The following is a 121,896-nucleotide window of genomic DNA, read 5'->3' as shown; positions in this document are numbered from 1 at the left end:
CTAGGGCTAAGACCAGGAAGAGTGTGAGGGGTATGTTAAAGACTAGTCCACGCTGCAGGGTGGGAGGTGAGGGGTTAAAGACTAGTCCACGCTGCAGGGCGGGAGGTGAGGGGATAAAGACTAGTCCACGCTGCAGGGTGGGAGGTGAGGGGTTAAAGACTAGTCCACGCTGCAGGGTGGGAGGTGAGGGGATAAAGACTAGTCCACGCTGCAGGGCGGGAGGTGAGGGGATAAAGACTAGTCCACGCTGCAGGGTGGGAGGTGAGGGGTTAAAGACTAGTCCACGCTGCAGGGCGGGAGGTGAGGGGTTAAAGACTAGTCAATGCTGCAGGGTGGGAGGTGAGGGGTTAAAGACTAGTCCACGCTGCAGGGCGGGAGGTGAGGGGTTAAAGACTAGTCAATGCTGCAGGGTGGGAGGTGAGGGGTTAAAGACTAGTCCACGCTGCAGGGTGGGAGGTGAGGGGTTAAAGACTAGTCCACGCTGCAGGGCGGGAGGTGAGGGGTTAAAGACTGTATTGGAGAGTGGTACTGCCTCTCTAACCACTAGGCTACCTGCCTCCTCTAACCACTAGGCTACCTGCCGCTCTAACCACTAGGCTACCTGCTCTAACCACTAGGCTACCTGCCTCTCTAACCACTAGGCTACCTGCCTCTCTAACCACTAGGCTACCTGCCTCCTCTAACCACTAGGCTACCTGCCGCTCTAACCACTAGGCTACCTGCCTCTCTAACCACTAGGCTACCTGCCTCTCTAACCACTAGGCTACCTGCCTCTCTACCCACTAGGCTACCTGCCTCTCTAACCACTAGACTACCTGCTCTAACCACTAGGCTACCTGCCTCTCTAACCACTAGGCTACCTGCCTCTCTAACCACTAGGCTACCTGCCGCTCTAACCACTAAGCTACCTGCCTCTCTAACCACTAGGCTACCTGCCTCTCTAACCACTAGGCTACCTGCCTCTCTAACCACTAGACTACCTGCTCTAACCACTAGGCTACCTGCCTCTCTAACCACTAGGCTACCTGCCCCTCTAACCACTAGGCTACCTGCCGCTCTAACCACTAAGCTACCTGCCTCTCTAACCACTAGGCTACCTGCCTCTCTAACCACTAGGCTACCTGCCTCTCTAACCACTAGGCTACCTGCCTCTCTAACCACTAGGCTACCTGCCTCTCTAACCACTAGGCTACCTGCCTCTCTACCCACTAGGCTACCTGCCTCTCTAACCACTAAGCTACCTGCCTCTCCAAATAGACAGGATATACACACAGTTCATCAAGAAGACAATGAGGTGAATGAGATACCTTTGAACCCACATTCCCACGCTGAATGTCGTGCTCTCACTGAGAACACGGTTTTACAGCAGAGAGAGACGGAGGAATGTGGAGGAGCAGTATGTTATGAAATCCCTAGGTGACAGATCTAGTGAGGAGATGGAGCAGCAGACTGTTACATTGTGTAACTTGCTGTTAAACCTGCTGTTAAACCAACAGAAACAGGCTGACAGCAACATGCTCTGGCCTGAACCTCCATTCACACAGGACCCTCAGTGCTGACAGGCTGTGATGAAACTAAGTGCAATTCAGATGGACATGTACATGCAGAAGTATCATCCAATGAGCAGCTCTGCTTCTGCAGTCTCCTGTAACAGAGCCTTTCAGAGGGAGAGTGACGATGATTAAACATGCACAGGCAGAACAGAAGAATCATCCAATCAACAGGTCTGTCTCCCTTCCTCCTCTCATCCAATCAACAGGCCTGTCTCCCTTCCTCCTCTCATCCAATCAACAAGCCTGTCTCCTCTCCTCCTCTCATCCAATCAACAGGCCTGTTTCCTATCCTCAGCAGTGGGTCCGTTTGAATTTAGAAAACAAGTATTTATTTCAATAACGCAACATTTAAAACTGACCCCCTGCAACTGGACACAGACATTTTATGAGACTCCTGTTTCCCCACGAATCAAGGACAAAAAGACAGTATCACTATGGTTGGTTGAAAATGCTTTGTGCTTCGCCAAACAGTACCTCTCCTGTAACTCCCAGTAATGGATACCAACTATCTTTAGTTAAATCACATTATCTGGTGTAGCCGATCCGGAGCTAGTAGAGGGACGTGAGGGAGGAGTCTGCGGGGGGGTGTTACACACTGTTAGTTCAATAGTACAGGTTACAATGCCATGTCATATCCCTGTATATACTCCCCTGTAACCTGTGCCATGTCATATCCCTGTATATACTCCCCTGTAATCTGTGCCATGTCATAGCCCTAACCCCCTCCACCTCTCAGCCCTAACCCCTTCCATCTCTCAGTCCTAACCCCCTCCACCTCTCAGCCCTAACCCCATCCACCTCTCAGCCCTAACCCCCTCCATCTCTCAGCCCTAGTCCTAACCCCCTCACCTCTCAACCCTAGTCATAACCCCTCTCTACCTCCCTGCGCTAACCCCCTCCACCTCTCAGCCCTAACCCCCTCCACCTCTCAGCCCTAACCCCCTCCACCTCTCAGCCCTAACCCCCTCCACCTCTCAGCCCTAACCCCCTCCATCTCTCAGCCCTAACCCCCTCCACCACTCAGCCCTAACCCCTTCCACCTCTCAGCCCTAACCCCCTCCATCTCTCAGCCCTAACCTCCTCCATCTCTCAGCCCTAGTCTTAACCCCCTCTACCTCCCAGCCCTAACCCCCTCCACCTTCCAGCCGTAACCCCCTCCACCTCCCAGCCCTAAACCCCTCCACCTCTCAGCCCTAACCCCCTCCACCTCTCAGCCCTAACCCCCTCCATCTCTCAGCCCTAATCTCCTCCACCTTCCAGCCCTAACCCCCTCCACCACTCAGCCCTAACCCCTTCCACCTCTCAGCCCTAACCCCCTCCATCTCTCAGCCCTAACCTCCTCCACCTTCCAGCCCTAACCCCCACCACCACTCCGCCCTAACCCCTTCACCTCTCAGCCCTAGCCCTAACCCCCTCCATCTCTCAGCCCTAACCCCCTCCACCTCTCAGCCCTAACCCCCTCCATCTCTCAGACCTAACCCCCTCCACCACTCAGCCCTAACCCCTCCACCTCTCAGCCCTAGTCTTAACCCCCTCTATCTCCCAGCCCTAACCTCCTCCACCTTCCAGCCCTAACCCCCTCCATCTCTCAGCCCTAACCCCCTCCATCTCTCAGCCCTAACCCCCTCCACCTCTCAGCCCTAACCCCCTCCATCTCTCAGCCCTAACCCCCTCCACCACTCAGCCCTAACCCCTCCACCTCTCAGCCCTAGTCTTAACCCCCTCTATCTCCCAGCCCTAACCTCCTCCACCTTCCAGCCCTAACCCCCTCCACCTCTCAGCCCTAGTCCTAACCCCCCTACCTCCTCTCAGTACTGGCCAGTCCAGTTGGTCCCGCTAGCACCTCTCTTCTCTCCTCCCAAGCAGGGAAGGGCAGGGCTGGAGGCCCAGGGAAGGGCAGGGCTGGAGGCCCAGGGAAGGGCAGGGCTGGGGGCCCAGGGAAGGCGGGACCAACTCTGGGGAAGGTGGGGTTAGCCTTTAGAAGAAGTATAAAGAGATAATTGATGAGACACGTGGATGAGGAGGCAGATCCAACGGTCCATCCAGCAGAACAATCCTTAGAACCACCTAGAACCTTCTACAGAACCATAGAACCATAAATGTTTAAGCACTTCTGAGTTATTTACTTAATGAGTTAAATTGAGTTTGGTTGGTGTTCTTTTAACCCTCTTTATATTCTGGCACATTTTGAATGATGTATAAATGATGTATCATTTGTAATGAAAATACAGAAAAATAAAACTATTGAATGTGACATTTTGTCATGCTTTAGAGGAGCTCAATAGCATATGACTTTAAAGTGGAACTGACAGCGTTTTAGCCACATGAAATCATACACACCCCCAGGAAGAAGAATACATTTTCTGAGAAGTGACATCTTACATATGATCGTTTTCATACTTTAATAGAATTTGGGGGGATGATTCTATAGCAATATAGAGTGGGAAAGTGGCCGTGTGTTTGGACATTTCATAGAAACTGCAGTATATAAAACCTAAAAAAAAGTAAAAAACAGTGTCTGTCTTGTCCAGCTACGTTTTTACGTTCTGGGACGTTCAATCGAACGGAAGCGGTGCTATACTGAATGACCAGGGTTGTGTTGTGGGGACGCTGTCAGCATGGCCACTTCCCTTTAAATACGTCACTCATTACCTCAAGCCACACCTTGCCATGCCCACCAAACGGGAGTTAAAATACCTCAAAGTCTGTTTAATCATTTGAGGGGGGGAAACGTGTCATTCAGTACAAACAGTTCCGCAACATAGCAAATGTTCACGCAAACTGAACGCACCTCTGGACCAGACTACAGTAGACACAGACCGGTGCGCCATAGCCAATCAGAGCTATAGTAGGCCTATGTGCAAATAAGCCATTTGCCACACAAGCCTGCCATCATTCACTTTGAACTGGACTGTTTCCAGACAGTAGGGCCTGCCATCATTCACTTTGAACAGGACTGTTTCCAGACAGTAGGGCCTGCCATCATTCACTTTGAACAGGACTGTTTCCAGACAGTAGGGCCTGCCATCATTCACTTTGAACAGGACTGTTTCCAGACAGTAGGGCCTGCCATCATTCACTTTGAACTGGACTGTTTCCAGACAGTAGAGCCTGCCATCATTCACTTTGAACTGGACTGTTTCCAGACAGTAGGGCCTGCCATCATTCACTTTGAACTGGACTGTTTCCAGACAGTAGGGCCTGCCATCATTCACTATGAACAGGACTGTTTCCAGACAGTAGGGCCTGCCATCATTCACTATGAACAGGACTGTTTCCAGACAGTAGGGCCTGCCATCATTCACTTTGAACTGGACTGTGTGTTTCCAGACAGTAGGGCCTGCCATCATCACTTTGAACTGGACTGTGTGTTTCCAGACAGTAGGGCCTGCCATCATTCACTTTGAACTGGACTGTTTCCAGACAGTAGGGCCTGCCATCATTCACTTTGAACTGGACTGTTTCCAGACAGTAGGGCCTGCCATCATTCACTTTGAACTGGACTGTTTCCAGACAGTAGGGCCTGCCATCATTCACTTTGAACTGGACTGTTTCCAGACAGTAGGGCCTGCCATCATTCACTTTGAACTGGACTGTTTCCAGACAGTAGGGCCTGCCATCATTCACTTTGAACAGGACTGTTTCCAGACAGTAGGGCCTGCCATCATTCACTTTGAACTGGACTGTTTCCAGACAGTAGGGCCTGCCATCATTCACTTTGAACTGGACTGTGTGTTTCCAGACAGTAGAGCCTGCCATCATTCACTTTGAACTGGACTGTTTCCAGACAGTAGGGCCTGCCATCATTCACTTTGAACTGGACTGTGTGTTTCCAGACAGTAGAGCCTGCCATCATTCACTTTGAACTGGACTGTGTGTTTCCAGACAGTAGGGCCTGCCATCATTCACTTTGAACTGGACTGTTTCCAGACAGTAGAGCCTGCCATCATTCACTTTGAACTGGACTGTCTCCAGACAGTAGGGCCTGCCATCATTCACTTTGAACTGGACTGTTTCCAGACAGTAGAGCCTGCCATCATTCACTTTGAACTGGACTGTTTCCAGACAGTAGGGCCTGCCATCATTCACTTTGAACTGGACTGTTTCCAGACAGTAGGGCCTGCCATCATTCACTTTGAACTGGACTGTTTCCAGACAGTAGAGCCTGCCATCATTCACTTTGAACTGGACTGTTTCCAGACAGTAGAGCCTGCCATCATTCACTTTGAACTGGACTGTGTGTTTCCAGACAGTAGGGCCTGCCATCATTCACTTTGAACTGGACTGTCTCCAGACAGTAGGGCCTGCCATCATTCACTTTGAACTGGACTGTGTGTTTCCAGACAGTAGGGCCTGCCATCATTCACTTTGAACTGGACTGTTTACAGACAGTAGGGCCTGCCATCATTCACTTTGAACTGGACAGTGTGTTTACAGACAGTAGGGCCTGCCATCATTCACTTTGAACTGGACAGTGTGTTTACAGGCAGGAGGGCCTACAATCATTCACTTTGAACTGGACTGTTTCCAGACAGTAGGGCCTGCCATCATTCACTTTGAACTGGACTGTGTGTTTCCAGACAGTAGGGCCTGCCATCATTCACTTTGAACTGGACTGTTTCCAGACAGTAGGGCCTGCCATCATTCACTTTGAACTGGACTGTTTCCAGACAGTAGGGCCTGCCATCATTCACTTTGAACTGGACTGTTTCCAGACAGTAGGGCCTGCCATCATTCACTTTGAACTGGACTGTTTCCAGACAGTAGGGCCTGCCATCATTCACTTTGAACTGGACTGTGTGTTTCCAGACAGTAGAGCCTGCCATCATTCACTTTGAACTGGACTGTTTCCAGACAGTAGGGCCTGCCATCATTCACTTTGAACTGGACTGTGTGTTTCCAGACAGTAGGGCCTGCCATCATTCACTTTGAACTGGACTGTGTGTTTCCAGACAGTAGAGCCTGCCATCATTCACTTTGAACTGGACTGTGTGTTTCCAGACAGTAGGGCCTGCCATCATTCACTTTGAACTGGACTGTTTCCAGACAGTAGAGCCTGCCATCATTCACTTTGAACTGGACTGTCTCCAGACAGTAGGGCCTGCCATCATTCACTTTGAACTGGACTGTTTCCAGACAGTAGGGCCTGCCATCATTCACTTTGAACTGGACTGTTTCCAGACAGTAGGGCCTGCCATCATTCACTTTGAACTGGACTGTTTACAGACAGTAGGGCCTGCCATCATTCACTTTGAACTGGACAGTGTGTTTACAGACAAGACAGTAGGGCCTGCCATCATTCACTTTGAACTGGACAGTGTGTTTACAGGCAGTAGGGCCTGCCATCATTCACTTTGAACTGAACTGTTTCCAGACAGTAGGGCCTGCCATCATTCACTTTGAACTGGACTGTGTGTTTCCAGACAGTAGGGCCTGCCATCATTACTTTGAACTGGACTGTTTCCAGACAGTAGGGCCTGCCATCATTCACTTTGAACTGGACTGTTTCCAGACAGTAGGGCCTGCCATCATTCACTTTGATCTGGACTGTTTCCAGACAGTAGGGCCTGCCATCATTCACTTTGAACTGGACTGTTTCCAGACAGTAGGGCCTGCCATCATTCACTTTGAACTGGACTGTTTCCAGACAGTAGGGCCTGCCATCATTCACTTTGAACTGGACTGTTTCCAGACAGTAGGGCCTGCCATCATTCACTTTGAACAGGACTGTTTCCAGTCAGTAGGGCCTGCCATCATTCACTTTGAACTGGACTGTGTGTTTACAGGCAGTAGGGCCTGCCATCATTCACTTTGAACTGAACTGTTTCCAGACAGTAGGGCCTGCCATCATTCACTTTGAACTGGACTGTGTGTTTCCAGACAGTAGGGCCTGCCATCATTACTTTGAACTGGACTGTGTGTTTCCAGACAGTAGGGCCTGCCATCATTCACTTTGAACTGGACTGTTTCCAGACAGTAGGGCCTGCCATCATTCACTTTGAACTGGACTGTTTCCAGACAGTAGGGCCTGCCATCATTCACTTTGAACTGGACTGTGTGTTTCCAGACAGTAGGGCCTGCCATCATTCACTTTGAACTGGACTGTGTGTTTCCAGACAGTAGGGCCTGCCATCATTCACTTTGAACTGGACTGTGTGTTTCCAGACAGTAGAGCCTGCCATCATTCACTTTGAACTGGACTGTGTGTTTCCAGACAGTAGGGCCTGCCATCATTCACTTTGAACTGGACTGTTTCCAGACAGTAGAGCCTGCCATCATTCACTTTGAACTGGACTGTCTCCAGACAGTAGGGCCTGCCATCATTCACTTTGAACTGGACTGTTTCCAGACAGTAGAGCCTGCCATCATTCACTTTGAACTGGACTGTTTCCAGACAGTAGGGCCTGCCATCATTCACTTTGAACTGGACTGTTTCCAGACAGTAGGGCCTGCCATCATTCACTTTGAACTGGACTGTTTCCAGACAGTAGGGCCTGCCATCATTCACTTTGAACTGGACTGTTTCCAGACAGTAGGGCCTGCCATCATTCACTTTGAACTGGACTGTGTGTTTCCAGACAGTAGGGCCTGCCATCATTCACTTTGAACTGGACTGTGTGTTCCCAGACAGTAGGGCCTGCCATCATTCACTTTGAACTGGACTGTGTGTTCCCAGACAGTAGGGCCTGCCATCATTCACTTTGAACTGGACTGTCTCCAGACAGTAGGGCCTGCCATCATTCACTTTGAACTGGACTGTGTGTTTCCAGACAGTAGGGCCTGCCATCATTCACTTTGAACTGGACTGTTTACAGACAGTAGGGCCTGCCATCATTCACTTTGAACTGGACAGTGTGTTTACAGACAGTAGGGCCTGCCATCATTCACTTTGAACTGGACAGTGTGTTTACAGGCAGGAGGGCCTACAATCATTCACTTTGAACTGGACTGTTTCCAGACAGTAGGGCCTGCCATCATTCACTTTGAACTGGACTGTGTGTTTCCAGACAGTAGGGCCTGCCATCATCACTTTGAACTGGACTGTGTGTTTCCAGACAGTAGGGCCTGCCATCATTCACTTTGAACTGGACTGTTTCCAGACAGTAGGGCCTGCCATCATTCACTTTGAACTGGACTGTTTCCAGACAGTAGGGCCTGCCATCATTCACTTTGAACTGGACTGTTTCCAGACAGTAGGGCCTGCCATCATTCACTTTGAACTGGACTGTTTCCAGACAGTAGGGCCTGCCATCATTCACTTTGAACTGGACTGTGTGTTTCCAGACAGTAGAGCCTGCCATCATTCACTTTGAACTGGACTGTTTCCAGACAGTAGGGCCTGCCATCATTCACTTTGAACTGGACTGTGTGTTTCCAGACAGTAGGGCCTGCCATCATTCACTTTGAACTGGACTGTGTGTTTCCAGACAGTAGAGCCTGCCATCATTCACTTTGAACTGGACTGTGTGTTTCCAGACAGTAGGGCCTGCCATCATTCACTTTGAACTGGACTGTTTCCAGACAGTAGAGCCTGCCATCATTCACTTTGAACTGGACTGTCTCCAGACAGTAGGGCCTGCCATCATTCACTTTGAACTGGACTGTTTCCAGACAGTAGGGCCTGCCATCATTCACTTTGAACTGGACTGTTTCCAGACAGTAGGGCCTGCCATCATTCACTTTGAACTGGACTGTTTACAGACAGTAGGGCCTGCCATCATTCACTTTGAACTGGACAGTGTGTTTACAGACAAGACAGTAGGGCCTGCCATCATTCACTTTGAACTGGACAGTGTGTTTACAGGCAGTAGGGCCTGCCATCATTCACTTTGAACTGAACTGTTTCCAGACAGTAGGGCCTGCCATCATTCACTTTGAACTGGACTGTGTGTTTCCAGACAGTAGGGCCTGCCATCATTACTTTGAACTGGACTGTTTCCAGACAGTAGGGCCTGCCATCATTCACTTTGAACTGGACTGTTTCCAGACAGTAGGGCCTGCCATCATTCACTTTGATCTGGACTGTTTCCAGACAGTAGGGCCTGCCATCATTCACTTTGAACTGGACTGTTTCCAGACAGTAGGGCCTGCCATCATTCACTTTGAACTGGACTGTTTCCAGACAGTAGGGCCTGCCATCATTCACTTTGAACTGGACTGTTTCCAGACAGTAGGGCCTGCCATCATTCACTTTGAACAGGACTGTTTCCAGTCAGTAGGGCCTGCCATCATTCACTTTGAACTGGACTGTGTGTTTACAGGCAGTAGGGCCTGCCATCATTCACTTTGAACTGAACTGTTTCCAGACAGTAGGGCCTGCCATCATTCACTTTGAACTGGACTGTGTGTTTCCAGACAGTAGGGCCTGCCATCATTACTTTGAACTGGACTGTGTGTTTCCAGACAGTAGGGCCTGCCATCATTCACTTTGAACTGGACTGTTTCCAGACAGTAGGGCCTGCCATCATTCACTTTGAACTGGACTGTTTCCAGACAGTAGGGCCTGCCATCATTCACTTTGAACTGGACTGTGTGTTTCCAGACAGTAGGGCCTGCCATCATTCACTTTGAACTGGACTGTGTGTTTCCAGACAGTAGGGCCTGCCATCATTCACTTTGAACTGGACTGTGTGTTTCCAGACAGTAGAGCCTGCCATCATTCACTTTGAACTGGACTGTGTGTTTCCAGACAGTAGGGCCTGCCATCATTCACTTTGAACTGGACTGTTTCCAGACAGTAGAGCCTGCCATCATTCACTTTGAACTGGACTGTCTCCAGACAGTAGGGCCTGCCATCATTCACTTTGAACTGGACTGTTTCCAGACAGTAGAGCCTGCCATCATTCACTTTGAACTGGACTGTTTCCAGACAGTAGGGCCTGCCATCATTCACTTTGAACTGGACTGTTTCCAGACAGTAGGGCCTGCCATCATTCACTTTGAACTGGACTGTTTCCAGACAGTAGGGCCTGCCATCATTCACTTTGAACTGGACTGTTTCCAGACAGTAGGGCCTGCCATCATTCACTTTGAACTGGACAGTGTGTTTACAGACAGTAGGGCCTGCCATCATTCACTTTGAACTGGACAGTGTGTTTACAGACAGTAGGGCCTGCCATCATCACTTTGAACTGGACTGTGTGTTTCCAGACAGTAGGGCCTGCCATCATTCACTTTGAACTGGACTGTTTCCAGACAGTAGGGCCTGCCATCATTCACTTTGATCTGGACTGTTTCCAGACAGTAGGGCCTGCCATCATTCACTTTGAACTGGACTGTTTCCAGACAGTAGGGCCTGCCATCATTCACTTTGAACTGGACTGTTTCCAGACAGTAGGGCCTGCCATCATTCACTTTGAACTGGACTGTTTCCAGACAGTAGGGCCTGCCATCATTCACTTTGAACAGGACTGTTTCCAGACAGTAGGGCCTGCCATCATTCACTTTGAACTGGACTGTTTCCAGACAGTAGGGCCTGCCATCATTCACTTTGAACTGGACTGTGTGTTTCCAGACAGTAGAGCCTGCCATCATCACTTTGAACTGGACTGTTTCCAGACAGTAGAGCCTGCCATCATTCACTTTGAACTGGACTGTTTCCAGACAGTAGGGCCTGCCATCATTCACTTTGAACTGGACTGTTTCCAGACAGTAGGGCCTGCCATCATTCACTTTGAACTGGACTGTTTCCAGACAGTAGGGCCTGCCATCATTCACTTTGAACAGGACTGTTTCCAGTCAGTAGGGCCTGCCATCATTCACTTTGAACTGGACTGTTTCCAGACAGTAGGGCCTGCCATCATTCACTTTGAACTGGACTGTGTGTTTCCAGACAGTAGAGCCTGCCATCATTCACTTTGAACTGGACTGTTTCCAGACAGTAGGGCCTGCCATCATTCACTTTGAACTGGACTGTGTGTTTCCAGACAGTAGAGCCTGCCATCATTCACTTTGAACTGGACTGTTTCCAGACAGTAGGGCCTGCCATCATTCACTTTGAACTGGACTGTGTGTTTCCAGACAGTAGGGCCTGCCATCATTCACTTTGAACTGGACTGTGTGTTTCCAGACAGTAGAGCCTGCCATCATTCACTTTGAACTGGACTGTGTGTTTCCAGACAGTAGGGCCTGCCATCATTCACTTTGAACTGGACTGTTTCCAGACAGTAGAGCCTGCCATCATTCACTTTGAACTGGACTGTCTCCAGACAGTAGGGCCTGCCATCATTCACTTTGAACTGGACTGCCATCATTCACTTTGAACTGGACTGTTTCCAGACACTAGGGCCTGCCATCATTCACTTTGAACTGGACTGTTTTAGGGCCTGCCATCATTCACAGACAGTAGGGCCTGCCATCATTCACTTTGAACATCATTCACTTTGAACTGGACTGTGTGTTTCCAGACAGTAGGGCCTGCCATCATTCACTTTGAACTGGACTGTTTCCAGACAGTAGAGCCTGACTGTCTCCAGACAGTAGGGCCTGCCATCATTCACTTTCACTGTTTACAGACAGTAGGGCCTGCCATCATTCACTTTGAACTGGACAGACAGTAGGGCCTGCCATCACTTTCACTGTTTCCAGACAGTAGGGCCTGCCATCATTCACTTTGAACTGGACTGTGTGTTTCCAGACAGTAGGGCCTGCCATCATTACTTTGAACTGGACTGTGTGTTTCCAGACAGTAGGGCCTGCCATCATTCACTTTGAACTGGACTGTGTGTTTCCAGACAGTAGGGCCTGCCATCATTCACTTTGAACTGGACTGTTTCCAGACAGTAGGGCCTGCCATCATTCACTTTGAACTGGACTGTTTCCAGACAGTAGGGCCTGCCATCATTCACTTTGAACTGTTTCCAGACAGTAGGGCCTGCCATCATTCACTTTGAACTGGACTGTTTCCAGACAGTAGGGCCTGCCATCATTCACTTTGAACAGGACTGTTTCCAGTCAGTAGGGCCTGCCATCATTCACTTTGAACTGGACTGTTTCCAGACAGTAGGGCCTGCCATCATTCACTTTGAACTGGACTGTGTGTTTCCAGACAGTAGAGCCTGCCATCATTCACTTTGAACTGGACTGTTTCCAGACAGTAGGGCCTGCCATCATTCACTTTGAACTGGACTGTTTCCAGACAGTAGGGCCTGCCATCATTCACTTTGAACTGGACTGTGTGTTTCCAGACAGTAGAGCCTGCCATCATTCACTTTGAACTGGACTGTTTCCAGACAGTAGGGCCTGCCATCATTCACTTTGAACAGGACTGTTTCCAGACAGTAGGGCCTGCCATCATTCACTTTGAACTGGACTGTTTCCAGACAGTAGGGCCTGCCATCATTCACTTTGAACTGGACTGTGTGTTTCCAGACAGTAGAGCCTGCCATCATTCACTTTGAACTGGACTGTTTCCAGACAGTAGGGCCTGCCATCATTCACTTTGAACTGGACTGTTTCCAGACAGTAGGGCCTGCCATCATTCACTTTGAACTGGACTGTTTCCAGACAGTAGGGCCTGCCATCATTCACTTTGAACTGGACTGTGTGTTTCCAGACAGTAGGGCCTGCCATCATTCACTTTGAACTGGACTGTGTGTTTCCAGACAGTAGGGCCTGCCATCATTCACTTTGAACTGGACTGTGTGTTTCCAGACAGTAGAGCCTGCCATCATTCACTTTGAACTGGACTGTGTGTTTCCAGACAGTAGGGCCTGCCATCATTCACTTTGAACTGGACTGTTTCCAGACAGTAGAGCCTGCCATCATTCACTTTGAACTGGACTGTCTCCAGACAGTAGGGCCTGCCATCATTCACTTTGAACTGGACTGTTTCCAGACAGTAGAGCCTGCCATCATTCACTTTGAACTGGACTGTTTCCAGACAGTAGGGCCTGCCATCATTCACTTTGAACTGGACTGTTTCCAGACAGTAGGGCCTGCCATCATTCACTTTGAACTGGACTGTTTCCAGACAGTAGGGCCTGCCATCATTCACTTTGAACTGGACTGTTTCCAGACAGTAGGGCCTGCCATCATTCACTTTGAACTGGACAGTGTGTTTACAGACAGTAGGGCCTGCCATCATTCACTTTGAACTGGACAGTGTGTTTACAGACAGTAGGGCCTGCCATCATCACTTTGAACTGGACTGTGTGTTTCCAGACAGTAGGGCCTGCCATCATTCACTTTGAACTGGACTGTTTCCAGACAGTAGGGCCTGCCATCATTCACTTTGATCTGGACTGTTTCCAGACAGTAGGGCCTGCCATCATTCACTTTGAACTGGACTGTTTCCAGACAGTAGGGCCTGCCATCATTCACTTTGAACTGGACTGTTTCCAGACAGTAGGGCCTGCCATCATTCACTTTGAACTGGACTGTTTCCAGACAGTAGGGCCTGCCATCATTCACTTTGAACAGGACTGTTTCCAGACAGTAGGGCCTGCCATCATTCACTTTGAACTGGACTGTTTCCAGACAGTAGGGCCTGCCATCATTCACTTTGAACTGGACTGTGTGTTTCCAGACAGTAGAGCCTGCCATCATCACTTTGAACTGGACTGTTTCCAGACAGTAGAGCCTGCCATCATTCACTTTGAACTGGACTGTTTCCAGACAGTAGGGCCTGCCATCATTCACTTTGAACTGGACTGTTTCCAGACAGTAGGGCCTGCCATCATTCACTTTGAACTGGACTGTTTCCAGACAGTAGGGCCTGCCATCATTCACTTTGAACTGGACTGTTTCCAGACAGTAGGGCCTGCCATCATTCACTTTGAACAGGACTGTTTCCAGTCAGTAGGGCCTGCCATCATTCACTTTGAACTGGACTGTTTCCAGACAGTAGGGCCTGCCATCATTCACTTTGAACTGGACTGTGTGTTTCCAGACAGTAGAGCCTGCCATCATTCACTTTGAACTGGACTGTTTCCAGACAGTAGGGCCTGCCATCATTCACTTTGAACTGGACTGTTTCCAGACAGTAGGGCCTGCCATCATTCACTTTGAACTGGACTGTGTGTTTCCAGACAGTAGAGCCTGCCATCATTCACTTTGAACTGGACTGTTTCCAGACAGTAGGGCCTGCCATCATTCACTTTGAACAGGACTGTTTCCAGACAGTAGGGCCTGCCATCATTCACTTTGAACTGGACTGTTTCCAGACAGTAGGGCCTGCCATCATTCACTTTGAACTGGACTGTGTGTTTCCAGACAGTAGAGCCTGCCATCATTCACTTTGAACTGGACTGTTTCCAGACAGTAGGGCCTGCCATCATTCACTTTGAACTGGACTGTTTCCAGACAGTAGGGCCTGCCATCATTCACTTTGAACTGGACTGTTTCCAGACAGTAGGGCCTGCCATCATTCACTTTGAACTGGACTGTGTGTTTCCAGACAGTAGGGCCTGCCATCATTCACTTTGAACTGGACTGTGTGTTTCCAGACAGTAGGGCCTGCCATCATTCACTTTGAACTGGACTGTGTGTTTCCAGACAGTAGAGCCTGCCATCATTCACTTTGAACTGGACTGTGTGTTTCCAGACAGTAGGGCCTGCCATCATTCACTTTGAACTGGACTGTTTCCAGACAGTAGAGCCTGCCATCATTCACTTTGAACTGGACTGTCTCCAGACAGTAGGGCCTGCCATCATTCACTTTGAACTGGACTGTTTCCAGACAGTAGAGCCTGCCATCATTCACTTTGAACTGGACTGTTTCCAGACAGTAGGGCCTGCCATCATTCACTTTGAACTGGACTGTTTCCAGACAGTAGGGCCTGCCATCATTCACTTTGAACTGGACTGTTTCCAGACAGTAGGGCCTGCCATCATTCACTTTGAACTGGACTGTTTCCAGACAGTAGGGCCTGCCATCATTCACTTTGAACTGGACAGTGTGTTTACAGACAGTAGGGCCTGCCATCATTCACTTTGAACTGGACAGTGTGTTTACAGACAGTAGGGCCTGCCATCATCACTTTGAACTGGACTGTGTGTTTCCAGACAGTAGGGCCTGCCATCATTCACTTTGAACTGGACTGTTTCCAGACAGTAGGGCCTGCCATCATTCACTTTGATCTGGACTGTTTCCAGACAGTAGGGCCTGCCATCATTCACTTTGAACTGGACTGTTTCCAGACAGTAGGGCCTGCCATCATTCACTTTGAACTGGACTGTTTCCAGACAGTAGGGCCTGCCATCATTCACTTTGAACTGGACTGTTTCCAGACAGTAGGGCCTGCCATCATTCACTTTGAACAGGACTGTTTCCAGACAGTAGGGCCTGCCATCATTCACTTTGAACTGGACTGTTTCCAGACAGTAGGGCCTGCCATCATTCACTTTGAACTGGACTGTGTGTTTCCAGACAGTAGAGCCTGCCATCATCACTTTGAACTGGACTGTTTCCAGACAGTAGAGCCTGCCATCATTCACTTTGAACTGGACTGTTTCCAGACAGTAGGGCCTGCCATCATTCACTTTGAACTGGACTGTTTCCAGACAGTAGGGCCTGCCATCATTCACTTTGAACTGGACTGTTTCCAGACAGTAGAGCCTGCCATCATTCACTTTGAACTGGACTGTTTCCAGACAGTAGAGCCTGCCATCATTCACTTTGAACTGGACTGTTTCCAGACAGTAGAGCCTGCCATCATTCACTTTGAACTGGACTGTTTCCAGACAGTAGGGCCTGCCATCATTCACTTTGAACTGGACTGTTTCCAGACAGTAGGGCCTGCCATCATTCACTTTGAACTGGACTGTCTCCAGACAGTAGGGCCTGCCATCATTCACTTTGAACAGGACTGTTTCCAGACAGTAGGGCCTGCCATCATTCACTTTGAACTGGACTGTTTCCAGACAGTAGGGCCTGCCATCATTCACTTTGAACTGGACTGTGTGTTTCCAGACAGTAGAGCCTGCCATCATTCACTTTGAACTGGACTGTTTCCAGACAGTAGGGCCTGCCATCATTCACTTTGAACTGGACTGTGTGTTTCCAGACAGTAGGGCCTGCCATCATTCACTTTGAACTGGACTGTTTCCAGACAGTAGGGCCTGCCATCATTCACTTTGAACTGGACTGTTTCCAGACAGTAGGGCCTGCCATCATTCACTTTGAACTGGACTGTTCCCAGACAGTAGGGCCTGCCATCATTCACTTTGAACTGGACTGTTTCCAGACAGTAGGGCCTGCCATCATTCACTTTGAACTGGACTGTGTGTTTCCAGACAGTAGGGCCTGCCATCATTCACTTTGAACTGGACTGTGTGTTCCCAGACAGTAGGGCCTGCCATCATTCACTTTGAACTGGATTGTGTGTTCCCAGACAGTAGGGCCTGCCATCATTCACTTTGAACTGGACTGTGTGTTTCCAGACAGTAGGGCCTGCCATCATTCACTTTGAACTGGACTGTTTCCAGACAGTAGGGCCTGCCATCATTCACTTTGAACTGGACTGTTTCCAGACAGTAGGGCCTGCCATCATTCACTTTGAACTGGACTGTTCCCAGACAGTAGGGCCTGCCATCATTCACTTTGAACTGGACTGTTTCCAGACAGTAGGGCCTGCCATCATTCACTTTGAACTGGACTGTGTGTTTCCAGACAGTAGGGCCTGCCATCATTCACTTTGAACTGGACTGTGTGTTCCCAGACAGTAGGGCCTGCCATCATTCACTTTGAACTGGACTGTGTGTTCCCAGACAGTAGGGCCTGCCATCATTCACTTTGAACTGGACTGTGTGTTTCCAGACAGTAGGGCCTGCCATCATTCACTTTGAACTGGACTGTTTCCAGACAGTAGGGCCTGCCATCATTCACTTTGAACTGGACTGTTTCCAGACAGTAGGGCCTGCCATCATTCACTTTGAACTGGACTGTTCCCAGACAGTAGGGCCTGCCATCATTCACTTTGAACTGGACTGTTTCCAGACAGTAGGGCCTGCCATCATTCACTTTGAACTGGACTGTGTGTTTCCAGACAGTAGGGCCTGCCATCATTCACTTTGAACTGGACTGTGTGTTCCCAGACAGTAGGGCCTGCCATCATTCACTTTGAACTGGACTGTGTGTTCCCAGACAGTAGGGCCTGCCATCATTCACTTTGAACTGGACTGTGTGTTTCCAGACAGTAGAGCCTGCCATCATTCACTTTGAACTGGACTGTTTCCAGACAGTAGGGCCTGCCATCATTCACTTTGAACTGGACTGTCTCCAGACAGTAGGGCCTGCCATCATTCACTTTGAACTGGACTGTTTCCAGACAGTAGGGCCTGCCATCATTCACTTTGAACTGGACTGTGTGTTTGACACCTTTATTCTATTAGACACGTTAATACATACTTTTAAATGAAAGTATTTTTTTGTAGAGTACTAATGTTACTGAGCCCACTACAACAAGAAAATAATGAAATACATGTGATTTGGTCCTTGAAACAATAACTTGAACTGGAATTCCATTCATTAATATGAGGAATGCTCCTACTAGGGAGTGCTGAGGACCGGTGGGTTCAACGCCTCTCAAAGGCCAATACATAACGTCGGTAATACCGTGTTTATATATCTCATCGGTGCTAACCCACGTTTTGACATCTGATGGGGACTTGTCTGCCCTCTCATTTAATCGATACAAAATACATTTAATTAACAACTAAGACATATATTCAAGATCAGCATAGCTAGTTTGCTAACCAAATGGCACCTGCATCTGTAGTTGTAGCCACCGGAAACCGATATGGACGGAAAGGCGGACACTGATCCAGTCGTCCAATAACATCCTCCCAGCGGTTAGCTCGTTAACGTTAGGCTCCGTGCTTTCAGCTTGCTAAATAGATACATAAACTAGCCTGTCAGCCATGCTATGGATGACTTGCGATCATTTCCCTTGCTAGTTTAATTGTATTGACATTCCCAGCCTTCGTTACTTTGGTCCGTTTTTGTCCAAAATATTGAGTTAATTTAAACAGTGCATCCCGAATGGAGGCAGCAAATTGTACCAGGCCAGCTGTGATTTACAACCTAACAGCAATATTTGGACTGCTAAGAAATGTATTGGTGAATTATATTAATCATGCATTGAACTGCATCCATCTATTCTACCAGCAATGCCTTACTCTATTTTTGAGTGAAATATAACTTCTTTTTTTTACTTCCTATAAAGTTGATTTTGTAACATAAACTGGGAATTTGCTATTTTTTACTGATATTATGATTAGTCTGTTTCATATAAAGTAGTTAAAATGCTGTCTGTTCTACCTTAAGATGTGTATATCTCTAGTACAAATGTGTTTGTGTTGTGGGTCTGACTCAGGGGTGGAGACTAAGGAGAGAGCGGTATTATAGGTTCTACAGCTACATGTAGAACCTCCCTGTGGTATTTAAGCACCACACCCATTCCAGGCCACATAGCCAGGACTATTCTACAGCACCACAGCTCTCTTCAGCACAGGCAGGTAAACTGACAATTCCTTTTTACATTCATTACTATAAATGTATCGAACAATTGGCTTCATCTAGCTCTTGGAAGGATTTCTATCATCCCAAAACTAGCTCTGTGATTTTTTTTTGCTTGTAGGGGACTAAAACCCAAGTTAGATTCACAGTGTTGTCATGCATTGTTTTGTATCGGTTTCTATTATCTTCATGTCCAGTAGAATATATGCATGTTCAGAATGCAGTCTTTCCTCTGTATAAACAGTCCTGAGAAGGCAGTGATTCAGCTGTACTACCTCTCTGAGACAGAGGGCTCTGCTGCTAGCTCCAGGGTGTGTCTGCTGGTTGTCTGCCAAATGGGTTAGGGTGTGGTAGTAGGGGTTAGGGTGTGGTAGTAAGGGTTAGGGTGTAGGGGTTAGGGTGGGGGTAATAAGGGTTAGGGGTTAGGGTGTAGGATGTAGGGGTTAGGGTGTAGGGGTTAGGGTATAGGGTGTAGGATGTAGGGGTTAGGGTGTGGATGTAGGGGTTAGGGTGTAGGGTGTGGAAGTAGGGGTTAGGGTGTAGGATGTAGGGGTTAGGGTGTGGATGTAGGGGTTAGGGTGTAGGGTGTGGAAGTAGGGGTTAGGGTGTAGGATGTAGGGGTTAGGGTGTGGAAGTAGGGGTTAGGGTGTAGGGTGTGGTAGTAGGGGTTAGGGTATAGGGGTTAGGGTGTGGAAGTAGGGGTTAGGGGGTAGGATGTAGGGGTTAAGATGTAGTAGTTGGGGTGTAGAAGTCATTAGCGTTTAGGTTGTTGTAGTAAAGGTTAGTTCTCTGTGCTAACTAGTGTTTCATCAGGGTGTGTCTAGGCTGGACATGTAACAGTCTGTCAACTATTATATCTAGTTAGTCATTTTGATAAACAGAGGACTTGGTGCCTTAGATATCGACCGAGATGATTAGTTCAGAGAGACGCTGCAGTTAGAAGAATGTAATCATCACCTGAGAACCAATACGATCTCTGGATGGTCTGAGTTACCCAACTCCCAGTGACGGTGATCAGGACATTGAACTACACGGTTCTCAGCAGGAGAACTGTCTCTAAAACACTTCTCACCCCCTCCCCCCTCTACAGGACAGTCAACATGGCGCTGGTATCTGAGTTTCTAGGACAACTGTCTCTTAATGTGGGGGTAAGTAGTATTAATGTTGGTGTTAAACTCCAGTAGAAAATTAAACTACAGTACTCCTCCTGCTACTACTGCTATTTGTACTAGTATTCCACTACTGTACAGTGACCAATACTCTATTGTTTTCTGAATCTTCTGTGAGCCCAAATACTTGACTGTTGTCCCTAATATTAAACTATATTAATATAAACTATTATATATTACAGTCCTGTGAGTCCAAATACCCAACTGTTGTTCCTGCGATTGACTTCGATCCAGACAAAGATGCTGCCAGAATAGAGACTGCTATCAAGACGAAGGGTAAGAGAGACATATAAGTTGAAGAATAATACGTCTTTGTTCTGCCTGGGCTAGAAGCTGGGTTAGGCTCTGGCTGGGTTAGGCTCTGGCTGGGTTAGGCTCTGGCTGGGTTAGGCTCTGGCTGGGTTAGGCTCTGGCTGGGCTGGGTTAGGTTCTGGACGGGCTGGGTTAGGCCCTGGATGGGCTAGGCTCTGGCTGGGCTGGGTTAGGCTCTGGCTGGGCTGGGTTAGGCTCTGGCTGGGCTGGGTTAGGCTCTGGCTGGGCTAGGGCTAGGCTCTGGCTGGGTTAGGCTCTGGCTGGGTTAGAGGCAGGGTTTGGCTCTGGCTGGGTAAAAGGTATCCATGTGGCAACAGTCTGTGGTATTTGTGAGTCAGCTTCCTGACTGAACTGGGAATGTTCCCAAGGCAATTCCTCAGTAGTAGCAGCAGCCTCATACCAGCTAGTGGCAGACAGAGTTGCATCCAGACAAGCTAGTTCCCGCTAGACTGGCAGATACAACTAGTTACCAGTCATCCCTCTCCAGACTGGTATAATGGATAGCCAGTTCACTATCATTAATGCCTAACCACTAAAGAGTTCCTCGTCATTCAGATTTACTGATCAGTTTAATTCATTGAACAATGTCTAGTTACATAGAACAATGTCCACTTATTCCTGAATGTTATGTTTATCTGGGATGTCACCTCAGGCGTGGATGAAGCGACCATCATCAATGTTCTGACCAAGAGGACCTACAGCCAGAGGAGAGAGATCGCTTTCGCTTATGAGAGGAGAGCCAAGAAGGTACAGGAGGACAACTCAACCAATCAGATAAACTAGGGTCAACTGGCTCAATCAATAAGATGACCCTTCACTGATGATCTTATGTCACGCGAACTGTCATGACACCTGTGAGGGTTGTCGCATCTGTTCTGTTACTCTGACTGTAACGTGGCCTGTATCTAAGTAACATGCTCTGTGTTTCTCTCCTGTAGGATCTGGTGACTGCCCTGAAGGGGGCTCTATCTGGGTCGTTGGAGACTGTGATCTTAGGTCTGATGAAGAGTACAACTCAGTACGATGCCTCCGAGATCAAAGGATCCATTAAGGTACTGGGCAGTGTCTTTCAATCAACCAAACCTCTACTGCCTTCTCCTGGTGGTATGTCTACAGTAACGAACTCTATTATAATCTGATAGCTGTGTAGTGGTCTCTACTGCCCTCTCCTGGTGGTATGTCTACAGTGCAGTTGGGAGGGATAAAGGTCACTGGAGATGAACCCGACATTTACAATATAATCCTAACCTTATAGTACAATGTTATGGTAATGCAACACGCCTGTGTATCTGCAGGGTCTAGGAACGGACGAGGAGGTGCTGATAGAGATTGTCTGTTCTCGCAGCTCCTCAGAACTGGCTGAGATTAAGACTGTCTACAAGGAACGTGAGTGAATCCACAGAGCTAAATTTATAAGATAATTTTATCTTATTGTGTCCAAAAGCCGCCGTCAGCAGGTCTATCTACCTAGTACAACATTACATCATTAGACCACGGAGTTTTAGGCTTGTGGCTGGATGTATCATGTTGTCATTTGTAGTATGAATGTATCTGATCGATCTCCTCAGTGTTCAAGAAGGATCTGGAGAAGGATGTGGCTGGAGACACCTCGGGAGACTTCGCCAAGCTGCTGCTGGCCCTGGTGCAGGTACGGCCCTAAGTAGCCCTGGTGCAGGTACGGCCCTAAGTAGCCCTGGTGCAGGTACGGCCCTAAGTAGCCCTGGTGCAGGTACGGCCCTAAGTAGCCCTGGTGCAGGTACGACCCTAACATGGGATGAAAACTAAGATAGCCTGAGGCTAGTACTTTTTAGACCAGGCTAGTAGAAAATGTGCTGGAGTAACCTGCTGGCTAGAGAAACTGTCTTTTACAATGTCACATGACACAGGTTTTTGGACCAGGTCTAGAACAAATTAGTTGACTGGGCCGGTGGATAAAAACCTTGAATTCCATCCCTGACCCGAACTAACCCCATCCCTGACCCGAACTAACCCCATTACTGGTGCAGGTACGACTGCAGTAATTTGTCTGTTATTGAGTTGGTCTTTGATCCTGTTCTAATCTTATCTGTTGACAGGCCAAGAGGGCAGAACCCTGCAGTGTGGTGGACTATGAGAAGATCGATGAAGATGCCAGAGTAAGAACAATATACTGTCCTGTCTAGTAGTCTGTCACCATGGATACATCAACCAGATCTATACATGAATAATCCCAGTTTGAAAAGGTTCACTACAATAGAGTTTTATGATGGTGTCTAGTGATACCATACAGGCCCTGTATGTTTAAGGCCATCTAATAGATATGTGTTATATAATATGGTCTTCAGGGCCTGTATGTTTAAGGTTCTAGTAATGTGTAATATGGTATTCAGGCCCTGTATGATGCTGGAGTGAAGAGGAAAGGAACCGATGTGGCCACCTGGATCTCCATCATGTCAGAGAGGAGTGTTCCCCACCTGCAGAAAGGTACCTGACAGACTAACAGAGACCACATATTTATTTAGTATTTATTTTAGTTCACCTTTATTTAACCAGGTAGGCCAGTTGAACAATTTCTCATTTATAACTGTGACCTGGCCAAGATAAAGCAAAGCAGTGCGACACAAACAACACAGTTACACATGGAATAAATACACATACAGTCAGTAACACAATAGAGAAAGTCTATATACAGTGTGTGCAAATGGTGTAAGGAGGTGAGGCAATAAATAGGCCATAGTAGCGAAGTAATTACAATTTAGCAAATTAACACGAGTGATAGATGAGCAGATGATAATGTGTAAGTAGTGATACTGGTGTGCAAAAGAGCAGAAAAGTAAATAAAATCAATATGGGGATGAGGTAGGTAGATGGATGGGCTATTTACAGATTTACTATGTACAGCTGCAGCGATCGGTTCGTTGTTCAGATAGCTGATGTTTAAAGTTAGTGAGGGAGATGTAAGTCTCCAGCTTCAGTGATTTTTGCAATTCATTCCAGTCACTGGCAGCAGAGAACTGGAAGGAAAGGCAGCCAAAGGAGGTGTTGGCTTTGTGAGACATACCTGCTGGAGCACGTGCTCTGGGTGGGTGTTATCGTGAGCTGAGATAAGGCGGAGCTTTACCTAGCAGAGACTTATAGATGACCTGGAGCCAGTGGGTTTGGCGACGAATATGTAGCGATGGCCAGCCGACGAGAGCATACAGGTCGCAGTGATGGGTGGTATAAGGGGCTTTGGTGACTAAACGGATGGCACTGTGATAGCTATTTTGTAAATGACATCGCCGAAGTCAAGGATTGGTAGGATGGTCAGTTTTACCAGGGTATGTTTGGCGGCGTGAGTGAAGGATGCTTTGTTGCGAAATAGGAAGCCAATTTAAATTTTGGATTGGAGATGCTTAATGTGAGTTTGGAAGGAGAGTTTACAGTCTAACCAGACACCTAGGTATTTGTAGTTGTCCACATATTTTAGGTCAGAACCGTCCAGGGTAGTGATGCTTGTCGGGCGGGCGGGTGGGGAACGGTTGAAAAGCATGCATTTGGCTTTGCTAGTGTTTAAGAGCAGTTGGAGGCCACGGATGGAGTGTTGCATGGCATTGAAGCTCATTTGGAGGTTAGTTAACGGTGTCCAAAGAAGGGCCAGATGTATGAATGGTGTCATCTGTGTAGAGGTGGATCAGAGAATCAGCAGCAGCAAGAGCGACATCCTTGAGATTATACATATGCATACATACATAGAGAAGAGTTGTCCTGAGAATTGAACCCTGTGGTACCCCCATAGAGACTGCCAGAGGCCCGGACAACAGGCCCTCCGATTTGACACACTGAACTTCATCAGAAAAGTAGTTTGAATCAGGCGAGGCAGTCATTTGAGAAACCAAGGCTGTTGAGACTGCCGATAAGAATGTGGTGATTGATGGAGTCGCAAGCCTTGGCCAGGTCGATGAAGACTGCTACACAGTAACGTATTTTATTGATGACGGTATACCAGACAGACGGGACATGCCTGACACCTGCAGAAAGGGACATACCTGACTAACAGAGACTATAAGCATATACCAGCTACATGAGCTGATATTAATTTTCGGTCTCTGTGGATGTTAAAGGATCCCTGTCGCCCCGAGGTGTTTGACAGGTAAAAGACAGTCTGAATGTGTGTTGTCTGCTCCAGTGTTTGACAGGTATAAGAGCTACAGTCCCTATGACATGCAGGAGAGCATCAGGAAGGAGGTGAAAGGAGACCTGGAGAAGTCCTTCCTGACACTCGGTAAGTCATTACTTTAAACCAAGGTGGTCAAACTCATTCTACGGAATGCCGAGTGTCTACGGGTTTAGTTTCCCTTTCAATTAAGACCTGGACAGCCAGGTGAGGAGTTCCTTACTAATGAGCAGCTTCTGAGTTCCTCTGTCTCTCTGTTACAGTGGAGTGTTTTGAGAACAAACCTCTGTACTTCGCCAGCAGACTTGCAGAGGCCATGAAGGTAAATGAATAAACGTATCAATTCCTGGTTCTTTGACTAGTTTTAATTTGGGGGACTTGCAAAAGATGTAAACAGTACAAGGAATACTGCAGTCAGTTTACACCATGTAGTGTTGAGACATTCAGATTGTTTACTGTGCAGAGTACTGGTACTCCTAGCCTGTTTACTGTGCAGAGTACTGGTACTACTAGCCTGTTTACTGTGCAGAGTACTGGTACTACTAGCCTGTTTACAGTGCAGAGTACTGGTACTACTAGCCTGTTTACAGTCTCTCCTCTGTGCAGAGTACTGGTACTCCTACTACTAGCCTGTTTACAGTGCAGAGTACTGGTACTCCTACTAGCCTGTTTACTGTGCAGAGTACTGGTACTCCTACTACTAGCCTGTTTACTGTGCAGAGTACTGGTACTACTACTAGCCTGTTTACTGTGCAGAGTACTGGTACTCCTACTAGCCTGTTTACTGTGCAGAGTACTGGTACTCCTACTAGCCTGTTTACTGTGCAGAGTACTGGTACTCCTACTACTAGCCTGTGTACTGTGCAGAGTACTGGTGCTCCTACTAGCCTGTTTACTGTGCAGAGTACTGGTACTCCTACTACTAGCCTGTTTACAGTGCAGAGTACTGGTACTCCTACTACTAGCCTGTTTACAGTGCAGAGTACTGGTACTCCTACTAGCCTGTTTACTGTGCAGAGTACTGGTGCTCCTAGCCTGTTTACAGTGCAGAGTACTGGTACTCCTACTAGCCTGTTTACTGTCTTTCCTCTGTGCAGAGTACTGGTACTCCTACTACTAGCCTGTTTACTGTGCAGAGTACTGGTACTCCTACTACTAGCCTGTTTACAGTGCAGAGTACTGGTACTCCTACTACTAGCCTGTTTCCAGTGCAGAGTACTGGTACTCCTACTACTAGCCTGTTTACTGTGCAGAGTACTGGTACTCCTACTACTAGCCTGTTTACTGTCTCCTCTGTGCAGAGTACTGGTACTCCTACTACTAGCCTGTTTACTGTGCAGAGTGCTGGTACTCCTACTACTAGCCTGTTTACAGTGCAGAGTACTGGTACTCCTACTACTAGCCTGTTTACTGTCTCTCCTCTGTGCAGAGTACTGGTACTCCTACTACTAGCCTGTGTACTGTGCAGAGTACTGGTACTCCTACTACTAGCCTGTTTACAGTGCAGAGTACTGGTACTCCTACTACTAGCCTGTTTACAGTGCAGAGTACTGGTACTCCTACTACTAGCCTGTTTACAGTGCAGAGTACTGGTACTCCTACTACTAGCCTGTTTACAGTGCAGAGTACTGGTACTCCTACTACTAGCCTGTTTCCAGTGCAGAGTACTGGTACTCCTACTAGCCTGTGTACTGTGCAGAGTACTGGTACTCCTACTACTAGCCTGTTTACAGTGCAGAGTACTGGTACTCCTACTACTAGCCTGTTTACAGTGCAGAGTACTGGTACTCCTACTACTAGCCTGTTTACAGTGCAGAGTACTGGTACTCCTACTACTAGCCTGTTTACAGTGCAGAGTACTGGTACTCCTACTACTAGCCTGTTTACAGTGCAGAGTACTGGTACTCCTACTACTAGCCTGTTTACAGTGCAGAGTACTGGTACTCCTACTAGCCTGTTTACTGCCTCTCCTCTGTGCAGAGTACTGGTACTCCTACTACTAGCCTGTTTACAGTGCAGAGTACTGGTACTCCTACTACTAGCCTGTGTACAGTGCAGAGTACTGGTACTCCTACTAGCCTGTTTACTGTCTCTCCTCTGTGCAGAGTAAAGGGGCTATGGAGAAGGTAATATGATGTATATTTAGAATCTGCAGGTTGGTAATCAGTATATTTCTAATCTGCAGGGTAAAAGTGCGAAGGAGAAGGTGGTGACGAGGATCATGGTGTCTCGTTGTGAAGTCGACCTCATGAAGATCAGAACCGAGTTCAAGAGTCAGACCGGCAAGTCTCTGTTCCAGACCATCTCTGTGAGTAACGCTACAATAATATACCTCTACACCCTAGCACCTCCCCACACTAACAGTCTCTATTCCAGACAGTCTGTCAGTAACACCATCCTACTCTACCACCTCCTCATATCTCTATGGGAAGATCTCAGTTGCATACACCTCACGTCCTCTTTCTCCTTCTACAAACCCATTGGAGGAGAAAAGCCAGAGGTCTCTCCCCTCTGACCTTCTCCTCCAATGGGTTTTGAGAAAGAGTGCCATTGATTTTCCGCATGTCTGTTAGGCCTTTAATCCTGATTTCCCCCCCCCCCCCCCCCCCCCCCCGCCAGTCCCTAACCTGACCCTGTATCTCTCTCCTCTCCAGGAGCACACTAAGGGGGATTACCAGAAGGCCATGCTGTCTCTGTGTGGAGGAGACGACTAAACATCATCTGGACTTCATTACCTACAAGCCTTCGGCATACTGGTCGTTATGTCCACTGCTGGGAAGGTTGCTTACTAGACTACAACCCCCACTGGACTACAATGTCCAGGCATTAGTTTGGCAGCCACTAGACTACAACCCCCACTGGACTACAATGTCCAGGCATTAGTTTGCAGCCACTGGACTACAACTTCCTACATTAAGAGGTTTACTCATACTATTGGACGTTATCATCTGGATATTAATAGCATCATTCTACTGAAGTATTTCATTAGATGAAGCTATTGAACCCACTGTTTTCCTGTAACAAACCTAACTGGTAATAAAGTTACTTTGGCAAAGTGTTCTTCACATATTTTTGTAATTTAAAAGACTCTTTTATCCAGAGCGACTTACAGTAGTTTCGTACTGGTTCTCCCCATGCGACTCGAACCCGAAACCCTGGCATTGCAAGCGTCATGCTCTACCAAGTAATTTTCAATATCACATCTTGACTCATTTTTCCAAGGGGCAAGAAAAAGTCAGCTTGTAATCATATTCAGTTACTATAGGTGACCACTAGAGGGTGGTAGAGGAAGTTCCGTAGCTACTCCTCTTCTCTGGTCTGAAACTGACATGCTTTCATCCACTTATCTTTTGAATAAAATAAAAAATGTCGTTAGTTATTCTCCAATTTATAAAAGGAGGGAAGGTTAACGGCGAAGAGATGTTGACTCCATAATTAATATTCTATATTCAGACGGAATAATGTACATCACTTTTACTGGAAATCAAAGCTCTAAACTTGAACATTGTAGAACAAATGTTCACTTCACTTCATGATGTAGTACACATCACACACTTCCCTTCATGTAGTACACATCACACACTTCACTTCATGATGTAGTACACATCACACACTTCACTTCATGTAGTACACATCACACACGTCACTTCATGATGTAGTACACATCACACACTTCACTTCATGTAGTACACATCACACACGTCACTTCACGATGTAGTACACATCACACACTTCCCTTCATGATGTAGTTCACACACTTCCCTTCATGATGTAGTTCACACTTCCCTTCATGATGTAGTTCACACACTTCCCTTCATGATGTAGTTCACACATTTCACTTCACGATGTAGTTCACACACTTCACGATGTAGTACACATCACACACTTCACGATGTAGTACACATCACACACTTCACGATGTAGTACACATCACACACTTCACTTCACGATGTAGTACACATCACACACTTCACTTCATGATGTAGTACACATCACACACTTCACTTCATGATGTAGTACACATCACACACGTCACTTCATGATGTAGTACACATCACACACGTCACTTCACGATGTAGTACACATCACACACTTCACTTCACGATGTAGTACACATCACACACTTCACTTCATGATGTAGTACACATCACACACTTCACTTCACGATGTAGTACACATCACGATGTAGTACACATCACACACTTCACGACGTAGTACACATCACACACTTCACGATGTAGTACACATCACACACCTCACTTCATGATGTAGTACACATCACACACTTCACAATGTAGTACACATCAAATGTTTCGGGTAGTCTTCCACAAGCTTCCCGCAATAAGTTGGGTGAATTTTGGTGCATTCCTCCTGACAGCTGGTGAAACTGAGTCAAGTTGTAGGCCTCCTTGCTTGCACATGCTTTTTCAGTTCTGCCCACAAATTTTCTATAGGATTGAGGTCAGGGTTTTGTGATGGCCACTCCAATACCTTGACTTTATTGTTCTTAAGCCATTTTGCCACAACTTTGGAAGTATGCTTGGGGTCATTGTCCATTTGGAAGACCCATTTGCGACCAAGTTTTAACTTCCTGACTGATGTCTTGAGATGTTGCTTCAATATGTCCAGATCATTTCCCTCCCTCGTGATGCCATCTATTTTGTGAAGTGCACCAGTCCCTCCTGCAGCAAAGCACCCCCACAACATCATGCTGCCACCCCCGTGCTTCACAGTTGGGATGGTGTTCTTCGGCTTGCAAGCCTCCCCATTTTTCCTCCAAACATAACGATGGTCATTATGGCCAAACAGTTCTATTTTTGTTTCATCAGAGCAGAGGACATTCATCCAAAAAGTACGATCTTTGTCCCCATGTGCAGTTGCAAACCGTAGTCTGGCTTTTTAATGGTGGTTTTGGAGCAGTGGCTTCTTCCTTGCTGAGTGGCCTTTCAGGTTATGTCGATATAGGACTCGTTTTACTGTGGATATAGATAAATGTATACCTGTTTCCTCCAGCATCTTCACAAAGTCCTCTGCTATTGTTCTGGGATTTGCACCTTTCGCACCAAAGTACGTCCTGTAAACAGTAGCTATAAAAAGTGAATGATTTGATTGGCTGAATAGATTTCATGACTAGAAGCTCAAATGACGAAATGTTTTTTTTGTAAATTGACATTTGCTATCGTAAATGTTAGCAACACTTCCGCCTTTGCGGGATGCGCGGGGGGGGGGGGGGGGGGGGGGGGATATGGTCACTGGTGTAACCAGGAGGTGAGGCCTCATTTAACACAGTAAATTCATCAGGCTTAAACCATGTTTCAGTCAGGCCAATCACATCAAGATTATGATCCGTGATTAGTTCATTGACTATAACTGCCTTGGAAGTGAGGGATCTAATATTAAGTAGCCCTATTTTGAGATGTGAGGTATCACGATCTCTTTCAATAATGGCAGGAATAGATGAGGTCTTTATCCTAGTGAGATTGCTCAGGCAAACACGGCCATGTTTAGTTTTGGCCAACCTAGGTCGAGGCACAGACACTTTCCGCCCTGTTAGTTTTTTGTAATTCTCCATTTAAGAAAACCCCCCTCTCTAAAACGACACCACATTCAGGAAGTATCATCATTTATTCGGTGGGAAAACAATGGTTTAAAAAGGTACATAAATATAAACCCTTAGTTGTATCTATTTTGTCGATGATGTCCACCCTGCTAGGCTAAAATAAAGGAGAAAATTAACCACATTCCAAAACGTTAAAATATGTTTGATAGAGAATCCTGTTCCAAGGGTTCACCATTATGCTAGCTCAATCTTGCTCACTCACAGAGCTATGGCTGATTTGGGCTCCAAATGTCCACCTTGTTATGTTCCACCCTGTTAGGATTATGCACCTAACCGGTTAGAAAATGCACCTTTAAAAAAGTGCCCGAGTTTTAACCAATATTCATTTTTTTAGAAAGAATACTAAAATAAAATAGAATTTTCCCCCCAAAAGCGATGAGGTCCAAAAGGCACCACACCGTAAGAATGTCCCATTCTAGATCCTTCCATTGTTCAGTTAAGTACCCATCTAGCTGGCTGGTGGATGTTTCCCTTCTGAACCAGGCCATAGGAAAGCAACATTCACCTCCACAAAATGCTGTTTACATTGCTATCCATATTGAATGAAGCAGTTAAGAGACCTCATGGCCAACCTGAAACTTTTTTTTCCACTTAAATTAAGGGGTAAATTCACCTTAAAAAGCTTTGTGCAACTAACTTAAAGTGAAGGAAACTTTCAGGGAAAATATAAGGGGTACATTAAACATAGGGGGTTTTATGCAACCGGGCTAGGTTGCTATGCAGGAGCCGTGACTTCAGGCTCCGTATCGGACACCGGGGACCTGGCCACTAGCTGGCGAGCTAGAAAATAGCGGTCTTGCCTATGTTACTAGCCATCTTTTGGGGGCAATCTGGGATCTTTCAGCCAAAGATTTGATTTAACTAGTTAGTTAACAAGACATTTATTGCGTTTAGCCGTGCTAGATAGCTGTGTATCTTATGCTAATCTCAGCTATGGATGGTTGTCACAGAACAAGGATGGTTAGTTATATATTTGTAGTTGTTTACAATGAGCCAGCAGCGCCCACCTGCCGTGCACTGCCTTAACAGACCCAGAGCGATTTAACTCTCTAAATATCACATTTAGGGGTTCCTTACCATCTTGACATTTAGGTTAAGGGTCCTGTTTTGATGACATTCACTTAACCTATAAAAATATCTGAAAACTCTAATCCAGGCATCGCCAAGCTCGTATTTCATTCAAAACAGCAAAACGTAAGGTCATGGCGACACCATCATCTGAACAGGCTGCATTCAAGAAAAGACAGTTGCACAAAAAACATGCTTCACGTCCGAAGAACATTCAAGAACAGGAACATAAATTACTTCTGCAAAAGCACCTTAATTCAACCCCTCGTACACAGTGATTTATTGACTGGCTCTACTTCTTGCAGAGGCCAGAGCATTCCATTACTTGTCTGTCGTCTTGCTGTATCTATCGGTTTAATTCATACAATTATCAAACAACACAGTAGAGCCCAGAGACCATCAAAATGCTCCAAGCCTCTGTTGTGATATTGACATCATTCAATAGCACAACAGACAGAAGGGAAAAAAAAACTAAAACAGAATTGGTTTGTTACAATGATGCAGATCAAGCGACATTGACCTCTTAAATAGCATGAATCATATAATTACTAAAGAAATATCATAGGACAATAGCAATGCATATTCATGAATCATAGAATTACTAAAGAAATATCATAGGACAATAGCAATGCATATTCATGAATCATAGAATTACTAAAGAAATATCATAGGACAATAGCAATGCATATTCATGAATCATAGAATTACTAAAGAAATATCATAGGACAATAGCAATGCATATTCACGAATCATAGAATTACTAAAGAAATATCATAGGACAATAGCAATGCATATTCATGAATCATAGAATTACTAAAGAAATATCATAGGACAATAGCAATGCATATTCATGAATCATAGAATTACTAAAGAAATATCATAGGACAATAGCAATGCATATTCATGAATCATAGAATTACTAAAGAAATATCATAGGACAATAGCAATGCATATTCATGAATCATAGAATTACTAAAGAAATATCATAGGACAATAGCAATGCATATTCATGAATCAACCAAAACTAAGAGAGGAAATAATAATTAATACTAACTGTGTACACAGGAAGGGAACAGAAGGCTAATAGAACCAAGGACAGGATAATGGTATCAAAACCACTATGGCCCATTCCACACTATAGAGCCTAACTGAGCCAAGCTGTACTGGGCTGGCCTGGTTCCACATCCACAAAAGTTCTGGAAAGAGCCAAAGAAAACCCCCAAGCCATCACAGTATCGTTCGGGTCGGCCCCTTAGTGTGGATGCGGCGCGTGATGCTGCTGTCACAGACCGTCTCTGTCAGGCATTCAACAGGAACTGTAGCACAGTCACACTGACCACTCTAAATCAGACCACACATTATAGAGCTACTGGACTCTGGTGAGTGAGAGGAGAGCGAGGAGAGACTGACAGAGATAGCAGGCATGAAAAGCCATGCAGTTTGTTCTCTGTTCCAAATGCAACGTCAATATACTTGGGGTTTTGTTTTCCTTGGATGACTCGGTGAAAAAGTGAGTCAAAGATACACCCTGCATGAAAATAGAAGTGCTTACATTTAACAAGGTAGTAATACACTGGATTGAAATCATTTTGTCCCCCCCCCCCCCCATAATGAACATTTGCTGTGTGTAACTATGATGCCAATTTCAATACTATTTTAATAATATTTATTTAATGTGAAAACAACTAAGGAAGGACGCTGCGGTAAAGTTTCCTCAGCTAAATGAAAGAGATGAGAGAGGGAGCACACCAACCAGAGAAACCACAGTAGTGGATCTATAACCAGCCTGGGTACCAGTCTGTCAGTGCTACCATTCCACGACAACAGACAGACAGCAGCCAGGCTAGCCTGTGTGATCCTAGTGACATCAACAACATGGAGCATAGGGAATGCTTTTTACACAGCACACATGGATCCAACAGAACTTGAAAGCATATTAATAAATAATACCTTGAAAATAATTAAATACAATATTATTGACCACAGTAAGAATGAACGTTTAAAAAAAAAGGAAAAATAACTCTACAGTGATGAGGAAACAAACGGACAGATTCCTCTTCTCGCTCCGAAGCACACGGACAGATCCCTCTTCTCGCTCCGAAGCACACGGACAGATCCCTCTTCTCGCTCCGAAGCACACGGACAGATTCCTCTTCTCGCTCCGAAGCACACGGACAGATCCCTCTTCTCGCTCCGAAGCACACGGACAGATTCCTCTTCTCGCTCCGAAGCACACGGACAGATCCCTCTTCTCGCTCCGAAGCACACGGACAGATCCCTCTTCTCGCTCCGAAGCACACGGACAGATTCCTCTTCTCGCTCCGAAGCACACGGACAGATTCCTCTTCTCGCTCCGAAGCACACGGACAGATCCCTCTTCTTGCTCCGAAACAAACGGACAGATTCCTCTTCTCGCTCTGAAGCACAAGTCCAAACATGTTTTGAGACAAAAATAATGCCGTTGACGTGGAATATTGAAATAAAACAGTAAGAACGAAGTACAAAAGGTCAGGGGCACGTGAAGGAAGAGGCCGTGAAAAAATCTTCAGTATCCACAGAAAAATATCAACTGAAGTTACTCATCATCATCATCGTAATCGTCGGGAGCTTATATATAATAAGTCAAATTGAAAATAGAATTTTCCTCTCTGTACATAGCATTGTTTTCTCCTACTTTTTATTTATTTGTCCCCTTCCGTTTCTATTTCCTCCCTCAAGTTGTTTTTCCGTTCTGTGTGGACGATCCCCCGCCTCCCTTCAGTCTAACGAGATCACGTCTGGTATGGAGCCATATATGACTGCTGCTGCTGCATCAGACCTGCTCGACTGGCTGTCCCGCTCTCCATCCCTCTCTACATCCCTCTCTCTTAAACTATTAGATGAAACAAGACTGGAGCTGCTCCCGCTGTTGCTGCCCCCATTGGTTGCTGGCAGGGCGCTAGACCCGCCCCCGGGGGTCCCTGGTTGGTCCAGGAACATCTGGGAGGAGCTATACGGCAGGAAGCGGTTGAGGAGAAGGTCATGGTCTTCTGAGGCAGAGGCCGCCGCTGCCATCACCATGTTGTAATGCTACAGAGACAGAGAGAGAGAGGAGGGAGGGTCACCACCATGTTGTAATGCTACAGAGAGAGAGAGAGGAGGGAGGGTCACCACCATGTTGTAATGCTACAGAGAGAGCGAGGAGGGAGGGTCACCACCATGTTGTAATGCTACAGAGAGAGTGAGGAGGGAGGGTCACCACCATGTTGTAATGCTACAGAGAGAGAGAGGAGGGAGGGTCACCACCATGTTGTAATGCTACAGAGAGAGAGAGGAGGGAGGGTCACCACCATGTTGTAATGCTACAGAGAGAGAGAGGAGGGAGGGTCACCACCATGTTGTAATGCTACAGAGAGAGAGAGGAGGGAGGGTCACCACCATGTTGTAATGCTACAGAGAGAGAGAGGAGGGAGGGTCACCACCATGTTGTAATGCTACAGAGAGAGAGAGAGAGAGAGAGAGAGAGGAGGGAGGGTCACCACCATGTTGTAATGCTACAGAGAGAGAGAGGGGAGGGAGGGTCACCACCATGTTGTAATGCTACAGAGAGAGAGAGAGGAGGGAGGGTCACCACCATGTTGTAATGCTACAGAGAGAGAGAGGAGGGAGGGTCACCACCATGTTGTAATGCTACAGAGAGAGAGAGGAGGGAGGGTCACCACCATGTTGTAATGCTACAGAGAGAGAGAGGAGGGAGGGTCACCACCATGTTGTAATGCTACAGAGAGAGAGAGGAGGGAGGGTCACTACCATGTTGTAATGCTACAGAGAGAGAGAGAGAGAGAGAGAGAGAGGAGGGAGGGAGGGAGGGTCACCACCATGTTGTAATGCTACAGAGACAGAGAGAGAGAGAGGAGGGAGGGTCACCACCATGTTGTAATGCTACAGAGACAGAGAGAGAGAGAGAGAGGAGGGAGGGTCACCACCATGTTGTAATGCTACAGAGAGAGAGAGGGGAGGGAGGGTCACCACCATGTTGTAATGCTACAGAGAGAGAGAGGAGGGAGGGTCACCACCATGTTGTAATGCTACAGAGAGAGAGAGAGAGAGAGAGAGAGAGAGGAGGGAGGGTCACCACCATGTTGTAATGCTACAGAGAGAGAGAGGGGAGGGAGGGTCACCACCATGTTGTAATGCTACAGAGAGAGAGAGGAGGGAGGGTCACCACCATGTTGTAATGCTACAGAGAGAGAGAGGAGGGAGGGTCACCACCATGTTGTAATGCTACAGAGAGAGAGAGGAGGGAGGGTCACCACCATGTTGTAATGCTACAGAGAGAGAGAGGAGGGAGGGTCACCACCATGTTGTAATGCTACAGAGAGAGAGAGGAGGGAGGGTCACTACCATGTTGTAATGCTACAGAGAGAGAGAGAGAGAGAGAGAGAGAGGAGGGAGGGAGGGAGGGTCACCACCATGTTGTAATGCTACAGAGACAGAGAGAGAGAGGAGGGAGGGTCACCACCATGTTGTAATGCTACAGAGAGAGAGAGAGAGAGAGAGAGAGAGAGGAGGGAGGGAGGGAGGGTCACCACCATGTTGTAATGCTACAGAGACAGAGAGAGAGAGGAGGGAGGGTCACCACCATGTTGTAATGCTACAGAGACAGAGAGAGAGAGAGAGAGAGAGAGAGAGAGAGAGAGAGAGACAGAGAAAGAGGAGTTGCCAGGTCATATTCATCATCATCAGGTCAATCCTGTGAAGTCATTACCTGATGGTTCTATCCTGTGAAGTCATTACCTGATGGTTCTATCCTGTGAAGTCATTACCTGATGGTTCTATTTTGTGAAGTCATTACCTGATGGTTCTATTCTGTGTAGTCATTACCTGATGGTTCTATTCTGTGTAGTCATTACCTGATGATTCTATTCTGTGTAGTCATTACCTGATGATTCTATTCTGTGTAGTCATTACCTGATGATTCTATTCTGTGAAGTCATTACCTGATGGTTCTATTCTGTGTAGTCATTACCTGATGGTTCTATTCTGTGTAGTCATTACCTGATGGTTCTATTCTGTGTAGTCATTACCTGATGATTCTATTCTGTGAAGTCATTACCTGATGGTTCTATTCTGTGAAGTCATTACCTGATGGTTGTCTCCTGTGAAGTCATTACCTGATGGTTGTCTCCCTGGAGGAATGAGAAGAAGTTGAGGTCCAGGTCATTGGGGGTGTGGTAGTAGTGGCTGTAGTCCTGTATGAGGGGGGGTGGAGGGGGGATATAGCTGGTCTCAACAGGAGGCATGCTGGGAGCTCTGGCCACCGGAGACGCCTGGCTGTGGAGGTTCAACACGCTGTGGGGAGAACACCAGGTCAGAACAGGGTGTAAAAGACCGACATAAGAGAGACAAGAAAACAGAACAGTCCGGCTGGTGTCCAGTCGCCCCAAAACAAACAGCGGACAGATTGTATTTGTAGGATTTTGTGATTGGACATACCCCTTGCTGACAGGCGGCGAGGCAGGGGACAGCGAGGAGGAGGGACAGGCCCTCTTGAGAGGAGGCTCATCATCCAGATCGTCATCTGAAGAGCTGTCTAGAGTCAGATCAATCACCACCACCTTATTGGTACTGCTGTGGGATGAGCTGTTCCTGTGGTGCTCTGATTCTACTGTCCGACACGAGTCTATAGCAGAAAGAGAGAGAGAGAGAGACAGAGACAGAGAGACACGAGACAGACAGAGAGAAAGACAGGGAGAGACAGAGAGAGACAGAGAGAAAGACAGAGACAGGGAGAGGTATGTACATAGTCAATGGTATGCTTCGAGGGGACTCCTATGGTAGGTACACCTACAGCTCATCTCTTGGCAGTAGTACTGTAGACTACTTTATCACTGGCCTCAACACAGAGTCTCTCAGAGCGTTTCTCAGTCACTGACACCCCTATCAGGCCACAGCAAAATCACAGTCTACTTGAACAGAGCAATACTCAATCATGAGGCATCAAAGCCAAATGAACTGAGTAACATTAAGAAATGCTATAGATGGAAGGAATGCTGTTTGGAAACCTACCAATTTACAGCTGTGAGTCTTTCTGGGTTAGTCTCTACGAGTGATCACAGCTGTGAGTGTTTCTGGGTAAGTCTCTACGAGTGATCACAGCTGTAAGTCTTTCTGGGTAAGTCTCTAAGAGAGAAACACTCCCAGCTGTAATCAAAGTCTCTGAGTTTTCCACACCTGGATTGTACAATATTTGCACATTATTCAATTGAACAATTATTGAAGCTCTGTCAAGTTGGTTGTTGCTAATTTCTAGACAGCCATTTTTATGTCTTGACATAGATTTTCAAGCAGATTTAAGTCAAAACAGTAACTAGGCCAGCAACATTCAATGTCATCATGGTAAACAACTCCAGTGTATATTTGGCCTTATGTTTTAGGTTATTGTCCTGCTGATAGGTGAATTTGTTTCCCAGTGTCTGTAGGAAAGCAGACTGAACCAGGTTTTCCTCTAGGATTTTTCTTGTGCTTAGCTCCATTCCATTTATTTTTAACATAGAAAACTCCCTAGTCCCTGCTGATGACACGCATACCCATAACATGATGCAGCAATAATTGTGCTTGAACATATGGAGAGTGGTACTCAGTAAAGTGTTGTATTGGTGAGTGGTACTCAGTAATGTGTTGTATTGGATTGGAGAGTGGTACTCAGTAATGTGTTGTATTGGATTGGAGAGTGGTACGCAGTAATGTGTTGTATTGGATTGGAGAGTGGTACTCAGTAATGTGTTGTATTGGAGAGTGGTACTCAGCAATGTGTTGTATTGGAGAGTGGTACTCAGTAATGTGTTGAATTGGATTGGAGAGTGGTACTCAGTAATGTGTTGTATTGGAGAGTGGTACTCAGTAATGTGTTGTATTGGAGAGTGGTACTCAGTAATGTGTTGTTTTGGATTGGAGAATGGTACTGAGTAATGAGTTGTATTGGAGAGAGTAGGACCATGCCTCAGGACTACCTGACATGATGACTCCTTGCTGTCCCCAGTCCACCTGGCAATGCTGCTGCTCCAGTTTCAACTGTTCTGCCTGTGATTATTATTATTTGACCATGCTGGTCATTTATGAACATTTGAACATCTTGGCCATGTTCTGTTATAATCTCCACCCGGCACAGCCAGAAGAGGACTGGCCACCCCACATAGCCTGGTTCCTCTCTAGGTTTCTTCCTAGGTTTTGGCCTTTCTAGGGAGTTTTTCCTAGCCACAGTGCTTCTACACCTGCATTGCTTGCTGTTTGGGGTTTTAGGCTGGGTTTCTGTACAGCATTTTGAGATATTAGCTGATGTACGAAGGGCTATATAAATAAATTAGACATTTTGAATTTGACATTTGGTAATGAGTCATGTGTTTTATTGAAGAGTGGTACTCAGCAATGTGTTATATTGGAGAGTGGTACTCAGTAATGTGTTGTATTGGAGAGTGGTACTCAGTAATGTGTTGTATTGTAGATTGGTACTCAGTAATGTGTTGTATAGGAGAGTGGTACTCAGTAATGTGTTGTATTGGAGAGTGGTACTCAGTAATGTGTTGTATTGGAGAGTGGTACTCAGTAATGTGTTGTGTTGGAGAGTGGTACTCAGTAATGTATTGGATTGGAGAGTGTGACTCAGTAATGTGTTATATTGGAGAGTGGTACTCAGTAATGTGTTGTATTGTAGACTGGTACTCAGTAATGTGTTGTATTGGAGAGTGTGACTCAGTAATGTGTTGTATTGGATTGGAGAGTGGCACTCAGTAATGTGTTGTATTGGAGAGTGGTACTCAGTAATGTGTTGTATTGGAGAGTGGTACTCAGTAATGTGTTGTATTGGAGAGTGTGACTCAGTAATGTGTTGTATTGGATTGGAGAGTGGTACTCAGTAATGTGTTGTATTGGAGAGTGGTACTCAGTAATGTGTTGTATTGTAGACTGGTACTCAGTAATGTGTTGTATTGGAGAGTGGTACTCAGTAATGTGTTGTATTGGATTGGAGAGTGGTACTCAGTAATGTGTTGTATTGGAGAGTGGTACTCAGTAGTGTGTTGTATTGGAGAGTGGTACTCAGTAATGTGTTGTATTGGAGAGTGGTACTCAGTAATGTGTTGTATTGGAGAGTGGTACTCAGTAATGTGTTGTATTGGAGAGTGGTACTCAGTAATGTGTTGTATTGGAGAGTGGTACTCAGTAATGTGTTGTATTAGAGAGTGGTACTCAGTAATGTGTTGTATTAGAGAGTGGTACTCAGTAATGTGTTGTATTGGAGAGTGGTACTCAGTAATGTGTTGTATTGGAGAGTGGTACTCAGTAATGTGTTGTATTAGAGAGTGGTACTCAGTAATGTGTTGTATTAGAGAGTGGTACTCAGTAATGTGTTGTATTGGATTGGAGAGTGGTACTCAGTAATGTGTTGTATTGGAGAGTGGTACTCAGTAATGTGTTGTATTGGAGAGTGGTACTCAGTAATGTGTTGTATTGGAGAGTGGTACTCAGTAATGTGTTGTATTGGAGAGTGGTACTCAGTAATGTGTTGTATTGGAGAGTGGTACTCAGTAATGTGTTGTATTGTAGACTGGTACTCAGTAATGTGTTGTATAGGATTTGCCCCAAACATAACACTTTGTATTCGGTCATAAAGTGAAATGCTTTGCCACATTTTTTTGAATATTTGTATTCTGTACAGGCTTCCTTCTTTTCACTCTGTCAATTATTATTATTATTTTTTAATGTCACCTTTATTTAACCAGGTAGGCCAGTTGAGAACAAGTTCTCATTTACAACTGTGACCTGGCCAAGATAAAGCAAAGCAGTGCAACACAAACAACATCACACAGTTACACATGGAATATATACACATACAGTCAGTAACACAATAGAGAAAGTCTATATAAAGTGTGTGCAAATGGAGTGAGGAGGTAAGGCAATAGGCCGTAGTAGCGAAGTAATTACAATTTAGCAAATTAACACTGGAGTGATAGATGAGCAGACGATGATGTGCAAGTAGAAATACTGGTGTGCAAAAGAGCAGAAAAGTAAATAAAAATAGTATGGGGATGAGGTAGTTGGATGGGCTATTTACAGATGGACTATGTACAGCTTCAGCGATCGGTTCGCTGTTCAGATAGCTGATGTTTAAAGTGAGCAATTTTTGCAATTCGTTCCAGTCACTGGAAGCAGAGAACTGGAAGGAAAGGCAGCCAAATGAGGTGTTGGCTTTGGGGATGACCAGTAGGATATACCTGCTGGAGCGCGTGGTACGGGTGTTGCTATGGTGACCAGTGAGCTGAGATAAGGCGGAGCTTTACCTAGCAAAGACTTATAGATGACCTGGAGCCAGTGGGTTTGGCGACGGATTTGTAGTGAGGGCCAGCCAACGAGAGCATACAGGTTGCAGTGATGGGTAGTATATGGGGCTTTAGTAACAAAACGGATGGCACTGTGATAGACTACATCCAATTTGCTGAGTAGAGTATTGGAGGCTTTTTGTAAATTACATCGCCGAAGTCAAGGATCGGTAGGATGGTCCGTTTTACGAGGATATGTTTGGCAGCATGAGTGAAGGAGGCTTTGTTTGCGAAATAGGAAGCTGATTCTAGATTTAATTTTGGATTGGAGATGCTTAATGTGAGTCTGGAAGGAGAGTTTACAGTCTAACCAGACACCTAGGTATTTGTAGTTGTCCACATATTCTAAGTCAGAACCGTCCAGAGTAGTGATGCTGGACAGGCGGGCAGGTGTGGGCAGTGATCAGTTGAAGAGCATGCATTTAGTTTTACTTGCATTTAAGAGCAGTTGGAGGCCACGGAAGGAGAGTTGTATGGCATTGAAGCTCGTTTGGAGGTTAGTTAACACAGTGTCCAAAGAAGGACCAGAAGTATACAGAAAATTGTGTCGTCTGCGTAGAGGTGGATCAGAGAATCACCAGCAGCAAGAGCGACATCATTGATATATACAGAGAAAAGAGTCGTTCCGAGAATTGAACCATGTGGCACCCCCATAGAGACTGTCAGAGGCCCGGACAACAGGCCCTCCGATTTGACACACTGAACTCTATCAGAGAAGTAGTTGGTGAACCAGGAGAGGCAGTCATTGGAGAAGGCAAGGCTGTTGAGTCTGCCGATAAGAATAAGGTGATTGAGAGAGTCGAAAGCCCTGGCCAGGTCGATGAAGACGGCTGCACAGTACTGTCTCTTATCGATGGCGGTTATGATATCGTTTAGAACCTTGAGCATGGCTGAGGTGCACCCATGACCAGCTCTGAAACCAGATTGTATAGTGGAGAGGGTACGGTGGGATTCGAAATGATCAGTGATCTGTTTATTAACTTGGCTTTCGAAGACCTTAGAAAGGCAGGGCAGGATGAATATAGGTCTGTAACAGTTTGGGTCTAGAGTGTCTCCCCCTTTGAAGAGGGGGATGTCCGCGGCAGCTTTCCAATCTTTGGGGATCTCAGACGATACGAAAGAGAGGTTGAACAGGCTGGTAATAGTGGTTGCAACAACGGCGGGGGACAATTTTAGAAAGAGGGTCCAGAATGTCAAGCCCAGATGATTTGTACGGGTCCAGGTTTTGCAGCTCTTTCAGAACATCTGCTATCTGGATTTGGGTGAAGGAGAAGCTGGGAGGCTTGGGCAAGTAGCTGCGGGGGGTGCAGTGCTGTTGACCGGGGTTGGGGTAGCCAGGAGGAAAGCTTGGCCAGCCGTAGAGAAATGCTTGTTGAAATTCTCAATTATAGTAGATTTATCGGTAGGAATCACCACCTACCGTCCTCCCCGTTGAATGAAGCAGACACCTCTGTGACCTCCTTCTTTGACCTCATGGGATACCAGTTCCCGTCCTCTTTAAACTGGATCTCATCACAGTCCTCACAGCTGTTCAGGATCTCCATGAACAACCTGCAGAGAGACAGGCACACACACACACACACACACACACACACACACACACACACACACACACACACACACACACACACACAAACACGGGGGTTCAGAAATAGTGTGTGATACTGTACTGCAATGCAATACAATGTGTAGCATCCCCAGAGAGGTGAAGCAGAACGAACCCGTCGATGATGAGGTGTTGGTAGGGGGCCTTCTGATCACAGACAGGACACACCCACGTGGGTTTCTTCTCATTCATCTGGATGTAAAGAGTAGCGTCAAAACACTGGAGGTGGGAACACGTCAGCGCTCTGCACGGGATCATCAGACGCATCTTCCCCAGCTAGACAGGAAACAGGAAACAGAAGGATGAGTATTGTGCTGTTTGTAGCAGAACTTCTGATTGTGATGTGGTTGTTTTACCTAATCTACCTACTTTTACCCAAGTTGATCACTGATTGATCGATTCTGATTAAGAACGTCTGCTAAATTACTCAAACGTAAATGAGTGTACGTACCGGACAGAGTAGAGAGACTCGTAGACTGGTGGTCGCAATCTCACTGTCAGGGTCTGCTGTTAACTTCTCTTTGACTGTGGAGAGAGAGAGACAACACAATCTCACTGTCAGCTGTTAACTTCTCTCTGACTGTAGAGAGAGAGACAATACAATCTCACTGTCAGCTGTTAACTTCTCTCTGACTGTGGAGAGAGAGACAACACAATTTCACTGTCAGCTGTTAACTTCTCTTTGACTGTAGAGAGAGACAACACAATCTCACTGTCAGCTGTTAACTTCTCTGACTGCAGAGAGAGAGACAACACAATCTCACTGTCAGCTGTTAACTTCTCTTTGACTGTGGAGAGAGAGACAACACAATCTCACTGTCAGCTGTTAACTTCTCTGACTGTAGAGAGAGACAACACAAAATCACTGTCAGCTGTTAACTTCTCTGACTGTAGAGAGAGACAACACAATATCACTGTCACAATCTCACTTGGTTTATGGGACCATGCAGCACCATCTAATATCAGAGAGCCACCTACTGAGAGCTCTGGAGTGGTCTGGGTTGCGGATGCCTTTGGCTCGTAGTCTCTGTAGCAGGGTTGTGGATGTCTGCTGTCTGACCAGGTAGACTGCCATGGAGAAACTCTGAGAGAGGAGACAACAGGAGGGTCACAACGAACCATGATGACTCAACACCATACATGAAAACCATGATTTACCCTTCATACTACTGACTGGGGTCATTTTGGGCATTGAATTGAGAAAAAAATAAATGCTCCCAAATACTCTTGACCACCCGCCAAAATGGCTGGTATGAATATAGTTCTACCAGACAATGCCAAAATATACCCCCCTGGTAAAAACCTGTATTTTGATCTGATAGATCATCTGCAGAGATGAACTCACACAAGATTGTACTTTTCTATAACACGTATCGTATGACTATACAAAAATCACCTCATTTTTCTACATATCAAAAATTGGCAAATGGTATAAAACTCTGCCAATGGTTTAAATATTTGATTCAACTAAAATATATAACTCAGATCCACCCCACATTAGGACTGACCCCATATAGAACTCAGATCCACCCCACATTAGGACTGACCCCATATAGAACTCAGATCCACCCCACATTAGCACTGACCCCATATAGAACTCAGATCCACCCCACATTAGCACTGACCCCATATAGAACTCAGATCCACCCCACATTAGCACTGACCCCATATAGAACTCAGATACACCCCACATTAGCACTGACCCCATATAGAACTCAGATCCACCCCACATTAGGACTGACCCCATATATAACTCAGATCCACCCCACATTAGCACTGACCCCATATAGAACTCAGATCCACCCCACATTAGCACTGACCCCATGTAGAACTCAGATCCACCCCACATTAGGACTGACCCCATATAGAACTCAGATCCACCCCACATTAGGACTGACCCCATATAGAACTCAGATCCACCCCACATTAGGACTGACCCCATATAGAACTCAGATCCACCCCACATTAGGACTGACCCCATATAGAACTCAGATCCACCCCCCACATTAGAACTCAGATCCACCCCACATTAGGACTAACCCCATATAGAACTCAGATCCACCCCACATTAGCACTGAACTCAGATCCACCCCACATTAGGACTGACCCCATATAGAACTCAGATCCACCCCACATTAGGACTGACCCCATATAGAACTCAGATCCACCCCACATTAGGACTAACCCCATATAGAACTCAGATCCACCCCACATTAGCACTGACCCCATATAGAACTCAGATCCACCCCACATTAGGACTGACCCCATATATAACTCAGATCCACCCCACATTAGCACTGACCCCATGTATAACTCAGATCCACCCCACATTAGCACTGACCCCATGTAGAACTCAGATCCACCCCACATTAGGACTGACCCCATATAGAACTCAGATCCACCCCACATTAGGACTGACCCCATATAGAACTCAGATCCACCCCACATTAGGACTGACCCCATATAGAACTCAGATCCACCCCACATTAGGACTGACCCCATATAGAACTCAGATCCACCCCACATTAGCACTGACCCCATATAGAACTCAGATCCACCCCACATTAGGACTGACCCCATATAGAACTCAGATCCACCCCACATTAGGACTGACCCCATATAGAACTCAGATCCACCCCACATTAGGACTGACCCCATATAGAACTCAGATCCACCCCACATTAGGACTGACCCCATATAGAACTCAGATCCACCCCACATTAGCACTGACCCCATATAGAACTCAGATCCACCCCACATTAGGACTGACCCCATATAGAACTCAGATCCACCCCACATTAGGACTGACCCCATATAGAACTCAGATCCACCCCACATTAGCACTGACCCCATATAGAACTCAGATCCACCCCACATTAGGACTGACCCCATATAGAACTCAGATCCACCCCACATTATGACTGACCCCATATAGAACTCAGATCCACCCCACATTAGGACTGACCCCATATAGAACTCAGATCCACCCCACATTAGGACTGACCCCATATAGAACTCAGATCCACCCCACATTAGCACTGACCCCATATAGAACTCAGATCCACCCCACATTAGGACTGACCCCATATAGATCTCAGATCCACCCCACATTAGCACTGACCCCATATATAACTCAGATCCACCCCACATTAGCACTGACCCCACATGGACCCGTACAAATCAGCTGGGCTTGACAATCTGGACCCTCTATTCCTGAAACTATCCGCCGCCATTGTCGCAACCCCTATTACCAGCCTGTTCAACCTCTCTTTCATATCGTCTGAGATCCCCAAGGATTGGAAAGCTGCCGCAGTCATCCCCCTCTTCAAAGGGGGCGACACCCTGGACCCAAACTGTTACAGACCTATATCCATCCTGCCCTGCCTATCTAAGGTCTTCGAAAGCCAAGTCAACAAACAGGTCACTGACCATCTTGAATCCCACCGTACCTTCTCCGCTGTGCAATCTGGTTTCCGAGCCGGTCACGGGTGTACCTCAGCCACGCTCAAGGTACTAAACGATATCATAACCGCCATCGATAAAAGACAGTACTGTGCAGCCGTCTTCATAGACCTTGCCAAGGCTTTCGACTCTGTCAATCACCGTATTCTTATCGGCAGACTCAGTAGCCTCGGTTTTTCGGATGACTGCCTTGCCTGGTTCACCAATTACTTTGCAGACAGAGTTCAGTGTGTCAAATCGGAGGGCATGCTGTCCGGTCCTCTGGCAGTCTCTATGGGGGTGCCACAGGGTTCAATTCTCGGGCCGACTCTTTTCTCTGTATATATCAATGATGTTTCTCATGCTGCGGGCGATTCCCTGATCCACCTCTACGCAGACGACACCATTCTATATACTTCTGGCCCGTCCTTGGACACTGTGCTATCTAACCTCCAAACGAGCTTCAATGCCATACAGCACTCCTTCCGTGGCCTCCAACTGCTCTTAAACGCTAGTAAAACCAAATGCATGCTTTTCAACCGTTCGCTGCCTGCACCCGCACGCCTGACCAGCATCACCACCATGGATGGTTCCGACCTTGGATATGTGGACATCTATAAGTACCTAGGTGTCTGGCTAGACTGTAAACTCTCCTTCCAGACCCATATCAAACATCTCCAATCGAAAATCAAATCAAGAGTCGGCTTTCTATTCCGCAACAAAGCCTCCTTCACTCACGCCGCCAAACTTACCCTAGTAAAACTGACTATCCTACCGATCCTCAACTTCGGCGATGTCATCTACAAAATTGCTTCCAACACTCTACTCAGCAAACTGGATGCAGTTTATCACAGTGCCATCCGTTTTGTCACTAAAGCACCTTATACCACCCACCACTGCGACTTGTATGCTCTAGTCGGCTGGCCCTCGCTACATATTCGTCGCCAGACCCACTGGCTCCAGGTCATCTACAAGTCCATGCTAGGTAAAGCTCCGCCTTATCTCAGTTCACTGGTTACGATGGCAACACCCATCCGTAGCACGCGCTCCAGCAGGTGTATCTCACTGATCATCCCTAAAGCCAACACCTCATTTGGCCGCCTTTCGTTCCAGTTCTCTGCTGCCTGTGACTGGAACGAATTGCAAAAATCGCTGAAGTTGGAGACTTTTATCTCCCTCACCAACTTCAAACATCTGCTATCTGAGCAGCTAACCGATCGCTGCAGCTGTACATAGTCTATTGGTAAATAGCACACCCATTTTCACCTACCTCATCCCCATACTGTTTTTATTTATTTATTTTTCTGCTCTTTTGCACACCAATATCTCTACCTGTACATAACCATCTGATAATTTATCACTCCAGTGTTAATCTGCATAATTGTAATTATTTGCCTACCTTCTCATGCCTTTTGCACACAATGTATATATAGACTCCCCTTTTTTCTACTGTGTTATTGACTTGTTAATTGTTTACTCCATGTGTAACTCTGTGTTGTCTGTTCACACTGCTATGCCTTATCTTGGCCAGGTCGCAGTTGCAAATGAGAACTTGTTCTCAACTAGCCTACCTGGTTAAATAAAGGTGAAATAAATAAAAATAAAAAAAATATAGAACTCAGATCCACCCCACATTAGGACTGACCCCATATAGAACTCAGATCCACCCCACATTAGCACTGACCCCATTTAGAACTCAGATCCACCCCACATTAAGACTGACCCCATATAGAACTCAGATCCACCCCACATTAGCACTGACCCCATTTAGAACTCAGATCCACCCCACATTAGCACTGACCCCATTTAGAACTCAGATCCACCCCACATTAGCACTGACCCCATTTAGAACTCAGATCCACCCCACATTAGCACTGACCGCATATAGAACTCAGATCCACCCCACATTAGCACTGACCCCATATAGAACTCAGATCCACCCCACATTAGCACTGACCCCATATAGAACTCAGATCCACCCCACATTAGCACTGACCCCATATAGAACTCAGATCCACCCCACATTAGCACTGACCCCATATAGAACTCAGATCCACCCCACATTAGCACTGACCCCATATAGAACTCAGATCCACCCCACATTAAGACTGACCCCATATAGAACTCAGATCCACCCCACATTAGGACTGACCCCATATAGAACTCAGATCCACCCCACGTTAGGACTGAACCCATTTAGTTGACTGGACCATTGTTTGATTGAAAGGTTGTTGGTCGACCAAGATATTTTTACTTGAGCAGTGGCAAATATATACAATAATTTATGAGCACTAGTTTTGGCCCAGACCAAGGTAATAGTTGATACAATGTTTCATGTTCATTGCAGACTGGCCATGCGTAGCCACTCTGATTTATAGGATATTTATTTTTAAAATCAGGATATTTTCTACCTGCAGGCTGCAATGTTTTTATTTGTTGGCTTTACCTAGGCTATTTTTACATATTGGCAATAGAAGTTACTTTTAGATTTGTATAATTTTCCATTTAGATATACAGCGCATTCAGAAAGTATTCAGACCCTTTGACTTTTTCCACATTTTGTCACGTTACAGCCTTATTCAAAAATGGATTAAATTGTTTATTTCCCTCATCAATCTGCACACAATACCCCATAATGACATCACAATACCCCATAATGACATCACAATTCCCCACTGTGAGTAGAAGCATCCTGCCATAGGCCCTCCCACTCCCATTGTTTCACTAGCAGCCATGATAATGCTGTGGCGTGAATAAAGAAAACTAAGCCATACATTTGGTCATTGTTCACTAGCAGCCATGATAATGCTGTGGCGTGAATAAAGAAAACTAAGCCATACGTTTGGTCATTGTTTCACTAGCAGCCATGATAATGCTGTGGCGTGAATAAAGAAAACTAAGCCATACGTTTGGTCATTGTTTCACTAGCAGCCATGATAATGCTGTGGCGTGAATAAAGAAAACTAAGCCATACGTTTGGTCATTGTCTTTCAGGATCAATGGATGAAACACTGTCAATAAAATTACAGAAAGTATTCACACTAACTTATTCCACATTTTGTTGTGTTATAGCCTGAATTATAAACAGACTTAAAAAAAAGAAAAATAAGGTCTTACCCATCTACACACAATAGCCCATAAAAACAAAGTGAAAACATGTTTTTAGAAATGTTTTCAAAAGTATAGAAAATGTTAAATGAAATCTCATTTACAGTACATTTACATTTACTCATTTACAGAACCAGTCCAGTTTGGACACACCTACTCAGGGTTTTTCTTTATTTTTACTATTTTCTACATTGTAGAATAGTTGATGAAGACGTTAAAAACTATGAAATAACACATATGGAATCATGTAGTAACCCAAAAAAGTGTAAAGAAATCAAAATATATTGTATATTTGAGATTCTTCAAAAGCCACCCTTGCCTGGATGACCGCTTTGCACACGCTTGGCATTTTCTCAACCAGCTTCACGAGGTAGTCACCTGGAATTAATTCTAATTAACAGGTGTGCCTTTTTAAAAGTCAATTTGTGGGATTTCTTTCCTTCTGAATGCATTTGAGCCAATCAGTTGTACTGTGATAAAGTAGGGGTGGTATACAGAAGATAGCCCTATTTGGTAAAAGACCAAGTACATATTATGGCAAGAACAGCTCAAATAAGCAAAGAGAAACGACAGTCCATCATTACTTTAAGACATGAAGGTCAGTCAATATGGAACATTTCAAGAACTTTTAAAGTTTCTTTAAGTGCAGACGCAAAAACCATCAAGCGCTGTGATGAAACTGGCTCTCATGAGGACCGCCACAGGAAAGAAAGACCCAGAGTTACCTCTGCTGCAGAGGATAAGTTCATTAGAGCTACCAGTGTCAGAAATTACAGCCCAAATAAATGCTTCACAGGGTTCAAGTAACAGACACATCTCAACATCAACTGTTCAGAGGAGACTGAGTGAATCAGGCCTTCATGATCAAATTGCTGCAAAGAAACAACTACTAAAGGACACCAATAAAAAGAAGAGACTTGCTTGGGCCAAGAAACACGAGCAATGGACATTAGACCGGTGGAATTAGAATTCAAGGCACACTTAACCAGCATGGCTACCACAGCATTCTGCAGCGATACGCCATCCCATCTGGTTTACACTTATCATTTGTTTTTCAACAGGACAATGACCCAACACACATCCAGGCTGTGTAAGGGCTATTTGACCAAGAAGGAGAGTGATGGAGTGCTGCATCAGATGACCTGGCCTCCACAATCACCCGACCTCAACCCAATTAAGATGGTTTGGGATGAGTTGGAACGCAGAGTGAAGGAAAAACAGCCAACAAGTGCTCAGTATATGTGGGAACTCCAAACGCATTCCAGGCGAAGCTGGTTGAGAGTATACCAAGTGTGTGCAAAGATGTCATCAAGGCAAAGGGAGGCTACTTTGAAGAATTTCAAATATAAAATACATTTTGATTTGTTCAACACTTATTTGGTTACTACATGTTTCCATATGTGTTATTTCATAGTTTTGATGTCTTCAGTATTATTCTACAATGTAGAAAATAGTAAAAATAAAGAAAAACACTGGAATGAGTAGGTGCGTCCAAACTTGACTGGTACTGTAAGTAGTCACACCCCTTTGCTGTGACACTCCAAATTGAGCTCAGGTGCATCCAATTTCCTTTGATCATCCTAGAGATGTCACTACAACTTGATTGAAGTCCACCTGTGGCCAAGTCAATTGTTTGGACATGATTTAGAAAGAAACACACCTGTCTATATAAAAGTCCCAGAGTTGACAGCGCATGTCAGAGCACAAACTACAGTATATACCATGAAGTCCAAGGAACTGTCCATGCAGCTCTGAGATAGAATTATGATGAGGCATATATGTGGGAAAGGGTATAAAACTATTCCTAGAGTGTTGAAAGTTTCCAAGAGCACCGTGGTCTCTTCATCATTGGGAAATTGAACAAATATGGAACCACCCAGACTCTGCCTAGAGCTGGCCGTCTGACCAAACTGGGCAAGAAGGGCCTCGGTCAGGGAGGTGACCGAGAACCCAATGACCACTCTGACAGAACTCCAGATTCCCTTGGCTGAGATGGGAGAACCTGCCAGAAGGACAACAGTCTCTACAGCATTTCACCAATCTGGGCATTATGGGAGAATGGCCAGACGGAAGCCACTCCTGAGAAAAAGGCACATGACAGCACGCCTGGAATTTACAAAAAGGCAGGTGAAAGTCTCACAGCACAAGGCAAATGATTATGTGATCTGATGAGACATTCAATTGAACTCTTTGGCCTGAATGCAAAGAGCTACGTCTGGAGGAAACCAGGCATCACTCGTCTAACACCCTCCCTACTGTGAAGCATGGTGGTGGCAGCATCATGCTATGGGGATGCTTTTCAGCGGCGGGGACTGGGAGACTGGTAAGGATAGAGGGAACAATGATTAGAGACAGAAGCAAATTCTTGATGAGAACCTGCTTCAGAGTGCAAACAACCTTAGACTGGGGGGGCGAAGATTTACGTTCCAACAGGACAAGGACCCCAAGCATACAGCCAAAGCAATGCTGGAATGGCTTCAAACAAGAATGGGAAAGTCCTTGAGTGGCCTAGCGAAAGCACAGACTTGAATCCCATTGGAAATCTGTGGAAAGTGCTGTTCACCACCACTGACTTAACAGACCTTGAAAAAATCTGCAAGAAATAATGGGAGAAAATCCCCAAATCCAGATGTGCAAAGCTGGTACAGACATACCCAAGACGACTCAGAGCTGATACAGACATACCCAAGAAGACTCAGAGCTGATACAGACATACCCAAGACGACTCAACAACGATACAGACATACCCAAGACGACTCAGAGCTGATACAGACATACCCAAGAGGACTCAGAGCTGATACAGACATACCCAAGACGACTCAGAGCTGATACAGACATACCCAAGACGACTCATAGCTGATCCAGACATACCCAAAAGGACTCATAGCTGATCCAGACATACCCAAGATGACTCAAAGCTGTAATCCCTGCCAAAGGTGCTTCTACAAAGTACTGACTCAGGGGTGTGAATACTTACGTAAATTAGATATGTTTGTATTTCAAATTCAATAAATTTGCAAAATGCTCTAAAAACATGTTTGTCATTATAGGGTATTGTGTGTAGATGACAGAGAAAAAACCGATCAAAAAGCGATTTTGAATTCAGGCTGTAACAACAAAAAGTCATGAATACTTTCTGAAAGCACTAAGTATATTTCACAGTTTGGTGTTCAACCCTTTTAAACGGCAGATGGTTTTACTTCAGAAATATGATCATTTATAGTTACTTAAAAATTCTAAAAACGAAATGATACTAAAAATCGAATTATGGTAAATCAGCGTTTTAGTACTAATGTGGATTGAAAAAAGCTAGACTGTTTATATATATATATATATATTTTGCAAATTAACAGTTGGTATTCCATGGTCATAAAATATATTGGTAGTAGAAGGGTTAATAGGATAAAATGGAACATTTTTTATCCATGCAATCAGGAAATGTGCCTTTGGATTCACAGTGGCAAATACCTAAAACACAACCTATCATGTTCTCATGCCACAGCTCTCCTTCACAGTGGCAAATACCTACGACACAACATATCATGTCCTCATGCCACAGCTCTCCTTCACAGTGGCAAATACCTACGACACAACCTATCATGTCCTCATGCCACAGCTCTCCTTCACAGTGGCAAATACCTAAAACACAACCTATCATGTTCTCATGCCACAGCTCTCCTTCACAGTGGCAAATACCTACAACACAACATATCATGTTCTCATGCCACAGCTCTCCTTCACAGTGGCAAATACCTACAACACAACCTATCATGTCCTCATGCCACAGCTCTCCTTCACAGTGGCAAATACCTACAACACAACCTATCATGTCCTCATGCCACAGCTCTCCTTCACAGTGGCAAATACCTACGACACAACCTATCATGTCCTCATGCCACAGCTCTCCTTCACAGTGGCAAATACCTAAAACACAACCTATCATGTTCTCATGCCACAGCTCTCCTTCACAGTGGCAAATACCTACAACACAACATATCATGTTCTCATGCCACAGCTCTCCTTCACAGTGGCAAATACCTACAACACAACCTATCATGTCCTCATGCCACAGCTCTCCTTCACAGTGGCAAATACCTACAACACAACCTATCATGTCCTCATGCCACAGCTCTCCTTCACAGTGGCAAATACCTACAACACAACCTATCATGTCCTCATGCCACAGCTCTCCTTCACAGTGGCAAATTCCTACAACACAACCTATCATGTTCTCATGCCACAGCTCTCCTTCACAGTGGCAAATACCTAAAACACAACCTATCATGTCCTCATGCCACAGCTCTCCTTCACAGTGGCAAATACCTACAACACAACCTATCATGTTCTCATGCCGCAGCTCTCCTTCACAGTGGCAAATACCTACAACACAACCTATCATGTTCTCATGCCACAGCTCTCCTTCACAGTGGCAAATACCTAAAACACAACCTATCATGTTCTCATGCCACAGTTCTCCTTCACAGTGGCAAATACCTAAAACACAACCTATCATGTTCTCATGCCACAGCTCTCCTTCACAGTGGCAAATACCTAAAACACAACCTATCATGTTCTCATGCCACAGCTCTCCTTCACAGTGGCAAATACCTAAAACACAACCTATCATGTTCTCATGCCACAGCTCTCCTTCACAGTGGCAAATACCTACAACACAACCTATCATGTTCTCATGCCACAGCTCTCCTTCACAGTGGCAAATACCTACAACACAACCTATCATGTTCTCATGCCACAGCTCTCCTTCACAGTGGCAAATACCTACAACACAACCTATCATGTTCTCATGCCACAGCTCTCCTTCACAGTGGCAAATACCTAAAACACAACCTATCATGTTCTCATGCCACAGCTCTCCTTCACAGTGGCAAATACCTACAACACAACCTATCATGTCCTCATGCCACAGCTCTCCTTCACAGTGGCAAATACCTAAAACACAACCTATCATGTTCTCATGCCACAGCTCTCCTTCACAGTGGCAAATACCTAAAACACAACCTATCATGTCCTCATGCCACAGCTCTCCTTCAACAGTCAGTCAATCAGCCAGTCATCTTCAGGGAGCCAAAATTATGGGAACTTTACAAAAAAAACTTCATTACCCTGTCAATCTATCACCCTCCATTACATCACCCTCACCCCTATCTATTACATCACCCCCCATTCATTACCCTGCATGTCCATGACATCACCCCCCATTCATTACCCTGCATATCCATGACATCACCCTCCATTCATTACCCTGCATGTCCATGACATCACCCTCCATTCATTACCCTGTCCATCCATGACACCACGATAGATTCCTTATACCCTGCCTATCTCTGAGGTCCATGACACCACGATAGATTCCTTATACCCTGCCTATCTCTGAGGTCCATGACACCACGATAGATTCCTTACCCTGCCTATCTCTGAGGTCCATGACAACACGATTAGATTCCTTACCCTGCCTATCTCTGAGGTCCATGACACCACGATTAGATTCCTTATCCTGCCTATCTCTGAGGTCCATGACACCACGATTAGATTCCTTACCCTGCCTATCTCTGAGGTCCATGACACCACGATAGATTCCTTACCCTGCCTATCTCTGAGGTCCATGACACCACGATTAGATTCCTTACCCTGTCTATCTCTGAGGTCCATGACACCACTATCTCTGATGTCCATGACACCATGATAGATTCCTTACCCTGCCTATCTCTGAGGTCCACGACACCACGATAGTGTTGGGTACTGTGGTGGACAGTCTGACCAGTGACGTGATGTTGATGGGGCGACTCGGCCGTTTGGGTTCCACTCCGTTTTTGGTTGGAGGAAGGTAGCCCTGAGGAGGAAGAAGAGACAACAGGGTCAACGTCAGTTGGTTTAAGTTGACGCAAGCAACTCCAAGGTTGTGGGTTCAATTCCCGCGAAGGGATCACAAACATACAAAAAAAATGTACGTACTGTAAAACCCTTTGGATAACAGCGTCTGTAGTTATAACAGTGATATTATACAGAGCATTCAGAAAGTATTCAGACCCATTGACTTGTCCCACATTTTGTTACGTTACAGCTAGAGGTTGACCGATTAATCGGAATGGCCGATTAATTAGGGCCAATTTCAAGTTTTCATAACAATCAGAAATCGGTATTTTTGGACACCATTTTTTAATTTATTTTTTACACCTTTATTTAATCTTTATTTAACTTGGCAAGTCAGTTAAGAACATTCTTATTTTCAATGACGGCCTAGTGGGTGGGTTAACTGCCTTGTTCAGGGGCAGAACGACAGGTTTTCACCTTGTCAGCTCGGGGGATCCAATCTTGCAACCTTACAGTTAACTAGTCCAACGCAATAACGACCTGCCTCTCTCTCGTTGCACCCCACAAGGAGACTGCCTGTTACGCGAATGCAGTAAGCCAAGGTAAGTTGCTAGCATTAAACTTATCTTATATAAAACAATCAATCATAATCACTAGTTAACTACACATGGTTGATGATATTACTAGAAATGATCTAGCGTGTCCTGCGTTGCATATAATCTGACTGAGCATACAAGCATAGAAGTATCTAAGTATCTGACTGAGCGGTGGTGGGCAGAAGCAGGCGCGTAAACATTCATTCAAACAGCACTTCCGCGCGTTTTGCCAGCAGATCTTCGTCGTGCGTCAAGCATTGCGCTGTTTATGACTTCAAGCCTATCAACTCCCGAGATGAGGCTGGTGTAACCGAAGTGAAATGGCTAGCTAGTTAGCGCGCGCTAATAGCATTTCAAACGTCACTCGCTCTGAGCCTTGGAGTGGTAGTTTCCCTTGCTCTGCATGGTTAACGCTGCTTCGATGGTGGCTGTTGTGTTGCTGGTTCGAGCCCAGGGAGGAGCGAGGAGAGAGACGGAAGCTAGTGTTACACTGGCAATACTAAAGTGCCTATAAGAACATCCAATAGTCATAGAGGGAAATAGTCCTATAATTCCTATAATAACTACAACCTAAAACTTCTTACCTGGGAATATTGAAGACTCATATTAAAAGGAACCACCAGCTTTCATATGTTCTCATGTTCTGAGCAAGGAACTGAAACGTTAGCTTTCTTACATAGCACATATTGCCCTTTTACTTTCTTCTCCAACATTGTTTTTGCATTATTTAAACTAAATTGAACACGTTTCATTATTTATTTGAGGCTAAATTGATATTATTGATGTATTATATTAAGTTAAAATAAGTGTTCATTCAGTATTGTTGTAATTGTCGTTATTACAAATAAATCAAATAAAAATTGGCCGATTAATCAATCAATCAATCAAATGTATTTATAAAGCCCTTTTTACATCAGCTGATGTCACAAAGTGCTATACAGAAACCCAGCCTAAAACCCCAAACAGCAAGCAATGCAGATGTAGAAGCACGGTGGCTAGGAAAAACTCCCTAGAAAGGCAGGAACCAGGCTCTGAGGGGTGGCCAGTCATCTTCTGGCTCATGGTTGTAGAGGGTGCAATAGGTCCGCACCTCAGTAGTGTCAGTTGGCTTTTCATAGCCGATCATTCAGAGGTAGAGACAGCAGGTGCGGTAGAGAGAGAGTCGAAAACAGCAAGTCCGGGACAAGGTAGAATGTCCGCTGAACAGGTCAGGGTTACATAGCCGCAGGCAGAACAGTTGAAACTGGAGCAGCAGCATGACCAGGTGGACTGGGGACAGCAAGGAGTCATCAGGCCAGGTAGTCCTGAGGCATGGTCCTAGTGTAACGGTTTTCTTGAGTTGAAGGAGAGGCGGACCAAAATGCAGCGTGGTTACTTGTATACATCTTTAATAAAGATGAAAACACGAACAGTATACAAAAACAATAACCGTGAAAAACCCTAAACAGCCTATCTGGTGCAAACAAACACAGAGACAGGAACAATCACCCAATCGGCATCGTCTTTTTTGGTCCTCCAATAATCGGTGTGGGCGTTGAAAAATCATAGTTGGTAGACCTATAGTTACAGCCTTATTCTAAAAAGTATGAGGGGGGGGGAAATAAGGCCGTAACGTAATAAAATGTGGAAAAATTGAAGAGGTCTGAAAACTTTCCACATGCCCTGTATATTATATTAGTACATTTTCCTAGAGTATTTCTTAATGCAGCGTTTCCTATCCTGGTCCTAGGGAACCTAAAGGGTTGATTCAACTAACGGCTTGATGAGGAGCTGATGAGTGAAATCAAACCCAACAACGCGCAGCCCTTTAGGTCCCCAGGACCAGGATAGGAAACACCGGCTTAATGAGTAGTACTTAGCGGTTGGCTGTCAGACAGACTCACCGGGAGGTTGCAGGGCTTGCTGTTGACTTTAACACACAGGTTGGACGGGAAATGATCCTCCTGGGTACAACTCGTCTCTGATAAACAAAACCTGGGACAGAAAATACAGAGATCAATAACTAATACAACAGAACAATATGACACATCCCATAACCAATTCAGATGACAGACCCAGGAATACACAGTAGTCAGTCAGTAGTCGGTCAGTAGTCAGTCATCTCATGAAGCCGCTTATTAGTGCAGGCATGTCTCAATTTTACTTAGTGAACACGAGTCCTACTGTGAACACGAGTCCTACAGTGAACACGAGTGCTACAGTGAACACGAGTGCTACAGTGAACACGAGTCCTACAGTGAACACGAGTCCTACAGTGAACACGAGTGCTACTGTGAACACGAGTGCTACAGTGAACACGAGTCCTACAGTGAACACGAGTCCTACAGTGAACACGAGTCCTACAGTGAACACGAGTCCTACAGTGAACACGAGTCCTACAGTGAACACGAGTCCTACAGTGAACACGAGGCCTACTGTGAACACGAGGCCTACTGTGAACACGAGGCCTACTGTGAACACGAGGCCTACTGTGAACACGAGGCCTACTGTGAACACGAGGCCTACTGTGAACAGAGGTGAAATAAAGAACAGGCTAGAACACCAAAGGAGCCTTACCTTAACTGAACCTGGACCGCAAAGTCACACTTGGTCCCAGAGATATCCCTGTAGACAGAGACAGACAGACAGACAGACAGACAGACAGACAGGCAGGCAGAGAGACAGACAGACAGGCAGAGACAGACAGAGACAGACAGGCAGACAGACAAGCAGACAGAGACAGACAGACAGACAGAGACAGACAGACAGACAGACAGACAGACAGACAGGCAGAGACAGACAGACAGAGACAGACAGACAGACAGACACAGACAGGCAGAGACAGACAGAGACAGACAGGCAGACAGACAGAGACAGACAAGCAGACAGAGACAGACAGACAGACAGACAGACAGAGACAGACAAGCAGACAGAGACAGACAGGCAGGCAGAGACAGACAGGCAGAGACAGACAGGCAGAGACAGACAGGCAGACAGACAGGTAGAGTTAGGTGAGACGTCCAGCAAAGTGAGAAAAATAAACATGACTTCCAAATAGAACATGCATTATCCAATCGACTTGCAGTTTATAAACTGTATTTCTTCCATGTCTATGTTATTTTTCATAAGGAGAATAACTCCTAGTGTGAGTATGAATTGAAACCAGTCACATCCTTATCTGAGGGAGATACTGTAAAGACAGACACGCTCTGTGGTTCTGTGTGTTTTATTGCTTTAGATAGGGGCATCATGTACAGCGGTCAGTCCTTAGTTCTCCTTTCCCCCTCCCCCACTCTCTTATTCTCTCCCCCTCCCCCATTCTCCCCGCCACTCCCTTCCCCCCTCCTATTCTCTCTCCTCCCGCCCCCCCCCCTCAACTCTCTTTCCCTTTCCTCCCGGTCCCCACTCCTCCCCTCTCCTTCCTGTCCCCTATCCTCTAACCCCCCCTCCCCAATCCTCAAACTATTCTCCACTCCCCTATTCTCCCCACCACCCTCCACTCTCCTATTATCTCTCCTCCCGCACCCCCCCTTCCACTCAACTCTCTTTCCCTTTCCTCCCCTCCCGTCCCCTCTCCTATTCTCTCCTCACCTTCCCCTAATCCCTTTCACTCTCCTTCATGTCCCCATCCTCTAACCCCCTCATCCTCTAACCCCCCCCCAATCCTCTAACCCTCCCCATCCTCTAACCTCCCCCCATCCCCTAACCCCCCCATCCCCTAACCACCCCCCTCCGCCATCCCCAAACCACCCCCATCCCCATCCTCTAACAACCCTCTCCCCCATTCTCTAACCCCCCCTACCCATCCTCTAACCCCCCCTACCCATCCTCTAACCCCCCCCTCCCCATCCTCTAACAACCCCACATCCTCTAACGGCAGGTAGCCTAGTGGTTAGAGCGTTGGACCAGTAACCAGCAGGTAGCCTAGTGGTTAGAGCGTTGGACCAGTAACCAGCAGGTAGCCTAGTGGTTAGAGCGTTGGACTAGTAACTGAAAGGTTTCTAGATTGAATCCCGAGCTGACAAGGTAAAAATCTGTCGTTCTGCCCCTGAACAAGGCAGTTAACCCACTGTTCCTAGGCCGTCATTGAAAATAAGAATTTGTTCTTAACTGACATGCCTGGTTAAATAAAGGTAAAATCAATCACCCCTCACCCATCCTCTAATCACCCCCTCCCCCATATTCCCCTCCCCCAGTCTTACATGGAGCTGCTGATCTGCTGGACCTGCTGAGGTGTCAGTGCAAAGGCATAACACGTCTCCTGAAACCGCTGACTGTTGTCTGAGGCTGGAGACAAAAGCACACAGAGAGAGGATGAAGACTCAGCCAACTCACCATACCAAGACAGACAATGACATGGAAGCACATTTAGTCCATCCACTTAATTGCAGGTGCAGAGTACAAACGGTAAATTGATTAAAGAAAGATACCTGCACACTGTTGAATTCTATCACATGAGAAGCCGACCCAATGATGGCCTAACAGACAGACATGCACCAGACTACTCACCCAGGCTGGTGGGTTTGATGAGCTCATCCAGCATGTCATAAAAGGGCAGTCTCTGCAGCTTGACGTCAGGGTGTACGGGGTGAAGGGAGGAGGGCAGGTGGGGCAGGCCCAGCTCGTGTTTGGGCCCAAGCAGGGAGAGGGGCGAGGGGGACCCGTGGCTGTCAAACCCCAGCGACGTGAGGCCTCCAGACAGGGTGGCGTGGACACTGGGCAGGGCCAGGTCCACCGGAGACACCATCTTGGTGGGGAAGCGGCGTCTGTACAGCTCCTTCACCTTCATCTGGACAGCGGGGCTGCAGCCGGCCTTAAGGAGGTGCAGGGCTTTGGTCAACAGTTCGTGTTTGCGGCCGTGTTTGTTGCGTCCTGCGTAGCCTAGTAACACTTGTAGCTCTGAAACACGAAGGCTCATCACCATTTGCTTTGGGAGGAAGGAAATGATCATAAGTATTATTGCAGGATTAGGACAGATCAACAGAACATGCTGGCATTACACTCTGGCTTTGTCTCACTGCAAAGCTACATTTTGGGGAACACAACTTGTGTGAGTAAAGGGACAATCAACAGGTATTTTACAACTTCTGAAATAGTCAATTATGTTGTGGTGGCAAGTATGTTTTATTTCACCAGCGACAGCTAGGCTGGCAGGCTCTAGACACCATAGGAGTCTACAGTCTTGTCTCTAGTCTGGCAGGCTCTAGACACCATAGGAGTCTACAGTCTTGTCTCTAGTCTGGCAGGCTCTAGACACCATAGGAGTCTATGGTCTTGTCTCTAGGCTGGCAGGCTCTAGACACCATAGGAGTCTACGGTCTTGTCTCAAGGCTGGCAGGCTCTAGACACCATAGGAGTCTACAGTCTTGTCTCAAGGCTGGCAGGCTCTAGACACCATATGAGTCTACAGTCTTGTCTCTAGTCTGGCAGGCTCTAGACACCATAGGAGTCTATGGTCTTGTCTCTAGGCTGGCAGGCTCTAGACACCATAGGAGTCTACAGTCTTGTCTCTAGGCTGGCAGGCTCTAGACACCATAGGAGTCTACAGTCTTGTCTCTAGGCTGGCAGGCTCTAGACACCATAGGAGTCTACAGTCTTGTCTCTAGGCTGGCAGGCTCTAGACACCATAGGAGTCTACAGTCTTGTCTCTAGGCTGGCAGGCTCTAGACACCATAGGAGTCTATGGTCTTGTCTCTAGGCTGGCAGGCTCTAGACACCATAGGAGTCTACAGTCTTGTCTCTAGGCTGGCAGGCTCTAGACACCATAAGAGTCTATGGTCTTGTCTCTAGGCTGGCAGGCTCTAGACACCATAGGAGTCTACAGTCTTGTCTCAAGTCTGGCAGGCTCTAGACACCATAGGAGTCTACAGTCTTGTCTCTAGGCTGGCAGGCTCTAGACACCAAAGGAGTCTACAGTCTTGTCTCAAGGCTGGCAGGCTCTAGACACCATAGGAGTCCACGGTCTTGTCTCAAGTCTGGCAGGCTCTAGACACCACAGGAGTCTATGGTCTTGTCTCTAGGCTGGCAGGCTCTAGACACCATAGGAGTCTACAGTCTTGTCTCTAGTCTGGCAGGCTCTAGACACCATAGGAGTCTATGGTCTTGTCTCTAGGCTGGCAGGCTCTAGACACCATAGGAGTCTACAGTCTTGTCTCTAGGCTGGCAGGCTCTAGACACCATAGGAGTCTACAGTCTTGTCTCTAGGCTGGCAGGCTCTAGACACCATAGGAGTATATGGTCTTGTCTCTAGGCTGGCAGGCTCTAGACACCATAGGAGTCTATGGTCTTGTCTCTAGGCTGGCAGGCTCTAGACACCATAGGAGTCTACAGTCTTGTCTCAAGCAGCACTCCTACACTAAGATGCTTCATGGATAGATTCATTCGGTGGTGATCTGAGGGCAAGGGTCTCTCTTCTACACAAATTACAACCGGAACCTAGCCTTCACTAGACAAAATAGCATTCACTCAAAAAGCAACCGGAAAGAGATTTGACACCGACCATCTCAGATTGTTCTGAAATCCTTTATGTAGTTAGAAACAGATTAGCATTCCGGAGAGACAATTTGCACTCAAATTGGCCATCTTCATTTATAGGATAATCTTCATTAAATATAGTAATTAACATCCAAGTTATTGTTATCATGAGCTATTCTACCCAAAGTTGCAAAGAGAACATTAACATTGATAAAAAGGTGTGGTTGCCACAGTAACAGGAACAGAGGCATGTAGTTGGCAAAACATGGTACTTTCACAGTCATTTACCCATAAAGAAGGAAATAAATGGCCAATTTCTCTGAACAGGGGAAGAAAATCATCACCAGACTCAAAGGGAATTACATTACAGAGGATGAAGGAGCAATACTCTTAGCAACAGTTCCATAATACAGTTTATTTAACTAGGATAGTCAGTTAAGAACATTAAGAACAAATTCTTATTTACTATGACAGCCTACCGGGTAACTGCCTGGTTCAGGGGCAGAAGGACAGATTTGATCTAGCAACCTTTCAGTTACTGGCCCAACGCTCCTACCACTAGGCTACCTGCCTGTCAGTCATGGAAAACTGATACTGTCTACTGGTTGGTTGGGTTGGGGTGTGCCGGGGTCTGTGGGTGGCTATTGATCATTTTATTTGATTCCTCATGTCTTACTCATTGTTAGGAAGAATTATGGTCCAAAATCAGATGTTATGTACTATATTTATTGAAGATTATATGAATCCTATAAGTTAAAATGGCCAATTTGGGTGCAATCAATGAGTTTAATTTCTCAGAGATCAAATTGTACTTCAACAAAATAATGTTTCAGGAATGCTAATATTATGTTCTAAATGACATGGAAGTGAAGTGAATACATGGAAAAATAAGTGCTGCGGTAGCCTACAAAGTATATAGCTTTACATTAAAATAGGTTGGTGTTGACCGGCATCCGTGTTAAATAAAAGGCTAAATCAAATTTGAAAAAAGTATCACTCACAAACACCAAATCATTACAGGTGTACAGACGCTTCTGTGTTATTTGGTTTCACTGTACAGGCAAAAGCATGGAGAGTGCTTCTGATCACACATTGACTGGCCTACTAATAGTTCTGCCATTGTCGAGTGCTTCTGATCACACATTGACTGGCCTACTAATAGTTCTGCCATTGTCACTCCGTAATTCATATTTCACGGCTAACCGTGGTAGCCACTCCAGTTAGCTACGGCTAACCGTGATAGCCACTCCAGTTAGCTACGGCTAACCGTGATAGCCACTCCAGTTAGCTACGGCTAACCGTGGTAGCCACTCCAGTTAGCTACGGCTAACCGTGATAGCCACTCCAGTTAGCTACGGCTAACCGTGGTAGCTACACCAGTTAGCTAGATACGGCTAACCGTGGTAGCTACACCAGTTAGCTAGTTACGGCTAACCGTGGTAGCCACTGCAGTTAGCTACGGCTAACCGTGATAGCCACTCCAGTTAGCTACGGCTAACCGTGGTAGCTACACCAGTTAGCTAGATACGGCTAACCGTGGTAGCTACACCAGTTAGCTAGTTACGGCTAACCGTGGTAGCCACTCCAGTTAGCTACGGCTAACCGTGGTAGCCATAGCTACGGTAACCACCACCCACCTGTAGTGACCAATCTTTGACGTCACTATCGTCATTCTAAATCAGCTGATTATCAAAACTGCTTAAAAAGTCGACACGTTCAACTGTTATCAGCTAACTACACATTCTTTAAGGCCGTCTGGTCCAGGACCAATGCTACAGAGCTAGCTTATTAGCTAACCTTACATTGGGGCCGAGCAATGGCTCCTTGGTTTGGTTGGAAAATGCTGACTGGCGGGAAAAACATATGCAGTTCTGGCTGGTATAACAAGGTTCTGGCAATGTATTACACATTTATATGAAATATTAACTGGCGAAATTGGTAAGCTAACCACACAACAACTAGTTAGCTAGCTAGTTTACTACTGTAATTCGCTAGCATCAAGCTGCGAGGCAGGCAAGACTCAATCGTAGCTAGCTAACAATAACAATGCTACCTACGACTTCCACTGAGTTTTCTACAAAAATGAAAAACATAACCAATGGCTAATAAAGTAAATACATCAAATAAAGAAGATTCCAACTACATGTAACCCACGGGTATGACTTAAAAACAAAATACAGCCTTTTTTTGTCAAATGTAATTTTGGCCTACGCTTTACCTTCAGTTCCGCACTCTCCGCCATCTTGTAACTCTGAGCGCAGGCGTGAAAGCGAGGAGACTAGGAGGCAGACTAGTCCGCAGAGTGAATCTCAATAGTTGTTTTGATACCTTGACTCTACTATTTAAATTGCTCTCACAATTGACCTGTAGATGGCAATCTCGCACTACATAAATCCATTGACTTTATATTTAAATACATCCCTTACAACCATTATACAATATTTGCGACTTAATTTCAAATGATGAAGAAACGCATTAGGTTACAAGTGTGTAAAAAGTTACATTTGAGGATAAAATCACCAGTCTGTCTATATCTGTCTGTCTATATACCCACTATTAACAGTCTGCCACCACTATGACAAGCTATAGCCCCGCTATTACCAGTGCATTAGAGTAATTCTCATCAGTAGGCTTTGTCGCTGCCCGCACCCGCCCGCCCATCCAGCATCACTATGACTTAGAATATGTGGACAACTACAAATACCTAGGTGTCTGGTTAGACTGTAAACTCTCCTTCCAGACTCACATTAAACATCTCCAATCCAAAATTAAATCTAGAATCAAACATACCTTCGTAAAACTGACCCTACTATCGATCCTCGACTTCGGCGATGTCATTTACAAAATAACCTCCAACACTCTACTCAATAAATTGGATGCAGTCTATCACAGTGCCATCCGTTTTGTCACCAATGCCCCAAGTACTACCCATCACTGCGACCTGTACTCTCTCGTTGGCTGGCCCTCGCTTCATACTCGTTGCCAAACCCACTGGCTCCAGGTAATCTACAAGCCTTTGCTAGGTAAAGCCCCGCCTTATCTCAGCTCACTGGTCACCATAGCAGTACCCACCCGTAGCACGCGCTCCAGCAGGTGTATCTCACTGGTCACCCCCAAAGCCAATTCCTCCTTTGGCTGCCTTTCCTTCCAGTTCTCTGCTGCCAATGACTGGAACGAACTGCAGAAATCACTGAAGCTGGAGACTCTTGCCTCCCTCACTAGCTTTAAGGACCAGCTGTCAGAGCAGCTCACAGATCACTGCACCTGTACATAGCCCATCTGTAAATAGCCCATCCCCATACTGTATTTATTTATTTATCTTGCTCCTTTGCACCCCAGTATCTCTACTTGCACATTCATCTTCTGCACATCTACCATCTAGTGTTTAATTGCTACATTGTAATTACTTCGCCACCATGGCCTATTTATTGCCTTAACTCCCTTATCTTACCTCATTTGCACACACTGTATATAGACTTTCTTCAACTGTATTATTGACTGTATGTTTGTTTTACTCCATGTGTAACTCTGTGTTGTTGTATGTGTCGCACTGCTTTGCTTTATCTTGGCCAGGTCGCAGTTGAAATGGTTAAATAAAGGTGAAATAAAAAATAAATAAAATAAAAACCACTATGACAAGCTATAGCCCCTCTATTAACAGTCTGTCACCACTATGACATTCTATATACCCACTATTAACAGTCTGTCACCACTACGACAAGCTATAGCCCCACTATTAACAGTCTGCCACCACTATGACATTCTATATACCCACTATTAACAGTCTGCCACCACTATGACATTCTATATACCCACTATTAACAGTCTGTCACCACTATGAAATTCTATATACCCACTATTAACAGTCTGTCACCACTATGACATTCTATATACCCACTATTAACAGTCTGTCACCTCTATGACATTCTATATACCCACTATTAACAGTCTGCCACCACTATGACAAGCTATATACCCACTATTAACAGTCTGCCACCACTATGACAAGCTATAGCCCCTCTATTAACAGTCTGTCACCACTATGACATTCTATATACCCACTATTAACAGTCTGTCACCACTATGACATTCTATATACCCACTATTAACAGTCTGTCACCACTATGACATTCTATATACCCACTATTAACAGTCTGCCACCACTATGACAAGCTATATACCCACTATTAACAGTCTGTCACCACTATGACATTCTATATACCCACTATTAACAGTCTGTCACCACTATGACATTCTATATACCCACTATTAACAGTCTGTCACCACTATGACAAGCTATATACCCACTATTAACAGTCTGTCACCACTACGACAAGCTATATACCCACTATTAACAGTCTGTCACCACTATGACATTCTATATACCCACTATTAACAGTCTGTCACCACTACGACAAGCACTATTACCAGTGCATTAGAGTAATTCTCATCAGTAGGCTTTGTCTATGATGTTGTGCAATGTTATTGTTTTACAAAAATAGCAACAAATTATTCCCAAACCACAGATTTTAATACACATATAAATAATTTAGGGTGCTACTTTAAAGTGAATTACATATACAAAGTTGCTGATTAGCAGAGAGCGAACAATGGTAATTAGTTAACAACATTGAGAAATTAAATCAAACAAACTACTTACATTAAGATAATAGCACTTAAATAGCAACATTGAAATAACAAAACTATCACAGGATATATATTATTCATTGCACTTTGCCACCAAATATATACAGTACCAGTCAAAAGTTTGGAAACACCTACTTCAAGGGATTTTCTTTATTTTTTTTTACTATTTTCTACATTGTAGAATAATAGTGATGACATCAAAACTATGAAATAACACATATGGAATCATGTATTAACCAAAACGTGTTAAACAAATCAACATTTATTTTACATTTGAGATTCTTCAATGTAGCCACCCTTTGCCTTGATGACAGATTTGCACACTCTTGGCATTCTCTCAACCAGCTTCACCTGGAATGCTTTTCCAACAGTCTAGAAGGAGTTCCCATATATGCTGAGCACTTGTCGGCTCACTCTGCGGTCCAATTCATCCCAAACCATCTCAATTGGGTTGAGGTCGGGTTATTGTGGAGGTCAGGTCATCTGATGCAGCACTCCATCACTCTCCTTCTTGGTCAAATAGCCCTTACACAGCCTGGAGATGTGTTTGGTCATTGTCCTGTTGAAAAACAAATGATAGTCCCACTAAGCACAAACCAGATGGGATGGAGTATCGCTGCAGAATGCTGTGGTAGCCATGCTGGTTAAGTGTGCCTTGAATTCTAAATAAATCACTAACAGTGTCACCAGCAAAGCACCCCCAAACCATCACACCTCCTCTTCCATGCTTCACGGTGGGAAACACACATGCAGAGATCATCCATTCAACTGCTCTGCATCACGGCGGTTCGAACCAAAAATCTCAAATTTGGACTCATCAGAACCAAGGACAGATTTCCACTGGTCTAATGTCCATTGCTCGTGTTTCTTGGCCCAAGCAAGTCTCTTCTTATTATTGGTGTCCTTTAGTAGTGGTTTCTTTGCAGCAATTCGACCATGAAGGCCTGATTCAAGCAGTCTCCTCTGAACAGTTGATGTTGAGATGTGTCTGTTACTTGAACTCTGTGAAGCATTTATTTGGGCTGCAATCTGAGGTGTTGTTAACTCTAATGAACTTATCCTCTGCAGCAGAGTTAACTCTGAGTCTTCCTTTCCTGTTCTCATGAGAGCCAGTTTCATCATAGCCCTTGATGGTTTTTGCAACTGCACTTGAAGAAACTTTCACATGTTTTGACATTTTACGGACTGACTGACCTGAATTTCTTAAAGTAATGATGGACTGTCGTTTCTCTTCACTTATTTGAGCTGTTCTTGCCATAATATGGACTTGGTCTTTTACCAAATAGGGCTATCTTCTGTATACCACCCCTACCTTGTCACAACACAACTTATTGGCTCAAAAGCATTCAGAAGGAAAGAAATTACACAAATTAACTTTTAACAAGGCACACCTGTTTACTGAAATGCCTTCCAGGTGACTACCTCATGCTCAGCATATATGGGAACTCCTTCTAGACTGTTGGAAAAGTATTCCAGGTGAAGCTGGTTGAGAGAATGCCAAGAGTGTGCAAAGCTGTCATCAAGGCAAAGGGAGGCTACTTTGAAAAATCTCAAATATAAAATATATTTAGATTTGTTTATCTTTTTTGGTTACCACATGATTCCATATGTGTTATTTCATAGTTGTGATGTCTTCACTATTATTCTACAATGTAGAAAATAGTAAAAATAAAGAAAAACCCTTGAAGAAGTAGGTGTGTCCAAACTTTTGACTGGCACTGTATATTAATGATTTATAAAAGTTATGGTCATATTTTCATTTAAACATATAATATTTTTCATGTTGTACTTTATAACTTTATATAAATTATACACAGAGTCTGAAGACACACTCTCTCATATGTTACAATTAATATCATTAAATGCAGTGGCTAATGCCGGCTCTAGGTTTTTTTATGCAGTGGCTAATGACGGCTCTAGGTTTTTTTATGCAGTGGCTAATGACGGCTCTAGGTTTCCTTCACGCCAAGGCATTGCTCTGGTACAATGATGTGTTCATTTGATAGAGGCCAGGTGTCGGATTCATAAAGCCTCTCAGAGTAAAACAGTGCTGACCTAGGATCAGGTCCTCCATGTCCATATAATATAATGTATTATGATCTCAAATGCTGATCACATCATTTCTCAGACAAGGTTTGCAAAATTCCGGTAGCTTTCCCAAAATGTCCAGCTTTCCCAGAAATCCTGGGTTTCCTGCTTATTCCTTTCTGAATCTAGGAATCTTCCAACCAGGATTTCTGGAAAAACTTTTGGAAAGTTACTGGGAATAGTCTACCCTAACTCCTACCCTGCCTCTCTTGTGTTAAATTGTCTACCCTAACTCAGACCCCGTCTCTCGTGTTAAATTGTCTACCCTAACTCAGACCCTGCCTCTCTCGTGTTAAATTGTCTACCCTAACTCAGACCCCGTCTCTCGTGTTAAATTGTCTACCCTAACTCAGACCCTGTATCTCGTGTTAAAATGTCTACCCTAACTCAGACCCTGCCTCTCTCGTGTTAAATTGTCTACCCTAACTCAGACCCTGTCTCTCGTGTTAAATTGTCTTTCCTAACTCAGACCCTGCCTCTCTCGTGTTAAATTGTCTACCCTAACTCAGACCCTGTCTCTCGTGTTAAATTGTCTACCCTAACTCAGACCCCGTCTCTCGTGTTAAATTGTCTACCCTAACTCAGACCCTGTCTCTCGTGTTAAATTGTCTACCCTAACTCAGACCCCGTCTCTCGTGTTAAATTGTCTACCTTAACTCAGACCCTGTATCTCGTGTTAAAATGTCTACCCTAACTCAGACCCTGCCTCTCTCGTGTTAAATTGTCTACCCTAACTCAGACCCTGTCTCTCGTGTTAAATTGTCTTTCCTAACTCAGACCCTGCCTCTCTCGTGTTAAATTGTCTACCCTAACTCAGACCCTGTCTCTCGTGTTAAATTGTCTACCCTAACTCAGACCCCGTCTCTCGTGTTAAATTGTCTACCCTAACTCAGACCCTGTCTCTCGTGTTAAATTGTCTACCCTAACTCAGACCCCGTCTCTCGTGTTAAATTGTCTACCTTAACTCAGACCCTGTCTCTCGTGTTAAATTGTCTACCCTAACTCAGACCCTGTCTCTCTCGTGTTAAATTGTCTACCCTAACTCCTAACCTGTCTCTCTCGTGTTAAATTGTCTACCCTAACTCAGACCCCGTCTCTCGTGTTAAATTGTCTTTCCTAACTCAGATCCTGCCTCTCTCGTGTTAAATTGTCTACCCTAACTCAGACCCTGTCTCTCTCGTGTTAAATTGTCTACCCTAACTCAGACCCTGTCTCTCTCGTGTTAAATTGTCTATCCTAACTCAGACCCTGCCTAGAATTTTGGATACTGTACGCCTAGTCTTCAGGGTGGTAGTAGTCCTGCTTTCCAGACTGATGGGGCTCCACGGTGGACTGTGGGAAGGGACTAGGGTGGTAGTAGTCCTGCTTTCCAGACTGATGGGGCTCCACGGTGGACTGTGGGAAGGGACTAGGGTGGTAGTAGTCCTGCTTTCCAGACTGATGGGGCTCCACAGTGGACTGTGGGAAGGGACTAGGGTGGTAGTAGTCCTGCTTTCCAGACTGATGGGGCTCCACGGTGGACTGTGGGAAGGGACTAGGGTGGTAGTAGTCCTGCTTTCCAGACTGATGGGGCTCCACGGTGGACTGTGGGAAGGGACTAGGGTGGTAGTAGTCCTGCTTTCCAGACTGATGGGGCTCCACGGTGAACTGTGGGAATGGACTAGGGTGGTAGTAGTCCTGCTTTCCAGACTGATGGGGCTCCACGGTGGACTGTGGGAAGGGACTAGGGTGGTAGTAGTCCTGCTTTCCAGACTGATGGAGCTCCACGGTGGACTGTGGGAAGGGACTAGGGTGGTAGTAGTCCTGCTTTCCAGACTGATGGGGCTCCACGGTGGACTGTGGGAAGGGACTAGGGTGGTAGTAGTACTGCTTTCCAGACTGATGGGGCTCCACGGTGGACTGTGGGAAGGGACTAGGGTGGTAGTAGTCCTGCTTTCCAGACTGATGGGGCTCCACAGTGGACTGTGGGAAGGGACTAGGGTGGTAGTAGTCTTGCTTTCCAGACTGATGGGGCTCCACAGTGGACTGTGGGAAGGGACTAGGATGGTAGTAGTCCTGCTTTCCAAACGGATGGGGCTCCACGGTGGACTGTGGGAAATGACTAGGGTGGTAGTAGTACTACTTTCCAGACTGATGGGGCTCCACGGCGGACTGTGGGAAGGGACTAGGGTGGTAGTAGTCCTGCTTTCCAGACTGATGGGGCTCCACAGTGGACTGTGGGAAGGGACTAGGGTGGTAGTAGTCCTGCTTTCCAGACTGATGGGGCTCCACAGTGGACTGTGGGAAGGGACTAGGGTGGTAGTAGTCCTGCTTTCCAGACTGATGGGGCTCCACGGTGGACTGTGGGAAGGGACTAGGGTGGTAGTAGTCCTGCTTTCCAGACTGATGGGGCTCCACAGTGGACTGTGGGAAGGGACTAGGGTGGTAGTAGTACTGCTTTCCAGACTGATGGGGCTCCACAGTGGACTGTGGGAAGGGACTAGGGTGGTAGTAGTCCTGCTTTCCAGACTGATGGGGCTCCACAGTGGACTGTGGGAAGGGACTAGGGTGGTAGTAGTCCTGCTTTCCAGACTGATGGGGCTCCACGGTGGACTGTGGGAAGGGACTAGGGTGGTAGTAGTCCTGCTTTCCAGACTGATGGGGCTCCACAGTGGACTGTGGGAAGGGACTAGGGTGGTAGTAGTCCTGCTTTCCAGACTGATGGGGCTCCACAGTGGACTGTGGGAAGGGACTAGGGTGGTAGTAGTCCTGCTTTCCAGACTGATGGGGCTCCACAGTGGACTGTGGGAAGGGACTAGGGTGGTAGTAGTCCTGCTTTCCAGACTCATGGGGCTCCACGGTGGACTGTGGGAAGGGACTAGGGTGGTAGTAGTACTGCTTTCCAGACTGATGGGGCTCCACGGTGGACTGTGGGAAGGGACTAGGGTGGTAGTAGTCCTGCTTTCCAGACTGATGGGGCTCCACGGTGGACTGTGGGAAGGGACTAGGGTGGTAGTAGTCCTGCTTTCCAGACTGATGGGGCTCCACGGTGGACTGTGGGAAGGGACTAGGGTGGTAGTAGTCCTGCTTTCCAGACTGATGGGGCTCCACGGTGGACTGTGGGAAGGGACTAGGGTGGTAGTAGTCCTGCTTTCCAGACTGATGGGGCTCCACAGTGGACTGTGGGAAGGGACTAGGGTGGTAGTAGTCCTGCTTTCCAGACTGATGGGGCTCCACAGTGGACTGTGGGAAGGGACTAGGGTGGTAGTAGTACTGCTTTCCAGACTGATGGGGCTCCCCAGTGGACTGTGGGAAGGGACTAGGGTGGTAGTAGTACTGCTTTCCAGACTGATGGGGCTCCACAGTGGACTGTGGGAAGGGACTAGGGTGGTAGTAGTCCTGCTTTCCAGACTGATGGGGCTCCACAGTGGACTGTGGGAAGGGACTAGGGTGGTAGTAGTCCTGCTTTCCAGACTGATGGGGCTCCACAGTGGACTGTGGGAAGGGACTAGGGTGGTAGTAGTCCTGCTTTTCAGACTGATGGGGCTCCACAGTGGACTGTGGGAAGGGACTAGGGTGGTAGTAGTCCTGCTTTCCAGACTGATGGGGCTCCACGGTGGACTGTGGGAAGGGACTAGGGTGGTAGTAGTCCTGCTTTCCAGACTGATGGGGCTCCACGGTGGACTGTGGGAAGGGACTAGGGTGGTAGTAGTCCTGCTTTCCAGACTGATGGGGCTCCACAGTGGACTGTGGGAAGGGACTAGGGTGGTAGTAGTACTGCTTTCCAGACTGATGGGGCTCCACGGCGGACTGTGGGAAGGGACTAGGGTGGTAGTAGTCCTGCTTTCCAGACTGATGGGGCTCCACGGCGGACTGTGGGAAGGGACTAGGGTGGTAGTAGTCCTGCTTTCCAGACTGATGGGGCTCCACGGTGGACTGTGGGAAGGGACTAGGGTGGTAGTAGTCCTGCTTTCCAGACTGATGGGGCTCCACAGTGGACTGTGGGAAGGGACTAGGGTGGTAGTAGTACTGCTTTCCAGACTGATGGGGCTCCACAGTGGACTGTGGGAAGGGACTAGGGTGGTAGTAGTCCTGCTTTCCAGACTGATGGGGCTCCACAGTGGACTGTGGGAAGGGACTAGGGTGGTAGTAGTCCTGCTTTCCAGACTGATGGGGCTCCACAGTGGACTGTGGGAAGGGACTAGGGTGGTAGTAGTCCTGCTTTCCAGACTGATGGGGCTCCACAGTGGACTGTGGGAAGGGACTAGGGTGGTAGTAGTCCTGCTTTCCAGACTGATGGGGCTCCACGGTGGACTGTGGGAAGGGACTAGGGTGGTAGTAGTACTGCTTTCCAGACTGATGGGGCTCCACGGTGGACTGTGGGAAGGGACTAGGGTGGTAGTAGTCCTGCTTTCCAGACTGATGGGGCTCCACGGTGGACTGTGGGAAGGGACTAGGGTGGTAGTAGTCCTGCTTTCCAGACTGATGGGGCTCCACGGTGGACTGTGGGAAGGGACTAGGGTGGTAGTAGTCCTGCTTTCCAGACTGATGGGGCTCCACGGTGGACTGTGGGAAGGGACTAGGGTGGTAGTAGTCCTGCTTTCCAGACTGATGGGGCTCCACGGTGGACTGTGGGAAGGGACTAGGGTGGTAGTAGTCCTGCTTTCCAGACTGATGGGGCTCCACAGTGGACTGTGGGAAGGGACTAGGGTGGTAGTAGTACTGCTTTCCAGACTGATGGGGCTCCACAGTGGACTGTGGGAAGGGACTAGGGTGGTAGTAGTACTGCTTTCCAGACTGATGGGGCTCCACAGTGGACTGTGGGAAGGGACTAGGGTGGTAGTAGTCCTGCTTTCCAGACTGATGGGGCTCCACAGTGGACTGTGGGAAGGGACTAGGGTGGTAGTAGTCCTGCTTTCCAGACTGATGGGGCTCCACGGTGGACTGTGGGAAGGGACTAGGGTGGTAGTAGTCCTGCTTTTCAGACTGATGGGGCTCCACAGTGGACTGTGGGAAGGGACTAGGGTGGTAGTAGTCCTGCTTTCCAGACTGATGGGGCTCCACGGTGGACTGTGGGAAGGGACTAGGGTGGTAGTAGTCCTGCTTTCCAGACTGATGGGGCTCCACGGTGGACTGTGGGAAGGGACTAGGGTGGTAGTAGTCCTGCTTTCCAGACTGATGGGGCTCCACAGTGGACTGTGGGAAGGGACTAGGGTGGTAGTAGTACTGCTTTCCAGACTGATGGGGCTCCACGGCGGACTGTGGGAAGGGACTAGGGTGGTAGTAGTCCTGCTTTCCAGACTGATGGGGCTCCACGGCGGACTGTGGGAAGGGACTAGGGTGGTAGTAGTCCTGCTTTCCAGACTGATGTGGCTCCACAGTGGACTGTGGGAAGGGACTAGGGTGGAAGTAGTCCTGCTTTCCAGACTGATGGGGCTCCAAAGTGGACTGTGGGAAGGGACTAGGGTGGTAGTAGTCTTGCTTTCCAGACTGATGGGGCTCCACGGTGGACTGTGGGAAGGGACTAGGGTGGTAGTAGTACTGCTTTCCAGACTGATGGGGCTCCACGGTGGACTGTGGGAAGGGACTAGGGTGGTAGTGGTACTGCTTTCCAGACTGATGGGGCTCCACAGTGGACTGTGGGAAGGGACTAGGGTGGTAGTAGTCCTGCTTTCCAGACTGATGGGGCTCCACAGTGGACTGTGGGAAGGGACTAGGGTGGTAGTAGTCCTGCTTTCCAAACGGATGGGGCTCCACGGTGGACTGTGGGAAGGGACTAGGGTGGTAGTAGTACTGCTTTCCAGACTGATGGGGCTCCACGGCGGACTGTGGGAAGGGACTAGGGTGGTAGTAGTCCTGCTTTCCAGACTGATGGGGCTCCACAGTGGACTGTGGGAAGGGACTAGGGTGGTAGTAGTCCTGCTTTCCAGACTGATTAGGCTCCACAGTGGACTGTGGGAAGGGACTAGGGTGGTAGTAGTCCTGCTTTCCAGACTGATGGGGCTCCACGGTGGACTGTGGGAAGGGACTAGGGTGGTAGTAGTCCTGCTTTCCAGACTGATGGGGCTCCACAGTGGACTGTGGGAAGGGACTAGGGTGGTAGTAGTACTGCTTTCCAGACTGATGGGGCTCCACAGTGGACTGTGGGAAGGGACTAGGGTGGTAGTAGTCCTGCTTTCCAGACTGATGGGGCTCCACAGTGGACTGTGGGAAGGGACTAGGGTGGTAGTAGTCCTGCTTTCCAGACTGATGGGGCTCCACAGTGGACTGTGGGAAGGGACTAGGGTGGTAGTAGTCCTGCTTTCCAGACTGATGGGGCTTCACAGTGGACTGTGGGAAGGGACTAGGGTGGTAGTAGTCCTGCTTTCCAGACTGATGGGGCTCCACAGTGGACTGTGGGAAGGGACTAGGGTGGTAGTAGTCCTGCTTTCCAGACTGATGGGGCTCCACAGTGGACTGTGGGAAGGGACTAGGGTGGTAGTAGTCCTGCTTTCCAGACTGATGGGGCTCCACGGTGGACTGTGGGAAGGGACTAGGGTGGTAGTAGTACTGCTTTCCAGACTGATGGGGCTCCACGGTGGACTGTGGGAAGGGACTAGGGTGGTAGTGGTACTGCTTTCCAGACTGATGGGGCTCCACAGTGGACTGTGGGAAGGGACTAGGGTGGTAGTAGTCCTGCTTTCCAGACTGATGGGGCTCCACAGTGGACTGTGGGAAGGGACTAGGGTGGTAGTAGTCCTGCTTTCCAAACGGATGGGGCTCCACGGTGGACTGTGGGAAGGGACTAGGGTGGTAGTAGTACTGCTTTCCAGACTGATGGGGCTCCACGGCGGACTGTGGGAAGGGACTAGGGTGGTAGTAGTCCTGCTTTCCAGACTGATGGGGCTCCACAGTGGACTGTGGGAAGGGACTAGGGTGGTAGTAGTCCTGCTTTCCAGACTGATTAGGCTCCACAGTGGACTGTGGGAAGGGACTAGGGTGGTAGTAGTCCTGCTTTCCAGACTGATGGGGCTCCACGGTGGACTGTGGGAAGGGACTAGGGTGGTAGTAGTCCTGCTTTCCAGACTGATGGGGCTCCACAGTGGACTGTGGGAAGGGACTAGGGTGGTAGTAGTACTGCTTTCCAGACTGATGGGGCTCCACAGTGGACTGTGGGAAGGGACTAGGGTGGTAGTAGTCCTGCTTTCCAGACTGATGGGGCTCCACAGTGGACTGTGGGAAGGGACTAGGGTGGTAGTAGTCCTGCTTTCCAGACTGATGGGGCTCCACAGTGGACTGTGGGAAGGGACTAGGGTGGTAGTAGTCCTGCTTTCCAGACTGATGGGGCTTCACAGTGGACTGTGGGAAGGGACTAGGGTGGTAGTAGTCCTGCTTTCCAGACTGATGGGGCTCCACAGTGGACTGTGGGAAGGGACTAGGGTGGTAGTAGTCCTGCTTTCCAGACTGATGGGGCTCCACAGTGGACTGTGGGAAGGGACTAGGGTGGTAGTAGTCCTGCTTTCCAGACTGATGGGGCTCCACGGTGGACTGTGGGAAGGGACTAGGGTGGTAGTAGTCCTGCTTTCCAGACTGATGGGGCTCCACAGTGGACTGTGGGAAGGGACTAGGGTGGTAGTAGTACTGCTTTCCAGACTGATGGGGCTCCACAGTGGACTGTGGGAAGGGACTAGGGTGGTAGTAGTCCTGCTTTCCAGACTGATGGGGCTCCACGGTGGACTGTGGGAAGGGACTAGGGTGGTAGTAGTACTGCTTTCCAGACTGATGGGGCTCCACAGTGGACTGTGGGAAGGGACTAGGGTGGTAGTAGTCCTGCTTTCCAGACTTTTGGGGCTCCACAGTGGACTCTGGGAAGGGACTAGGGTGGTAGTAGTACTGCTTTCCAGACTGATGGGGCTCCACGGTGGACTGTGGGAAGGGACTAGGGTGGTAGTAGTCCTGCTTTCCAGACTGATGGGGCTCCACAGTGGACTGTGGGAAGGGACTAGGGTGGTAGTAGTCCTGCTTTCCAGACTGATGGGGCTCCACAGTGGACTGTGGGAAGGGACTAGGGTGGTAGTAGTACTGCTTTCCAGACTGATGGGGCTCCACAGTGGACTGTGGGAAGGGACTAGGGTTGTAGTAGTCCTGCTTTTCAGACTGATGGGGCTCCACAGTGGACTGTGGGAAGGGACTAGGGTGGTAGTAGTACTGCTTTCCAGACTGATGGGGCTCCACAGTGGACTGTGGGAAGGGACTAGGGTGGTAGTAGTCCTGCTTTCCAGACTGATGGGGCTCCACAGTGGACTGTGGGAAGGGACTAGGGTGGTAGTAGTCCTGCTTTCCAGACTGATGGGGCTCCACGGTGGACTGTGGGAAGGGACTAGGGTGGTAGTAGTCCTGCTTTCCAGACTGATTGGGCTCCACGGTGGACTGTGGGAAGGGACTAGGGTGGTAGTAGTCCTGCTTTCCAGACTGATGGGGCTCCACAGTGGACTGTGGGAAGGGACTAGGTGGTAGTAGTCCTGCTTTCCAGACTGATGGGGCTCCACGGTGGACTGTGGGAAGGGACTAGGGTGGTAGTAGTCCTGCTTTCCAGACTGATGGGGCTCCACGGTGGACTGTGGGAAGGGACTAGGGTGGTAGTAGTCCTGCTTTCCAGACTGATGGGGCTCCACAGTGGACTGTGGGAAGGGACTAGGGTGGTAGTAGTCCTGCTTTCCAGACTGATGGGGCTCCACAGTGGACTGTGGGAAGGGACTAGGGTGGTAGTAGTCCTGCTTTCCAGACTGATGGGGCTCCACAGTGGACTGTGGGAAGGGACTAGGGTTGTAGTAGTCCTGCTTTCCAGATTGATGGGGCTCCACGGTGGACTGTGGGAAGGGACTAGGGTGGTAGTAGTCCTGCTTTCCAGACTGATGGGGCTCCACGGTGGACTGTGGGAAGGGACTAGGGTGGTAGAAGAGGAGGTTTGAAGGAGCAGATTCCAGTGCAGTGACGAGGAGTCAGCATCTTACAGGAGAATTGGTGTAGCGCGTCGTGAGCTTCTGGGAAGAAAGGGAATAGACACTAAATAGATCCACTAGATGTGTGTGTGTGTGTGTGTGTGTGTGTGTGTGTGTGTGTGTGTGTGTGTGTGTGTGTGTGTGTGTGTGTGTGTGGTCCTCACAATGCACAATTACTTTCTGTTGATGTGTTTTCAAAACGCATTTAAGTTCATTCTCTTTTTCCTCAGTAAATGTAACTTGACAAACCTATTTGAATTCAAAAGTGGTTAAAGGCAGTTTTGGGTCAACTTGAATCAAGGCTCTAAAATGTAATACAACTTCATTAACAGACTGCATGTTTATGGACAGAGCCTTCGGGAAGCATTCAGACCCCTTGACTTTTTACACATTTTGTTACGTTACAGCCTAATTCTAAAATAGATTCAATAGTTTGTTCCTCCTCATTAATCTACACACAATACCCCATAATGACAAAGTAAAAACAGTTTTTTTTAAATGTTTGCTAATTTATAAAATAAATTTAAAAAATAATTAAAAAAAAGAAGAAATATTACATTTACATTAGTATTCAGACCCTTTACTCAGTACTTTGTTGAAGCACCTTTGGCAGCGATAACAGCCTCGAGTCTTCTTGGGTATGACGCTACAAGCTAATCACACCTGTATTTGGGGAGTTTCTCCCATTCTTCTCCGCAGATCTTCTCAAGCTCTGTCAGGTGGGGAGCGTCGCTGCACAGCTATTTTCAGGTCTCTCCAGAGATGTTAGATATGGTTCAAGTCCGGGCTCTGGCTGGGCCACTCAAGGACATTCAGAGACTTGTCCCAAACCCACTCCTGCGTTGTCTTGGCTGTGTGCTTAGGGTCATTATCCTGTTAGAAGGTAAACCTTCACCCCAGTCTGAGAGTTCTGAGCACTCTGGAGCAGGTTTTCATCAATGATCTCTCTGTACTTTGCTCCGGTCATCTTTCCCTTGATCCTGACTAGTCTCCCAGTCCCTGCTGCTGAAAAACATCCCCACAGCATGATGCTGCCACCACTATGCTTCATAGTGGTGCCAGGTGCCAGGTTTCCTCCAGACGTGATGCTTGGCATTCAGGTCAAAGAGTTGAATCTTGGTTTCATCAGACCAGAGAATCTTGTTTCTCATGATCTGAGAGTCCTTTAGGTGCCATTTGGCAAACTCAAAGCAGGCTGTCATGTGCCTTTTACTGAGGAGTGGCTTCCGTCTGGCCACTCTACCATAAAAGGCCTGATTGGTGGAGTGCTGCAGAGATGGTTGTCCTTCTGGAAGGTTCTCCCAGCTCCACAGAGGAACTCTGGAGCTCTGTCAGAGTGACCATTTGGGATGTTGGTAACTTCCCTGACCAAGGCCCTTCTCCCCCGATTTCTCAGGTTGTCTGGGCAGCCAGCTCTAGGAAGAGTCTTGGTGGTTCCAAACTTCATCCATTTAAGAATGATGGAGGCCCGTGTGTTTTTGGGGACCTTCAATGCTGCAGACATTTTTTGGTTCGCTTCCCCAAATCTGTGCCTCGACACAATGCTGTCTCTGAGCTCTACGAACCTCATGGCTTGGTGTTTTCTCTGACATGCACTGTCAACTGTGTGATCTTATATAGACAGGTGTGTGCCTTTCAAAATCATGTCCAAACAATTTAATTTACCACAGGTGGACTCCAATCAAGTTGTAGAAACATCTCAAGAATTATCAATGGAAACAGGATGCACATGAGCTCAATTTCGAATCTCATAGCAAAGAGTCTGAATACTTATGTAAATAAGGTACTTCCGTTTTTTTGTTTTTTTTAATAAATGTCCAAGAAATAAAAACCTGTTTTCGTGTTGTCATTATGGGGTGTAGATTGACAAGGAACACATGTAATTGAATCTATTTCAGAATAAGGATGTAACATCACAAAATGTGGTAAGGTCAAGAGGTGTGAATGCATTGCATGTCTGAAGAATACAAACCCTTTAGCCACAGCAAGACTGTCTGTTCACAGGTTCACATTCCTATGTGTGTCCCTTGTGTATGAAAACTGCAGTAAAAATGTTTTTTAGATATATTTTTTTATATTTTATATAAACTGCAGATTTCATTCAAAAGGACACACCTAGTTCGGAATGTTTACCTACGAACAGGCAGTTTTGCTGTGGCTAAAGGGTTAGATGTCTTCACATGTTGCGTTATCATTTTTGTTCAGTGTATATAAATATATATATAGCACCAGTCAAAAATGTGGACACACCTACTCATTCAAGGGTTTTTCTTTATTTTTTACTATTTTCTAAATTGTAGAATAATAGTGAAGACATCAAAACTATGAAATAACACAAAAAAGGGTTAAACAAGTCTAAATATATTTTATAGCCACCCTTTGCCTTGATGACAGCTTTGCACACTCTTGGCATTCTCTCAACCAGCTTCACCTGGAATGCTTTTCCAACAGTCTTGAAGTAGTTCTCACATATGCTTTTCCTTCACTCTGCGGTCCAACTCATCCCAAACCATCTCAATTGGGTTGAGGTCAGGTTATTGTGGAGGTCAGGTCATCTGATGCAGCACTCCATCACTCTCCTTCTTGGTCAAATAGCCCTTACACAGCCTGGAGGTGTGTTGGGTCATTGTCCTGTTGAAAAACAAATGATAGTTCCACTAAGCACAAACCAGATGGGATGGAGTATCGCTGCAGAATGCTGTGGTAGCCATGCTGGTTAAGTGTGCCTTGAAATCTAAATAAATCACTGACAGTGTCACCAGCAAAGTACCCCCAAACCATCACACCTCCTTCTCCATGCTTCACGGTGGGAACCACACATGCGGAGATCATCCATTCAACTGCTCTGCATCTCACGAAGACACGGCGGTTGGAACCAAAAATCTCAAATTTGGACTCATCAGACCAAAGGACAGATTTCCACCGGTCTAATGTCCATTGCTCGTGTTTCTTGTCCCAAGCAAGTCTCTTCTTCTTACTGGTGTCCTTTAGTAGTGGTTTCTTTGCAGAAATTCGACCATGAAGGCCTGACTCCTCTGAACAGTTGACGTTGAGATGTGTCTGTTACTTGAGCTCTGAGAAGCATTTATTTGGCCTGTAATCTGAATTTATCCTCTGCAGCAGAGTTAACTCTGTGTCTTCCTATCCTGTCCTCATGAGAGCCAGTCTCACCGTAGCGCTTGATAGTCTTTAAAACTGCACTTGAAGAAACTTTTAAAGTTCTTGAAATTTTCCGGATTGACGGACCTGACTTTCTTAAAGTAATGATGGACTGTCATTTCTCTTTGCTTATTTTGAGCTCTTCTTGTCATAATATGGACTTGGTCTTTTACCACCACGGCTATCTTCTGTATAGGCACACCAGTTAATTTAAATGCATTCCAGGTGATTACCTCATGAGCTGGTTGAGAGAATACCAAGAGTGTGCAAAGCTGTCATCAAGGCAAAGTGTGGCTACTTTGAAGAATCTCAAATATAAAATATATTTTGATTTGTTTAACACTTTTTTGGTTATTTCATGATTCCGTATGTGCTATTTCATAGTTTTGATGTCATCACTATTATTCTACAATGTAGAAAATAGTCCAAATAAAGAAAAACCCTTGAATGAGTAGGTGTGTCCAAACTTTTGACTGGTATTGTATATATACACACTGAACAAAAATAATAACACAACATGTAAAGCGTTGTTCTCGTGTTTCATGAGCTGAAACAAAAGATCCCAGAAATGTTCAATATGCACAAAAAGCTGATTTCTCTCAATTTTTTTTGCACAAATGTGTTCACATCTGTTAGTGAGCATTTTTCCTTTGCCAAGATTATCCAACCACCTGACAGGTATAGCACATTAAGAAGCTGATTAAACAGCATGATCATTACACAGGTGCACCTTGTGCCAGGGACAATAAAACATCTCTGTCTCAGAGCTCTACGGACAATTGCGTCGACCTCATGGCTTAGCATTTGCTGAGACATACACTGTCAACACTGTAGACTATGGGACCTTATATAGACAGGTTTTTGGCTTTCCAAATCATGTCCAATCAATTGAATTTACTACAATTTGACTCCAATCAAGTTGTAGAAACATCTCAAGGATGATCAATGGAAACAGGATGCACCTGAGATCAATTATCATGTCTCATAGCAAAGGGTCTGAATACTTTCCGAATGCACTGCATATTTATTTATTAGTATATTCCTACAAGCTTCATATCAGTTACCTTTCAACTTGTGTTGAATAGCATAGCGAGCCTTTTTCTCTCGCTCCAGCTCACTGCATAATGTGTCTATATGTAAGGGACAGAAGAATATATTAAGAGCTAGGATTTACATCAGTGGCTGTTGTTTTAGCCCTGAACTAACTCACGTGATTCGCCTAGTCAAGGGTTTGATGATTAGTTGACAAGTGGAATCAGGTAGGGTAGCTGTGGAATAGACCAAATGTATTGAATTGCTGGGAGTGCACGAGGAGAGGTTGGGGAACCCCTGATTTACATCACTCTTTTAGTGATGTAAATGTACAGTTATGGCCACATACAGTGGGGCAAAAAAGTATTTAGTCAGCCACCAATTGTGCAAGTTCTCCCACTTATAAAGATGAGAGAGGCCTGTAATTTTCATCATAGGTACACTTCAACTATGACAGACAAAATGAGAAAAAATAATCCAGAAAATCACATTGTAGGATTTTTTATGAATTGATTTGCAAATTATGGTGGAAAATAAGTATTTGGTCACCTACAAACAAGCAAGATTTCTGGCTCTCACAGACCTGTAACTTCTTCTTTAAGAGGCTCCCTTGTCCTCCACTCATTACCTGTATTAATGGCACCTGTTTGAACTTGTTATCAGTATAAAAGACACCTGTCCACAACCTCAAACAGTCACACTCCAAACTCCACTATGGCCAAGACCAAAGAGCTGTCAAAAGACACCAGAAACAAAATTGTAGACCTGCACCAGGCTGGGAAGACTGAATCTGCAATAGGTAAGCAGCTTGGTTTGAAGAAATCAACTGTGGGAGTAATTATTAGGAAATGGAAGACATACAAGACCATTGATAATCTCCCTCGATCTGGGGCTCCACGCAAGATCTCACCCCGTGGGGAGAATGTCATATGGTCTGATGAAACCAAAATATAACTTTTTGGTAAAAACTCAACTCGTCGTGTTTGGAAGACAAAGAATGCTGAGTTGCATCCAAAGAACACCATACCTACTGTGAAGCATGGGGGTGGAAACATCATTCTTTGGGGCTGTTTTTCTGCAAAGGGACCAAGACGACTGATCCGTGTAAAGGAAAGAATGAATGGGGCCATGTATCGTGAGATTTGTGAAAACCTCCTTCCATCAGCAAGGGCATTGAAGATGAAATGTGGCTGGGTCTTTCAGCATGACAATGATCCCAAAACTCCACCCGGGCAAAAAAATGAGTGGCTTCGTAAGAAGCATTTCAAGGTCCTGGAGTGGCCTAGTCTCCAGATCTCAACCCCATAGAAAATCTTTGGAGGGAGTTGAAAGTCCATGTGAAACAGTGTGTGACAACATTGTGTGAAAACCTTGTGAAGACTTACAGAAAACGTTTGACCTCTGTCATTGCCAACAAAGGGTATATAACAAAGTATTGAGATAAATGAGTATTTGGTCAATAACAATAACAAGTTTTCCACCATAATTTGCAAATAAATTCATAAAAATCCTACAATGTGATTTTCTGGATTTTTTTTTCTCATTTTGTCTGTCATAGTTGAAGTGCACCTATGATGAAAATTACAGGCCTCTCTCATATTTTTAAGTGGGAGAACTTGCACAATTGGTGGCTGACTAAATACTTTTTTGCCCCACTGTACATCTCTATATGTTCTGAGTTTATCGAGATACAATTAGAGGATAGATCATTCATCAATTGATTTATTTAGCAAACAATTACATTTGATCAATCAACCAATTATATGTATTCATATAACCCTTTTTATATCAACACTTGTTGATGTTGTTAATGGTCCCACTTTACTAACAAAGTTGTAAGCAGCTAGTCTTTTATACCAGTATGGCTCCGTGTGAATGTTTGGTATGTTCTCACCTCTCACAATATGAAGCTGCTGAACCATCTCCTCCCTGTAGGACAGCTCCCTTTTCATCTGATGATTGAAATTATCTGGGGAGAAATTACAATAGCTTAGTCATCTTTAGTATAGCCAAAAAAGTAGCCTACTTGGCTATTCTTTTAATATGCCAGCCTATAAACTCTGGCATCCTACTTGGGCAAAATGGAATCTAGCTTCCTAAATTACCCCCCCCCCCCCTAGCACGACACAACGCCGAGTGCCTGGATACAGCCCTTAGACGTGATAAATAGCTAAATTACCATTGCAGCCATATGCGTTTGACAGCAACATCAATTATAATCGAACCATGCAATACAAAATTAGCATGCACTAATGCCGCGTTCACATGCTAGTCGTAAAAAAAAGGAAACTCAGAAATGTCCGACTTGCTAACTAGTTGAACACGGTAGCAAGTCAAAATGTCAGAGTTTCCTAGATCTGACTAGCATGTGAACGCAGCATGTCAAATATAACGCAGTGCAAAACCTAATCGAACTGTTTTTGTTCAGCGTTCAAGATGCTGATCACGACAAGCATGAAGAGAGACTCTCTCTAACCCGTTGGAATCAAAAAACTATAAACCTGTGACATTTGATCACAATAGCTATGTTTCCATTAACTTGCCCAGTGATTTATTTTTTGTCGACATTTAGAAAGTTCGCATTGAAAATAGATGCGACATTTGCCTGCTAGGATGCATTTACAACCATTTAACTACATTGTGTCAATAAAAACGGGGGGGGGGGGGGGGGCGCAATGACGTCACAAAAAGATACAACGTTTTCGCAAAAGCCATACAATGTCGAATAAAAATGTAGTGGTTGAAGTGTTTCCATTACCTAGTTAGGCAAATTGCGCATTAATAAATTGGCGACAGCCTGTTTGCCCTCCCACCTATCCAGCCCAATTTGCTGAAATGCATTTTGCACATATATGCACGAATTGATTGTGAGACTGTGTTGACCTATCTGTTTCATGTCTCAGGTAGCCCGTGAAAGTCAGCATGGATAGAATGCAATAGTTGACTAATATTTGCCACATTCTAATAATGGTCATGTGTCTAACGTATCGCCACAGATCTAGAGCCCATTCACGCCGTATTCGGCAATCATCATTTATCCGAAAACACCGTTTCCGCCATCATTTGTATGATATAAAGTTAGTTCGACAAAAAGAGAAATAAACCGTCGAACGGATAAAAATGTTGTTGATTTTTATAAAATGTCTCCTATATCTGCCGTTTCCATTACACATGTCGCAATTAGATATTTTGTTTGCGACATTGCTTTTGTCCAGCCAGCCAGCAGCCAGCCAGCGTCGAATAAACCTGGATCAATGGAAACCTGCCTGCTGAATTATACCTTTTAAATGTTGGAATTCTCTTTCCAATTTCTTCCTTAGCTCCACTTGCTCCATGAGTTGTTTCTGCAATTCGTCTGTAGAAAAGGAACGAAACAACGTGTTAAAAATAGAATATTAATACGGGTTTGAAAATTGCTTCGGGGTTTAGACTAAATGGTATAGAGTAAATGTTGTAGGTTAAATGGTATAGGCTAATTTATGTTAAACGATTCATGCTAAGCGATTTGGTAAATGGCCTCGGGGAAGCTGTTCTATTTCTTCTAACCTATTCTGTAGGGATCAATCCAATTATTAAAGAAAGTATATAATAAACAATAACATATTTAAACTAAATAGACCAACATGTATTATTAATAATAATATTAATATGAATTATAATTGTTATTTAACGGTCTTATAGTGTTCTATGTTTGTCTGAGATTATGCTAACATTGTGTGTAGCTTCCTCGCCTGAATGCACACAGAGACAACATTTATAACAGTACAAAAAAAATATACAAATAGGCAATAAAATATAGGCTTAAATACTTGTATATTTAAAGTTCTGACAGAAAATGTAAAATTATCGTATTATCAACTGACAAGTGTAGCGCTTAAACGTACCCTCGTTCAGTGCTTCTCTCGGGCCCTCCTCCCGGCTTTGGCCCTTATACGACTTCGTTTCAACCTCCTTCACTGTCGAAGATGGCTCCTCTCTACTGGCACAGTCATCTGAATAAACAACAAATAAGTGTCATTCCTTTTCACAACATCTATTTTATTATTTAAAAAAAATATATTAACAGAACAACATCCAACCTTTCGATTTCACATTGTCTGTCTGGTAATTCGTTGCTGAACCAAAAGCATATGGACTGCTCCTGTCCGGTGAACACACCTAGATAAATCAGACAGGATAATGAGGATAATTGGTCATTTGCATACAATAACGCTCTGTGACATTGGGAACACATTCTCCTATTGGACAGTGTATTTGAACGGCCTTTTATTCTCTGCTATTCACACAGACAAAACAAACATGCGCATACAAGTGAAAAAATAAGCCCAATATGTGTGTAAAAGCAAGAGGATGATGAATTTTTTAATGAATCAATGAATTAATCACAATTAAATAGTATATTCCTTAGTATGTAAATAGCCATCTAATAGAATGAGACGGACCATATCAATCACTCACTTCATCAAAAGACGTGGTCTTATTGCAGACCGGCAGCTGTATGCCCTGTCTATCTCTATTTGAAGACAGCACCACCTGTATAGGTAGGTTCATTCTCTGTGACTCGACCACAGCGGCCTGCTCTGACTCAGGTATGGATTCAAGACCGTTTGGTGAACCTGCACCGCGCGACAGGCTTAGAACAGGGACAGAGGGGCTCCTGCAGTCCTCAATGGAGTGCGGAAGTGACTCCTCATCCTCCTGTGACTTATTGGTCTCCACGTCCACATCTGTCTCGCCAACGCTCTCCACGCTGCCTGGCGATAAGGACCTGTAGCTCGAGCTCTCGCTTAGGAAATCAGGTGACAGATACCCAGCTCGAGCCCTGTTGTACTTCCCCCGGTTACCGTATAGTTTGGCTATACTCTCCGCGTCTTTGATGACGGGTCTGAATGCGGAGACATAGCTAATCTTCCGGGGTAGAACGGGCATTTTACCGTCCATTGACCTCGCCTCATCCCCGGACTTGTCATCCTCATTCCGGGTGGACTGAGTGCTGGAGCACCGCTCACTATCCCCCACACTGTCCTTTGGAGTGTTGCTATTTCTGTCACTCTGCTCGGATGCGTCCTGCTCACTCGGTCTGGCGCACAGGACCTCCGATGGCTGTTTGGGCTGGGCCTGGTGCTGTGGCTGGGCCTGGTGTTGTGGTTGGGGGTGGGGGAAGGACGGTATGGGCAGGCCGTCTGCAGTAGGCCAGAACATGGGGAAAGAGTGGTAGGCGCTGTCCTTGGTGCTCGGCCAGGAGAAGACGCCAGAGAGGTGGGCTTTATTCGGCTCCCCCATCACACCACTGTCATCCTTCTTCTGACACAACCCGAAGGCCGGAAACCCGTATGGGTGTGGGAAGAGAGGTGGAGGGATCTTCACGTTCTGCAGCATCCCGTAGCTTTTGCTGGGCACCGGGATAATGGGATAGCTGCGCGTGATGCTCGCTATACTCCCCATGCCTCCCCGGTTGTCCTCGCAGCGGAGGATTTTCGGGGGGATCTCCGGTGAGTCTCTCCGGGGCAGGTTGGAAGGTCCTTGGTGAGGTTTTAACGGAGAGGAACGTTCGGGCCCGTGGCGGTGCATGGGCAGCGTCCTCTTCCGGCTGCCCCCGTTGAACATGGCTTTGACGTCCTCCCACGCATGAGCTAAATCATCAGGCGAGCCCTTGTCGGTCAGTTTGAGGTGTCTCCTCCAGGAGTTAAAGTTAGCAGCGTCTGGCTGGGTATACTTGGATTCTGATGTTCGGTGAGAGTGGAATATGAACTTATTGGGAGAAAAATACATGTTACAGAAGGAGCACTTGATGCACTTGGCTCGGGAGCTGTTGTACCTGGCTGGTATAAAGTTACCACGGCTCCCCCACGTGCACTCATGGGAAACATCAAACGCGAAATTCTCCGGTAGTTTTGGAGGGTTGTGGGCTCCGATAAACGATTTACAAAGCCTCTCTGCTTCGCGCTTTGTGATCATCCCACAGCGCCTCGAGGAGATGGGCATGGCGCCCGCACGCCTCAGAATCTCCAGCTGGACCGGGGTGCACTGCACGCAGGTGATGCCCAGAGCCACGCGCCGGTTGTGGATCTCGTTATAGCTGTAGTTCTTCAGCAGAGTGTTGGAGATCTGCGCCAGGCACAGTCTCTCCTGACCGTCCATCACCAGACAGACTATGGGTATTCCATACAGGGCGGTCTCGCTGACCTGGTTGGGTTTCATGTTGGGGTTGAATGTTGGGAGGTCCTGTTTGGAGCTCGGTGGAGAGCAGCTGGAGTCCCGTGTCGCAGGTAACTGAGGAGGATTACACTCCATTACTGGAAGTCTGCAGAAGACAAAAAACAGTTATTATCATGATAATGAAAATGTTTGTTGATTATTTTCGTTTCCCCCTTTTTTTTAACCAATGAACGCTAGTTAATAAACAATCCTCAATCAACAGTATTGTTATAACAATAGCCTAAAACAACAGAAAATACAAATATTATTATTATTATTAATAATAAAGATTTTAACATGAACACTATCCCTTATCATAATAATGATCAAATAGACCTAATTAGTTCATACTAATAATAAACAGGTTAGAAAAAAATGCTTCTATACTTAAATGCAATAGGCAAAATAATAACAATTTCACGAGAAAGGTTTTGTAGTTCCTCCGGATGTAATTTTTTTGGGGGGATATTGGTCTATTAACCGCCTGCACAAGTCATTAACCGATGAGAGCTGAATTTAGCCGGGCCCAGAGATATATGAATATAGCTTAGCATGGACAGCTAAGAGGCTAACACGGTACAGAGCAAAAGGAGAAAACACATTTAGCAACGCCAAGAAGCTTTAAACCAAGAGGATAGAACCTGTGAGCACATTTCTTTGTAATTACCAAGGTTCAGAAAAAAAAACAGTCACTGAAAAGAGATACAATTAAGATGTTTCAAGAAAATATTAGTTTATTTTTTCGATGAAGTGACATGTAAGATTCACTTTTAATTCTGCATGAAATATATAATGCAATTGATACTATCTAATTTTACAAAAGGCCATCAATGAGCACGCAGATTAATATTCCTGATTGCGTCAATAGATTGATTGTTGTATGAAATTAAATGTATGGTTCTGAATGTACCCCAATGCATTAGGAAATAATGTGATTTTCAATGACACAACATGGTAAAACGGATAAAACACGTTAATCCTTCCTTACAGCGAAGCTTACCTTTTTGGACAGTGGAAAAACAAACACTCCTTTGTGCCAGGGACAACAAAACAGCTATACACTGTGGTAGTCTAATTACACGAAGAGCAACATTCACTCGGTATATTCCCGTTGTTTGAGCAATACATTGAATTCTACTGGAAGGTTTCTCCAATAATTATGTACCTGCCTCTGACTGCGCTCACTCGAGACAGACTCGCTCTGTGTGTGTGTGCGTGTGTGTGTGCGCGGTGTGTAAAGACAGTGTCCACGAGGTAGATCGGAGCAGCCACCTCCACTACAAAGACATTTCCCGCGACGCCCGCGACGCAGATCAAGTGACAGCTGAAATAATGGCAAGGCACTCCCACTTAGTGCCAGCATCTTTACATTAACCGTTTGCCTTCGCGATCAAAACTACCGGTGCTGTAGTACAATTACATTCGGCCCTGAAACCTTTTCCATAAAATGTTAGGAGAAAGAGACAATAAAGACATACAGGGTTTGAACAATGATAATAACTGACTTGATGGCTTCCAATATTATTTCAAGGTTAGTGGTACCTATGATTGATTGTCTCATATCCCCTCGCTTCACATATGAAATTCGTTATTAACAGGAGGCAACTGTGTAATATTTTTAAGCAACAGTCCATGGAAAGTGTATGTGTTAGCTAATGACTGTCCTATTTGGGTCCTTTAATTATTTAAAACTCTTTATGCTGCGATCAATCACAGACGTTTCTCTCCCGCAGTCTCGTGATGAGAAATTAAAAGGCAATATATAAAAAAATCATATAAAATGTGCATTTAAAATGTATTTATTATCATTATCAAAATAAATAAATCAACTAAACTGAAAAGTTCTTGAAATATTTGATATCAAAAACAAATTCGTTTATAAATAAGACCTCTGCCATTTAATATATCCTATTCCAATTTGTAGATTTTCTCAAGTAGGCCGATTCACATCCATAGACCTATAGACAGAGTCCATGTTTAGCTTATTCATATATTTATGTATACATTATCAACGGTCTCTGACATGCTACAAGGTGTTCTAACCAGTATTTTATTTAACTAGACAAGTCAGTTAAGAACAAATTCATATTTTCAATGAACGGTTAACTGCCTTGTTCAGGGGCAGAACGACAGACTTTTATCATGTCAGCTCGGGGATTCGATCTTGCAACTTTCCTGGCCACTAGTCCAATGCTCTAACCACTAGGCTACGCTGAAACAGAATGTTTGACATGCTACAAGGTGTTGTAACAAGCATAGTGTTTTCTGAAAGCGCTTTACCCAATCAGGGTGGTGATAATGACGACAACACAACCAGCCTCTAGCTGTTGCTGCAGCTATGCAATACATCATTCACCTAAATAAAACATGCATTGTTATTGAAATGACATGTGTACAGGGATTTGGCATGTGGTAAAGTGGACTGGCAGCGAAGACACATTGATATTGAATGTAGATTCACAAGATGGGGTACGGGGTACAGGCCACTGGGTACAGGCCATATGTTGAGTTCCCACGGACTCCCACAGCCCAGCAGCCACCGCCTCCAGAGAGCTATGCGTTTTGACAATGATCCGGCTGTTTTAAAGGCCGTTCAATCATTAGGCAGCTATCAAATGTTATAAGCAACATATAACACACCCCCCCCCACCCCCCCCCCCATAACGTTAAACGATTTACAGACAAACTTAATACAGATTGGTTAAAGAAGCATGTTGTTTTAGTAAGGTGTAAAAAAAATCAGGTGTAAAGTGAAGGCTGGTTTGCCTCTAAACATTGACAATCCATTGTAGCCTAAACGTTTTCGTTGACCAAAGCAGTCCCCTGTAATGTTGATGCAGTTGTGTAACTGGAATGTTGATGCAGGTGTGTAACCGGATAGGTCACCGCGGAATGCCGTTAGCCCGGGTCCTCTGTAATGTTGATGCAGGTGTGTAACAGGATAGGTCACCGCGGAATGCCGTTAGCCCCGGTCCTCTGTAATGTTGATGCAGGTGTGTAACAGGATAGGTCACCGCGGAATGCCGTTAGCCCCGGTCCTCTGTAATGTTGATGCAGGTGTGTAACCGGATAGGTCACCGTGCACCCACCGGTCCATATTGACTTTCACGAGCATGATACTTTCCTCCTCCCCTCCGATAATAATTACAATTTTGTTCTGTAATGATTTATCTCTCTAAATGATTAGCAAGGTGGATTCCGTACTGTCAGTCATTATCTTGTAGGATCAGGAGGAACTGGGTGTTTAAGTTTAGCTGTAGTTTAGCACAGCTGCATGTTCTGAAACAGCACGTTTTGACAGTTTAAATCAGGACAATCTCTTTGTTTTGAAGCTATATGTCTGATATTAACTTGGTCCATATGTAACCTAGAGAATAAACTGCACCGGAACACCTGTATTGTTGGAACGGATTACGTTTTTAAAATATTTACGTGCACAATTTGACATCGAAAAAGTGTGAATCAATAGTCTTAATGATAATAGTATAAAATTGTCAAATAAAATAATTTAAATGTTCATGAAATTGTGATTAAAATGAACACAATCTTGATGTCTTGTAAAATGGCACCAAATGCTGCAGTTTGTGCCATACATGTTCCCAACGTCTAAACTGGTGATAGGCTACACAAATAAGTAGAATGCATATTAAAGGGTCAATCCGCAGTTGCTACATCCATTTTTTTTGTAAACAAATTAATAATATGTACCCATAGATTGTTGAAGAATATAACTCATGAGTTCAACGGTCATGTAAACAAAGTCAATTTACTTTGAAAAACAAAGTAAATGCAAACAAACAGTATATAACCTCAAAACATGGTTCAAACTAACGTTGACATCATGGATGTCGCTCTGACAGATGGGACCACCACTGACTGACAAAACGGTACAACTCAATGTGTCCCTGAATCCAGGGCTCTGTCTATGAATTTGAGAGTGGTTACATTTCTCCAGCCCCATCTCTCATATTTTTACCGAAACATGGGCGGGGATGCGCGTTGTTATTGTTTCAAGTGCTGATTGCTGCTTTAGAGAATAGAAGGGAAAAAACACAAATAATAAAGTCCTAAACCCTTTTAAACCTGAAAAATAATAACCATATAAGAATATCATGCAAAATGTTCTCGTGCTGTTAAATCGATAAAAAGCTAACAGAAGTTATCCTTTGCTAGACAAGCAGAGGGCTGCCTGTGACTAATAACACATTGAGTTGTACCGTTTTGTCAGTCAGTGGTGGTCCCATCTGTCAGAGCGAGGCGTCACACCGCCTGAATGGAGGAGAAATTGCATTGTCAGGTCGTCGGCTGCATGCGCCTCAGGTCAATAGGGGATTGTAGCCTAATAGCCTACCTTCACGTTGGAAGAGATGCTTCTCCTCTTTAGTACAATGAAAGCGGTGAGAAAAAAAGGTTAACCAATGTATGTTATTAAACCGCCAATTTAATAATAGTACATATCAATTACATCAATATTCATTAAGCCCATAAGAACCATGAAATGCTGACCCATTTCTTAAAGCTGGCTTCAATGGCATTAGCATTAATTACATTTATTTATCCATAATCATTCCTCACTATTTGTGAAATGTTAAACCTTAGGCTACCAATATTCGCTTTAGGAATACATATTTAGAATTAATTAATAAATCAGGAAAAACCTCAGGTGTTTCAGAATTTTTGTGTTACTGTAAAATAACAACATATTTATTTAAAATGTTATAATGTTATATGTTATAACAGTCTTCTCCTGGATCCACGTGCAGAACATAATTTATGCCACAGCAGGTTAGGGGATGTTATGACACAGCAGGTTAAGGGAAGTTATGACACAGCAGGTTAAGAGAAGTTATGACACAGCAGGTTAAGGGAAGTTATGACACAGCAGGTTAGGGGATGTTATGACACAGCAGGTTAGGGGATGTTATGACACAGCAGGTTAGGGGATGTTATGACACAGCAGGTTAGGGGAAGTTATGACACAGCAGGTTAAGGGATGTTATGACACAGCAGGTTAGGAGAAGTTATGACACAGCAGGTTAGGGATGTTATGACACAGCAGGTTAGGAGAAGTTATGACACAGCAGGTTAAGATAAGTTATGACACAGCAGGTTAAGGGAAGTTATGACACAGCAGGTTAAGGGAAGTTATGCCACAGCAGGTTAAGGGAAGTTATGACACAGCAGGTTGAGGGAAGTTATGACACAGCAGGTTAAGGGAAGTTATGACACAGCAGGTTAAGATAAGTTATGACACAGCAGGTTAAGGGAAGTTATGACACAGCAGGTTAAGGGAAGTTATGACACAGCAGGTTAAGATAAGTTATGACACAGCAGGTTAAGGGAAGTTATGACACAGCAGGTTAAGGGAAGTTATGACACAGCAGGTTAGGGGATGTTATGACACAGCAGGTTAGGGGATGTTATGACACAGCAGGTTAGGGGATGTTATGACACAGCAGGTTAGGGGAAGTTATGACACAGAGTGGAGATAACATTTTGCAGTTTTAAAGCTAATTTCTTGCAATTCACACACGCACATACACACACGCACATGCACACCACAATGTACCCTCTGGTTCTGAGAAAGAAAAGCTGTTTTAAAAGTGTATCTTCTCTTCAGGCTCTCAAGTGGCTAGAGGCTAGTGGCTAGTGGCTAGAGGCGAGAGACGAGAGACGAGAGGCGAGAGCCTAGTGCCTAGAGGCTAGAGGCGAGAGGCTAGAGGCTAGAAGCTATAAGCTAGAGAATAGTGGCTAGAGGCGAGAGGCGAGAGGCGAGAGCCTAGTGCCTAGAGGCTAGAGGCGAGAGGCTAGAGGCTAGAAGATATAAGCTAGAGAATAGTGGCTAGAGGTGAGAGGCGAGAGGCGAGAGGCGAGAGCCTAGTGCCTAGTGGCTAGTGGCTAGAGCCTAGAGGCTAGAGGAGCCTCTACCCTACCCTGGTTCCATTCTAGGCTGTATGACAGCGGCTAGAGGAGTCACTACAGACCCTGGTTCCATTTCAGGCTGTATGACAGCGGCTAGAGGAATCACTACAGACCCTGGTTCCATTTCAGGCTGTATCACAGCGGCTAGAGGAGTCACTACAGACCCTGGTTCCATTTCAGGCTGTATTACAGCTGCTAGAGTAGTCACTACAGACCCTGGTTCCATTCCAGGCTGTATCACAGCGGCTAGAGGAGTCACTACAGACCCTGGGTCCATACCAGGCTGTATCACGGCGGCTAGAGGAGTCACTACAGACCCTGATTCCATTCCAGGCTGTATCACAGAGGCTAGAGGCGTCACTACAGACCCTGGTTCCATTCCAGGCTGTATCACAGCGGCTAGAGATGTCACTACAGACAATGGTTACATTCCAGGCTGTATCACAGCGGCTAGAGGAGTCACTACAGACCCTAGTTCCATTCCAGGCTGTATCACAGAGGCTAAAGGCTAGAGGAGTCACTACAGACCCTGGTTCCATTCCAGGCTGTATCACAGCGGCTAGACCCTGATTCCATTCCAGGCTGTATCACAGCGGCTAGAGGCTAGAGGAGTCACTACAGACCCTGGTTCCATTCCAGGCTGTATCACAGTGGCTAGAGGAGTCACTACAGACCCTGGGTCCATACCAGGCTGTATCACGGCGGCTAGAGGAGTCACTACAGACCCTGATTCCATTCCAGGCTGTATCACAGAGGCTAGAGGCGTCACTACAGACCCTGGTTCCATTCCAGGCTGTATCACAGCGGCTAGAGATGTCACTACAGACAATGGTTACATTCCAGGCTGTATCACAGCGGCTAGAGGAGTCACTACAGACCCTAGTTCCATTCCAGGCTGTATCACAGAGGCTAAAGGCTAGAGGAGTCACTACAGACCCTGGTTCCATTCCAGGCTGTATCACAGCGGCTAGACCCTGATTCCATTCCAGGCTGTATCACAGCGGCTAGAGGCTAGAGGAGTCACTACAGACCCTGGTTCCATTCCAGGCTGTATCACAGCGGCTAGAGGCTAGAGGAGTCACTACAGACCCTAGTTCCATTCCAGGCTGGACCACAGAGGCTAGAGGAGTCACTACAGACCCTGGTTCCATTCCAGGCTGTATCACAGCGGCTAGATAATAGAGGAGTCACTACAGACCCTGGTTCCATTCCAGGCTGTATCACAGTGGCTAGAGGCTAGAGGAGTCACTACAGACCCTGGTTCCATTCCAGGCTGTATCACAGCGGCTAGAGGAGTGACTACAGACCCTGATTCCATTCCAGGCTGTATCACAGAGGCTAGAGGAGTCACTACAGACCCTGGGTCCATACCAGGCTGTATCACGGCGGCTAGAGGAGTCACTACAGACCCTGATTCCATTCCAGGCTGTATCACAGAGGCTAGAGGCGTCACTACAGACCCTGGTTCCATTCCAGGCTGTATCACAGCGGCTAGAGATGTCACTACAGACAATGGTTACATTCCAGGCTGTATCACAGCGGCTAGAGGAGTCACTACAGACCCTAGTTCCATTCCAGGCTGTATCACAGAGGCTAAAGGCTAGAGGAGTCACTACAGACCCTGGTTCCATTCCAGGCTGTATCACAGCGGCTAGACCCTGATTCCATTCCAGGCTGTATCACAGCGGCTAGAGGCTAGAGGAGTCACTACAGACCCTGGTTCCATTCCAGGCTGTATCACAGCGGCTAGAGGCTAGAGGAGTCACTACAGACCCTAGTTCCATTCCAGGCTGGACCACAGAGGCTAGAGGAGTCACTACAGACCCTGGTTCCATTCCAGGCTGTATCACAGCGGCTAGATAATAGAGGAGTCACTACAGACCCTGGTTCCATTCCAGGCTGTATCACAGTGGCTAGAGGCTAGAGGAGTCACTACAGACCCTGGTTCCATTCCAGGCTGTATCACAGCGGCTAGAGGAGTGACTACAGACCCTGATTCCATTCCAGGCTGTATCACAGAGGCTAGAGGAGTCACTACAGACCCTGGTTCCATTCCAGGCTGTATCACAGCGGCTAGAGGTTAGAGGAGTAACTACAGACCCTGGTTCCATTCCAGGCTGTATCACAGAGGCTAGAGGCGTCACTGCAGACCCTGGTTCCATTCCAGGCTGTATCACAGCGGCTAGAGGCTAGAGGAGTCACTACAGACCCCGGTTCCATTCCAGGCTGTATCACAGCGGCTAGAGGCTAGAGGAGTCACTATAGACCCTGGTTCCATTCCAGGCTGTATCACAGCGGCTAGATAATAGAGGACTCACTACAGACCCTGGTTCCATTCCAGGCTGTATCACAGTGGCTAGAGGAGTCACTACAGACCCTAGTTCCATTCCAGGCTGTATCACAGAGGCTAGAGGAGTCACTACAGACCCTGGTTCCATTCCAGGCTGTATCACAGAGGCTAGAGGCTAGAGGAGTCACTACAGACCCTGATTCATTCCAGGCTGTATCACAGCGGCTAGAGTTTAGAGGAGTCACTACAGACCCTGGTTCCATTCCAGGCTGTATCACAGCGGCTAGAGGCTAGAGAAGTCACTACAGACCCTGATTCCATTCCAGGCTGTGTCACAGAGGCTAGAGGCGTCACTACAGACCCTGGTTCCATTTCAGGCTGTATCACAGAGGCTTGAGGAGTCACTACAGACGCTGGTTCAATTCCAGGCTCTATCACAGAGGCTAGAGGCTAAAGGCGTCACTACAGACCCTGGTTCCATTCCAGGTTGTATCACAGAGGCTAGAGGAGTCACTACAGACCCTGGTTCCATTCCGGTGTAAATCACAGCGGTTAGAGGAGTCACTACAGACCCTGGTTACATTCCAGGCTGTATCACAGCGGCTAGAGGCTAGAGGAGACACTACAGACCCTAGTTCCATTCCAGGCTGGACCACAGAGGCTAGAGGAGTCACTACAGACCCTGGTTCCATTCCGGTGTAAATCACAGCGGTTAGAGGAGTCACTACAGACCCTGGTTCCATTCCAGGCTGTATCACAGCGGCTAGAGGCTAGAGGAGTCACTACAGACCCTAGTTCCATTCCAGGCTGGACCACAGAGGCTAGAGGAGTCACTACAGACCCTGGTTCCATTCCAGGCTGTATCACAGCGGCTAGATAATAGAGGAGTCACTACAGACCCTGGTTCCATTCCAGGCTGTATCACAGTGGCTAGAGGCTAGAGGAGTCACTACAGACCCTGGTTCCATTCCAGGCTGTATCACAGCGGCTAGAGGAGTGACTACAGACCCTGATTCCATTCCAGGCTGTATCACAGAGGCTAGAGGAGTCACTACAGACCCTGGTTCCATTCCAGGCTGTATCACAGCGGCTAGAGGTTAGAGGAGTAACTACAGACCCTGGTTCCATTCCAGGCTGTATCACAGAGGCTAGAGGCGTCACTGCAGACCCTGGTTCCATTCCAGGCTGTATCACAGCGGCTAGAGGCTAGAGGAGTCACTACAGACCCCGGTTCCATTCCAGGCTGTATCACAGCGGCTAGAGGCTAGAGGAGTCACTATAGACCCTGGTTCCATTCCAGGCTGTATCACAGCGGCTAGATAATAGAGGACTCACTACAGACCCTGGTTCCACTCCAGGCTGTATCACAGTGGCTAGAGGCTAGAGGAGTCACTACAGACCCTGGTTCCATTCCAGGCTGTATCACAGTGGCTAGAGGAGTCACTACAGACCCTAGTTCCATTCCAGGCTGTATCACAGAGGCTAGAGGAGTCACTACAGACCCTGGTTCCATTCCAGGCTGTATCACAGCGGCTAGAGAATAGAGGAGTCACTACAGACCCTGGTTCCATTCCAGGCTGTATCACAGTGGCTAGAGGCTAGAGGAGTCACTTGAGACCCTGGTTCCATTCCAGGCTGTATCACAGCGGCTAGAGGAGTCACTACAGACCCTGATTCCATTCCAGGCTGTTTCACAGAGGCTAGAGGCGTCACACCAGACCTTGGTTCCATTCCAGGCTGTATCACAGCGGCTAGAGCAGTCACTACAGACCCTGATTCCATACCAGGCTGTATCACAGAGGCTAGAGGCGTCACTACAGACCTTGGTTCCATTCCATAATGTATCACAGAGGCTAGAGGCGTCACTACAGACGCTGGTTCCATTCCAGGCTGTATCACAGCGGCTAGACCCTGATTCCATTCCAGGCTGTATCACATCGGCTAGAGGCTAGAGGAGTCACTACAGACCCTAGTTCCATTCCAGGCTGTTTCACAGAGGCTAAAGGCTAGAGGAGTCACTACAGACCCTGGTTCCATTCCAGGCTGTATCACAGCGGCTAGACCCTCGTTCCATTCCAGGCTGTATCACAGCGGCTAGAGAATAGAGGAGTCACTACAGACCCTGGTTCCATTCCAGGCTGTATCACAGCGGCTAGAGGAGTGACTACAGACCCTGATTCCATTCCAGGCTGTATCACAGAGGCTAGAGGAGTCACTACAGACCCTGGTTCCATTCCAGGCTGTATCACAGCGGCTAGAGGTTAGAGGAGTCACTACAGACCCTGGTTCCATTCCAGGCTGTATCACAGAGGCTAGAGGCGTCACTACAGACCCTGGTTCCATTCCAGGCTGTATCACAGCGGCTAGAGGCTAGAGGAGTCACTACAGACCCTGGTTCCATTCCAGGCTGTATCACAGCGGTTAGAGGTTATAGGAGTCACTATAGACCCTGGTTCCATTCCAGGCTGTATCACAGCGGCTAGAGGTTAGAGGAGTCACTATAGACCCTGGTTCCATTGCAGGCTGTATCACAGCGGCTAGAGGTTAGAAGAGTCACAATAGACCCTGGTTCCATTCCAGGCTGTATCACAGCGACTAGAGGCTAGAGGAGTCACTACAGACCCTGGTTCCATTCCAGGCTGTATCACAGAGGCTAGAGGAGTCACTACAGACCCTGGTTCCATTCCAGGCTGTATCACAGCGGCTAGAGGCTAGAGGAGTCACTACAGACCCTGGTTCCATTCCAGGCTGTATCACAGCGGCTAGAGGCTAGAGGAGTCACTACAGACCCTAGTTCCATTCCAGGCTGGACCACAGAGGCTAGAGGAGTCACTACAGACCCTGGTTCCATTCCAGGCTGTATCACAGCGGCTAGATAATAGAGGAGTCACTACAGACCCTGGTTCCATTCCAGGCTGTATCACAGTGGCTAGAGGCTAGAGGAGTCACTACAGACCCTGGTTCCATTCCAGGCTGTATCACAGCGGCTAGAGGAGTGACTACAGACCCTGATTCCATTCCAGGCTGTATCACAGAGGCTAGAGGAGTCACTACAGACCCTGGTTCCATTCCAGGCTGTATCACAGCGGCTAGAGGTTAGAGGAGTAACTACAGACCCTGGTTCCATTCCAGGCTGTATCACAGAGGCTAGAGGCGTCACTGCAGACCCTTGTTCCATTCCAGGCTGTATCACAGCGGCTAGAGGCTAGAGGAGTCACTACAGACCCCGGTTCCATTCCAGGCTGTATCACAGCGGCTAGAGGCTAGAGGAGTCACTATAGACCCTGGTTCCATTCCAGGCTGTATCACAGCGGCTAGATAATAGAGGACTCACTACAGACCCTGGTTCCATTCCAGGCTGTATCACAGTGGCTAGAGGAGTCACTACAGACCCTAGTTCCATTCCAGGCTGTATCACAGAGGCTAGAGGAGTCACTACAGACCCTGGTTCCATTCCAGGCTGTATCACAGAGGCTAGAGGCTAGAGGAGTCACTACAGACCCTGATTCATTCCAGGCTGTATCACAGCGGCTAGAGTTTAGAGGAGTCACTACAGACCCTGGTTCCATTCCAGGCTGTATCACAGCGGCTAGAGGCTAGAGAAGTCACTACAGACCCTGATTCCATTCCAGGCTGTGTCACAGAGGCTAGAGGCGTCACTACAGACCCTGGTTCCATTTCAGGCTGTATCACAGAGGCTTGAGGAGTCACTACAGACGCTGGTTCAATTCCAGGCTCTATCACAGAGGCTAGAGGCTAAAGGCGTCACTACAGACCCTGGTTCCATTCCAGGTTGTATCACAGAGGCTAGAGGAGTCACTACAGACCCTGGTTCCATTCCGGTGTAAATCACAGCGGTTAGAGGAGTCACTACAGACCCTGGTTACATTCCAGGCTGTATCACAGCGGCTAGAGGCTAGAGGAGACACTACAGACCCTAGTTCCATTCCAGGCTGGACCACAGAGGCTAGAGGAGTCACTACAGACCCTGGTTCCATTCCGGTGTAAATCACAGCGGTTAGAGGAGTCACTACAGACCCTGGTTCCATTCCAGGCTGTATCACAGCGGATAGAGGCTAGAGGAGTCACTACAGACCCTAGTTCCATTCCAGGCTGGACCACAGAGGCTAGAGGAGTCACTACAGACCCTGGTTCCATTCCAGGCTGTATCACAGCGGCTAGATAATAGAGGAGTCACTACAGACCCTGGTTCCATTCCAGGCTGTATCACAGTGGCTAGAGGCTAGAGGAGTCACTACAGACCCTGGTTCCATTCCAGGCTGTATCACAGCGGCTAGAGGAGTGACTACAGACCCTGATTCCATTCCAGGCTGTATCACAGAGGCTAGAGGAGTCACTACAGACCCTGGTTCCATTCCAGGCTGTATCACAGCGGCTAGAGGTTAGAGGAGTAACTACAGACCCTGGTTCCATTCCAGGCTGTATCACAGAGGCTAGAGGCGTCACTGCAGACCCTGGTTCCATTCCAGGCTGTATCACAGCGGCTAGAGGCTAGAGGAGTCACTACAGACCCCGGTTCCATTCCAGGCTGTATCACAGCGGCTAGAGGCTAGAGGAGTCACTATAGACCCTGGTTCCATTCCAGGCTGTATCACAGCGGCTAGATAATAGAGGACTCACTACAGACCCTGGTTCCACTCCAGGCTGTATCACAGTGGCTAGAGGCTAGAGGAGTCACTACAGACCCTGGTTCCATTCCAGGCTGTATCACAGTGGCTAGAGGAGTCACTACAGACCCTAGTTCCATTCCAGGCTGTATCACAGAGGCTAGAGGAGTCACTACAGACCCTGGTTCCATTCCAGGCTGTATCACAGCGGCTAGAGAATAGAGGAGTCACTACAGACCCTGGTTCCATTCCAGGCTGTATCACAGTGGCTAGAGGCTAGAGGAGTCACTTGAGACCCTGGTTCCATTCCAGGCTGTATCACAGCGGCTAGAGGAGTCACTACAGACCCTGATTCCATTCCAGGCTGTTTCACAGAGGCTAGAGGCGTCACACCAGACCTTGGTTCCATTCCAGGCTGTATCACAGCGGCTAGAGCAGTCACTACAGACCCTGATTCCATACCAGGCTGTATCACAGAGGCTAGAGGCGTCACTACAGACCTTGGTTCCATTCCATAATGTATCACAGAGGCTAGAGGCGTCACTACAGACGCTGGTTCCATTCCAGGCTGTATCACAGCGGCTAGACCCTGATTCCATTCCAGGCTGTATCACATCGGCTAGAGGCTAGAGGAGTCACTACAGACCCTAGTTCCATTCCAGGCTGTTTCACAGAGGCTAAAGGCTAGAGGAGTCACTACAGACCCTGGTTCCATTCCAGGCTGTATCACAGCGGCTAGACCCTGGTTCCATTCCAGGCTGTATCACAGCGGCTAGAGAATAGAGGAGTCACTACAGACCCTGGTTCCATTCCAGGCTGTATCACAGCGGCTAGAGGAGTGACTACAGACCCTGATTCCATTCCAGGCTGTATCACAGAGGCTAGAGGAGTCACTACAGACCCTGGTTCCATTCCAGGCTGTATCACAGCGGCTAGAGGTTAGAGGAGTCACTACAGACCCTGGTTCCATTCCAGGCTGTATCACAGAGGCTAGAGGCGTCACTACAGACCCTGGTTCCATTCCAGGCTGTATCACAGCGGCTAGAGGCTAGAGGAGTCACTACAGACCCTGGTTCCATTCCAGGCTGTATCACAGCGGTTAGAGGTTATAGGAGTCACTATAGACCCTGGTTCCATTCCAGGCTGTATCACAGCGGCTAGAGGTTAGAGGAGTCACTATAGACCCTGGTTCCATTGCAGGCTGTATCACAGCGGCTAGAGGTTAGAAGAGTCACAATAGACCCTGGTTCCATTCCAGGCTGTATCACAGTGGCTAGAGCTTAGAGGAGTCACTACAGACCCTGTTTCCGTTCCAGGCTGTATCACAGAGGTTAGAGGAGTCACTACAGACTCTGGTTCCATTCCAAGCTGTATTACAGCGGCTAGAGGAGTCACTACAGACCCTGGGTCCATTCCAGGCTGTATTACATCGGCTAGAGGAGTCACTACAGACCCTGGTTCCATTCCAGGCTGTATCACAGCGGCTAGAGGTTAGAGGAGTCACTACAGACCCTGGTTCCATTCCAGGCTGTATCACAGCAGCTAGAGGAGTCACTACAGACCCTTTTTTCCATTCCAGGCTGTATCACAGAGACTAGAGGAGTCACTACAGACCCTGTTTCCGTTCCAGGCTGTATCACAGAGGTTAGAGGAGTCACTACAGACTCTGGTTCCATTCCAAGCTGTATTACAGCGGCTAGAGGAGTCACTACAGACCCTGGGTCCATTCCAGGCTGTATTACATCGGCTAGAGGAGTCACTACAGACCCTGGTTCCATTCCAGGCTGTATCACAGCGGCTAGAGGTTAGAGGAGTCACTACAGACCCTGGTTCCATTCCAGGATGTATCACAGAGGCTAGAGGCGTCACTGCAGACCCTGGTTCCATTCCAGGCTGTATCACAGCGGCTAGAGGCTAGAGGAGTCACTACAGACTCCGGTTCCATTCCAGGCTGTATCACAGCGGCTAGAGGCTAGAGGAGTCACTATAGACCCTGGTTCCATTCCAGGCTGTATCACAGCGGCTAGATAATAGAGGACTCACTACAGACCCTGGTTCCATTCCAGGCTGTATCACAGTGGCTAGAGGCTAGAGGAGTCACTACAGACCCTGGTTCCATTCCAGGCTGTATCACAGTGGCTAGAGGAGTCACTACAGACCCTAGTTCCATTCCAGGCTGTATCACAGAGGCTAGAGGAGTCACTACAGACCCTGGTTCCATTCCAGGCTGTATCACAGCGGCTAGAGAATAGAGGAGTCACTACAGACCCTGGTTCCATTCCAGGCTGTATCACAGTGGCTAGAGGAGTCACTTGAGACCCTGGTTCCATTCCAGGCTGTATCACAGCGGCTAGAGGAGTCACTACAGACCCTGATTCCATTCCAGGCTGTTTCACAGAGGCTAGAGGCGTCACACCAGACCTTGGTTCCATTCCAGGCTGTATCACAGCGGCTAGAGCAGTCACTACAGACCCTGATTCCATACCAGGCTGTATCACAGAGGCTAGAGGCGTCACTACAGACCTTGGTTCCATTCCATAATGTATCACAGAGGCTAGAGGCGTCACTACAGACGCTGGTTCCATTCCAGGCTGTATCACAGCGGCTAGACCCTGATTCCATTCCAGGCTGTATCACATCGGCTAGAGGCTAGAGGAGTCACTACAGACCCTGGTTCCATTCCAGGCTGTATCACAGAGGCTAAAGGCTAGAGGAGTTACTACAGACCCTAGTTCCATTCCAGGCTGTTTCACAGAGGCTAAAGGCTAGAGGAGTCACTACAGACCCTGGTTCCATTCCAGGCTGTATCACAGCGGCTAGAGGAGTGACTACAGACCCTGATTCCATTCCAGGCTGTATCACAGAGGCTAGAGGAGTCACTACAGACCCTGGTTCCATTCCAGGCTGAATCACAGCGGCTAGAGGTTAGAGGAGTCACTACAGACCCTGGTTCCATTCCAGGCTGTATCACAGAGGCTAGAGGCGTCACTACAGACCCTGGTTCCATTCCAGGCTGTATCACAGCGGCTAGAGGCTAGAGGAGTCACTACAGACCCTGGTTCCATTCCAGGCTGTATCACAGCGGTTAGAGGTTATAGGAGTGACTATAGACCATGGTTCCATTCCAGGCTGTATCACAGCGGCTAGAGGTTAGAGGAGTCACTATAGACCCTGGTTCCATTGCAGGCTGTATCACAGAGGCTAGAGGAGTCACTACAGACCCTGGTTCCATTCCAGGCTGTATCACAGCGACTAGAGGCTAGAGGAGTCACTACAGACCCTGGTTCCATTCCAGGCTGTATCACAGAGGCTAGAGGAGTCACTACAGACCCTGGTTCCATTCCAGGCTGTATCACAGTGGCTAGAGCTTAGAGGAGTCACTACAGACCCTGTTTCCGTTCCAGGCTGTATCACAGAGGTTAGAGGAGTCACTACAGACTCTGGTTCCATTCCAAGCTGTATTACAGCGGCTAGAGGAGTCACTACAGACCCTGGGTCCATTCCAGGCTGTATTACATCGGCTAGAGGAGTCACTACAGACCCTGGTTCCATTCCAGGCTGTATCACAGCGGCTAGAGGTTAGAGGAGTCACTACAGACCCTGGTTCCATTCCAGGCTGTATCACAGCAGCTAGAGGAGTCACTACAGACCCTTTTTTCCATTCCAGGCTGTATCACAGAGACTAGAGGAGTCACTACAGACCCTGGTTCCATTCCAGGCTGTATCACAGCGGCTAGAGTAGTCACTACAGACCCTGGTTCCATTCCAGGCTGTATCACAGCGGCTAGAGACTAGAGGAGTCACTACAGACCCTGGTTCCATTCCAGGCTGTATAACAGATGCTAGATCAGTCACTACAGACCCTGGTTCCATTCCAGGCTGTATCACAGCGGCTAGAGCTTAGAGGAGTCACTACAGACCCTGGTTCCGTTCCAGGCTGTATCACAGATGTTAGAGGAGTCACTACAGACTCTGGTTCCATTCCAGGCTGTATCACAGCGGCTAGAGGAGTCACTACAGACCCTGGTTCCATTCCAGGCTGTATTACAGCGGCTAGAGGAGTCACTACAGACCCTGGTTCCATTCCAAGCTGTATCACAGCGTCTAGAGGCTAGAGGAGTCACTACAGACCCTGGTTCCATTCCAGGCTGTATCACAGCGGCTAGAGGAGTCACTACAGACCCTGGTTCCATTCCAGGCTGTATCACAGAGGCTAGAGGAGTTACTACAGAACCTGGTTCCATTCCAGGCTGTATCACAGAGGCTAGAGCAGTCACTACAGACCCTGGTTCCATTCCAGGCTGTATCACAGCGGCTAGAGCTTAGAGGAGTCACTACAGACCCTGGTTCCGTTCCAGGCTGTATCACAGCGGCTAGAGGAGTCACTACAGATCCTGGTTCCATTCCAGGCTGTATTACAGCGGCTAGAGGAGTCACTACAGACCCTGGTCCCATTCCAAGCGGTATCACAGCGGCTAGAGGAGTCACTACAGACCCTGGTTCCATTCTAGGCTGTATCACAGCGGCTAGAGGCTAGAGGAGTCACTACAGACCCTGGTTCCATTCCAGGCTGTATCACAGAGGGTAGAGGAGTCACTACAGACCCTTGTTCCATTCCAGGCTGTATCACAGAGGCTAGAGCAGTCACTACAGACCCTGGTTCCATTCCAGGCTGTATCACAGCGGCTAGAGGAGTCACTACAGACCCTGGTTCCATTCCAGGCTGTATCACAGAGACAAGAGGCTAGAGGAGACACTACAGACCCTGGTTCCATTCCAGGCTGTATCACAGCGGCTAGAGGCTAGAGGAGTCACTCCAGACCCTGGTTCCATTCCAGGCTGTATTACAGCGGCTAGAGGAGTCACTACAGACCCTGGTTCCATTCTAGGCTGTAATACAGCGGCTAGAAGAGTCATTACAGACCCTGGTTCCATTCCAGGCTGTATCACAGCGGCTAGAGAATAGAGGAGTCACTACAGATCCTGGTTCCATTCCAGGCTGTATCACAGAGGCTAGAGGAGTCACTACATACCCTGGTTCCATTCCAGGCTATATCACAGCGGCTAGAGGCTAGATGAGTCACTACAGACCCTGGTTCCATTCCAGGCTGTATCACAGAGGCTAGAGGAGTCACTACATACCCTGGTTCCATTCCAGGCTGTATCACAGCGGCTAGAGGTTAGAGGAGTCACTACAGACCCTGGTTCCATTCCAGGCTGTATCACAGCAGCTAGAGGAGTCACTACAGACCCTTTTTTCCATTCCAGGCTGTATCACAGAGACTAGAGGAGTCACTACAGACCCTGGTTCCATTCCAGGCTGTATCACAGCGGCTAGACGAGTCACTACAGACCCTGGTTCCATTCCAGGCTGTATCACAGCGGCTAGAGACTAGAGGAGTCACTACAGACCCTGGTTCCATTCCAGGCTGTATCACAGATGCTAGAGCAGTCACTACAGACCCTGGTTCCATTCCAGGCTGTATCACAGCGGCTAGAGCTTAGAGGAGTCACTACAGACCCTGGTTCCGTTCCAGGCTGTATCACAGATGCTAGAGGAGTCACTACAGACTCTGGTTCCATTCCAGGCTGTATCACAGCGGCTAGAGGAGTCACTACAGACCCTGGTTCCATTCCAGGCTGTATTACAGCGGCTAGAGGAGTCACTACAGACCCTGGTTCCATTCCAAGCTGTATCACAGCGTCTAGAGGCTAGAGGAGTCACTACAGACCCTGGTTCCATTCCAGGCTGTATCACAGAGGCTAGAGCAGTCACTACTGACCCTGGTTCCATTCCAGGCTGTATCACAGCGGCTAGAGGTTAGAGGAGTCACTACAGACCCTGACTCCATTCCAGGCTGTATCACAGAGACAAGAGGAGTCACTACAGACCCTGGTTCCATTCCAGGCTGTATCACAGTGGCTAGAGGAGTCACTACAGACCCTGGTTCCATTTCAGGCTGTATCACAGCGGCTAGAGGCTAGAGGAGTCACTACAGACCCTGGTTCCATTCCAGGCTGTATCACAGCGGCTAGAGGCTAGAGGAGTCACTCCAGATCCTGGTTCCATTCCAGGCTGTATTACAGCGGCTAGAGGAGTCATTACAGACCCTGGTTCCATTCCAGGCTGTATCACAGCGGCTAGAGAATAGAGGAGTCACTACAGACCCTGGTTCCATTCCAGGCTGTATCACAGTGGCTAGAGGAGTCACTACAGACCCTGGTTCCATTTCAGGCTGTATCACAGCGGCTAGAGGCTAGAGGAGTCACTACAGACCCTGGTTCCATTCCAGGCTGTATCACAGCGGCTAGAGGCTAGAGGAGTCACTCCAGATCCTGGTTCCATTCCAGGCTGTATTACAGCGGCTAGAGGAGTCACTACAGACCCTGGTTCCATTCTAGGCTGTAATACAGCGGCTAGAAGAGTCATTACAGACCCTGGTTCCATTCCAGGCTGTATCACAGCGGCTAGAGAATAGAGGAGTCACTACAGATCCTGGTTCCATTCCATGCTGTATCACAACCGGCAGTGATTGGGAGTCCCATTAGATGGCGCACAAATGGCCCAGCGACATCCGGTTAGGTTTTGGCCGGTGTAGGCTGTCATTGTAAATGATCTTAACTGACTTGCCTAGTTAAATAAAGTATAAATAAAACCTAAAATAAATTAAATAAAGTAAAATTCTCTGATTTAAAAAACAGAGCTGTATCACACCATGATAATCACCTCAACACTAGTCACATAAAAGTCCCGGCCGTGGGGAAATCTAACTTACTCTTTAATTCTTTTGATAGGCTTTTTAATCTAAGATTCATTTATGCGTTCTTAAATAACTCTACATATGATTAATATGCTTGGAAATTAAAAGGAGACTAAAGCAATTATAACAAGGGGCTGGTCATCACCTCATTAGACAGTGTTGGGAGGATGGAACGATGCAGTGTGTGTGAGTGTGTGTGTGAGTGTGCGTGTGTGTGTATTCGTTGTCTACATAAGAATTGGAAAGAGAGATATAGTTTTTCTGAGACACGACCCACTGATTATTTCCTCAGTGGTAGAGAGAGAGAGAGACAGAGGGACAGAGAGAGAGGGAAGGAGGAGAATTTTGAAAAACTCCCATATTTACTGGGTGAAATTCCACAGTGTGCCATCACAGCAGCAAGATTTGTGACCTGTTGCCACGAGAAAAGGGCAACCAGTGAAGAACACACACCATTGTAAATACAACCCATATCTATGCTTATTTATTTTATCTTGTGTCCTTTACCATTTGTACATTGTTAAAACACTGATATATATATATATATATATATAATATGACATTTGTAATGTCTTTATTGTTTTGATACTTCTGTATGTGTGATGTTTACTGTTAATTTTTATTGTTTATTTCACTTTATATATTCACTTTATATTTTATCTACCTCACTTGCTTTGGCAATGTTAACACATGTTTCCCATGCCAATAAAGCCCTTGAATTGAATTGAATTGAATTTAGAGAGAGAGAGAGAGAGAGAGAGGGACAGAGAGAGAAAAAGACAGAGAGGAAAGGAGAGAGAGAGAGAGAGACCGCGAGAGACAGAGACAGAGAGGGAAGGAGAGAGAGAGAGAGAGAGAGAGAGAGAGAGAGAGACAGAGACGGAAGGAGCGAGAGACAGAGGGACAGAGAGAGAGAGAGAAAGAGGGACAGAGAGAGAAAGGGAGGAAAGGAATAGAAAGGGAGGAGTGAAATAGAAAGGGAGTGAAATAGAAAGGGAGGAGAGGGAGGGGAATAGAAAGAGAGGAGAGGAATAGAAAGAGAAGAATAGAAAGAGAGGAGAGGAATAGAAAGAGAGGAGAGGAATAGAAAGGGAGGAGAGGAATAGAAAGGGAGAAGAGGAGAGGAATAGAAAGGGAGGATAGGAGAGGTATAGAGAGGTAGGAGAGGAATAGAAAGGGAGGAAAGGAATAGAAAGGGAGGAAAGGAATAGAAAGGGAGGAGTGGAATAGAAAGGGAGGACAGGAATAGAAAAAGAGGAGAGGAGAGGAATAGAAAGGGAGGAGAGGAATAGAAAGGGAGGAGAGGAATAGAAAGGGAGGAGAGAAGAGGAATAGAAAGAGAGGAGAGGGGTGGAATAGAAAGGGAGGAGAGGAGTAGAATAGAAAGAGAGGAGAGGAATAGAAAGAGAGGAGTGGAATAGAAAGAGAGGAGTGGAATAGAAAGAGAGGAGTGGAATAGAAAGAGAGGAGAGGAGTAGAATAGAAAGAGAAGAGAGGAATAGAAAGAGAAGAGAGGCATAGAAAGAGAGGAGAGGAGTGGAATAGAAAGAGAGGGGAGGGGTGGAATAGAAAGAGAGGAGGGGAGTGGAATAGAAAGAGAGGAGAGGGGTGGAATAGAAAGAGAGGAGAGGGGTGGAATAGAAAGAGATGAGGGGAGTGGAATAGAAAGAGAGGAGAGGGGTGGAATAGAAAGAGATGAGGGGAGTGGAATAGAAAGAGATGAGGGGAGTGGAATAGAAAGAGATGAGGGGAGTGGAATAGAAAGAGAGGAGAGGGGTGGAATAGAAAGAGAGGAGAGGGGTGGAATAGAAAGAGATGAGGGGAGTGGAATAGAAAGAGAAGAGAGGAATAGAAAGAGAAGAGAGGCATAGAAAGAGAGGAGAGGAGTGGAATAGAAAGAGAGGAGAGGCATAGAAAGAGAGGAGAGGAGTGGAAAGAGAGGAGAGGAATAGAAAGAGAAGAGAGGAATAGAAAGAGAAGAGAGGAATAGAAAGAGAGGAGAGGAATAGAAAGAGAGGAGAGGAATAGAAAGAGAGGAGAGGAATAGAAAGAGAGGAGAGGAATAGAAAGGGAGGAGGGAAGTAGAATAGAAAAGGAGGAGAGGAGTAGAATAGAAAGAGAGGAGGAGGAGTGGAATAGAAATAGAGGAGAGGAATAGAAAGAGGAGAGGAATAGAAAGAGAGGAGTGGAATAGAAAGGGAGGAGAGGAGTAGAATAGAAAGAGAGGAGTGGAATAGAAAGAGAGGAGTGGAATAGAAAGAGAGGAGTGGAATAGAAAGAGAGGAGTGGAATAGAAAGAGAGGAGTGGAATAGAAAGAGAGGAGTGGAATAGAAAGAGAGGAGAGGAATAGAAAGGGATGAGAGGAGTGGAATAGAAAGAGAGGAGTAGAATAGAAAGAGGAGAGGAATAGAAGGAGAAGAGAGGCATAGAAAGAGAGGAGAGGAGTGGAATAGAAAGAGAGGAGAGGCATAGAAAGAGAGGAGAGGAATAGAAAGAGAGGAGAGGAATAGAAAGAGAGGAGAGGAATAGAAAGAGAGGAGAGGAGTAGAAAGAGAGGAGAGGAATGGAAAGAGGAGAGGAATAGAAAGGGAGGAGGGAAGTGGAATAGAAAAGGAGGAGAGGAGTGGAATAGAAAAGGAGGAGAGGAGTAGAATAGAAAGAGAGGAGGAGGAGTGGAATAGAAAGAGAGGAGAGGAGTGGAATAGAAATAGAGGAGAGGAGTGGAATAGAAAGAGAGGAGAGGAGTGGAATAGAAAGAGAGGAGAGGAGTGGAATAGAAAGAGAGGAGTGGAATAGAAAGAGAGGAGTGGAATAGAAAGAGAGGAGTGGAATAGAAAGAGAGGAGAGGAGTGGAATAGAAAGAGAGGAGAGGCGAGGAATAGAAAAAGAGGAGAGGAGTGGAATAGAAAGAGAGGAGAGGAGTGGAATAGAAAGAGAGGAGAGGAGTGGAATAGAAAAAGAGGAGAGGAGTGGAATAGAAAGAGAGGAGAGGAGTGGAATAGAAAAAGAGGAGAGGAGTGGAATAGAAAGAGAGGAGAGGAGTGGAATAGAGAGGAGAGGAGAGGAGTGGAATAGAAAGAGGGGAGAGGAGTGGAATAGAAAGAGAGGAGAGGAGTGGAATAGAAAGAGAGGAGAGGAGTGGAATAGAAAGAGGGGTGGAATAGAAAAAGAGGAGAGGAGTGGAATAGAAAGAGAGGAGAGGAGTGGAATAGAAAAAGAGGAGAGGAGTGGAATAGAAAGAGAGGAGAGGAGTGGAATAGAAAAAGAGGAGAGGAGTGGAATAGAAAGAGAGGAGAGGAGTGGAATAGAGAGGAGAGGAGAGGAGTGGAATAGAAAGAGGGGAGAGGAGTGGAATAGAAAGAGAGGAGAGGAGTGGAATAGAAAGAGAGGAGAGGAGTGGAATAGAAAGAGGGGTGGAATAGAAAAAGAGGAGAGGAGTGGAATAGAAAGGGGTCAATGTTATAACTGGAAAACTGGGGCTTTACAGATTTACATCCCCATGGAGACCTGTACATTTAGAATGGAAATAAAATATGTAAGAGAGAGAATGAGAGGAGAGTGAGAGTGAGAGTGAGAGTGAGAGAGAGAGTGAGAGAGAGAGAGAGAGAGAGAGAGAGAGAGGGGAAGAGAGAGAGAGAGACAGAGACGGAAGGAGCGAGAGACAGAGGGACAGAGAGAGAGAGAGAAAAAGGGACAGAGAGAGAAAGGGAGGAAAGGAATAGAAAGGGAGGAGTGAAATAGAAAGGGAGTGAAATAGAAAGGGAGGAGAGGGAGGGGAATAGAAAGAGAGGAGAGGAATAGAAAGAGAAGAATAGAAAGAGAGGAGAGGAATAGAAAGAGAGGAGAGGAATAGAAAGGGAGAAGAGGAGAGGAATAGAAAGAGAGGATAGGAGAGGTATAGAGAGGTAGGAGAGGAATAGAAAGGGAGGAAAGGAATAGAAAGGGAGGAAAGGAATAGAAAGGGAGGAAAGGAATAGAAAGGGAGGAGTGGAATAGAAAGGGAGGACAGGAATAGAAAAAGAGGAGAGGAATAGAAAGGGAGGAGAGGAATAGAAAGGGAGGAGAGGAATAGAAAGGGAGGAGAGAAGAGGAATAGAAAGAGAGGAGAGGGGTGGAATAGAAAGGGAGGAGAGGAGTAGAATAGAAAGAGAGGAGAGGAATAGAAAGAGAGGAGTGGAATAGAAAGAGAGGAGTGGAATAGAAAGAGAGGAGTGGAATAGAAAGAGAGGAGTGGAATAGAATAGAAAGAGAAGAGAGGAATAGAAAGAGAAGAGAGGCATAGAAAGAGAGGAGAGGAGTGGAATAGAAAGAGAGGAGAGGGGTGGAATAGAAAGAGAGGAGAGGGGTGGAATAGAAAGAGATGAGGGGAGTGGAATAGAAAGAGATGAGGGGAGTGGAATAGAAAGAGAGGAGAGGGGTGGAATAGAAAGAGAGGAGAGGGGTGGAATAGAAAGAGATGAGGGGAGTGGAATAGAAAGAGAGGAGAGGGGTGGAATAGAAAGAGATGAGGGGAGTGGAATAGAAAGAGATGAGGGGAGTGGAATAGAAAGAGATGAGGGGAGTGGAATAGAAAGAGAGGAGAGGGGTGGAATAGAAAGAGAGGAGAGGGGTGGAATAGAAAGAGATGAGGGGAGTGGAATAGAAAGAGAAGAGAGGAATAGAAAGAGAAGAGAGGAATAGAAAGAGAAGAGAGGAATAGAAAGAGAAGAGAGGCATAGAAAGAGAGGAGAGGAGTGGAATAGAAAGAGAGGAGAGGCATAGAAAGAGAGGAGAGGAGTGGAAAGAGAGGAGAGGAATAGAAATAGAGGAGAGGAATAGAAAGAGAAGAGAGGAATAGAAAGAGAGGAGAGGAATAGAAAGAGAGGAGAGGAATAGAAAGAGAGGAGAGGAATAGAAAGGGAGGAGGGAAGTGGAATAGAAAAGGAGGAGAGGAGTAGAATAGAAAGAGAGGAGGAGGAGTGGAATAGAAATAGAGGAGAGGAGTGGAATAGAAAGAGGAGAGGAATAGAAAGAGAGGAGTGGAATAGAAAGGGAGGAGAGGAGTAGAATAGAAAGAGAGGAGTGGAATAGAAAGAGAGGAGTGGAATAGAAAGAGAGGAGTGGAATAGAAAGAGAGGAGTGGAATAGAAAGAGAGGAGTGGAATAGAAAGAGAGGAGTGGAATAGAAAGAGAGGAGAGGAATAGAAAGGGATGAGAGGAGTGGAATAGAAAGAGAGGAGTAGAATAGAAAGAGGAGAGGAATAGAAAGAGAAGAGAGGCATAGAAAGAGAGGAGAGGAATGGAATAGAAAGAGAGGAGAGGCATAGAAAGAGAGGAGAGGAATAGAAAGAGAGGAGAGGAATAGAAAGAGAGGAGAGGAATAGAAAGAGAGGAGAGGAGTAGAAAGAGAGGAGAGGAATGGAAAGAGGAGAGGAATAGAAAGAGAGGAGAGGAATAGAAAGGGAGGAGGGAAGTGGAATAGAAAAGGAGGAGAGGAGTAGAATAGAAAGAGAGGAGGAGGAGTGGAATAGAAAGAGAGGAGAGGAGTGGAATAGAAAGAGAGGAGAGGAGTGGAATAGAAAGAGAGGAGAGGAGTGGAATAGAAAGAGAGGAGTGGAATAGAAAGAGAGGAGTGGAATAGAAAGAGAGGAGTGGAATAGAAAGAGAGGAGTGGAATAGAAAGAGAGGAGAGGAGAGGAATAGAAAGGGAGGATAGGAGAGGTATAGAGAGGTAGGAGAGGAATAGAAAGGGAGGAAAGGAATAGAAAGGGAGGAAAGGAATAGAAAGGGAGGAGTGGAATAGAAAGGGAGGACAGGAATAGAAAAAGAGGAGAGGAGAGGAATAGAAAGGGAGGAGAGGAATAGAAAGGGAGGAGAGGAATAGAAAGGGAGGAGAGAAGAGGAATAGAAAGAGAGGAGAGGGGTGGAATAGAAAGGGAGGAGAGGAGTAGAATAGAAAGAGAGGAGAGGAATAGAAAGAGAGGAGTGGAATAGAAAGAGAGGAGTGGAATAGAAAGAGAGGAGTGGAATAGAAAGAGAGGAGAGGAGTAGAATAGAAAGAGAAGAGAGGAATAGAAAGAGAAGAGAGGCATAGAAAGAGAGGAGAGGAGTGGAATAGAAAGAGAGGAGAGGGGTGGAATAGAAAGAGAGGAGGGGAGTGGAATAGAAAGAGAGGAGAGGGGTGGAATAGAAAGAGATGAGGGGAGTGGAATAGAAAGAGAGGAGAGGGGTGGAATAGAAAGAGATGAGGGGAGTGGAATAGAAAGAGATGAGGGGAGTGGAATAGAAAGAGATGAGGGGAGTGGAATAGAAAGAGAGGAGAGGGGTGGAATAGAAAGAGAGGAGAGGGGTGGAATAGAAAGAGATGAGGGGAGTGGAATAGAAAGAGAAGAGAGGAATAGAAAGAGAAGAGAGGAATAGAAAGAGGAGAGGCATAGAAAGAGAGGAGAGGAGTGGAATAGAAAGAGAGGAGAGGCATAGAAAGAGAGGAGAGGAGTGGAAAGAGAGGAGAGGAATAGAAAGAGAGGAGAGGAATAGAAAGAGAGGAGAGGAATAGAAAGAGAGGAGAGGAATAGAAAGAGAGGAGAGGAATAGAAAGGGAGGAGGGAAGTAGAATAGAAAAGGAGGAGAGGAGTAGAATAGAAAGAGAGGAGGAGGAGTGGAATAGAAATAGAGGAGAGGAATAGAAAGAGGAGAGGAATAGAAAGAGAGGAGTGGAATAGAAAGGGAGGAGAGGAGTAGAATAGAAAGAGAGGAGTGGAATAGAAAGAGAGGAGTGGAATAGAAAGAGAGGAGTGGAATAGATAGAGAGGAGTGGAATAGAAAGAGAGGAGTGGAATAGAAAGAGAGGAGTGGAATAGAAAGAGAAGAGAGGAATAGAAAGGGATGAGAGGAGTGGAATAGAAAGAGAGGAGTAGAATAGAAAGAGGAGAGGAATAGAAGGAGAAGAGAGGCATAGAAAGAGAGGAGAGGAGTGGAATAGAAAGAGAGGAGAGGCATAGAAAGAGAGGAGAGGAATAGAAAGAGAGGAGAGGAATAGAAAGAGAGGAGAGGAATAGAAAGAGAGGAGAGGAATAGAAAGAGAGGAGAGGAATGGAAAGAGGAGAGGAATAGAAAGGGAGGAGGGAAGTGGAATAGAAAAGGAGGAGAGGAGTGGAATAGAAAAGGAGGAGAGGAGTAGAATAGAAAGAGAGGAGGAGGAGTGGAATAGAAAGAGAGGAGAGGAGTGGAATAGAAATAGAGGAGAGGAGTGGAATAGAAAGAGAGGAGAGGAGTGGAATAGAAAGAGAGGAGAGGAGTGGAATAGAAAGAGAGGAGAGGAGTGGAATAGAAAGAGAGGAGTGGAATAGAAAGAGAGGAGTGGAATAGAAAGAGAGGAGAGGAGTGGAATAGAAAGAGAGGAGAGGCGAGGAATAGAAAAAGAGGAGAGGAGTGGAATAGAAAGAGAGGAGAGGAGTGGAATAGAAAGAGAGGAGAGGAGTGGAATAGAAAAAGAGGAGAGGAGTGGAATAGAAAGAGAGGAGAGGAGTGGAATAGAAAAAGAGGAGAGGAGTGGAATAGAAAGAGAGGAGAGGAGTGGAATAGAGAGGAGAGGAGAGGAGTGGAATAGAAAGAGGGGAGAGGAGTGGAATAGAAAGAGAGGAGAGGAGTGGAATAGAAAGAGAGGAGAGGAGTGGAATAGAAAGAGGGGTGGAATAGAAAAAGAGGAGAGGAGTGGAATAGAAAGAGAGGAGAGGAGTGGAATAGAAAAAGAGGAGAGGAGTGGAATAGAAAGAGAGGAGAGGAGTGGAATAGAAAAAGAGGAGAGGAGTGGAATAGAAAGAGAGGAGAGGAGTGGAATAGAGAGGAGAGGAGAGGAGTGGAATAGAAAGAGGGGAGAGGAGTGGAATAGAAAGAGAGGAGAGGAGTGGAATAGAAAGAGAGGAGAGGAGTGGAATAGAAAGAGGGGTGGAATAGAAAAAGAGGAGAGGAGTGGAATAGAAAGGGGTCAATGTTATGACTGGAAAACTGGGGCTTTACAGATTTACATCCCCATGGAGACCTGTACATTTAGAATGGAAATAAAATATGTAAGAGAGAGAATGAGAGGAGAGTGAGAGTGAGAGTGAGAGTGAGAGAGAGAGTGAGAGAGAGAGAGAGAGAGAGAGAGAGAGAGGGGAAGAGAGAGAGAGAGACAGAGACGGAAGGAGCGAGAGACAGAGGGACAGAGAGAGAGAGAGAGAAAAAGGGACAGAGAGAGAAAGGGAGGAAAGGAATAGAAAGGGAGGAGTGAAATAGAAAGGGAGTGAAATAGAAAGGGAGGAGAGGGAGGGGAATAGAAAGAGAGGAGAGGAATAGAAAGAGAAGAATAGAAAGAGAGGAGAGGAATAGAAAGAGAGGAGAGGAATAGAAAGGGAGGAGAGGAATAGAAAGGGAGAAGAGGAGAGGAATAGAAAGAGAGGATAGGAGAGGTATAGAGAGGTAGGAGAGGAATAGAAAGGGAGGAAAGGAATAGAAAGGGAGGAAAGGAATAGAAAGGGAGGAGTGGAATAGAAAGGGAGGACAGGAATAGAAAAAGAGGAGAGGAGAGGAATAGAAAGGGAGGAGAGGAATAGAAAGGGAGGAGAGGAATAGAAAGGGAGGAGAGAAGAGGAATAGAAAGAGAGGAGAGGGGTGGAATAGAAAGGGAGGAGAGGAGTAGAATAGAAAGAGAGGAGAGGAATAGAAAGAGAGGAGTGGAATAGAAAGAGAGGAGTGGAATAGAAAGAGAGGAGTGGAATAGAAAGAGAGGAGTGGAATAGAATAGAAAGAGAAGAGAGGAATAGAAAGAGAAGAGAGGCATAGAAAGAGAGGAGAGGAGTGGAATAGAAAGAGAGGAGAGGGGTGGAATAGAAAGAGAGGAGAGGGGTGGAATAGAAAGAGATGAGGGGAGTGGAATAGAAAGAGAGGAGAGGGGTGGAATAGAAAGAGAGGAGAGGGGTGGAATAGAAAGAGATGAGGGGAGTGGAATAGAAAGAGAGGAGAGGGGTGGAATAGAAAGAGATGAGGGGAGTGGAATAGAAAGAGATGAGGGGAGTGGAATAGAAAGAGATGAGGGGAGTGGAATAGAAAGAGAGGAGAGGGGTGGAATAGAAAGAGAGGAGAGGGGTGGAATAGAAAGAGATGAGGGGAGTGGAATAGAAAGAGAAGAGAGGAATAGAAAGAGAAGAGAGGAATAGAAAGAGAAGAGAGGAATAGAAAGAGAAGAGAGGCATAGAAAGAGAGGAGAGGAGTGGAATAGAAAGAGAGGAGAGGCATAGAAAGAGAGGAGAGGAGTGGAAAGAGAGGAGAGGAATAGAAATAGAGGAGAGGAATAGAAAGAGAAGAGAGGAATAGAAAGAGAGGAGAGGAATAGAAAGAGAGGAGAGGAATAGAAAGAGAGGAGAGGAATAGAAAGGGAGGAGGGAAGTGGAATAGAAAAGGAGGAGAGGAGTAGAATAGAAAGAGAGGAGGAGGAGTGGAATAGAAATAGAGGAGAGGAGTGGAATAGAAAGAGGAGAGGAATAGAAAGAGAGGAGTGGAATAGAAAGGGAGGAGAGGAGTAGAATAGAAAGAGAGGAGTGGAATAGAAAGAGAGGAGTGGAATAGAAAGAGAGGAGTGGAATAGAAAGAGAGGAGTGGAATAGAAAGAGAGGAGTGGAATAGAAAGAGAGGAGTGGAATAGAAAGAGAGGAGTGGAATAGAAAGAGAGGAGAGGAATAGAAAGGGATGAGAGGAGTGGAATAGAAAGAGAGGAGTAGAATAGAAAGAGGAGAGGAATAGAAAGAGAAGAGAGGCATAGAAAGAGAGGAGAGGAATGGAATAGAAAGAGAGGAGAGGCATAGAAAGAGAGGAGAGGAATAGAAAGAGAGGAGAGGAATAGAAAGAGAGGAGAGGAATAGAAAGAGAGGAGAGGAGTAGAAAGAGAGGAGAGGAATGGAAAGAGGAGAGGAATAGAAAGAGAGGAGAGGAATAGAAAGGGAGGAGGGAAGTGGAATAGAAAAGGAGGAGAGGAGTAGAATAGAAAGAGAGGAGGAGGAGTGGAATAGAAAGAGAGGAGAGGAGTGGAATAGAAATAGAGGAGAGGAGTGGAATAGAAAGAGAGGAGAGGAGTGGAATAGAAAGAGAGGAGAGGAGTGGAATAGAAAGAGAGGAGTGGAATAGAAAGAGAGGAGTGGAATAGAAAGAGAGGAGTGGAATAGAAAGAGAGGAGTGGAATAGAAAGAGAGGAGAGGAGTGGAATAGAAAGAGAGGAGAGGTGAGGAATAGAAAAAGAGGAGAGGAGTGGAATAGAAAGAGAGGAGAGGAGTGGAATAGAAAGAGAGGAGAGGAGTGGAATAGAAAAAGAGGAGAGGAGTGGAATAGAAAGAGAGGAGAGGAGTGGAATAGAAAAAGAGGAGAGGAGTGGAATAGAAAGAGAGGAGAGGAGTGGAATAGAGAGGAGAGGAGAGGAGTGGAATAGAAAGAGGGGAGAGGAGTGGAATAGAAAGAGAGGAGAGGAGTGGAATAGAAAGAGGGGTGGAATAGAAAAAGAGGAGAGGAGTGGAATAGAAAGGGGTCAATGTTATAACTGTAAAACTGGGGCTTTACAGATTTACATCCCCATGGAGACCTGTACATTTAGAATGGAAATAAAAGATGTAAGAGAGAGAATGAGAGGAGGGAGAGAGTGAGAGTGAGAGTGAGAGTGAGAGTGAGAGTGAGAGTGAGAGTGAGAGAGAGAGAGAGAGAGGGGAAGAGAGAGAGAGGGGAAGAGAGAGAGAGGGGAAGAGAGAGAGAGGGAGAGAGGAATAGGAGGAGTGAGAGAGAAGGAATACAGTGATTTCAGAAAGTAGTCTGACCCCTTGACTTTTTCCACATTTTGTTACGTTACAGCCTTATTCTAAAATATAATTTTGCAAATTATATTTAAAAAAACACAGAAATACCAAATTTAGATCAGTATTCAGACCCTTTGCTATGATAATCAAAATTGAGCTCAGATGCTTCCTGTTTCCATTGATCATCCTTGAGATGAGTGGTAAATTCAGTTAATTGGACATGATTTGGAAAGGTACACACCTGTCTATATAAGGTCCCACAGTTGACAGTGCATGTCAGAGCAAAAACCAAACCATGAGGTCGAATGAATTATCTGTAGAGCTCCGAGACAGATCTGGGGAAGGGTACCAACACATTTCTGCGACATTGAAGTTTCCCAAGAACACAGAGGCCTCCATCATTCCTAAATGGAAGAATTTTGGAACCACCAAGACTCTTCCTAGAGCTGGCCGCTCAGCCAAACTGAGCAATCGGGGGAGAAGGGCCTTGGACAGGTAGGTGACCAAGAACCCGATGGCCACTCTGACAGTGCTTCAGCGTTCCTCTGTGGAGATGGAATAACCTTCCAGAAGGACAACCATCTCTGTAGACTCCACCAATCAGGCCTTAACGGTAGAGTGGCCAGCCCAAAGCCACTCCTCAGTAGAAGGCACATGACAGCCCGCTTGCCAAAAGGCACCTAAAGATTCTAAGACCATGAGAAACAAGATTATTGGTTGAAACCAAGATTGACCTCTTTGTTCTGAATCCCAAAAGTCACGTCTGGAGGAAACCTGACACCATCCCTACGGTGAAGCATGGTGGTGGCAGCATCATGCTGTGGGGTGTTTTTCAGCGGCTGGGACTGGGAGACTAGTCAGGATCGGGGCAAAGACGAACAGAGCAAAGTACAGAGAGATCCTTGATGAAAACCTGCTCCAGAGCGCTCAGGACCTCAGAACATTCACCTTCCAACAGGACAACAACCATAAGCACATAGCCAAGACAACACTGGAGTGGCCCAGCCAAAGCTTCGGACTTGAACCCGATCAAACATCTCTGGGGAGACCTGAAAATAGCTGTGCAGCGACGCTCCCCATCCAACCTGACAGAGCTTGAGAGGATCTGCAGAGAAGAATGGGAGATACTCCAGAAAACAGGTGTTCCAAGCTTGTAGCGTCATACCCAAGAAGACTCGAGCCTGTAATCGCTGCCAAAGATGCTTTAACAAAGTACAGAGTAAAGACCATGAATACTTATGTCAATGTCATTTTTCCGTTTTGGATTTTTTATAAATTAGAAAAATTTCCCAAAAAATGTGTTCGATTTGTCATATCGTGTGAAGATTGATGAGGAGTTTTAAGAAAAATTTGATTTTAGAATTTGTTTACGAATTTGTAACGTAACAAAATGTGGAAACAGCCAAGAGTGGTGGAAGAAGTTATTGAGTAAAAGTAAAGAAACCATAATAGAAAATGGAAGTCACTAAGTAAAATACTACTTGAATAAAAGTCTAAAAGTATTTGTTTTTAAATATACTTAAGTGTCAAAAGTAACTGTGGGCTCCGAAGCTCCCAAGTGGCACAGCGGTTTAAGGCACTGCGTCTCAGTGTAAGAGGTGTCACTACAGTTCCTGGTTCAAATTCAGGCTGTATCATTATCAGGCTTTGATTGGGAGTCCCATAGGGGTAGGCTGTTGTTGTAAATAAGAATTTGTTGTTAACTGACATGCCTTTTTAAATAAAGGTTAAATAAAAAATGTATTTGCTAAAATATACTTTATATTGAAAGTAAAAGTAAAAATATATGCACTACCATTCAAAAGTTTGGGGTCACTTAGACATTTCCTCAACTGGCAGCACTATTAAATAGTACCCGCAAAACACCAGTCTCAACATCAATAGTGAAGAGGAGACTCCGGGATGCTGGCCTTCAGGATGCTGGCCTAAAAGTACACTGTGCACCACGGACAGAACTCTTGTTAACGTTGAAGGTGAAAGGAGAGGAAACAGTGGGAGCATTATCCACGTTGAAGGTGAAAGGAGAGGAAACAGTGGGAGCGTTATCCACGTTGAAGGTGAAAGGAGAGGAAACAGTGGGAGCGTTATCCACGTTGAAGGTGAAAGGAGAGGAAACAGTGGAGCGTTATCCACATTGAAGGTGAAAGGAGAGGAAACAGTGGAGCGTTATCCACATTGAAGGTGAAAGGAGAGGAAACAGTAGAGCGTTATCCACGTTGAAGGTGAAAGGAGAAGAAACAGTGGAGCGTTATCCACATTGAAGGTGAAAGGAGAGAAAACAGTGGAGCGTTATCCACGTTGAAGGTGAAAGGAGAAGAAACAGTGGAGCGTTATCCACATTGAAGGTGAAAGGAGAGGAAACAGTGGAGCGTTATCCACATTGAGGGTGAAAGGAGAGGAAACAGTGGAGCGTTATCCACATTGAAGGTGAAAGGAGAGGAAACAGTGGAGCGTTATCCACGTTGAAGGTGAAAGGAGAGGAAACAGTGGAGCGTTATCCACGTTGAAGGTAATTGGAGAGGAAACTAACAACATGTCATTTTCCCAACACTTTGAAAATCTCAAAACGACAAGAAAACTCACCATTCAAAGCATGCAGCAGCGATGGAAACTTCTCCCGCTGGTCATCTGACAGGGAACAGACTAGTAGTGTCGGAAGGTTGACTTCTACTTTCCCTTGAAAGCTTTGACAAGGCTGATAAGTTGAAGTCGGAAGTTTACATACACTTAAGTTGGAGTCATTAAAACTTGTTGTTCAACCACTCCACAAATCTCTTGTGAACAAACTATAGTTTTGGCAAGTCGGTTAGGACATCTACTTTGTGCATGACACAAGTAATTTTTCCAACAATTGTTTACAGACAGATTATTTCAATTATAACTCACTGCATCACAATTCCAGTGGGTCAGAAGTTTACATAAACTAAGTTGGCTGTGCCTTTAAACAGCTTGGAAAATTCCAGAAAATGATGTCATGGCTTTAGAAGCTTCTGATAGGCTAATTGACATCATTTGAGTCAATTGGAGGTGTACCTGTGGATGTATTTCAAGGCCTACCTTCAAACTCAGTGCCTCTTTTCTTGACATCATGGGGAAATCAAAAGAAATCAGCCAAGACCTCAGAAAAACAATTGTAGACCTCCACAAGTCTGGTTCATCCTTGGGAGCAATTTCCAAACCCCTGAAGGTACCACGTTAATCTGTACAAACAATAGTATGCAAGTATAAACACAATGAGACCACGCAGCTGTCATAACGCTCAGGAAGGAGACGCGTTCTGTCTCCTAGAGATGAACATACTTTGATGCGAAAAGTGCACATCAATTCCAGAACAACAGCAAATGACCTTGTGAAGATGCTGGAGGAAAAGTATATATATCCACAGTAAAACGAGTCCTATATCGACATAACCTGAAAGGCCGCTCAGCAAGGAAGAAGCCACTGCTCCAAAACCGCCATAAAATAACCAGACTACGGTTTGCTACTAGAAATTGAATCTTTATTTAACTAGAAATTGAATCTTTATTTAACTAGTAATTAAATCTTTATTTAACTAGTAATTAAATCTTTATTTAACTAGTAATTGAATCTTTATTTAATTAGTAATTGAAACGTTATTCATCGTTGCACTCCCACCTGGACAAGAAGAATCTGTGTCAGAATGCTCTTCATCAACTATAGCTTTTAGCAACATGGTGCTCGCCACT

At 46.3% G+C, this 121,896-nt stretch overlaps 3 protein-coding genes across 5 annotated transcripts; 1 reads left to right on the top strand and 2 right to left on the bottom strand.

Annotated features, from left to right (window-relative positions):
* Positions 1–18,895: 18,895 nt before the first annotated feature.
* Positions 18,896–27,694, top strand: LOC139376746 (annexin A2-A-like). 3 transcript variants are annotated; one of them, XM_071119652.1, is made up of 14 exons: positions 18,896–19,010; positions 20,107–20,159; positions 20,363–20,456; positions 21,145–21,239; positions 21,431–21,544; positions 21,788–21,878; positions 22,061–22,140; positions 22,568–22,627; positions 22,862–22,955; positions 24,640–24,735; positions 24,891–24,949; positions 26,813–26,935; positions 27,282–27,450; positions 27,504–27,694. In XM_071119652.1, exons 2-13 carry the CDS (start codon positions 20,112–20,114, stop codon positions 27,339–27,341), a joined length of 1,014 nt encoding a protein of 337 aa, XP_070975753.1. In that variant the 5' UTR covers positions 18,896–19,010; positions 20,107–20,111; the 3' UTR covers positions 27,342–27,450; positions 27,504–27,694. The 3 variants fall into 3 exon arrangements, with proteins under 3 accessions (XP_070975753.1, XP_070975745.1, XP_070975762.1); XM_071119644.1 differs by having other exon boundaries at positions 18,929–19,010; positions 20,102–20,159; XM_071119661.1 differs by having other exon boundaries at positions 18,960–19,006; positions 20,102–20,159.
* Positions 27,695–33,827: 6,133 nt separating this feature from the next.
* LOC139376739 (E3 SUMO-protein ligase PIAS1-like) lies at positions 33,828–63,999 on the bottom strand. The gene is made up of 13 exons (XM_071119633.1): positions 63,926–63,999; positions 59,743–60,160; positions 59,436–59,520; positions 57,811–57,858; positions 57,138–57,228; positions 54,543–54,677; positions 43,256–43,361; positions 42,729–42,802; positions 42,393–42,553; positions 42,092–42,222; positions 36,791–36,977; positions 36,469–36,646; positions 33,828–34,384 (listed from the first exon to the last, which is right to left on the bottom strand). Exons 1-13 carry the CDS (start codon positions 63,947–63,949, stop codon positions 34,073–34,075), a joined length of 1,950 nt encoding a protein of 649 aa, XP_070975734.1. The 5' UTR covers positions 63,950–63,999; the 3' UTR covers positions 33,828–34,072.
* Positions 64,000–77,346: 13,347 nt separating this feature from the next.
* LOC139383374 (SKI family transcriptional corepressor 1 homolog-B-like) lies at positions 77,347–87,887 on the bottom strand. Its single transcript, XM_071127900.1, has 6 exons — positions 86,052–87,887; positions 85,673–85,751; positions 85,478–85,585; positions 84,874–84,948; positions 83,488–83,562; positions 77,347–77,444 (listed from the first exon to the last, which is right to left on the bottom strand). The coding sequence occupies exons 1-6, from the start codon at positions 87,885–87,887 to the stop codon at positions 77,347–77,349; spliced, it is 2,271 nt and encodes a 756-aa protein (XP_070984001.1).
* Between the last annotated feature and the right edge of the window lie 34,009 nt (positions 87,888–121,896).

The sequence above is a fragment of the Oncorhynchus clarkii genome, chromosome 2 (genome assembly GCF_045791955.1).
Source record: "Oncorhynchus clarkii lewisi isolate Uvic-CL-2024 chromosome 2, UVic_Ocla_1.0, whole genome shotgun sequence".
Lineage (NCBI taxonomy): Eukaryota > Metazoa > Chordata > Actinopteri > Salmoniformes > Salmonidae > Oncorhynchus > Oncorhynchus clarkii.
Note: the sequence above shows the minus strand (reverse complement) of the source record. Positions and strands in the feature narration are given on the sequence as shown.

Coding starts and splice junctions, on each gene's coding strand:
- LOC139376739 (XM_071119633.1), bottom strand. CDS start 63,949: ATGGCGGAGAGTGCGGAACTGAAG. Junction 57,229..57,810: donor GCGGTCCAGGTTCAGTTAAG/GTAAGGCTCCTT, acceptor TTTCTGTCCCAG/GTTTTGTTTATCAGAGACGA. Junction 36,647..36,790: donor TCGCCGCCTGTCAGCAAGGG/GTATGTCCAATC, acceptor TTCTCCCCACAG/CGTGTTGAACCTCCACAGCC.
- LOC139383374 (XM_071127900.1), bottom strand. CDS start 87,887: ATGGAGTGTAATCCTCCTCAGTTACCTGCGACACGGGACTCCAGCTGC. Junction 84,949..85,477: donor GAGAGAAGCACTGAACGAGG/GTACGTTTAAGC, acceptor CCTTTTCTACAG/ACGAATTGCAGAAACAACTC. Junction 83,563..84,873: donor AGAATTCCAACATTTAAAAG/GTATAATTCAGC, acceptor ATTTCTCCCCAG/ATAATTTCAATCATCAGATG.
- LOC139376746 (XM_071119652.1), top strand. CDS start 20,112: ATGGCGCTGGTATCTGAGTTTCTAGGACAACTGTCTCTTAATGTGGGG. Junction 22,628..22,861: donor AGATCGATGAAGATGCCAGA/GTAAGAACAATA, acceptor TATGGTATTCAG/GCCCTGTATGATGCTGGAGT. Junction 26,936..27,281: donor CTCTGTTCCAGACCATCTCT/GTGAGTAACGCT, acceptor TCTCCTCTCCAG/GAGCACACTAAGGGGGATTA.